The sequence below is a fragment of the Archocentrus centrarchus genome, chromosome 22 (assembly GCF_007364275.1).
Source record: "Archocentrus centrarchus isolate MPI-CPG fArcCen1 chromosome 22, fArcCen1, whole genome shotgun sequence".
In the NCBI taxonomy this organism is placed as follows: domain Eukaryota; kingdom Metazoa; phylum Chordata; class Actinopteri; order Cichliformes; family Cichlidae; genus Archocentrus; species Archocentrus centrarchus.
Window position 1 is genome coordinate 16904664 of NC_044367.1, and position 123651 is coordinate 17028314.

A 123651-nucleotide genomic window follows, 5' to 3' on the forward strand; every position below is an offset into this window, starting at 1 on the left:
CCTCGCGCATCTTTTGATGCCCAACTTGTGAAGATGTTCCTGAGCGATTTTGGTGCCAGTCGGTTTAATGCCCTAGGACAAGTTAATTCAAGTACGAGGTGTGCAAAAATGCTGACTCTGCGCTTCACAAACTTCAATTCAAGATGGCCGACTTCCTGTTTGTTGTCCGGAGTGGGTGTAATATATTTTTTGTTGGGTTTCACAAGATCTCCGTTTGATCCGAATTTCATGACTCTTGGGCTAACTTTACATGGCAAGGCCTCCCATAGGCGCAATGTATTTTGATTTTGACAGGGGGCGCAGTTGCACTGGTTTTTTGAGTTTTTTAATGGCGATATTAAAAAACAAAATTTTTCACCGGTCCTGAATTTTGTGCAAAAATTGGTGCGTTTTCGTAAATGTTCAGGGGGTCAAATTTGCGATCATTTGCGGAAAAGAAAAATAATAATAATTAAAGCCGCAAGCGGCGATAATAGGCCCTCGCCGGCCGCCGCCCAGGTGCTGGTGCCGATTTGAACCCAGCTTTTCCAGCCGTGCCTATTTTAGCCGGGGTTTTTTTGCTGTCACATATGAAAAACTGCAATGGATGTATTGACTTTTTCAAAGAAAAAGATGCCATATTCTGGGCATCGCCATGGCAACGCCTTACACATTACAGTATTTTCACCTGTAGGTTTTATGTTCAGGGAGATGTGGACAATGCGTGTACCAAATTTCAGGCATTTGTATGCATTTTTGAGAAAGCAAGGGTCATTTTTCCATCGCAGAAATTTCACATTTTTTTCCCATAGGGATAAAATGGGGCAGTTTTGGCATCGTCATGGGAACAGCGTCCAAAATATGACATAGGTGTGATTGACTTTTTGATCAGGCTGACATCAACAATCTGTGTACCAAATTTCATGTATTTCGGGCAAAGTAAGCAGAAACTTTAGTATGGGGGATTTTCGCTTTTTCCCATTAGAATAAAATGGGGCATTTCGGGCTCCGCCATGGCAACGTGTTAGAAAATAGAGCATGGGTGTGATTAGCTTTTTTGATCAGGATGACGTCAAGAATGTTGACACAAATTTTCATGCATTTCAGTGAAACTAAAATTCTGGACCTCCATACAAACTTTTGCTTGCTTCTGTAGGGGGCGCTATTGCACCTAGAACCTTGATTCCCTAATTGTGGGATCAGGCCGGTTCAGTAAACAAGTTATTAAATTTTGAGGCTGATCGGCCAAAGATTGTGCGAACGAATGCACAAACAAAATTGCGGCGAGAGACAAAAACGAAGACCAAATTCACGCGGTTGCCATGCCAACACCGTTGAATATTCTATAAAACCTCGCACATCTTTTGATGCCCAACTTGTGAAGATGTTCCTGAGCGATTTTGGTGGCAGTCGGTTTAATGCCCTAGGACAAGTTAATTCAAGTACGAGGTGTGCAAAAATGCTGACTCTGCGCTTCACAAACTTCAATTCAAGATGGCCGACTTCCTGTTTGTTGTCCGGAGTTGGTGTAATATATTTTTTTGTTGGGTTTCACAAGATCTCCGTTTGATCCGAATTTCATGACTCTTGGGCTAACTTTACATGGCAAGGCCTCCCATAGGCGCAATGTATTTTGATTTTGACAGGGGGCGCAGTTGCACTGGTTTTTTGAGTTTTTAATGGCGATATTAAAAAACAAAATTTTTCACCGGTCCTGAATTTTGTGCAAAAATTGGTGCGTTTTCGTGAATGTTCAGGGGGTCAAATTTGCGATCATTTGCGGAAAAGAAAAATAATAATAATTAAAGCCGCAAGCGGCGATAATAGGCCCTCGCCGGCCGCCGCCCAAGTGCTGGTGCCGATTTGAACCCAGCTTTTCCAGCCGTGCCTATTTTAGCGGGGTTTTTTTTGCTGTCACATATGAAAAACTGCAATGGATGTATTGACTTTCTCAAAGAAAAAGATGCCATATTCTGGGCATCGCCATGGCAACGCCTTACACATTACAGTATTTTCACCTGTAGGTTTTATGTTCAGGGAGATGTGGACAATGCGTGTACCAAATTTCAGGCATGTGTATGCATTTTTGAGAAAGCAAGGGTCATTTTTCCATCGCAGAAATTTCACATTTTTTCCCATAGGAATAAAATGGGACAGTTTTGGCATCGTCATGGGAACAGCGTCCAAAATATGACATAGGTGTGATTGACTTTTTTGATCAGGCTGACATCAGCAATCTGTGTACCAAATTTCATGTATTTCGGACAAACTAAGCAGAAACCTTAGTATGGGGGATTTTTCGCTTTTTCCCATAGGGATAAAATGGGGCATTTCGGGCGCCGCCATGACAACACGGTAGAAAGTAGAGTATGGGTGTGATTGGCTTTTTTGATCGGGATGATGTCAGGAATGTTGTGACAAATTTTGATGCATTTCAGACAAACTGAAATTCTGGACCTCCATACAAATATTTGTTTGCTTCTGTAGGTGGCGCTATTGCAACTAGAAACTTGATTCCCTAATTGTGGGTTCAGGCTGGTTCAGTAAACAAGTTATTAAATTTTGAGGCTGATCGGCCAAAGATTGTGCGAACGAATGCACAAAGAAAATTGCGGCGAGACACAAAAACGAAGGGCAAATTTATGCGGTTGCCATGGCAACACCGTTAAATATTCTATAAAACCCCGAATAACTTTTGATGCCCCACTTGTGTAGATGATCCTGAGCGATTTTCGTTACAGTCGGTTAAACGCCTTAGGACAAGTTGATTCAAATACGAGGTGTGCAAAAATGGTGACTCGGCAAAGGTCAAAGTTCAATCCGCAATGGCCGACTTCCTGTTTGTCAGGCGGCAACTTCATAATGTAATTTTTTGTCAGTCTTCATATGGTCTTTTTGTGACGCGAATTCGGTGGTTCTGTGGACAACTTTTTTTTCGTCCCTCCCATAGGAATGCAAAATTTCAATTTTCTAGGGGGCGCTGTTTCGCCACTTTTTTGAGTTTTTTAATGGCGCCAAAAAAAACCAAAATGTTTCACCAGACCTGGCTTGCATGGAAAAATTGGTGAGTTTTCGTATATGTTCAGGGGGTCAAATTAGCGATCGTTTACTCAGAAAGAATAAGAATAATAATAATTAAAGCCGCAAGCGGCAATAATAGGCCCTCGCCGGCCGCTGCCCAAGCGCTGGTGCCGATTTGAACCGTGCTTTTCCGGCCGTGCCAGTTTTAGCCGTTTTTTTGGCTGCTACATGTGAAATTTTGAAATGGATGAATTGGCTAACTCAACGAAAAAGATGCCATTTTCCGGACTTTGCCATGGCAACGTCTTACATATTACATCTTTTTCACCTGTAGGTTTTATGTTCAGGGAGATGTGGACAATGCGTGTACCAAATTTCAGGCATTTGTATGCATTTTTGAGAAAGCAAGGGTCATTTTTCCATCGCAGAAATTTCACATTTTTTCCCATAGGGATAAAATGGGACAGTTTTGGCATTGTCATGGGAACAGCGTCCAAAATATGACATAGGTGTGATTGACTTTTTTGATCAGGCTGACATCAGCAATCTGTGTACCAAATTTCATGTATTTCGGACAAACTAAGCAGAAACTTTAGTATGGGGGATTTTTCGCTTTTTCCCATAGGGATAAAATGGGGCATTTCGGGCGCCGCCATGACAACACGGTAGAAAGTAGAGTATGGGTGTGATTGGCTTTTTTGATCGGGATGATGTCAGGAATGTTGTCACAAATTTTGATGCATTTCAGACAAACTGAAAATCTGGACCTCCATACAAATTTTTGTTTGCTTCTGTAGGTGGCGCTATTGCAACTAGAAACTTGATTCCCTAATTGTGGGTTCAGGCTGGTTCAGTAAACAAGTTATTAAATTTTGAGGCTGATCGGCCAAAGATTGTGCAAACGAATGCACAAAGAAAATTGCGGCGAGACACAAAAACGAAGGGCAAATTTATGCGGTTGCCATGGCAACACCGTTAAATATTCTATAAAACCCCAAATAACTTTTGATGCCCCACTTGTGTAGATGATCCTGAGCAATTTTCGTTACAGTCGGTTAAACGCCTTAGGACAAGTTGATTCAAATACGAGGTGTGCAAAAATGGTGACTCGGCAAAGGTCAAAGTTCAATCCACAATGGCCGACTTCCTGTTTGTCAGGCGGCAACTTCATAATGTAATTTTTTGTCAGTCTTCATATGGTCTTTTTGTGACGCGAATTTGGTGGTTCTGTGGACAACTTTTTTTTCGTCCCTCCCATAGGAATGCAAAATTTCAATTTTCTAGGGGGCGCTGTTTCGCCACTTTTTTGAGTTTTTTAATGGCGCCAAAAAAAAACAAAATGTTTCACCAGACCTGGCTTGCATGGAAAAATTGGTGAGTTTTCATATATGTTCAGGGGGTCAAATTAGCGATCGTTTACTCAGAAAGAATAAGAATAATAATAATGAACAATTCTAACGATTCCAATAATGCGCCAATCCAGTCACCTTCATATATACGTTTTCGGAAACGTCTCGACCCGACGCACGTTGTCATGAGGTCCATTGTCAATGACGAGCGCGTTGCGCTCGTCATTGACCCACTTTCGTCGCGCAAGCTAGCTCATGACGCTAACGATTTCAATTATGGGCTGCTCCATTCACCCCCATATATACGTTTTCGAGAAGCGTTCGACCTGACCTACCTTGTTTGAGGGTCCGTTGTCAAAGTCGAGCGCAAAGCGCTCGACTTTGACCTTTTTTCGTTTTTCGCGCGAGCGAATACAATAGGCTCCTCGCCGATCACTTCGTGAGGCTCGGGCCTAATTAAAGCTGCAAGCAGCGATAATAGGCCCTCGCCGGCCGCCGCCCAAGTGCTGGTGCCGATTTGGACCGTGCTTTTCCGGCCGTGCCAGTTTTAGCCGTTTTTTTGGCACGCTACATGTGAAATTTTGAAATGGATGAATTGGGTAACTCAAGGAAAAAGATGCCATTTTCCGGACTTTGCCATGGCAACGTCTTACATATTACATCTTTTTCACCTGTAGGTTTTTTGTTCAGGGTAATGTGAAGAATGTGTGTACCAAATTTCAGGCATTTCTATGCAGTTTTGAAAAAGATATGGTCATTTTTCTATCGAAGAAATTTCTCATTTTTTCCCATAGGGATAAAAAGGGGCAGTTTTGGCATCGTCATGGGAACAGCGTCCAAAATATGACATAGGTGTGATTGACTTTTTTGATCAGGCTGACATCTGCAATCTGTGTACCAAATTTCATGTATTTCGGGCAAAGTAAGCAGAAACTTTAGTATGGGGGATTTTTCGCTTTTTCCCATTAGAATAAAATGGGGCATTTCGGGCTCCGCCATAGCAACGTGTTAGAAAATAGAGCATGGGTGTGATTAGCTTTTTTGATCAGGATGACGTCAAGAATGTTGACACAAATTTTCATGAATGTCAGTGAAACTAAAATTGTGGACCTCCATACAAACTTTTGTTTGCTTCTTTAGGGGGCGCTATTGCACCTAGAAACTTGATTCCCTAATTGTGGGTTCAGGCCGGGCCAGTAAACAAGTTATTAAATTTTGAGGCTGATCGGCCAAAGATTGTGCGAACGAATGCACAAACAAAATTGCGGCGAGAGACAAAAACGAAGACCAAATTCACGCGGTTGCCATGCCAACACCGTTGAATATTCTATAAAACCTCGCGCATCTTTTGATGCCCAACTTGTGAAGATGTTCCTGAGCGATTTTGGTGCCAGTCGGTTTAATGCCCTAGGACAAGTTAATTCAAGTACGAGGTGTGCAAAAATGCTGACTCTGCGCTTCACAAACTTCAATTCAAGATGGCCGACTTCCTGTTTGTTGTCCGGAGTGGGTGTAATATATTTTTTTGTTGGGTTTCACAAGATCTCCGTTTGATCCGAATTTCATGACTCTTGGGCTAACTTTACATGGCAAGGCCTCCCATAGGCGCAATGTATTTTGATTTTGACAGGGGGCGCAGTTGCACTGGTTTTTTGAGTTTTTTAATGGCGATATTAAAAAACAAAATTTTTCACCGGTCCTGAATTTTGTGCAAAAATTGGTGCGTTTTCGTAAATGTTCAGGGGGTCAAATTTGCGATCATTTGCGGAAAAGAAAAATAATAATAATTAAAGCCGCAAGCGGCGATAATAGGCCCTCGCCGGCCGCCGCCCAGGTGCTGGTGCCGATTTGAACCCAGCTTTTCCAGCCGTGCCTATTTTAGCCGGGGTTTTTTTGCTGTCACATATGAAAAACTGCAATGGATGTATTGACTTTTTCAAAGAAAAAGATGCCATATTCTGGGCATCGCCATGGCAACGCCTTACACATTACAGTATTTTCACCTGTAGGTTTTATGTTCAGGGAGATGTGGACAATGCGTGTACCAAATTTCAGGCATGTGTATGCATTTTTGAGAAAGCAAGGGTCATTTTTCCATCGCAGAAATTTCACATTTTTTCCCATAGGGATAAAATGGGGCAGTTTTGGCATCGTCATGGGAACAGCGTCCAAAATATGACATAGGTGTGATTGACTTTTTTGATCAGGCTGACATCAACAATCTGTGTACCAAATTTCATGTATTTCGGGCAAAGTAAGCAGAAACTTTAGTATGGGGGATTTTTCGCTTTTTCCCATTAGAATAAAATGGGGCATTTCGGGCTCCGCCATGGCAACGTGTTAGAAAATAGAGCATGGGTGTGATTAGCTTTTTTGATCAGGATGACGTCAAGAATGTTGACACAAATTTTCATGCATTTCAGTGAAACTAAAATTCTGGACCTCCATACAAACTTTTGCTTGCTTCTGTAGGGGGCGCTATTGCACCTAGAACCTTGATTCCCTAATTGTGGGATCAGGCCGGTTCAGTAAACAAGTTATTAAATTTTGAGGCTGATCGGCCAAAGATTGTGCGAACGAATGCACAAACAAAATTGCGGCGAGAGACAAAAACGAAGACCAAATTCACGCGGTTGCCATGCCAACACCGTTGAATATTCTATAAAACCTCGCACATCTTTTGATGCCCAACTTGTGAAGATGTTCCTGAGCGATTTTGGTGGCAGTCGGTTTAATGCCCTAGGACAAGTTAATTCAAGTACGAGGTGTGCAAAAATGCTGACTCTGCGCTTCACAAACTTCAATTCAAGATGGCCGACTTCCTGTTTGTTGTCCGGAGTTGGTGTAATATATTTTTTTGTTGGGTTTCACAAGATCTCCGTTTGATCCGAATTTCATGACTCTTGGGCTAACTTTACATGGCAAGGCCTCCCATAGGCGCAATGTATTTTGATTTTGACAGGGGGCGCAGTTGCACTGGTTTTTTGAGTTTTTTAATGGCGATATTAAAAAACAAAATTTTTCACCGGTCCTGAATTTTGTGCAAAAATTGGTGCGTTTTCGTGAATGTTCAGGGGGTCAAATTTGCGATCATTTGCGGAAAAGAAAATAATAATAATTAAAGCCGCAAGCGGCGATAATAGGCCCTCGCCGGCCGCCGCCCAAGTGCTGGTGCCGATTTGAACCCAGCTTTTCCAGCCGTGCCTATTTTAGCGGGGTTTTTTTTGCTGTCACATATGAAAAACTGCAATGGATGTATTGACTTTCTCAAAGAAAAAGATGCCATATTCTGGGCATCGCCATGGCAACGCCTTACACATTACAGTATTTTCACCTGTAGGTTTTATGTTCAGGGAGATGTGGACAATGCGTGTACCAAATTTCAGGCATGTGTATGCATTTTTGAGAAAGCAAGGGTCATTTTTCCATCGGAGAAATTTCACATTTTTTCCCATAGGGATAAAATGGGGCAGTTTTGGCATCGTCATGGGAACAGCGTCCAAAATATGACATAGGTGTGATTGACTTTTTTGATCAGGCTGACATCAGCAATCTGTGTACCAAATTTCATGTATTTCGGGCAAAGTAAGCAGAAACTTTAATATGGGGGATTTTTCGCTTTTTCCCATTAGAATAAAATGGGGCATTTCGGGCTCCGCCATGGCAACGTGTTACAAAATAGAGCATGGGTGTGATTGGCTTTTTTGATGAGGATGACGTCAAGAATGTTGACACAAATTTTCATGCATTTCAGTGAAACTAAAATTGTGGACCTCTATACAAACATTTGTTTGCTTCTGTAGGGGGCGCTATTGCACCTAGAAACTTGATTCCCTATTTGTGGGTTCAGGCCGGGTCAGTAAACAAGTTATTAAATTTTGAGTCTGATCGGCCAAAGATTGTGCGAACGAATGCACAAACAAAATTGCGGCGAGAGACAAAAACGAAGACCAAATTCACGCGGTTGCCATGCCAACACCGTTGAATATTCTATAAAACCTCGCACATCTTTTGATGCCCAACTTGTGAAAATGTTCCTGAGCGATTTTGGTGCCAGTCGGTTTAATGCCCTAGGACAAGTTAATTCAAGTACGAGGTGTGCAAAAATGCTGACTCTGCGCTTCACAAACTTCAATTCAAGATGGCCGACTTCCTGTTTGTTGTCCGGAGTTGGTGTAATATATTTTTTTGTTGGGTTTCACAAGATCTCCGTTTGATCCGAATTTCATGACTCTTGGGCTAACTTTACATGGCAAGGCCTCCCATAGGCGCAATGTATTTTGATTTTGACAGGGGGCGCAGTTGCACTGGTTTTTTGAGTTTTTTAATGGCGATATTAAAAAACAAAATTTTTCACCGGTCCTGAATTTTGTGCAAAAATTGGTGCGTTTTCGTAAATGTTCAGGGGGTCAAATTTGCGATCATTTGCGGAAAAGAAAAATAATAATAATAATAATTAAAGCCGCAAGCGGCGTTTTACGGCCCTCGCTGCGTGCGCGACCGCCAAACCCAGCGCGAGCCGCAAGTGAGCCCCCGCGAACCCCCAGCGAGCCACCTACGAGCTCCGCAAATCTCCAGCCAGCCACCTGCGAGCCCCGCAAACCCCACTGCATGCCGCCTGAGAGCCGCTGCTCCTGCAACCTGCGACCTGCCTTCCCTGCGAACAACGTGCCCTGCAAACAGCCTGCAACCCACCTGCGAGCCACCTGAGATCCCCCTTCAAGCTGTCAGAGAGCCAACTGTTCTGCCAAATGTAATCCCCACTGGCAAAAGATGAAAATCTTGGCAAGGATGGACATGATAACACCGTTGAATCTATCTATTTGACTGTGGCGAAGTTTTCTACCTTTTTTCATGCATTTCAGAAAACCTAAATGTGATTCCCACTATCTAATGCTTTTGTTCCATCTGTAGGGGGCACTAGTGCACTTGTTGCTCTGAATCCACAAATCTAAATGAAGTCTTGTACAGTACATAAGGGAAAGGAAAATGCAAGCAAAGTGCAGAAAGAGTGCGTGAGTGATTGCGCAATACGTGTGAGAAGGTTGTGGTTTCTCCATAATGATGTCATCTTGACATTGGGGTGGTGGTCACGGCTGCAGCGTGCAAAATAGGGCATAGGTCTGATTGACTTTTCTGATCAGGAGTATCTGAAGAACATGTAAAAAAATTTTCATGCATTTCAAAGAAACCAATGCGGTGGACCTCCATACAAAATTGCAGTTTCTTCTGCAGGGGGCGCTATTGCAGCAATCGCCATTGTTTCTCCACGTATGGATTCAGTGTAGGTGTGTTCATAAATGATTCCATTTTGGGGCAGATCGGGCAAAGCACGAGCGATTGATGGCAGGAAAGAGGACAGAAATTTTTGGTCAAACGAATGCCAAATTCAGGGGCCTCGTGTGACAAGCCCGTTGAATTGAATACGAAGCCTTCGATAACTTTGGATGCCCCATGTCTCTAGATAATGCTGAGCCATTTTGGGTTTAGTGGGTCAAATGCCCTAGGAGAAGTTCGCGCAAATACGAGGTGTCCAACAGTGCAAAATTGGCAAAAACAGAATTTCAAGCCAAGCTAGCGGATTTCCTGTGGGAATGTGGACATGGGTGTCATTGACTTTTTTGATCGTGCTGGGGTAAAGAATGTTTGTCTCGAATTGCATGCATGTCTGAGAAAGTAAATTGTTGGCTCCCCATATAAACGCAACGCACATTTGCGGTGTGGTGGCGCGTGTGGCGTGCAAAATTGGGCATAGGTCTGATTGCCTTTTCTGACCAGGAGGATCTGAAGATTGTGTAAAAAAATTTTCATGCATACCAGAGAAACTAATTTTGTGGACCCCCATACAAATTTTCATTTTGTTCTGTAGGGGGCGCTATGGCATCAATCGACGTGGTTTCTGCACTTATGGATTCAGTGTAGGTGTGTTCATAAATGATTCCATTTTGGGGCAGATCGGGCAAAGCATGTGCGATTGATGGCAGGAAAGAGGACGGGAATTTTTGGTCAAACGAAGGCCAAATTCAGGGGCCTCATGTGACAAGCCCGTTGAATTGAATACGAAGCCTTCGATAACTTTGGATGCCCTATGTCTGTAGATGATGCAGAGCCATTTTGGTGTTAGTGCGTCAAATGCCCTAGGAGAAGTTCGAGCAAATATGAGGTGTCCAACAGTGCAAAATTGGCAAAAACAGAATTTCAAGCCAAGCTAGCGGATTTCCTGTGGGAATGTGGGTATGGGTCTCATTGAGTTTTTTGATCGTGCTGGGGTACAGAATGTTTGTCTCGAATTGCATGCATGTCTGAGAAAGTAAATTGTTGGCTCCCCATATAAACGCAACGCACATTTGCGGTGTGGTGGCGCGTGTGGCGTGCAAAATTGGGCATAGGTCTGATAGGCTTTTCTGACCAGGAGGATCTGAAGATTGTGTAAAAAGATTTTCATGCATACCAGAGAAACTAATTTTGTGGACCCCCATACAAATTTTCATTTTGTTCTGTAGGGGGCGCTATGGCATCAATCGACGTGGTTTCTGCACTTATGGATTCAGTGTAGGTGTGTTCATAAATGATTCCATTTTGGGGCAGATCGGGCAAAGGATGTGCGATTGATGGCAGGAAAGAGGACCGGAATTATTGGTCAAACGAAGGCCAACTTCAGGGGCCTAGTGTGACAAGACAATTGAAATGAATACGAAGCCTTCGATAACTTTAGATGCCCTATGTCTCTAAATGATGCTGAGCCATTTTGGTGTTTGTGGGTCAAATGCTGTAGGAGAAGTTCGCGCAAATACAAGGTGAGCGAAATTGCTGACTCGGCAAAAGTCAAATTTCAAGTGAACCTGGTGGATTTCCTGTGGGTCATGCAGGGGTGCCTCAAGAGGATTTTTTGTTTGTCCTGACATGATCTATTTGTGACGAGAATTTCATGAATCTAGGGCAAACTTGAATTTGGCCTCTCCCATAGGGGCCCGAAAAATGAAATTTCCAGGGGGCGCAGTGTAGCCGTGTTTTTGAGTTAGTTTGTGGCGACATTAAAATACGTAATTTTTCGCCAGACCTGACCACCATGCAAAAAATGGTGACTTTTCGCGCATGTTCAGGGGGTCAAAATTGGGTTCAAAGAGAGAGAAAGTATAATAATAATAAAGAAAAATAATAATAAAGAATAATGGAGAATTCGAGCAAAAACAATTAGGCGTTTTCCCAGTCACCCCGACGCATACCTTTTCGGAAACGTCTCGACCTGACCCACGTCCCTATGAGGTCGGGGGTCACTGGCGACCGCGTCCCATGCGACCGTGGGGATTTTAACGCATTTTGGGGTATGTGGCATAGTGAATCCAATAGGCTCCTCGCCGAGACTTCGTCGGCTCGGGCCTAATAATGGAGAACGCCAACGATTCCAATAATGCGCCATTCCAGTCACCTTCATATATACGTTTTCGGAAACGTCTCGACACGACCCACGTTGTCGTGAGGTCCATGGTCAATGACGAGCGCGTTGCGCTCGTCATTGACCCAATTTCATCGCGCAAGCTAGCTCATGACGCTAACGATTTCAATTATGGGCTGCTCCATTCACCCCCATATATACGTTTTCGAGAAGCGTTCGACCTGACTTACCTTGTTTGAGGGTCCGTTGTCAAAGTCGAGCGCTTCGCGCTCGACTTTTTTCGCGCGAGCGAATACAATAGGCTCCTCGCCGATCACTTCGTGAGGCTCGGGCCTAATAATAATGGAGAACGCCAACGATTCCAATAATGCGCCATTCCAGTCACCTTCATATATACGTTTTCGGAAACGTCTCGACACGACCCACGTTGCCGTGAGGTCCATGGTCAATGACGAGCGCGTTGCGCTCGTCATTGACCCAATTTCATCGCGCAAGCTAGCTGATGACGCTAACGATTTCAATTATGGGCTGCTCCATTCACCCCCATATATACGTTTTCGAGAAGCGTTCGACCTGACCTACCTTGTTTGAGGGTCCGTTGTCAAAGTCGAGCCTTTTTCGTTTTTCGCGCGAGCGAATACAATAGGCTCCTCGCCGATCACTTCGTGAGGCTCGGGCCTAATAATGGAGAACGCCAACGATTCCAATAATGCGCCATTCCAGTCACCTTCATATATACGTTTTCGGAAACGTCTCAACACGACCCACGTTGTCGTGAGGTCCATGGTTGTCAAAGTCGAGCTTTGACCTTTTTTCGTTTTTCGCGCGAGCGAATACAATAGGCTCCTCGCCGATCACTTCGTGAGGCTCGGGCCTAAAAAAATAATAATAAACGAAGCAATTACAATAGGGCCTTCGCACAGTTCGTGCTCGGGCCCTAATAGTAAACGAAGCAATTACAATAGGGCCTTCGCACAGTTCGTGCTCGGGCCCTAATAAACGAAGCAATTACAATAGGGCCTTCGCACAGTTCGTGCTCGGGCCCTAAAAATATATAAACAAAAGCAAATAGAAACACTCACAATGAGGTGCGATGGCGCGGCACCGGGACGGTCTGTCGGGGAAACTCTGGTTCCAAGGGTGTCTGTCGGTGCGTCGGGAAGAAGCTTCAGTCGAGAGTCCGTGGGACAACTGCGTGATACAACCGTGGCCTCGTATGGAAGCGGGAGGCATGATACTGACACACACCAACAAACTTTTCTGAATGGTCGTTCCGTCACCATGGCAACGACCGTAAACAGGAAGCGGCTCAATCCAGGGATAGCTAAACACCGGAAGTGGGGTTTTTTTTCAAACTGTTAATCATTCAAAAATAGTTTGGGACACTAAAGCAAAGCCCAAAGGTCTGCTAGGTGGGCATTTAAATATAAGAAACATCATGTCAAAAATAGAACAAGTTAATCACCTGCTGCTTAACTCAAATCTGGACTATCTGAGACCTGGCTCTGTAAAAATGGTCCCTCTGCAGCACTTTACATCCCTGGCTATAATATGTTCAGAAGAGACAGAGAGGGAGCAAAGGGTGGTGGTGTCATGATATACATAAAAAATAATATTCAATGTCAGGAAATTATGTGGATGAATGATCATGATTTGGAATGCTTGGGTTTAAACATCATACTAGCACCACAAATGTCTTTCACAATCCTTGTGATATATCGCCCCACCTCTTCAGATGTCACTTTTTATGAAAAGTTTGAAAATCTACTGAAAGAATCTAACTTAAACAAAGAGACCATTATTTTGGGGGATACCAACATAAACTGGGAAGACACATCATGTAGGAAAAATCTTTAAAAAATAACTGACAAATTTGATCTAGTCCAAATGATCAAAGGGCCCACAAGAATTACCACATCAAGCAGCACCCAGATTGATTTAGCATTTACCAACTGACCTGAGAGAATCATTAAGTCCTATAATATGCTAGCTGGTCTTTCTGACCACAATTTAATCCTTGTGGCCAGAAAGCTCTCAAAAAAGAGGTTTGGTCATCCTGTCAGAGAGCGTGAGTATGTTGGAATTCCAAAAAACCAACAGGAAGGATTTAAAAGTGCTGTCCAGCAGATTGACTGGGATCACATATTGCTGGGAACAAATTGTGAAATGGACTGTGAATCTTTTATAGCTGCAATTGAGAGAACAATAAAAGATTTTAGCTGTAAAGTTAAACACAAACACAAGAAAAACATACTTCCCTGGATGAGCTCTGACATACTCAAACTAATGAAAGAGAGGGATCTTGCATTAAAAAATGCAATTAAAACTAAGTCAGTTAGTGCTAAAAATCTGTTCACAACACTGAGGAATAAAACTGTTAAAGCCATACGCAAGGCTAAAGCAGATTTTTTTCTGTACTATAATAGAAAATGCAAAAGGGGATTCTAAAACAATATGGAACCAACTGAAAAAACTTTTAGGACAGGACATAAAAAGGAAACAACTTCTAGAAATTAAGATAAATGGACAAATTACAAATAACACAAACAAAGTTGCAGATGCCTTTAATAATTTTTTTATTGAATCTATATCCATTATTGCCCAAAACTTCCCACCTAACAATCTGAACATTTGTCCGATAAATAAGTCAGAGCCGATTTTCAATCTAGGCACAGTCAGAATCTGAAGTCTTACAGACAATAAAAACATTAAAAGCTTCCAGAACTAGAGACATATTTGGCATAGATATGTGCATGCTGAAAGAATTCAGTTCCACGTTATTAACACCAGTGACCAAAATTGTCAATCTCTCCATTATTGAGGCAGTATTTCCAAGTGTGTGGAAATCAGCTGCTGTTGTCCCAGTATTCAAAAACGGAGATCCATTGTCAGTGGAAAATTACAGACCAATCAGTATCTTACCTACAGTGTCAAAAGTTGCAGAGAAACGTATTTCCCAACAAATAAAAACACATCTGAATACCACTACATTTTCCCTTCATTCAATGCAATTTGGTTTCAGAACTCGACACTCTACGGAAACTGCTAATTGTTTTTTCATAGAAAATATCAAACATTTGCTGGATAAAGGTGGTGTGGTTGGAGCTGTGTTTCTTGATCTAAAAAAAGCCTTTGACACAGTAAACCATAAAATATTGTTAACCAAATTAAGAAAATGTAACTTCTCAGCAGATGCAATAAAATGGATAGAATCATATCTTTTGAATCGCTCACAGTCAGTCAGGATCAGTGATTACCACTCACCGCCCCTCGCTCTGTCCACAGGGGTAACTCAAGGTTCTATTTTGGGGCCTCTGCTATTTTCACTTATATAAACGACTTACTTCAGTTGTCCAGATGTCTATATTCAGATGTATGCAGATTATACCGTCATTTAAACACATGGTAAAAACACAACAAGTAGCTAAAAACTTTCACAGTATATACATATATATATATATATATATAATATATATATATTATAAGATATATATATATATATATAACATATATATATATATATAATATATATATATATATCTATATATATCTAGATATATATATCATCTCTCTATATATAATATATATATATCATATCTATATCATATCTATATTCTCTAGTATATCTCGACGATCTATCTACTCTATTTCTCTATATCTCTCTCCGCTCTCATCTCATCTATATCTCTCTCTCTACCTCATATATTTGTCATCTATGTCCTTATCTCCTCTATCTCTCCACCTCCTATCTATGGGTATCTCCTTCTTATATCTCGCTCTATCTCTCTACCTCTCCCTCATATGTTCCTCTCTCTGTCTCTCTCTCTCTCTCTCTCCTCTCCCTCTCCCTCTCTGTGTCTCTCTCTGTCTCTCTCTCTTCTCTCCTCCCTCTCCCTCTCTCTTTGTCTCTCTCTCATTCTCTCTCTCTCTCTCTCTCTCTATCTCCTCTCTCTCTCTCTCATCCTCTTCTCTCCTCTCTCTCTCCATCTCTCTGTGTCTCTCTCTGTCTCTCTCTCTTCTCTGTGTCTCTCTCTCTTCTCTCTCTCTCTCCTCTATCTCTCCTCTCTCTCTCTCTCTCTCTCTCTCTCTCTGTCTCTGTGTCTCTCTCTCTTCTCTGTGTCTCTCTCTCCTCTCTCTCTCTCTCTCTCTCTCCTCTCTCTTGTTCTCTCTCTCTCTCTGTGTCTCCTCTCTCTCTCTCTATCTCTCCTTCTCTTCTCTCTCTCTTGTCTCTCTCTCTCTCTCTCTCTCTCTCTCTCTCTCTCTCCCGTCCCCGTCCCCCGTTTTCCCCCTCCTTTTGCCTTTTGTCCCCCCCACTCAGCCGATCCCTTTTGAGCAAGCACTAGGCGACGGTGGGAAGGAAAAACTCCCTTTTAAAAGGAAGAAACCTCCAGCAGAACCAGGCTCAAAGAAGGGTGGCCATCTGCTGTGACCAGTTGGGGGCTACTTTAATATTTGTTGTGGCAAAATTTTTGTTTTTTATAAATTATTATATGCTTCAAGAGTTTAAAAAATGGATGGCAACATGGTAATTTAGTTGTCACTGCTGCCCTTAAAGCAGCACCTGAAGGGCTTCATAAAAGCTTTTCCCACTGCTGAAAAAAACCTTTCAACTTTGGACTTCTTTGGAGGACGGTGGTAGGTATCAAGAACGATCTCCAAGTGTTGCAGAAGAGTGTCACCAAAGGATGAATCTTCTGTAAGTGCAGCATTTAAGAACTTCTCTGGAGAGCCAAATTCCTGGATGAGCCGTTTAGTCATGACCTTGTTAATCTCATCCATGCTTTCACCAAAGATTCTCAGAGACTCTGTGCTTGTGACTTTTTGCAGCACCATGTCTGTAAGAGGGGTGATTGTGGCTAGGACTGTTTCACTAATCCAAACCTCTGCTGTGCGTTTCTTGCATTTTTTGAAGGCCCTCCTGAACAGACGGAAAATGAAGTCCACGACAATTTTCTTGGCAGCAGAAGGTGACATGGACGTTTCTGAGGGTTCCTTATCTGGGTCTTCAGAGGCTGGCTGACTCTGACCCTCTGTAGGCCTTGTGTGAGCGGTTGGTGCAGACTTAGATCTTTCTACACACAGGTCCTGCTCTACTGCACTCACACAGGAGGTGGGCTCAATTTTGGGAGCAGAACTTGGACTTGACAGTGGGAATGATGTAGACAGTTTGTCGCTTTCTTTTTCCTCCGTTGTCATCATCGCTCAACAGCGAGTGCTTCTGCACATACTGCTTGCACGCAATGTGGTAATGCTCGTGAGACTGCATCTAGGAGTAATAAGCGATTGGCCTCAATTTATCTCCAAAAGACTGTAACAGAGCTGAGGTCATAAACCCATCCTTGCAATCTACAGTCTGGACAAAATCTTTTTTGTAATTTGGAAGAAGCAGCACTAGGTCTGTTACCAGTGCTTCTTTTACTCTTGTGAAAGCTTCTCCAGTGTCTGTTGTCCATTGTATGACATCTGTCATTGCCATGGGGTTGTCGTACATTAGGGAGAGCAATGGTTGCGTCAGTTGGGCATAATTAGGGATCCATGCTCTGCAATAATTACACAGGCCTAAAAAGGCCATCATTTGCTTCTTGGTTTTTGGTTTAGGTGTTTGTGCTAGTGATGATTTTCTTGTCTCTAGCAGTCTCCGCCCTTCTTGTGTGAGTGTGTGCCCCAAATACTTTACCTCCTGTTTCACCCACTGCAACTTGTCCAAGCTGACTTTGTTACCTGTGTCAGCTAGGTGTTGTAATACTCTGAGAGATTGCTGTCTGCAGTGCTCTTTAGAGTCTGATGCTACTAGAATGTCATCCACGTATGTCAGAACTTGAGAGTGTGGTGAAATTGGCATGGCTGACAGACAGTTACTAATTTCCTGGGAAAATATGGTAGGACTATCGGTGAAGCCTTGCGCAAGCCTGCTGTATGCAAATTTTTTCCCTTTGAAGGTGAACGCAAACCAATCTTGGGAGTCTGGATGCAGTGGGATAGAAAAGAAAGCATTGCTCAGATCTATTACTGAGAACCATTTTTTATCTGGAGTGAGTTGGTTCAACAATGTGTGGGGGTCTGGGACGCATGGTGCTCTGGATTGCACAGCTTCATTGACAGCACACAGGTCCTGTACTAGCCTCCACTTCTCCGTTCCTATTTTCTTAACAGGAAATATTGGTGTTACACTTATGTCTGTGTAGATTCTCAGTTATCCAGGTCATAGTAGTCTCTGGAGCTTGAAAAAGGCGACTGGACTTCTTTTTGTTTCTTGAAGACGTTTCACCTCTCATCCGAAAGGCTTCTTCAGTTCTCAACCAAATGGTGGAGAGACCCAGGTATTTAAACCCCTGTGGGCGTAGTCCCCTGGAGGTGGTTATGACCCTCTATTGATCATGTGCTTGAACACATGTGCCCAGGTGTGAAGGGGGCGTGGGTCATATTTAATCAGTGGTTTCAGTTGAAACCAATTTAGGACTCCGCTCCATTGTTTCCTGTGGCCTATTGAGGTCACTGGAACAAAGGTGTGAATGGGGGTTGAGACGTCTGGGAAGGGAGCTCAGGACAGCACTGTAAGCGGGGGAAAGTTGGTGACGTAATCCACCTCCTCTGTTCAATGATGGTTGTTCACAGTGGACATAGATGGCTTCTTTCACTCCTCTTTCAAACCATCTGTTTTCCCTGTCCAAAATGTGGACATTGGCATCCTCAAAAGAGTGCCCTTTTTCCTTCAGATGCAGATGTACTGCTGAATCTTGTCCTGTCGAGGTGGCTCTTCTATGTTGTGCCATTCGTTTGTGAAGAGGCTGTTTGGTTTCACCAATGTAGAGGTCCGAGCACTCTTCAAATTGGTTTCAACTGAAACCACTGATTAAATATGACCCACGCCCCCTTCACACCTGGGCACATGTGTTCAAGCACATGATCAATAGAGGGTCATAACCACCTCCAGGGGACTACGCCCACAGGGGTTTAAATACCTGGGTCTCTCCACCATTTGGTTGAGAACTGAAGAAGCCTTTCGGATGAGAGGTGAAACGTCTTCAAGAAACAAAAGAAGTCCAGTCGCCTTTTTCAAGCTCCAGAGACTGGTGTTACACTTAGCATCTGGCATTTCTATTATTACTCCAGCTTTGATCATGTCAGTTATTACTGGCTCAATCCCTACTTGGGCGTCTGGTTTCAGAGGATATTGCCTCACAATTGGCCTGTAATCAGTTTTAGGTTTGATGATTACTGGTCATGCAGTCTTAAGAAGACCTACATCGGATGGCCCTTTGGACCACAGATGGTCCGGAATGTCTTTTAGTTTGGGATGGTCCTCTAAGCTGACAAAGGATCATGCCTGATCTACAACGCCTGTGTCCGGGAATGGTAAATCTGGGCTCCAGTAATAATGTTTTTCTTCTTCCTCTTCATTGTGATGTAGTTCACTAATGGTCTTGGCTTGCATGCCGGTGGGTGTTGGGATAACAGCTATTTTCAGTTTGGCCATCATATCTCTACCTAGTAGATTTACTGGGCATTCTGGGCTTAAGACCACTGTCCCTCTGACTTCAGTGTCCAGTTCAGAATTGTAAATTTGTACTGGGCTGGATAGTGACAGGGTACTCAGGTGTCCATTAGCTGATTTCACGTATACTTTATCTCTTGTTGGTTTGCGGTTTGGGAACGGTTCTCTAATTACTGTTCGATCTGCCCCTGTGTCACACAAAAACTCTAAGTCTTTGCCATTTACTGTGAGTATTATTGTGGGTTTTTCACCTGGCTTGGAAAGCATTTCCAGTATGCTTTGGAAATCCACAGTGATTTCCTGGCCATTTTCTCGGGGTTCCTGGTCTAGTCATGCTATGTTGTGGTCGCTGTCATAGTCAGGATTGTATGGGGGGTCTCTTCTGCCTTTCCTGTGACCTGTCCTTTGCCGTCTTCCGTCCCTCCTTTCCCTCAGGCAGTCCCTGGAAAAAGTGACCTTTCCGGCCACAATTGTAACATTCATCACTTTTGGCTTTCCCCTTCTGGTGTTGAAACCTTTTCCCTTGGCTGCTCTGAGAAGGGGCGACGAAAAACACTTGGGTGTCCTGTGGCATAGTGTCGGTCATGAACACGCTACTGCCCCCCGATTTAGATTTTTCGCTTTTTTTTCTCTGTATCACTCCCTGTGCGTGTGTTGCCCAGTTCATAATTTCATTTACATTAGCCGTTGAGTGATTTACAAAGTGTTTTTGAATAAAATCCGAATATTTGGGCTGAAATCCTGACATTAGTGCTAGTTTTAGGTGTTGTTGGTAGGGGTTGTTTGGTTCTGTACTTTCAGGAATGCCGCTGTGGGCTTTAAACACTGCTTCCAGGCGGCCTTGGTACTCATACACATCTTCGCCCTCTTTTTGTCTGCATTGCTTCTAAATTCAGATAAAACTGAAATTCTTGTTCTCGGCCCCACAAATCTTAGAAACATGGTGTCTAACCAGATACTTACTCTGGATGGCATTACTTTGGCCTCCAGTAACACTGTGAGAAATCTTGGAGTCATTTTTGACCAGGATATGTCCTTCAATGCACATATTAAACAAATATGTAGGACCGCTTTTTTGCATTTGCGCAATATTTCTAAAATTAGAAACATCCTTTCTCAGAGTAATGCTGAAAAGCTAATTCATGCATTTATTACTTCTAGGGTGGACTATTGTAATTCATTATTATCAGGCTGTCCTAAAAGCTCCCTGAAAAGCCTTCAGCTGATCCAAAATGCTGCAGCTAGAGTACTGACAGGGACTAGAAAGAGAGAGCATATTTCTCCCATATTGGCTTCTCTTCATTGGCTCCCTGTTAAATCTAGAATAGAATTTAAAATTCTTCTCCTCACATACAAGGTCTTGAATAATCAGGCACCATCTTATCTCAAAGACCTCATAGTACCATATCACCCCAATAGAGCACTTCACTCTCAGACTGCTGGCTTACTTGTGGTTCCTAGGATACTTAAGAGTAGAATGGGAGGCAGAGCCTTCAGCTTTCAGGCGCCTCTTCTGTGGAACCAGCTTCCAGCTTGGATTCGGGAGACAGACACCCTCTCTATTTTTAAGATTAGGCTTAAAACTTTCCTTTATGATAAAGCTTATAATTAGGGCTGGATCAGGTGACCCTGAACCATCCCTTAGTTATGCTGCTATAGGCCTAGTCTGCTGGGGGGTTCACATAATGCACTGTTTCTTCTCATTCACCTTATTTACTTTGTTTATACTCCACTCTGCATTTAATCATTAATTGATATTAATCTCTGGCTCTCTTCCACAGCATGTCTTTCTCTCCCCTCAGCCCAACCGGTCGCGGCAGATGACTGCCCCTCCCTGAGCCTGGTTCTGCTGGAGGATTCTTCCTGTTAAAAGGGAGTTTTTCCTTTCCACTGTCGCCAAGTGCTTGCTCATAGGGGGTAGTTTTGACTGTTGGGTTTTCTCTGTATTATTGTAGGGTCTTTACCCACAATACAAAGCGCCTTGAGGCGACAGTTTGTTGTGATTTGGCGCTATATAAATAAAATTGAATTGAATTGAATTGGTTAATTTTGTCATAATTTGGGGGTGGCACTAGGGTCTGTTTTGTTCTCAAAATTACCCCTTCCATCCCTTGCCGTAAGATTTCTGAATTATGCCTTAAAATGTTGCCGCCCTCATCTCTTCCTGTGAAGGTGTCCCTTACTCTTCCCCACTCGTGTTTAAAATGGTTGCGAAACACACGAAACATTTCATCCCCATTCAGGTTAAACGAGGTTTGTAATCCCCTTACATCTGTCGCCCATTGTTCTATGTCAATTTTGTGTGGGGTTAAGCCTTTAACGGCCTCTTGCATTTCAGTTTCAGTCCAAGGTCAGTAAACCAAAATAGTGGGAGGTTGAGGGGCGCTTGCTGTCCCTGTGTTTGGGTTCGCGACTTAGAGCATGGGGAAGGTTTGTGCCACTGGTTCCAGTGGAGGTGGGGGCCCTCCACAATTAAAACAATCCCATTCATGCTCGTACTCTGATAAAACGGGATAACCTGCTGGCTTAGGTGTGGCATGCACATCTATGTGCGCCAGTGTTTTAAGTTCTCCATTTCTGGTGCGGCTCGCAATGGGAGAAAATGCTGCGGGAGAAACAGCTGTTAAGCCTTCCCTTGCTTGGGTCTCATGTTGTTTTGTCCCACTAGCCCCTCCCCCCTCTAAACATGGCGCGGCTTGTTTTGCCCGGTTAGGCCCTCCCCCCTCTAAACATGGCGCAGCTCCGGGTGCCGCAGGATCAGGTCCCCTACGGTCTTGCTGGGGTCTATAAACAATGTGAGTTTCCTCATCTGCCTTTATTACAGCTGCATGCACGTGTGTGGGTGGTTTCACATTCTGTCACTACCAACTTTCCCTTAAACCCATATTTTTTCTTCCATTTATTTATATATTGAGTTGACCCTTGTTTATGCCATTCCATAAATTTTACATCGCCCTCTAATACGGCGGCCTTGCACTTCGAGGAGGACTTACCCGTTGTTTCTGACCTACAATCAGCCTTTGCTTTGTCCTGTACAGACCACGTGTCTTTATTGAGACCTAAACCCAAATCCGCCCTTTACTGTGTACTTCAACAGATCATGAAGTTGAAAACCGTTAGATTGTCTTCATGCTGATGCTTCCACTTCAATGGCGGCTTTCACTCTCTCAGTCACTCACATTCACACACACATACGCGTATTTATGGTGCCTATTTTAAATCTTTGTTTACGGCGAGAACACCAAAATTCCGAATTAAGGCCAAATTAAAACCTCTCCATTCTGAGAGTTACCAATTTACTTTCTCTTTTCGGCGAGAACACCTACGGTACCGTTTTATACTTTATTTTTCTACGCTTTTCCCTGAAAAGCTAACTTTCCCTGAAAGTTACTTCGGCCGGTGCCCCTCGTGAACCCAGTTCTGAGGGCGCTTTTCCCTGAAAACCGAACTTTCCCTGAAAGTTACTCCGACCGGTTACCTCACGAACCCGGTTCGGAGGACGTATACTACAGTTTTCCCTGAAAAGCCAACTTTCCCTGAAAGTTATCCTGGCAATTGGACCCGGTCCGACTCAGTAGTGTACGATTTGTTTGCACTTTTCCCTGAAAAGCTCCGGCCGGTTACCTCACGAACCCGATAGACTACAGTTTTCCCTGAAAAGCCAACTTTCCCTTAAAGTTATCCTGGCAGTCGGACCCGGTCCGACTCAGTAGTCTACGATTTGTCCTACCTGGTTTCTGTCGTCTTCACGTTGGTGGATCGGGTCTCGAGGAAAGCGTTCCCAGCGACAGCGGAGAAACCTATGTAGCTGGGCCTGGCAACGAATTACACGTCCCAGGTCTTTGAGCAGCGCCTCTATTGCAGCTGGCTGTCCGGGCAGTCTGCCGGCGTCGCTCCGCTGTCGCTAGGAAAAACCTCCTCACTGCTCGCCCGGCTCTCGAAGGACCAAAAAATGTTAGGTTCGGACCACCGTTGAATAAAGAAAGACACAGAAACCCGTAGTTATCTTTTAACCTGCAGGGAGAGTCTCAGTCAGCTAACACTCGTGTGCGTGTCTGAAAGAGAGTCTGACTTCCTTCTTCCTGCCGGCTCTTTTATTTTAGCATTACGTGGGTGTGTGGGGGTGTGTGTATGTGTGTGTGACGTCAGGAAACAGGCGTTACCTGCTTTCCTCACCTGGAGGGTCCGGGTGTATATGAGTATGTTTTGTGCTTACAATCTGATGGTCATGTGCATGTTTATGATGAACACATTGTGATACATAGAAAAACAGTTAAATGTTTATCTATTCTAACAAATGCACTGTGAAAGAAAGGAAGCCGACATCAAACGATGATGTAATGAGAGAGAGAGAGAGATAGTGTTTATTTGTCACATGCACAGTTATACACAGTACAATGCACAGTGAAATGTAGTTTGTACCTGCAACCATATATACACACACATATAAATAAGAAGAATAAAAATAAAAATAAGTAATTCACACTATACACTATACTCTATATACTATACACTATACACACTTTTACATGGAATTATAGATTATAAATTATAATATTTACATTGTGCAATAATAGTCCAGTTAGGGCTCAGAGTTGAGCAGACGGATGGCTTGTGGGTATAAACTCTTCCTCAACCTTTCAGTCTTAGCCCTCAGGCAGCGGTAACGCCGGCCTGATGGGAGCAGGGAGAAGAGAGAGTGTCCGGGGTGGCTGGGCTGTTTTAGGATCTTCATGGCCCTCAGCCTGCACTGCTTGGTGTAAATGTCCTGCAGGTTGGGGAGGGTGGTTCTGATGGTCCGTTCAGCTGAACGAACCACCCTTTTTAGGGGTTTTGATGTTTCTAAACAAGAGAAGGAAGAAAAAGAGATTAGGGGTTCATGCAGCTCATAAGAAACCAGCAGCAGGGAGAGTTTAATGGTTTGATCCAGGAGTTGAAGCTGCATCACGGCCGCTTTGGCGCATACTTCAGGATGTCAGTGGGCAGTTGTTGATGGCAGAGTTGGGATCACATGTGAGGAGGCAGAGAATAATTTCAGAGAGCCGACTGGATTAGAACAGTGTGTAGCTGTGTGTCTGAGGTAAAATAGTCCGAGTTTACTGTTCCCAGCTGTATATTCAGTACATCGGTGAGCTATGAACTCATGTAACCAGGGCTCAATTACACTGTAACTGGCTGGTCCAAATAAACCTCTTCGACTCTGCGTTGTGTAGTAATAATAGACGAAGGCTTGTTTATCTTTAAGATGTGATCCGTTTTATTGTCTCAGGCTCGTCTCTCATGATCTGGCCACATTACAACATTGCCACCTGTGTACCTGGGTAAGAACAGAACATATACTGGTCAGGCAGGTTGGCTCAGTACGGGGCAGCTCAAGCACAGCGCTCTACAAAAGGAGGGTACATTGTAAAGGCACAGAAGTTCGCTAGCTAGCTTAACCGGTGCATCCTGTCATTATATGATTGTTATGGGCACTCCACAACTGCAATAGTCCACTTAAGGTATTCTGTTAGCAGTTACATCATTTATAGTAGTCATACACTTCATATAATGGCTAGACAGATGTTGATACTTAATAATCATGTACACTGCTGTGCGCTACAACCCACCTCAGGCTCGTCTCTCATGATCTGGCCACATTATAATATTGCCAGAGGCATTTATCCATTGCCTTTTTCAGAGAGGGCGCCATTGAGCCAGTAAACCTCCACATTACAAACTGTGGTTATTATGGCAAGTGGAATCACATACAACATAAATACTGTTACTTTCCCCCCTGCTGAATTCCACTTGCCCAAAGCAAAAACCAAAAGACTGAAGAAAAAAAGTTGACCAGTAAGCACCAGGCACAAAACACAAATCCATGTTAAAAAAACATACAGAAAGACTTTTATGCCATTTATGCCACTACACAATTCACATTTGTCTCACACTGAGAGATCAACCACGAACAATCAGTCACAAACACCCAATTAGAAAACCACTCTCTGCAAGAGTCAGTGTGGGAAGAAGTTGACCAGACCTCTTCGTCACACATGGGGAAAAACATGCCTGTCACATATTTAAAAGACATTGTAACTGATAAGTGTCTCAGTACATGGCAAAGGAACACAATAAAAAAGGGAAAAAAAAACATCAGAGACCCCACTGATCCCACAAGTGTAATAATAACAATAGAGAAAGAAAAACATTTATCCCACACACAAGAGAGTGCCTATAGAACTACACGTGTCCTCTGGTGCATAAGTTCAATAAGTCTCGTAACAGGCTTTGGCAACCTCCCTGCTCTAGATCTGGTACGATTCTCAACTTCCTCAGCCCCAGCAGCTGTACCAATGCTGTGCTGAACAGGTCCAGGTGAGTCTTGGTTTCCTGCACCAAAAGAAGGGCTGGGAGACACCTCTGCAACAGCCAAACTGCTGATAGAATCAGCGCAACTGTTTTCTCTCTTCAATTGGTCTTCCGTGAAAGAATCAGGGTGTATTGAGCTGGGAGACGACCCACTAGCCAATGTCTCAGACAGCACAACACCCACAGATGGAACAGCAGCAGCATCAGTGTCCCCTGACTGCCCAGCACTGTTCACATCCACCTGGCTGGAAGTTGTGGATGGCGGAGCTGACACCCACACTCTGGTCCGATACTCCACAGAACCATCAGAAACATCAGCAACAACATCTCTCTCACCAAGTCCCATTGAACCAGACAACGAGGATGTACTGGCCTCATCCTGGAAAGTAGTGTCAAGCAAAGGGAGAAAGTTCACTGGCATGATCAGATTTTGATGCACCACTTTCTCCTGACCAGTAGAGGAATGCTGGATTTTGAAGGTGTGGCTTTCTTTGTTGACTCCAATCACTACATAGATGGCATTTTCCCAGCGGTCAGCAAGCTTCCTCTTGCCACGCTCCCCTTTGTTGGCCAGCAACACACGGTCACCTACTTCCACAGGTGCTCCACGAACCCTCTTGTTATACAAATCGGTGTGTCTCTGTAACTGTTTGGATGCCACAGCTTGTGCTAATTCCATGGCCTCCATCAGTGCTTTCCGCAGGGACTGAACATACCGGTCGTAGTTGATGACCTCTTGGTCATCTAGGACAGAGCCAAAAACTATGTCAACAGGGATCCTTGGCACCCTGCTAAACATGAGCAGAAATGGTGCATGGCCTGTTGTTTCGTGGACAGTACAGTTGTAGGCAAAGGTGAGAGATTTCAAAGCCTCGGGCCATCTGTGCTTCACTCTAGGGGGCAGTGCACGGATCATATTCCCTAATATCCTATTCATCCTCTCACACGAGCCATTGCCCATAGGATGATAGGGAGTCGTGTGTGATTTTTGGACACCTGCCACACTCAACAACTCAGCAATCAGGCTACTCTCAAAATTGGCCCCTTGGTCAGAGTGAAGCCGTTTGGGGAAACATAAATGCAGAAATAGTTGTGCCAGAGCTGATGTGCGACTGCCTTAGCAGTTTGGTTGGGACACAGAAAGGCATGTGCCAGTTTTGTAAAATGATCGGTGACAACAAGCACATCCACTGACTTATTGGCAGAATCCTCAGCTGTCCAAAAATCAATACACACCAACTCGAGAGCTTCTGAAGTCCTTATGTTCTCCAGCAGTGCCCTGGCTTCAGGCTCAGGTGACTTGCTCACCACACACCGCCTGCAACCTCTCACATACTCTGCCACATCTCTGCTCAGCCCTACCCAGTGAAATCTCTGTTTTGCGAGACACAGTGTTCGCTGTTGTCCTTGATGGCCAACCTCATCGTGTACACCCCTCAAGACTCTGGAGCGAAGTGATGATGGCACAACATACAGGTAAGACCTCTTTTTCGTTATCATGTTTTTGGTAACGCGATACAGGATACCCTCCCTCATTTGCAATTTGTCCCAACCTCTGAGCAGCTTGAGTGCTTCAGCAGGTTCCTTGGCCCGCTCTCTCCTTGATGGCCTCGACCTCTCTCTGCTGAGAATGGAGTAATTTCGCTGACTCTCTCTCAACAAATCATGCGTGAGCACCTCTGAGCCATTGTGCTCAGGCCTCAACACAGTCTGCGGGAACTGGGGCAGCAAGAGCGCATGGGGACATATCCCATCATTCTGCTGCATGTGTGCGTCAAAAACAGCAGTCACCTCATGTGATGTCATGGTTCCGGCCTCAGCAACTGCTGAACACTGAGAAGCGATAGGCTGGCCACCTTCTGTAACACAGTCAAGAGGATGAGCAGAACGGTGGAATGCCTCCCGCACTCCATGAGGACACACTGCAGCCGCTTCAGCCAATAGGTCCCGATACGGGACTCTTGTCAACCGATGGGATGTGCTGGGCTGCACAAACGGCTCTCAGCTTAAGGCATCAGCAACCACATTTTTGGGCCCCGGAATGTATTTGATGTCAAACCATACAGTGAACCGGTGGCCCCTTAGCCAGTGGCAAAACTTATTACACACGGCCCACTTTAAGGCAAAAAACTCCAACCGGTGTGCAGGATACCTTGAATACTTTTGCAATTTACTCGCAAAAGCAATAGGTCTGGCGGTGGACCCACCAATGGGGACCTGTGACAGCACAGCGCCGAGGCCATTACTAGATGCATCAACAGAGAGCAGAAACGGCTCGCTGAAATCTGGGTGGGTCAGTATAACCTGGTCACTGTGAGGGAACACCAGTGCCTGGCTCCATAAGGTCTGATTCTGCCAAAGAAGTGATGGCTACAACCTTATCAGGGTCAGACATTCAATTCAATTCAATTCAATTCAATTTTATTTATATAGCGCCAAATCACAACAAACAGTCGCCTCAAGGCGCTTTGTATTGTGGGTAAAGACCCTACAATAATACAGAGAAAACCCAACAGTCAAAACGACCCCCTATGAGCAGCACTTGGCGACAGTGGAAAGGAAAAACTCCCTTTTAACAGGAAGAAACCTCCAGCAGCACCAGGCTCAGGGAGGGGCAGTCATCTGCCGCGACCGGTTGGGCTGAGGGGAGAGAAAAGACATGCTGTGGAAGAGAGCCAGAGATTAATATCACTTAATGATTAAATGCAGAGTGGAGTATAAACTAAGTAAATAAGGTGAATGAGAAGAAACAGTGCATTATGTGAACCCCCCAGCAGACTAGGCCTATAGCAGCATAACTAAGGGATGGTTCAGGGTCCCTTCAGCACTCACAACATGTCCCAGAAACCTCACTGAGCGTTGTAGGAAGTGGCACTTCTTGGGAGCAAGCTTAAGGTTGTGGGCCTTAAGCCTAAAAAACCATCTCCAATCTTTCCAACGCTAGGTCTTCTGTAGGAGCAAACACCAGAACATCATCTATATAGCACAGAAGACCGAGGAAGTTTTGGTCACCAAAGATACTCAGCATCATCCTCATAAAAGTTGCAGGGCTATTGCACAGCCCTTGAGGCATGCGATTATATTAATATAATCCAAATGGTGATGTGAAAGCTGTGTACTTCTTGTCTTCCTCATGTACTTCCACATTATAGTACCCAGAAGTCAGGTCCATAGTGGAGAAAAAGACATTGCCACCCAAAGCCGACAAGGCACCAGCAGGATGAGGAAGAGGATGGGCGTCCTTGATGGTTCGAGCATTGAGCCAGTGGAAATCATTACAGATTCTTATGTCACCTGTTTTCTTCCAGACTAGGACTAACGGTGAAGCAAACTCGCTGCTAGATTTTCTAATGATCTCCCGCTCTTCCATCTCATCCAGCAACTGTCTGAGCTTCTCATACTGAGTGGGTGGTATGCGCCGACAGGGCAACCGAAAGGGTTTGTCATCCACAAGTTGAATCCGGTGGAGGTAACCTTTAGCCCACCCACAATCCAACTTGTCTCTGGAAAAGATAGACCAAAACTCAGCAATAAGATCAACAAGCCGCTCCTTACAAACCGGTGACACCTCACAGGAGTCAATGTCTATGTCAGACAGACCCATATCATGCAACCGTGAATGAAACGTATCAATCTTGCTACCTGGGTTGTTCACCAAGGGACAGTCAGGTAGGCTAGAAGTCTCTGTGACTAGGCTCTGCGCCTCATTGCAACAGATGGGGCTGCCTGTGGACAACTGGACATGCTGCTGGAAGGTAGGTTGGGATCTGCTGCAACCCTCAGGCTGGCTGAAGCTTTCCACAGCCACACATGGATACACATCAGCTAGCTTAGCATTACGTCTCAGTGTGATAGGCTTGTCAGAAGGGTTTATCACTTTCAGAGGCAGCCACCCATCATCGCTCAGAAGTGCCACAGTCCGCCCAACTATGACCGTTCTTGGCCTCGATCTTGCGCGCGTAGGCTCCATCATGACTGTACTGCCAACAGGCAAACTATTCACCAGCCGCAGTTTGCCCCAGACCAAGTGTTCAGTCATAGGCATCAATGTGACAGCTCTCTTTGTCTTGACAGTTCCAACCCTGTCAAGGGTGTTCACTGCACACTCCTCTACCGCAGCTGTCAGACTCAAAAGCTTCTTATGGGGCTCACATTCATCTTTTGAAAGCATTGGATCACAGTCCAGTGAGTCACTTTCTTGTTTCAGGTGCTGCATTAGGTATCTTAGCAAATTACAGCCAATGATGAGGGTCTCACACTGACCATCAACCACTAGCGTTAGCACAACCACTCTACAGCCATACACATCTACCTCTACATCACAAACTCCTAGTGGTTTTGTCTTTGAACCACCACAGCCAATCAAAACAACATCAGTGGGCTCCAAAACAGAGGTTTTCAACACTGTCTGCTGTAACAACTGAGGCATCACACTGTTGCTCAGTGTGCAAGCCATTGATCTACTATCGAGCATAGCTTTAACTGACATCTTACCACCTAAAGTTACATCTTCAAAGAAAAGTTCATCGTGTGGTGTTAGTCTCTGTATGTTATGGAGAACCCTTTCCTCATACACACTTCGGCAGACAGAATCTAAATCATCCAGGTCATTAGTCTCTGGGGGATCACCTCCAGGCCCAACACTTGCCCCCGTCACATGCAGGCCAACTAGTTTCCCTCCGGCTGAGCTGCTGTTACATTACTCCGGGGCTTGGTTGTTATGGCCCTGGGACAGCCAATACGTGTGTGATCAGCTGCATAGCAGAGGAAGCACAGATGGCTGGATCTGCAGTGGTAGTGGGTAGTGTGCCTAGCATCTCCACAAACGTCACATGGCACAGAGAGTTTGAAATCAGCTTTGTGATTACGGCGTGCATGTCCACCACTTCTGCTGGGTAAACCACTTCCTGCACTTCCAAAACACGCTCCAGCATGGTGATAATGCGGTCAAGGCGATCAGTGGCCTCTTCAGCCTGTTGCTGTGGCAACTGTACTGAAGCAGGGACTGGCAGCATAACATCCAGTTTATTAACAGGGTCTACACCCATAACCCTGGGGGTCACTCCCTGTTGCTGCGCATTAGTAGCAGAGGTCACTCTCAACTGTGATGACTGTTTCTGGTTTCTGCTGTGTTCAACAAGTTTCTCGTGCACATCAGTAACTGTCCATTGTTGTGCTGGTTTGCACTTGAATATCAGGGATAGTTCTGAATCAGGGCAATGACGAATGAACATGATAGTCAGGTCACGTGACAGGTTATCAAAAGTCTTATTCTGTCTCCTAAGGCAATCCTCTGTCACCTCCATGACTCTATTTAACCTCAACCAGTAGTCAAAGGGGTGTTCAACTGCGCTAGGCAGTGTGGCATAGAAGTCAGCTAAAGGCATGTTAGAAGAGGGTGTATCACTGAAGTGCTGTTTCAGTATCTCAAAGATTGGGCTTGGGCCACTAGACAGGGATAGAGATGGGTTGCTACGTATGCCTACCCTGACAACTTCTCGTGCTCTCCCCACTAGTTTACTCAGTACTTCTTCAGATTGTTCTGCAACAGGAACACCTCTCTTCTTCATATAAGCCACCATTGCAGCTTCCCACTCCTGAACAGTAAGAGTGTCATGCCCATCCCCTTTAAAACTCACAGGCTCCTTGACTTCAGACTTGACTGTGACATTCAGCAATGATGGATCTGCTCCCATACTGCCCATTGCTCCAACCATACTTGGCCCCATCCCGCAGCCTAAGCGTGATTCAATACAAGAAGCGATGCTCTCACCTATGGAGAGGCCAATTCTTGATGCCATGTCTGTCAAAAGATTCTCAGTGGTGCCCTTATCCTCTGATTTCTGAGTGAGGGGATCACTGTGAGGGTTTCCACCACTAGTGTCACTAGCAGGCAAAACATCCTCAAAACCAGGCACTGGCATAGAGGAATCAGGCGTTAACAACACTCTACCCCTGCCAAGTGAGGGTATTGGGGTGAATGGCACTGAACCCCGCCCCCTACCAAAAATGACACTGCTGTCCATAATGAAATCACAAAAACAAACCAAAATAACCCTCAAATAATTTTTTTTTTTTTTTCAAAAAAAGACCAAATTGCCGGGGATCACTCTAAAATGCTCTACTGGATCGTTACAACACTAAAAAATATATCACGGACCCAGGAGCATAAAAAAAATCACATAAAACAAAAATCACAAGGGGCCAAAATTACACCGTCTCCCCAACCATGTCAGAAAAGAAAACAGCAGCTCAACTGCGAACCACAGATTACGTGTGGGCCCCTCCCAATGATACCTACAGAAAACAGATTAAATGAAAAACACACTTAAGACTATAAAAATAGCCACATGCGAGGAAACACTGCCACCTTGTGACGAGATGAGGTAAAGCGCCCTTGCACAGCCTTAATCGCTAAATAAAGAAAAGAAACTCCGATCTACTCTAAACAAACATCAATCAACCCTCACATAGTCCATGGTAGAAAGGAGTACAGCAGCTGAAGGACAATCGTGTAGAAAACTGAGATACACTCGCTGCAGAGCTTCTCCGTCCATAAGCTGAGGGCTCCGACACCAGCCACAATCCTCCAGGAAATAGACAGTCCCTGCTCTCGTCGAATCCAGAAGCGTGGGTCACGGCACAAGTGTAACCAGGCTCAATTACACTGTAACTGGCTGGTCCAAATAAACCTCTTCGACTCTGCGTTGTGTAGTAATAATAGACGAAGGCTTGTTTATCTTTAAGATGTGATCCGTTTTATTGTCTCAGGCTCGTCTCTCATGATCTGGCCACATTACAACATTGCCAGAGGAATACAATTAATAACAAATACAATATGAAAATAATTGTGTACCTGGGTAAGAACAGAACATATACTGGTCAGGCAGGTTGGCTCAGTACGGGGCAGCTCAAGCACAGCGCTCTACAAAAGGACGGTACATTGTAAAGGCACAGAAGTTCGCTAGCTAGCTTAGCCGGTGCATCCTGTCATTATATGATTGTTATAGCACTCCACAACTGCAATAGTCCACTTAAGATATTCTGTTAGCAGTTACATCATTTATAGTAGTCATACACTTCATATAATGGCTAGACAGATGTTGATACTTAATAATCATGTACTGTACACTGCTGTGCGCTACAACCCACCTGAGGCTCGTCTCCCATGATCTTCAATTCAGTTCAATTCAATTCAATTCAATTTTATTTATATAGCGTCAAATCACAACAAACTGTCGCCTCAAGGCGCTTTGTATTGTGGGTAAAGACCCTACAATAATATAGAGAAAACCCAACAGTCAAAACGACCCCCTATGAGCAGCACTTGGCAACAGTGGAAAGGAAAAACTCCCTTTTAACAGGAAGAAACCTCCAGCAGAACCAGGCTCAGGGAGGGGCAGTCATCTGCCGCGACCGGTTGGGCTGAGGGGAGAGAAAGACATGCTGTGGAAGAGAGCCAGAGATTAATATCAATTAATGATTAAATGCAGAGTGGAGTATAAACAAAGTAAATAAGGTGAATGAGAAGAAACAGTGCATTATGTGAACCTCCCAGCAGACTAGGCCTATAGCAGCATAACTAAGGGATGGTTCAGGGTCACCTGATCCAGCCCTAACTATAAGCTTATAAGCTGTTGTAATGTGATCTGGCCACATTACAACATTGCCAGAGGCATTTATCCATTGCCTTTTTCAGAGAGGGCGCCATTGAGCCTGTAAACCTCCACATTACAAACTGTGGTAGTATCTGCCGCTACAGGCATCCTGTTTTGAATTGTGCAGTGTTTGTCAGTGACCACTGTGTGGCACCAAAGAGTTGTATTTTGTATTTTGTACATAATTTATATTGATTTGTTTTCTTTGAATATGTTTTGTCTAGTTCTACGGTGTTACAGGGTGTTGAAAGGAGTTGCAAGGTGCTGTAAAGGTGTTGTAAGTCGGTACCTTGTGTGCTGAATAAACATCTGTAGTGAAAGGAATACGGACCTTCGCTTTTGTGACTGAGGGAGGAACAGTGGTTATTATGGCAAGTGGAATCACATACAACATAAATACTGTTACACTCACATGTTGCCAAATGCAGTGCTCTGATTGGTCAGATCTGTTTGTGCGTCCGGTGTGTAAAGGACCGGACGCATAAATTCCGTGCGAATATTTCGTGCGTTAAAAACATTTTTCGGACTCGCCTGTTCTTAATGCAGCCGTTCACACCAACCGCGTCATTTCACAGGACGAATTTGCAGCATTTATTTTTTCGGATCAAGTTCGATTTTTCTGAACAAACAGGTCTGACCAATCAGAGCGCTGCATATAGCAGCATGTGAGGTCATAGCTCAAAACGCGCACTGATGTACTGAATATACAGTGATGTGGGAACAATAAAATCATAATATTTTACCTCAGACACACAGCTACACGCTGCTCCGGGTCAGTCGGCTCTCTGATATTATCCTCTGCCTCCTCACATGTGATCCCAACTCTGCCAACAAGAGCTCAAACTGTCCCACTGACATCCTGAAATATGCGCGAAAGCATCCGTGATGCAGCTTCAACTCCTGGATCAAACCATGAAACTCTCCCTGCTGCTGCTTTCTTATGAGCTGGATGAACCCATAAACTCTCTTTCTTCCTTCTCTTGTTTAGAAACATCACAACCTCATTACATCATCGCTTGATGTCGACTTCCTTTCTTTCACAGTGCGTTTTATGAGGGTGATTTAGTCGCAAACACAGTGCGTCCGGTGTGTATGTAGGTTACACGACAAGTTCACATCCGAAAGATTCGGAATTTCATGTCGTTTTTAGGCAAAGCATCTGGTGTGAAACAGCCTTAAAGGCCTTAAGTGGAGCATTTTTACGGACTAAGCTAAGATGAGTGGCACTTCATAACATACAAATTCCTGCTGTTCTGGTCATGTGTATGTTGTAAAATGATGTTTATTATTTGGGTATAAAGGGCCCGGTCATTTGCCCCGCCCCGGCTCTGATTTGTTCTGCTAGTGACCTAGTCGTCTATTATATTCCATTTCTCCAATTATTCTGTTTATCTGTAAATATCTTTTAATGTATTTTTTTAAAGCAACTTGCAATGGAGGCACACCAGAATCTCATTTTTGTTCCTGTCATGTTTTACATGAGAAGAATGACAATAAAGCTTTTTGAATCTTTCAATCTTCAAGACATTTTGCAATTTCTGTTCATCGTTGTCAGTTTGAGGCAGGAGAAAGCTGAGGTGGCTTGGCATGATGGTGTCATGATCCTGGGCCGGTCGCCCAGCGTTTTGAGTTCTTTTGTGTAGTTTTCTTTTGTTGTACTTTTCAGGTTGTTTTCTTAGTGTTGCTTTTAGTTTCTCTGTTTGTTATTTGAGTGTGCGGTTTGGTTTCCTTTGTTTTGTTTTGTAACGTTGCCTTAAGTTTTCTGTGTTTAGGTTAGTATCTGTTATGTTTAGTCAGTTCCTGTTTTATTTTGACAGTCTCGTGTTCCTTGTGCTTTGTGTTTAGTTTTGCTTCCCCTTTGTCATTAGTGTCATTCATTTCACCTGTTGTTCCCAGTTGTTTCCCCTCACCCCTCGTTTCCTTTGTGTATTTAAGTCTCACTGTTGTTTAGTTCAGTGTTCAGGTCCTCGTCAGTTTTTCGCTGTGTGTTTTTGTCCTCTAGTTTTCGAGTTTCCAGTTCTTAGTTTGCTGTTTTGTATTTATTGAAATTATCAATAAATCTTCTCTCGTACCTTGCTCTCGTGTCCTGCACTGGGGTCCTCCCTGCCTTGCCTACACCCAGCCGTGACAGATGGAGAGAGGAAAAGCAGATGAGTTTCCAGAGGTCCGGCCAACTGAACTTAGAACACAGAGAGAAGCACTTAAGAGTCTGACACATATTTCTGTTCTGTATTAATTTTTGTTTTAATAAGCATGATGGTATCTACAACAAAACAACAAATGGGAATTTTGAGATACATAAACAAATATTTTAGTTATTCAGTCTTTAATTCACCAGTCTAAAATTAAACCTATAATTGTTATACCATAAGTAAGACAAAGATAAAAGCTATTCTTATTCTAAAGAAATATGGTTTTGACATAATTTTTGGAGGAAATTACCATACTACTTGTTGAATGTTTGGCATTTATAATCTTGCACTCTTATTAAGGAGACTTGTTGATTACCTGGTATGGTAACATAACAGAAACTTTGCAGCAAAATCCTCTGAACTTTCCTGCTTATGACAGGTGCGTGCTGAAATATCAGGGTCACAACATCTTGCACAATCCTCATGACTAGAATCTCTGTTTAAGTGGATATTAAACAAAAAAGTAGCATAAAGAATCTATCCAAACCTAACAGTGTAACGTGTATTATAAAATAATTGTGTACGAACACTACAATGAGATGGAAAATTTATCATTATCAAAGACTGGATGTTTAAACCACATGCAATTTCTTAAATCATTTTAAAAGTATAATTATAGGCTAACTTAATTTTGGTATCCAAATTTATGAATTATTAACCCTTATGACTGGTTATTTGGACACTACATTGCATCTTGTCTCTTAGCATTATACTTTACAGGTTTTCATAAAGGAATTCATATTGTATTTGCAAACTATGCACTAAGCTAACCACTAAATGATGCTCCTGCTTGTTAATTGAGTGATGGGGCCTACGATGTAACCAGAAAGCACCTCTGAAGCCTAGGCAGTAATCACAGTCTGGGTGGATGTGTAATTACATTTCTTGAGGTGCATGTCAGGTCAGGTTCAGAGAAGATTTTCAGTTATGTACGTAGTACCGACACAGAACTCTAAATCAGGCCTTATTAGAGAGAGAGAGTGATAATTTTTGCATATAATCCAGAAGAGTTACATTTATATATCGCTGATTTAATGTGTCCCAGAGTGCCGTTTCCTTCCACTAATGGTTTGCAGAAATCACGTAAAATGCATATACAGTAAAAACATAATCCAAATTTTTTTAACTATCAGCTGCTAAAAGCATTTCCTACATTTGAATATCAGCCACCATGTTGTGAGCATAAACTATCACGTTTTTAATGCAACAACAGGAAGTGACATCATCTTGCTGGGAACTGTAGTTTTTTTCTTGAAGGTCTTTCACAGCTCCACTGGTGCTAAAAACTAATGTTTGACTATGGTTTTCTGAATACAAGTAGGGCTGCAACTATCGATTATTTTAGTAATTGAGTATTCTATCAATTACTCCATCAATTAATCAAGCAATCAGATAAGAAATAATTTTTTGTATTAACAATTCATCTGCACAACCCTTTTACTTTTAACCTTTTGCATTTTTTCGATAGGACAAACGCCACGTCTCAATCAGCTGTTCGCTGCTATTGAGGGTAAATAACGGACACTTAGCAGCCATCGCCCGCGTTGAAGGGTTGCCTTCCGTACAGCAGCTGTTTCTCTGTGTGAAACAAACAGCGGTGGATGGAGCAGCTACAAAGTTCTCTTTTCTTCATGTTACTGATCAGGTGGTTGATGAAGGACCTCCAGCTGTTTCCCAGTTAAGGTTTTAAGGTGGTTACAGGAACAGGAGCTGCTGAGCTCACATCTCAGTAAAGGCTCCCAGGTGCGCAGACAAACTGCATGTAAAACAGCTGCTGTTGTGTTTTTGTTGAAATGCTGTAATGCCTTTTATTCACAAGCATCCTCCAAATTACATTTCTACTTCAGGTCTATTTTTGGTCGCTTATCAGGGACCCCAGGTCTCCCAGCTCAACGGGACCCCCTGTGGCCGGCGACATTCATCGCATGCGTGCTATTGCCCCCGCTCCCAGTGGCCAGTGATAGTCATTGCACCGTGTGTGACGGGGACACTCGCGCGCACACACAGACACGCACGCACGCATGCATGCACGCGCACACAGACACACACTCGCACGCACACACTCACACAGACACACACACACACACACACACACACGGACACTCACACACACAGACACAGACACACTCAAGCACACGAGACCAGACCAGACCGGACCGAAAGCGAGGCTACGCAAAGGCCGCTGCAATCGCAGGTCGAGGACTCGACGACGCGAACCCGGGGATCGCGATCACGATCGCCATCGTCATCGACTTCAGCATTGCCAAACAACCGCTCGATCGCGATTGCGATTAAAAAAAAAAAAAAATCGCACTCGTGGGGTTGGCCGGCTTCATTTATCGATGAGGCGACACGACGCGAACCTATGATCGCCATCATCATCATCATCATCATCATCATCATCATCATCACCAAACAACCACACTTGATAGCGATTGAGATAAAAAAAACCCAAAACCGCCCAAAAAACCGCGCACCACAGAGCGCGGACTTTGCAACGCGATAGCCCCAAGCCAAGTTTTGCTTCCGTCACTACGTAACAAACAACACACTAAAACAAACAAAGCGGTGTCATGCGAATCGTAAAGGGCCGTGACCGTCGACACAGCAGGCAGAGGAAAGTTGGGTCATGTCGCGTACGCGAGCGTTCGATTACCGGCGTGCGACGCGACCGCCGCCGCCGGATGCTGCGATCCCGTCGCCTCGGCTAGCTGAGGCAATCGCGGCGATCATGTCGTCTCGCGGCCACGCCGCCTCGGACAATCGGGGTTCCTCCTCGGGTTGGAGTTGTGGACCGCAGTCTACCGGCGAGGACCGGGCCGGGGACGGAGGGTACTATGAAGAGGGAGATTACGATACCAAAGAAGAAGAAGAAGAAGAAGGGGTAGAGGGTGCCAGAGGCCAGGATGAGGAGAGATATCGTGACACAAAGGGAGTTTGCAACACGGAGGATGAGGATGATGATGAGGGAGATTACGATACAGAAGAAGAAGAACTAGAAGAAGAGGTAGAGGGTGCCAGAGGGCAGGATGAGAGATATCGTGACACGGAGGCAGATTGCGACAGGGAGGATGAGGATGATGATGATGATGAAGGAGATTACGATACAGAAGAAGAAGAAGACGAAGAAGAAGAAGAAGAGGAAGGTGCCGGAGGGAATGATGAGGAGAGAGATCGCGACATAGAGGAGGAGGAGGAAGAGGAATCGATGATGGCGTCGAATCGAGGGACGGTTACGTGGAGATCAACTCTGTTCTCCTCCGATCGCCGGCATCGTTCCTCGCAACGGCAGCGGCGCGTCTTGTCGTCTTCGTCGAATCCGGGTCCCACGGAGCGCACCCGCAACGCCGTGTCGCAAAACTCGACGGCTTCGGCGTTCCTGGTGTACTTTGAACCCCAACTCGAGGACCGGGTGATCGCGATGACGAACCTGGAGGCCAGCAGGAGGGCCGGCGCGGGGAGGGGGATCGACGGCTGGCGACCCATGGGTCGAGCCGAGTTTTCGCGCCTGTGGCACGCGGAGACCGGTCGTTCGATATTTCGCGCGACCATGCCCCTCAAGACGTTCCGCACGTACTCCGCGGCCCTGCGATTTGACGATCACGACACCAGAGAGGCCAGGCGCCTGGCCACCGGGCACGACAAGCTGGCGCCCATCAGGGAAGTGTGGGACGCGTGGTGCGAGAGGCTGCCGCTCCTGTACGAGCCCGGACCCGAGGTCACGGTGGACGAGAGGCTGGTTCCCTTCAAAGGTGCGTGTGTGTGTGTGTGTGTGTGTGTGTGTGTGTGTGTGTGTGCGGTGTGCGTGTATACTTTATATTACGGAGGCGGTGTTTGACGCGGTATGCAAGGTTTTACGCGTAATGAAGCGCTACCAAAAAAAAAAAAGGAGAAAAAAAAAAAGAAAAACAAAAACTCCTATTCTACACCCCACCCCCACCCCCTCACCCCAGGTCGATGTCCCTTCAAGCAATACATGCCCAGCAAGCCGGCCAGGTACGGGATCAAGCTGTGGGTGGCGTGCAACGCCAAGTCCAGCTACGCGTGGAAGATGCTGGCGTACACCGGGAAACGCGACAAGCGAGGTCCTCCCGAGAAAAACCTGGCATCCAGAGTGGTGCTCGAGCTGACCGCGGGACTGGGACCGGGCCGCAACGTCACCTTCGACAACTTCTTCACGTCGTACGAGCTGGTCAAGAGGCTGTTCGTCCAAAGGGGCCTCACCTCACTGGGGACCGTGCGCGCGAACAGGGCCGAGATCCCCAGGTGACTGCTCGAAGTCAAGGGCAGACCGGTGCCGTCGTCGCGATTCGCGTTCGCATCGACCGCGGAGCCTCCCGCCGCCGCCATGGTCTCCTACCTGGCCAAGCGCAACAAGAACGTGCTGATCCTCACCACGCACGAGCAGCACGTGCGGGCCCCGGGGCTGAGCGGGGGAAGCCCCTGGCGGTGCTCCACTACAATCGCACCAAGGGAGGCGTGGACAACCTGGACAAGGTGTTGGGCACGTACAGTTGCAGGAGAAGGACGACCCGCTGGCCCCTGGCCCTCTTTCACAACATGGTGGACGTGTCCGCGTACAACGCCTTCGTGCTGTGGAGGGAGCTGAATCCCGCCTGGATGCCGGGCAAGCGCAACAAACACAGGCTGTTCCTGGAACGGCTGGGCAAAGAGCTGGCGGCCGACGCAGCCGCCGCCAGAGAGGGCACGAAGGTGAGGGAGAGGGGCGATGGCGGAGACGGCAAAAGCGACAACGCGACAGGGTCGTCCAAGGCGAGGAGGAAGAGGTGTCGCGTGTGCCCCATGAGCAGGGATGCCAAGACCAAGACTCTGTGTCGTGGCAGTCGCGTGCACGTGTGCGGCAAGTGCGCCGTGGTCTACTGTCCAAACTGCGCCTCGGCCCCGTGTCGGTGATAAACGCACGCACGCACGCACGCACACACACAAACACAAACACGTGGCCAGTGCGCCACTGCCCAATACGCCTCGGCCCCGTGTTAGTGATAAACACGCACACACACACACACACACACACGTGGCCAGTGCCACACTGCCCCACTGCCCAATACGCTTCGGCCCCGTGTTAGTGATAAACAGGCACACACAGACACACACACACACACACAGGGTCTAAGCAGCACTATGGGGATTCACTCTGTCAGGGGGTCGGTTCGACCCCACCTGACACCCACGTATGTACCACGCGTATGCGAGTCCCCATTGCAGAGGGGGTCCTTCGTGCCCCGGACACATTCTCATGAATTCAAACGCAGTGGGAGCACAAGGGTTAAATGTTGCATCCCATATTGGACCGATACGGCATACGATATTTGTTCTGCGTTTTCAAAAATGTCCACACTAATGTCAACACTAAATGTAACAATTAAGCACAGAATAAAATACAGGAAATACTAAGGCCAGCAAGATTGTCGTGGATCCTCTTAGGACCCCCCCAGCCAGCCACGGAGCGGTGTTACCTGATGGCACTGCTGTCACCGTTTCCTAGCAACAGACGTCACACACCCGCACCTTTTAAAAATGTCCGCTACTACACCTGACACTCCACCACGTCCCCAGAAACGAAAACGTATGCAAAGATACAGACGTGAGTGGGAAGACGTACGTCCATGGCTAAACAGCGTCAGTGGGGATGAGTTTAAGGCAAACTGTAACATTTGTCGGCGAGTATGTTGAGTGCGCACGGCGGGCTGTCTGATATAAGGCAGCATGGATCAGGAGAGCAACACTGCACATTCTGCAGTGTTGCTCTCCTGATCAACACTGCACCAAGGACTTATTTAACTACCTCACCCCCAGTGATGAGTGAGTCAACTCATCCACAGACTCGGCTTCCTCTACATAAGGTGTGTCCATGGGATCAAGGAGGTCCTCAAAGGATTCCTTCCACCACCTTGTAACAAAGTGTTTGACTAACCTGTAACCTCTTCCTAAAACCTTTTTCAAATGTTCTTAAAAAAATAATAATAGAAAGATCAGCAGAATCTGTAAATATATGTAAAACAAACAGTAAAATATAAGAAGGCTAGAATAATAGCACAAAGCAGACACTTCTGCTCTCACTGGTATTTTATGCAGTAGCACACCGTAATTACAAATGATGATGGGGTCTTCTTGACTTTTCTTGTCAAAACCAGTGGTATACGCCATATACCCACTAGAAAAGCTTACGAATTTCCGTATAACCACTTAAAAGTGCCCAATGATACTACGTGATTTGCTTATAAGAACCAGCGCAAACACTTTACTGTTCCTCTTTTCTACTCCTCTCCGATGCTGTCACATGGATATGGTCACATGCTGCCATACGCCCCCCTTTCCTCCTGTTCCATCTGAGGCTCACAGTCATTGGCTGAGCTCATTACCACAGCTCTCTGCTCTGTGATTGGTTTCAGCTGCTCCTTTATGATTGGCTGGGGATGTCGGCAGAACCATATGGAGTAAGATAACTGTCAAAAAGATGTGTGCAAAATTTTAACATTTGTATTCGTATTTGAGAAACTGTGCGGATTAGGATTGTTTTTATGTGAGTATGAATCTAAAAGCTGTGAGTGCAAAGTCTTGGGAATACAACTCTAATTTCTTCGACTACTAACTCTTCCCTTCTGTGTGGACATGAATTCAAGTTTGGGGGTACGAGTAGACAAGTGTTGAAATGACGTCACAGGGCGGTGTAATCGATCCGCTATTATACCAAACGCCTTTTTTAATTTATTTTTTAATTTTTTTTTATTAGACAAAAATGTACAAATCAACAAGTTAAATATCACGTATAGCTTAACTAGTAATTAAGAGCTTACACAACTTCACTTAGAAGCCTATCTGCAAAAATAACAAATAACCACAGAACAGAAGGAAACAAAAGCATACACTCACAGAGCTAAAATCAAAGGGAAAAGAAAACAAACAAGCAAAAAAGATTTAAAAATATATATATATAACATAACAAGGGGTGTACAATATGTAGTTAAACCAATGAATCACTGTAAGTATCATTCATAAAAGAATAAAATTTTGGGCTTTTGGGAAATTTTGTAAGTTTTAATGATTTCTTATATAAATCACATTCGTTCTTTGAAAAAATTAAAAATGGGGGGACACTTTTGTATTCTGTTTTTGTGTATGAACAACTTGGTCAAACATAAAATTACATTGACACAAATTTCTGCTAAGAAACAAAGAAGAAACCAAATGTAATATCATCTCTTGACAGAGAAGCTGGTGATGATGGAAATTTTCCTTTTAGCCATGCTTGAACTTCCATCCAAAAACAATGAACTTTGTCACATGAGAAGAATATATGGTCAGTGGTTTCAATATCTTTCTTGCAAAATGTACAAAATGTGCCGACGCTTCTCTGGCTGATGAACTCAATATCTTCTTTGCGCGCTTTGAGTCGGGAAGCCGACAGCCCGCTGCGCTCCCGGCCGGAGGGGCGGAGACACTCACTGTGACGGAGCGCGACGTGAGGAGGGCGTTTAGACGTGTAAACACCAGGAAAGCGGCTGGACCAGACGGTATTAGTGGACGTGTCCTTAAGACCTGCGCTGACCAGCTGGCACCTGTGTTTACAGTGATATTCAACCTCTCACTGAAACTGTGTGTGATTCCCACCTGCTTTAAAAAGTCCATCATAGTCCCTGTCCCAAAGAAACCACACCCCAGCAGCCCCAATGACTTCAGGCCCATAGCACTCACCTCTGTGGTGATGAAGTGTTTTGAGAGACTCATCAAGACATTCATCACCTCCTCACTGCCCACCACCCTCGACCCACTACAGTTTGCATACCGGCCAGACAGATCCACAGACGACGCCATATCCTTCCTCCTCCACAAGACCCTTTCACACATAGACACTGGTAAGGGGAACTATGTGAGAGTGCTGTTTGTAGATTACAGCTCAGCATTCAACACCATAGTTCCCTCCAGGCTGGTCTCTAAGCTGCTGGACCTGGGCCTGGGCCCATCCCTGTGCAGGTGGGTTCACAGCTTCCTGACCAGCAGACCACAGGTGGTACGAGTGGGTCACCTCACCTCATCCTCCCTCACCCTCAACACTGGATCCCCCCAAGGCTGTGTGCTCAGCCCTCTGCTGTACTCACTGTACACCCATGACTGCGAGGCCACGTCAGAGTCCAACGTCATCATCAAGTTTGCTGACGACACTGCTGTTGTGGGACTAATCTCTCACAATGAGGAGACAGCCTACAGGAGAGAGGTCTCCCGCCTGGAGAACTGGTGCCAGGAGAACCACCTCCTGCTCAACGTCAGCAAAACAAAGGAACTGATCGTGGACTTCAGCAGGAAGCAGCAGAGGGACTACCATCCACTTGTCATCAGTGGTGCTGAGGTGGAAAGAGTGGACACCTTCAAATACCTGGGAGTGACCATCTCACAGGACCTGTCCTGGACTCATCACATAAACATCACTGTGAAGAAGGCCAGACAGCGTCTCTACCTCCTCAGGCGGCTGAGAGACTTCAAGCTCCCACTCAAGGTGCTCAGGAACTTTTACACCTGCACCATCGAGAGCATCATGCGTGGGAGCATCACCACCTGGATGGGAAACTGCACCAAGCAGGACTTCATGGCCCTAAAAAGGGTGGTTCGTTCAGCTGAACGGACCATCAGAGCCACCCTCCCCAACCTGCAGGACATTTACACCAAGCAGTGCAGGCTGAGGGCCATGAAGATCCTAAAACAGCCCAGCCACCCTGGACACTCTCTCTTCTCCCTGCTCCCATCAGGCCGGCGTTACCGCTGCCTGAGGGCTAAGACTGAAAGGTTGAAGAAGAGTTTTTACCCACAAGCCATCCGTCTGCTCGACTCTGAGCCCTAACTGGACCATTATTGCACAGTGTAAATATTATAATTTAAAAAGTGTGTATAGTGTATAGTATATAGAGTATAGTGTATAGTGTGAATTACTTTTTTTTATTTTTATTCTTCTTATTTATATGTGTGTGTATATAAGGTTGCAGGTACAAAATACATTTCACTGTGCATTGTACTGTGTATAACTGTGCATGTGACAAATAAACACTATCCTATCTTATCTTATCTTATCTTATCTTACAAATGTTATCTTCAATATTAAAGCGTAACCTGAGTAATTCTTTAGATGGGTAGCTGTTATTCATAATTTCAAACTGTGTCTCTTTTGCTTTTGGGGATATGGGGAAAGAAAGATACATAGTTCCCATTTTGGCAATTGATAACTTATCAAATTTATTTGAAATACCATTTTTATTTTGGCGACCAGGGAATAACTTTTCTGTAAAATATTTTCTAATAAAAAGTTTTTGCATTTTCCTGTCCAGAATTAGAGTTCCCTGGATTGACAGCGAGGGCGATTGTGGTTGTAATTTTTGATTTGGTCATTGGTCATTTGATTTGGTCATTATATTTTTCATAAGAGACACAAATTTTCTGGGCAGTACATTATGTAATCTCATAAAGTCTAATACAGGAGGATTGAAGCTGTGCTTTGTACAAAATTGTTCATAATCTAAAAGGTTACCATTGTCATCCATTAAGTCAGCCAGACCATATATTCTTCTCAAGCCAGTCTTTGTAGAATGATGATTTGTTACGATGCAGTATTTATCTGTTGTTCCATATGATAATAGAGTGGGGTGAGTAGTTATTTTCCAGTATAATAATACCTGTTTATGAAATTCTGACAATGAAACAGGAATCTTGTTAACATCAAAATCAGAGATAAGCAAAAAACTTAAGCCACCAACTTTGTTGAATGAGTGGTTTGGAATATAGTACCATATGACTTTTTTTCATATAATGTGTTTCTACAGATAAAATTTAGATTTATTTGGTTGACAGATTTTATCATTTGGTTTGGAATGAAATTAGAGTACTTTGTGTACATGCATCTTGATAAACTTTCCATTTTGGTCAGATATATTTAACTTAAGATTTATAAATCTCTTTGGAGCCAAATGTTTAATTTAGCTTTACATTCATTAATTTTACTTGTTATGTTCATAGGCTCACTCATTTTTGGGTCCTTACTGAGGTGAATACCCAAGTATTTTACTTCTGATTTGATAGGAATTTAGCAAATTTCTTTTAATGGTGAGTCGTGAAGCGCAAAAAATTATACCAAACACAGCATGCTCCAAATTCAAAGATGGCTGAGGACAGTGGACCCGGTGGAGATACCAGCTCAGGTATTACTTTAAATAGTAAATTTTTTCTTAATATATGTATATAAATACTGGATACCTGCATCACCTGAGCTGCATCAATAAGTAACACTTTAATAAAATACTAGAATTGAAATCCAAGAGCTGCAAGTAAAGCTGAATGAAGTGATGGAAAGAAATAAAGACATGGTGAAAGAGAAGGAACAGCAGGGTGCAGTACGTGCAGAGCTGCAATCCAAGCTCAAAGACATACAGAAAGAAAATGAAGCCTTGCAAGAAAAGTTTAATGAAGTTGTAACAAGAAACACACACGTACTTCTACATCAGGAACAACAGGATACAAAATGCACAAATTTGGAATCAAAGCTCTAAGAAATGGAGGGAAAAAATGAAAGCTTACAAGAAATGCTTGATCAAGCACTGGAGAAAAAAATAATTCTGAGAAGAAAGAACTGAAAATGAAACACACAGAAGTGAAATCAAAACTGGAAGATACTGAAAAGAGGCACAGGGTGTTGCAGGCCAAATTAGAGGACATGCAGAAAAAAAAAAATAAAAGCTTACAAGGATTGCTTCACAAAGCCCAGCAAAGCAATGCAGATGTGCTCAAAGAGAAGGAAGCAAAGAACAGAAAATGCTGCACAAGATGGAAGAAAAGCACAAAAAGATCCAGTGCCAGCTCCATGAAATGGAGGAAAAAAATGAACAAGTGCTGAAGGACAACGAACAACTGGGCAAATCAAAGAGAAAACTGCAAGATGTTCTCCAAGAATCTAAAAAGAGGAACAGAGAACTCATGGAGAAAATCAAAACACTGGAGTAATGCAAGGAAGATCTGGAGAAAATGTGCACAGAGATGCAGGACAGGATGGAAGCTATGCTGAGCAAAAATGCTGAACTGGAGGAGCTGTATAAAAATGCTCAGTACAAAATAAGTGAACTGCACGAGGATAAGCAACAACAACAGAAAATGCACAAAGACATCCAGCGCAGGCTTCAGGAAGTGCAGAGTCAATGTCAGGACATGCAGGAAGCACAAAAAATACAGCAAAAGAAATATAACGAGCAGGAAGAAAGACATGCAGAAAAGCATGAAAAAATTGAAGAACTCGAGTTAAGGTGCAAGAAACTTGAAGCACAGAATGCAGAAAATGTCAATGATCTGCACAACATCATACTGCAGCACAAAGATCTGCACGAGCCCTCCTCAAAAAGAAAAAACAGTTCAAGTTTCTCCGGAAGACCTCTGCTGCTTCTTCAGCTCAAACAAAGCTCGCCTCGTCTGCCACCAGCTTTGATCCATCTCCTTAACTTTGACCTCTCCTCTGTGCCTTTCTTTCCTCCAGCCATCCTCTCTATCCCTTTCTTCTCTCGCCCTCCTTTTCTTTTTTAGAATTTAATTCAATTGGATACTCTAAATTTTGAGACAGTAAAAAAGGCAATCATATTGTAATTTAATTTAATTAGATTCTCTAAATTTTAAGGCCGTGCAAAACCCTACCACCACCTCCTCGCTGTGCCGGCTGGTAACAGTGGTCTCAAACCCTGGCTAACGGTGGAGGTGTCCCTCGAAAGACGGAGTGATGCGTCGGAGGGTCAACGATTTCGGATCGCATCATGGCTGCACGTCTCCAAGATGTGGATCAAGTTTGAAAGTCGATGGCCGGCGTCCACGAGGATGACCAAAGAAGCAATGGATGGATGAGGACATGAGAAGCGCAAACCTCGGCCCCGAAGACATGCAAAATCGATCCCTCTGGAGAGTGCGGAGCATAGCAGACCCTGCGAACGCGCGGGACACGCGCTAAGAAAGAAGAAGACTCTAAATTTTAAGATGAGAAAAAAGGCAATCATATGCCATCTAAATTTACTCCTGTTTGTGGATGTTCACTTATTTATTTTTGCTTATGTAACAGGTGGTAACACAAGGGGTCGCATTTTCCCTGGATCTAAGCCTCAATAAAAGGGAAGTTGGCAGTGTTGTTGGAGGTGCCAGTTTCCGGTGGACGGCCAGGTGGTTGTTTGGCTTTACATGCTCTGGATATGCGATCGTGGGCCGCGCAATTTTAGAAGAACAAAGATTGGAGTGGGATTGTTTGAGCGTGGGGTTCGACGCCATATGGCCACACTCGATGTCTTGCAGGATTTGCCGTGACAGGGTGTGGGCTTATTAGACATTACAGGTATGTAGGGTTTTTAAATTGTTTTTAAGGATTGATTTAGAATAAAGTGTTTTTTTGCATTTAGTAATTTTGATGTGTTATGTTTTTACAGTTTACACTGTTTACCTGCTGTCCTTCTTGGTTTTCTTTTTTTCTTTTTGGTTAGTCCGCCCAGCGTTGGGCTGTGTTTTTCTTGGTATATGTGAGGGCGGACTAACTATTTTTATATATCTTTTTGTTTGTATGTCTTGTATTGTGTCTCGGGTCACTTCCCTGATTAGGCAGCCATTCCATGTTACTGTTAATCATAACCCTGAAACCCGATCCTGTTTGCAGTGTTACCTTGGTGTTTGCATGCAATTGAGTTGCAGTGAAATGAATGCATCATATGGGTTGCAGTGAGCGGTTGTAGTGTTTTATGCAGGTGTGTACGTCAATCAAATGTTATTTGATTGACAGTGAATGGAAAAAAGGTTCAAAAGGGGAAACCCCCTATTTGTGTGACAATAAATACTATTATTACTATAACCTGCATTTATTCTTCGTGTTTTATTCAGGCCGCAGGGGCCATAACATTTGGCTTTGTTTGGCAAACAAATACGGGAAGTGACCTTTTTGTGTGTGTGTGTGTGTGTGTGTGTGTGTGTGTGTGTGTGTGTGTGTGTGTGTGTGTGTGTGTGTGTGTGTGTGTGTGTGTGTGTACGGGTTAAGTTAGAAGGACAGCAGGGGCAGTGGGAGTGGGACTTTTTGCTGGTGACAAGGCATCAAAATGGACGTATCCATGGCGCGGGAGCCAGGGAGGAGTTTGATAATCAGGCCATGTCGCAGCGAATTAAGGACCTTGAAAGCCAGCTGGCGGCTCTAAGAGCAGTGGCTACGGACTCAGAAAAGCCATCGACATCCGCAGGAGCTTCAGAGACTGTAAGGCACATGCCTGTTTATGTTCAGCAGAACAGAAAATTGCCACTATTTTCTGGAAAACTGGATAGTGCAGAGTCATTTAACTTTAGATTAATGGATTGAATTGATGAGAGACTATGTGCAAACAAGAGTGAACACAGAAAAAGAATGGGCACAGATTGTTTTTGAACATCTAGAGGGTGCTGCCCGGACTGAAAATAAATTCCTACCAACAGTCCAGAAGGAGAGTTTGGAAAGTATTTTTGATGTTCTTAAAGAGGTTTATGGTTGCATGCATTCGAGAATCTCATTACAGCGTCTATTTTTTTTTTTTTTTTAAACTGTAAACAACTTGAAGGGGAGTCATTGACTGATTATTCCCATGCTCTTATGGACTTGATTGATCAAATAGTCAAAAATGAATCAAGAATTAAGAATGCCTTTATTAGTCCCACAATGGGGAAATTGCAGTTAACAGAACACCCATCCAAAAACAAACACAACACAGACAGATGTCTGAGGTCATGCGTCCGTTTCTCAACGGTGCTACCTTTAGCAGAAAGACAGAAAGAGATACACTGGGATAGGTAGGTTCAAAAAAATAATCTCATACTGTGTTCATAATTAACACCTTACGAGGTTCCAAAAAACACCTCAGCAAAAGCATATTGCACATATAAAGCCAGGATAGCAGTATGGTGGGTAGGGTCAGGGTCAGGAGGGGATGCAGACGGAGACGAGAGGGTGGGGGCATTGTGGAGCCCAGATGCCAGCTCCTAGACAAAACAGTTCGCTGATAGTGATGGAAGTTCATCAGCGGCCATGGTACACCAGATCCAGCTTCACAAATCACAGAGAGGGCTGAGGGGGGAGAGCGACCGTCACACATAGCCCTGGAGAGATATGATTGCCAGCCAAGGCCGGCTAGGGAGCCGAATTCCTGATAATGCAGATGTTGTTTTGGAACAGGCTGCTTGTTTTTTCAACAGCCTTCAGTCTCACTGGGGAACCATTCAGTAAATCCAATATTCCAAATTCATTAGTTACCGTCCTCGCCGTTCAGAACAGAACCTTATCTCCAGATCGAACCCCTCTCGCCTGCGAGCACGTTCTACCCACCAACTAGGGTGGGACTCTACGGCTCAGGTCCAACAGGCTTTGAGTCTGAGTCTGTACGGCTCTGGACAGCCCGTCCACCTGAGTCGGCAGCCTCTGCAGATGTTGAACTGCCGCCCAGATTTTCTTAATTTCCTCGGTAAATCAGGTATCCTCCAAGCCCAAACAGAAAAGATACCGCTACCAAATGGCCAAATATGTAGGCGTCTTCCACGTCTTCAACCTCGAGGGCCGAGAAGCACACAGGTCTCCACGAACTCCAAGAATCTATGACGTATCCGACCGGGTCTGTTCCACTCGGACACGCAGGCTCCCCTTTCCCCGATCTCATAGTGGAAAAAATTCGATCAATGATGATGAAGGCCCAGTTTGCCAGATCCATGTTGCTCTCAATCTTATTCTTATTCGGACAGTGTGTAAGAGACGCTCTCACAGCAAGCAGCAAGTGGAGAGATGGGGAGGGCAGGGAGAGAGGAGGAATGCGACCGTCTCCGTCAAGAGCTAGAGCAAGAAATGATGCATAAGCAGTTTAAAAATCCTCTAAAGACTTGCGTGACCAGTTCTGCGATGGTGTGAGAGAGCAGACACTTAGAATGAGACTAAGGGATTTGATTAATGCCAACCCAGAGTGGACCATCCGTGATGTTAGGGGGGAGGCCACTAGGTGGATGGCGCAATATGAACATCAGTCAGTTGAACAAAAATGTGATACCAAAAATCCAGTTTTAAATGAAATGTTTGCTTCTTGTGAAAGTTCTGTTTCTCACTCCTCTGAATCTGGGGAATTGGCGTCTTTGTTAAAACCTCAGCAGGCCCAGTTGGAGCTGGTCATGAAGGCTTTAGCTCCTCCCCCCCCCCCCTAGAACTTGCAATTTTTGTCCTAGACGAACTGCTGATGGAAAGCCAATTTGTTTCCGGTGCCAACAAAGTGGGCATATTGCCAGAAATTGTACTGCCATTGTTTAATACTGAGCCTAAACAAGCTACTTTCCTGAAGCATATGGAAAAACTAGAAACCGCCAGTGTGCAGAGCCAAACATTGGTGGGAAGTTTTCATGGCTCTGTTGATACTACTAATTCAAGTGTCTCTAATCTACTTGGTGAATGCTTGGAAGGGGAGGTGGATTTTGCTGGGGTTAGGGTAAATTGTTTGTTAGACAGTGGGTCTATGGTAACTTCCTGACAGGTTTTTGTCAAAGACAACTTTTCTCATTTGTCTGATATAGAAATAAAGGATTGCGGTTGATTGGGTCTAAAGGCAGCAAATGGGCTAAAGATTCCCTACCTTGGTTATGTGGAACTTGATGTTGTGGTGTTAGGGGTGCTGCTTCCTTGTTGAGGTATATTGATAGTCAAGGACCCAACAGATGGTTACATGAAACAAAAGAAACTTGGTGTACCTGGGGTGTTGGGGATGAATGTGTTTAACTCTCTTTACCTTGAGCTTTATAACAAATATGGCTCTGATCTGTGGGAAGCTCCTGTACTCAAGTCAGCACCACAGGGGTGGAGAAGAATCCTGAGATGCTGTCAAATGATGGAAGTTATGGCTAACTCCCCTGACCCCCATCATGTCAGAATGCAGAGTAAGAAATCTTCCTGTGTCCCAGCTGGCAGTTTGTGTTATGTGCCAGTGACACGCCCGCAGATACCCACACACCAGCCAATTGATTTATTTGTTGAACCTCTTGGTCCTGAGGGGGGGTAGTCTCCCGGAGGGGTTGTTGGTTTCACCTTCTTTAGTGAAGGCAGAGAAGGGTAGGATATTCGTCCCCATTACCAATGTGGGTAAAAGTGATGTGTGGCTAACACCTCGTAGAGTTGTGGCCACTGTTCAAACTGCTACTGTGGTAGCAGAGGATTCAAAGATAAATGTCTCTGACTATCCCAGTTGTACAGCATTTATTGCTAGCCCGGAAACAGTACTTTAAACAATACAGACATGGACCTACCTGAGTTTGAAAATCTGGAGGGTAAAGAGAAACAACAAGCAAAGGAATTGTTAAAATTATCTTATTTGACTTCCACCTACGTCATGGCCAAGATGAGCAGGTAATTTCTCAGCTCCGACAGACACAATAAAAATAGCCAATTTAAAGATACAAACCGATAGGAGAATAGACTTAGGCGAAATAATATAAGGCTTTATGGCATACCAGAAGGGGCTGAGAGAGATGATATGATCACGTTCGTAACAGACTTTTTATATAACTCACTGGAGTTGAAAGATGGAAATGACATTAAGCTGGAGAGAGCGCACAGAGCCCTCGGCCCAAAGCCAAGTGACCCCATGAAGGCTGCGAGGTCGATCATAGTCCGCTTTCTGGATTTTAAAGTAAAAGTAAAGCAAACAGTTCTGCTGCACGCATGGAAGCAAAGGAATGTTCAGTTTCAAGGACACAATGTGTACTTTAACCAAGACTACTCGCTGAAGTGCAGAGGAAAAGGAAGAAGGTTCCTGAGGTGATAAAAGAGCTGAAAGCGAAAAACATCAGAGCCCAGTCACCATACCCGGCCCAACTGAGAATTTATCTGGAATCAGGCACCAAGCAGTTCCTCACTCCTGGAGACACAACCAACCCTGAAAGAGCTAGAAGTGGAGACTGTGATGGAGGATTGGGATGTGCTAGAGAGGGAATTGACTCAAGAAAGGTGGACAACTCAGAGTGGGAGAAGAAAGAAGCAACAGTTCATCACGGCAGAAATAAGAGCCCTTTTTGATAGAGATAAATGAAAGTGAGTAAGGAAATGGTACATCAGGGGCAGTAGTGGACACTTGCTTTAACAGAACGTAACAATTCCAGATTTGATCTATCAGGTACTAGGAAGGAATTTATTTACTTTTGGCTAAAATCAGATAATTAATAATTTAATAATTTTTCACTTGTTAAAATGTCTTTATAGAGTTGAGAGGAAAGACCCTTGTGGGCTGAACACTTGGCTTTCAATGCGACGGGGTTACAGGCCCAGGACTCCCTGGTGGACTGTCGCAACTGCACATAATGCGCCTAACCCTGAGAGTTATGGCTCTCTGCCCAACAACCATCAGGAGGGGGGAGCCCTTATAGTTATTTGTTATCTGCTCTGTTTTCAAGGGCTAACCACTGGTTTGATGGACGTCGATGTTGGTTTTTTAATGGTTGCATAGATTTTGTTTTTCTGTTGTTGTTAAAGTTCTGTGACTCTTTTCAAAAGGTTCCTTGATTTTTGGTACTTTTGCAATAAAACCCAGCCATGAACATCTTAAATTTTATTAGTTATAACATAAATGGGATTAACCATCCCATAAAAAGGAAGAAGGTTATGTCACAGCTGAAGAGGTTAAAATGTTCAGTCGCTCTTCTTCAGGAGACGCATCTTAATGACAAGGAGCATAAGAAGCTTAAGATGGACTGGGTGGGCCAGGTCTTTAGTTCTAGCTGTATAGAAGGTAATAAAAGGGGTGTGGCCATCCTGTGTCACAGAGCTTTAGGACTTGCCGTAGATAAAGTAATTGAAGATTAAAAAAAAAAAAAAAAGGCCATCATATTATGATGGTGGGTGCTGATAGGTTCAGATCATTTTATAAAACATGGAACAAAACACGCAACTCTTATTTTTACTTGCAGCAAGGGGAAACCGTCCTCTAAGCTCACTCTGAACAAAGAGGAAAAAATCTCCGAAGGACGGCCTCCTTTGCAGCTGTTTTATTTCACTCGCTCACATGATTAAATCACGTTTACACAAGGCTCAGGTTGCAACATCACTCACTTCACATGATTTAAATCAAAAACAGAAGCTATGATAATTCATAACCAAAATAAAGTTACATACACCAATTCCAACAGGTGCAATCAGGGAAACTAGGATAACAATCCTGAATTTGTATGCACCACATGAGGATAACTCAAGATTCTTTAAAGAAATTTCAACTATTCTAGCTAAGTACACATTAGGATTCCTGATGATGGGGGGGGGATTTCAATTGTATAATGAACCAGAAACTAGACAAAAAAAACATTTGAGAAGGGTCCAATATCAAAGAAAGGACAAGTACTCAGTAATATGATGATAGAGCTGGGTTTGGTAGATGTGTGGTGCCAAAAACACCCGAAAGAGAGGGACTTCTCATTTTACTCAAAGGTGCATAATAGTTACTCCAAAATTTATTCATTTTGGCTGTTTAAAAAAAGATGTACATACAGTGGTGGATTGTCGCATAGAGCCCATAACAATATCGGACCATGCTCCAATTGTAATGTCCATAATTTTAGAGAAGGATAGTAGAGTCAAACTTTTGAGGTTAAATGTATCAATACTAAATGACCCAGAGGTGGTTCAGAAGATAAAACAAGACTGGAAGGAATATATGGAGCATAATGACAATGGCGAAGTCTCAGAGTCCACCTTATGGGAAGCAGCAAAAGCAGTGTTAAGGGGAAAACTGATTGCCTTCTCATCCAACATAAAGAAAAATAGAGAAAAGGAACAAACAAGATTAGAAAAAGCCATAACTGAATTAGAGAGAGCGCATAAACGGACAATGAAAACATCTTGAAATCCCTGACTTCAAACAGACAGGCGCTAAATGACCTATTGACATATAAAGCTGAGGGGGCATTGCGTTTTTCAAATCAAAGATATGAGTCAGGAAACAGGGCTAGTAGGCTACTGGCCTTTCAATAACGCAAAGCCCAAGCAAGCCGTACGGTGGCCAAGATAGTAAACCCTATTTCAAAGAAAATAGTTTCTCACTCTCAGGATATAGCCGACACATTCTCAGTCTATTATGAGGCTTTATATGATTCACCAAAGGTAGATCATAAAACAGTTAGAATCAAAAATCTACTCAGGAAAATCAAGTTACCTAATTTGATGGAAAAAGAAGCCAAAGCCATGACAGAACCAATTACTAAACAGGAAATAGAGAATACAATTAAAAATTTAAAGAACAATAAGTCACCGGGTGTGGATGGCTACCCTGGGGAATTTTATAAGCACTTTATGGAGGAGGTCACCCCACTCCTACAGAGGGTCTTTAATCACGTTCTAAAGAATAAAGATCCACCTAAATCCTGGTCCCAGGCAATGATATCAGTGATTCCTAAGGAGGGAAGGGATTTGTCAGTCTGTTTCTCCTACAGACCAATTAGTCTGCTCTATTGCGATGTAAAAATTTTGACAACAATATTGGCTAAAAGAATTCAAAAGTGTATTAATACTATTATTAAAATCGATCAAACAGGGTTTATACCTAGGTGTTTGGGGGTAGATAATATAAGAAGAACATTAAATATTATATCTATAGCAAAACAGAAACCATCAATGATTCTCAGCCTAGATGCTGAGAAAGCATTTGATAGGGTTGATTGGCTTTATTTGGAGATTACGCTGCGTAGAATGGGATTTCAAGATGAGTTCATTAATTGGATCAGGATGTTGTATACAAGACCCACATCAAAGGTATGAGTAAACGGATGTCTCTCCAAGGCTTTTGAACTGAAATGTGGAACTAGGCAAGGATCCCCGCTTTCCCCCCTATTGTTTGCGATAAGTATAGAACCCCGGGCTGAAATGATACGAGACAATGTAAACATACAGGGAATACCAATAGGTTGAGTTGAATATAAAAGTTTGCTATATGCAGGTGACGTTATACTGTATATCACCAATCCACTCACTTCTATCCCTGCACTTCTAGATTGCCTGGGAGAGTTTGGGAAGATCTCAGGTTACAAGGTTAATGAGAACAAGTTGCAGGCAATGATGTTGGTGGGGGACAGGCCGACGGACCTCGACAACATTGCTCTGTTTAATTGGCCCACACAAGGATTTAAATATTTAGGCGTAACAATCACCCCACAGACCTCACAATTATATAATGAAAATTATGGTAAACTGATTTCAACAATAAAATCTAACCTGGCCTGCTGGGAAATTCTTCCATTATCCATGATGGGAAGGATAGAGACCGTCAGGATGAATCTCCTTCCTCGCCTGCTGTATCTGTTTCAGGCTCTACCAATTTGGATCCCTCTGCACACTTTTAAATTATTAGAGAAAATGATCTCATCATTTGTGTGGCAAAGAAGAGAACCTAGAATACGGTTTCAATTATTGTGCAGCCCAAAGACAAAAGGGGCCTTGGTCTGCCCAATTTGAAATTATATTACTGGGTGGCACAGTTGCGGGGGCTAGTTGAATGGGTATCCCAGGATGAGGAAACAAATTGGATTAAATTAGAAAATTATGCATGCCAAGCTGTTTCACTGGAGACTGCACCTTTCTTAGAACAGAAGAGGTGGAGAAATCTTGGAATAAATAACGACTGGATTGGATGTATACAACGGGTATGAGTGCAGGTAAGGAAGTATTTTATTGCAAACATTCAGTTGAATTTATGGTAGGCTTATTTATTCTGCCTTACAGAGACCTGGTTACAGCAGAGTGAATGTTAGTGTAAATCAGTGTTTGGAGCTCAAGTCCATGAATGACTGTTCCAATCCTGCATCTGATTATAGTTTAACAAACAGTTTTTAACAGTGAAGGCAGTGGCATTGAATTTTAGCTTAAAAATGTCATGATTGCCGTACCCTTTCACCAAACAGGAAACAAACAATAAATAAAAACACACGCCTCATTAGAATAAGCACCTGGGTCTCATTATCACAGCTGAAACCAAATGAGAGGCCTCTTTAAACAGCTCCAGCATCCACCAGCCATGATCACAATCATCTACACTGCCTACACACAGCATTTGTGTGTGCATATGTGTGTGTTCCCTAACCTTTCGCCACAGCTTAGTGTGTGACAGGTCCTCAAAGAACACAGGAAGTGCTTAGTGGCATGGGAAAACAGAACGTGTGTGTGTGTGTGAGAGAGGGAGAGAGAGAGAGAGAGAGAGAGAGAGAGAGAGAGAGAGAGAGAGAAAGAGAGAGATCTCTTTGTCAACCCAGGCATCTTGTTCTGATTTCTAATGAGCTATTTGTCAGCAGTCCGTGTGTGCTGATGTACAATTTGCAAGAATGGACACAAATATTTCAACTGCACAAACATACGTGCAACAGTGGAAAGATGTAACCATATAGTGGTGTCGATGTACTTCGCGTACTTCATTTGTTTGTATGCATGTGATGTTGATGTACAGATCATTGTGTTGTGGTCACAGCTGCAAAAATGGCACATCTACCCTTCCTGAACAGGAAATTATTTTTGATAAATATATAACGAAGCAATATAATTGTTTCTATTCTCAGAAGACTCCATGAGCTGCTTCCACTGGACTGCAGCTGGTGACTGTAGCCCTCACTTTGCAGTATCAGAGGGTTCATTGTAGCAGGACATGAGCCGGTTCTACACCTGCAGCAGGTTCAAGTTAGATTTGCCCTCCAGCTCACAGATGGATAAGCTCCAGTTGCCGTATAGTTACTGTACGAGTACCTTCATTACAATGAATTAGCCAGCGAGCCAGCATTCAGGTAAAGATGGGAAGGAAACTATCAGCCCAACTTTTCCTCTAACCTTAATCCAAGTGATGGCACTAAACTGTGTGTAAGTATGGTATTATGCTGCTGAGCTCTTTTCCATTTTCATTCCCAAAAGAATAGCAAAGCCCCACGATGTGCTGTATTAACGGAATTATGCTCTCCCAACAGGTGAAATATGAGAAACACATGAAAAAGCATTAGGGTTGCCACCTTTCACAAATGAAAATAAGGGACACCCACCATGGCTTCTCAGGGCCATGACCAACATGACCCAAGTTGCACAACTCACATTTTACGTTGTGGGTTTTTTTTTTGCACTTTTGGCCACAGCAGCTTTTATGGGCAGTGGAGAGAGACAGGAAATGCGGGAAAGATACAGGGGAAGACACGCGGGCAAATTGGGCCGGGACTCGAACCCATGCCGCCCGCACCCCAACGCAGCATATGTATGTGGTCGCCGGCTTCACCACTAAGCCACCCAGGCGCCATTATGTTGTGTTTTTTGTAAACGGGTGATCAAGAAAGCAGTTAGTCATACATAAAATTAAATACTTTTTTTTAGCAATGAAGACTTTATTGCTGCCTAGCAGCCACCTAGCAATGGGCTAAAAAAAGACATTTATGCACCTGCAACACTTTATAAAGACATCACATCCAACAGCCATCCATCCATCATCAATGAATTCTGCCAAGGAGAATGGTCAAATAGCCAGCCAGAATTATGCTCAAAGCTTGCTGATGGCTACCAAAAGCATCTGATCGAGGTGCAAGTTGCTAAGGGACACTTAACCAAATATTAATGGGGGTGTATGCATATATTTTAGCCTATATGTATACTTTTGAGCCTGTTTGAATTAGAGGAAATACATTTAAACTTGTGAACCATATTTTTTTTTAAGTTGATAAGGATGCATGCTGTACAGTCATTCCACCCTGGAAAAAGAACAGATAAAAGAAATCATTTAAAGCCCCAAATTACCATGACATTCATGCCCATGATTAGTGTATGTAAACGTCTGATCACAACTGATGGTCATTGGTTCTCCATCATTGATATGGTTATTTCAATTGCTCAGTGAAATTCCCACCAATACATCCTTCAAATATTTCATAAAAGCTAGTAATTATTGCTTGGTGGTATTCAGTGTTTCACGTTTACTTTTTTAAGGACTGACACTGTTTAATCTTTTAATCAGATGTTTGATTTATTGGCATCTTTGACAAAACAGGCAATCTATTATAAAAGGTGAGTTATAATGAAAGCTCTTTAGGAAATAAACATAATCAGTGCTACTGCCAGAATCAGTGATCAATCTAAAGTCTTATTAGCCTCATTTAAGATGCCTTCAAGCCAGCTTTTAGATTAAAAGATTCTGCTCGATTAAATGATTACAATGATTACGTTTTTACATTATGAGAATTTTCTCTGCAAATATGATGCATTTTAATTAATAGTTATCAGTGGGAAAAGCAATAAAACGGTAATTTGATTTCCAAATTGGAATGAGTCCATTTCAAACAAGATAAAAATAAAGTACAAAAAAAAGAAGTTATCACAACAGCAACTCTGGGGAGCAAAAATTATCTGAAAATGTACAGCTGCAACTGATTTTCTAAAGCTAAAGGAAAGGATTGTCCAGCAACCAAACTGGACCCTTTCCATTCAGTGCAATTAAACTAAACATTTACCCACATAAATACTAGATTAGTAGAATAGGCACTTAATGCTATAGGAGCCACAGGAAATATACTACTAAATATACTGATACTATATGTCTCTTATAAGCATTTGGTTACAGCCTCTTGGGTCATCACAGTAAATGTAGCATTCTTTGAATGGTTTATTGACTGAATGATGCTAGTCTATTCAAAAATACTTTTCTTAAATTTGATTTGTTATTGTTTACAATAATTCTGCATTCACTTCATATCACCAAAAGACAGCTCATGGGTATCTTCATAGATGCATAATCTCAGCTGAAAGATCCATTTCAAGAAAATTTGGAGTATGGATTTTGCCCACTTAGACCTAGAAAATAATAAACAACAATCAGTAAAAGAGTGCACCAATTCAAATAAACACTCTGATATGTTGTTTCTGTGCTGAGAATTAGATGAGAGAATGTTAAATGTGACGTTCTACCCAGGGAATAGTTAGCATAGCTTGGCACAAAGACTGCAAACAGAAATAAACAGCTAGCCTCAACCTGTATTGTACCCAAATAAACTTATCAGCCATTCTTAACCTTTTATATTTTGTTTTATGGTATATACCCACAACATTAAAACCACCAGGACCTTAACAGATCTTTTGGGTCATGTAGGTTGCAGGGCTGGGCCTCCATGGATCCTACTTATTCCAGTTTATCCTCCAAGTGTTCTTCCAGGATGAACTGGAACAAGTCTTGGGAGTTTAGAGTCTGCATCTGTGTTTTCAGCTCGAATGCCCCTTATATCATGTGAATGCCAGTGCAAAAGCAGTTACTCTGTCGTGTCTTTTGAAAGGCATTCCACATTATAACAGGTCAGTGAAATGAACAATAACTTGTGCCTCTTTTCCACAAGCACCTCCTCACCTCGACTCTACTTGCTTTTAAGGGTTTTCCATTAGGTGGTACTACCTGGTACCAGGTACTTTTTATGTACCTGCTCAGCCGAAATTCCAAGCGAGCTGAGTCGAGCCCAAAATGTGACATCAGACTGCACGCCACTGATTGGCCAGGGAGTGATGTTATTAGATAAGTCACAAGAGCGACTCCGTCACAAGAATCACACCAGCTGTTTTTTAAAAACAGGTGCTGTGCAAGAAGTGCTTTCTGATGTTTCTGTTTTTTCTTTGCTTATATTGGTCAATAGACTGTAGTCAACAGGATTCATGAAGGGGTTTTATATATATAAAAATTTTTTTTTAATTCATCAATCTAGTCCTTTTTGGCCACTTAAAATGAAAACAGCTATACACTAACCAACACTGATATTTTTGTGTTTGGTGGCTGATGACAGAATCTAGAGGGAGCTAGATGGCGTGACCATTTGTGTCACATGCAAATGATGTCATGAGACTTTTCAGGCTGCCTCGCTATAACGACCCCACCCACATTGAGGCAGTACAATACATATAGACACAGAGTGAACTTTCTTATCAAGTTCTCTAAAGGAAAGGAAAGAAATACATTTTCCAAAAAGTGTAAAACGAGCCAAATTTTGTTCTGTACAGTAAGTCATGATTTAGCATTTCTTTCTAAAGATACTGTATAGGTGCCTGATTGTTAGTCTATGATGAAATGAAAGTTAAAGAGATTAGTATTAGTGTGTCAAGCAGGAAAGCTCACCATATTTCTGCCTGATTTCCTGGTGTCTTTGCTTCATCTCTGCCCTCCTGTAATGACAAAACATTCTTTCATAAGTCATGTGGTGCTGACTAATAATATTTTCAGGGCTGATAACAGTATGACGTGTGCATTTTTCCATCATGTGTGTGTTGCTATGCAGGAAAGTGATATGGATCATAACTACCAATACAAAAGGCCCAGCTGATGTGTCAAACCTAATGCAAATATTATGGCACCAATAAAAGCCAAAAATGTATAATTGTTGGGAGCATTTTTTTGAGGGCATAATGTATCCACAAATACCTGTACTTTGCATGCATTTGTAGCAAATATTAAATATAAGCTGAGGCAGTTGTGATATTAGAGAAACAGCTCTATATGGAGAAACTTGGCAATGAAGACATGGTACTGAACAGCTACTTGGTCTCACTTTATGATTTTACGAACGGAACTGAAAAAAACTAGAGATGTGGGCAGCTATTCAGAGGTCTGCACCCAGTTCAGATTGAGACTTTTGGCTCTTTTCCACTAGTACCTACTCAGCTTGACTCTACTCGGTTTCAGTCATTTTCCATTACAACTGAGTATCGCCTCAGCGGGCTGAAAGTCCAGCGAGTTCATTTGTATGTGACACAAACACAAACGATCACTCTGTCTAGCTTCCTCTGGATTCTGCCATCAGCAATCAAGCACAAAAACGTCTGTGTTGGTTACTCTGTAGCCATTTTCCTTATTGCCTAGTTTCAAAAACGGCAGGTTTGATTCTTGTGAAGGAGTTGCTCTCATCTAGTGACGTCACTCCCTGGCCAATCAGTGACATGTATTTTGTTGATGTCACTTTTGGCTCAACTCAGCTCGCTTGAAACTAGGGGTGGGCTGGGTAGATACTAAAAAGGCACCTGGTACCAGGTACTACCACCTAATGGAAAACTTTAAAAAAACGAGCTGAGTCAAGCTGAGTAGGTACTAGTGGAAAAGAGACGTGTGCGTTCAAGTCCACCATCTCTCTGAACCCATATTTTGGTAGGTTAGAGCCATGCATTTATCAAATACAGTCAGAAACTAACTGATGAAATGTAAGTCAAACTGTATTACTGTTAAAGAAAGAGTAATTCTCACCTTTCTTCCTGCTTGGTTTTCAGCTTATTGGCCTGTCGGTGCATCTTGGCCTCAAACCTTTGGGATCTGAAAAACACCAGATTAGATTTATGTGTGTGTGTGTGCGTGTGTGTGTGTGTGTGTGTGTGTGTGTGTGTGTGTGTGTGTGTGGGGGGGGGGGGGGGGGGGGGGGGGGGGGGGGGGCAATCTTTAGTATTGGGGCCTCTGCCCCAATACTAAAGATCCTATGTGAAAGCTGTTATTAAAAGTTACATTTTAAAGATAAGCAACTTATAGTGGCCATGTGAATAAATATGGGGAGATGTCAGCTTTGGACTGAGTTGAACATGGCACCCTGATAATCTAGAAAAGGGAGTTTTCTAATAAATTACAATATTTTTCTGTATCTAACCAAGTAGCCTTGTGCCTAAATGTAATAAAACAGCATCTGAAAGTGAAAAATAGTGCTGGTTGAAAATCAAGTGTGTTGTGCCTCCTCCACCCAAATTCCCTTTTAAGTGGAAACACTCCCATCTTTCAGGAATGCTTACATGTATCAGATATAATCGTTTAATTGAATGACATGTTGGGTATTCGGGATGTGTCTCAACCTATTGCGCACAACTAATACCATTGCTACAACTTAATCCACCAGCATCACACTGGAAACAAAGAAAGTGCTTTGTCAGACTGGGTCAATCACAGCTCACACTAAACTTACCCAAAGTTCTCACACTTGCAGCAGCAGAACAGACAGATGAAGAAGCCAATGATGAGAACTGCACCAAGCACTGATAAGGTGATTATCAAGATCTGGAAGTTCACTGCAGACAGAAACACAATGACAGCATTATGCAGGAGTCTCCAATCACATACACACATACACATACAAGGTCTTGAATAATCAGGCCCCATCTTATCTCAAAGACCTTATAGTCCCATATCACCCCAATAGAGCACTTCGCTCTCAGACTGCTGGCATACTTGTGGTTCCTAGGATATTTAAGAGTAGAATGGGAGGCAGAGCCTTCAGCTTTCAGGCCCCTCTTCTGTGGAACCAGCTTCCAGCTTGGATTCGGGAGACAGACACCCTCTCTATTTTTAAGATTAGGCTTAAAACTTTCCTTTTTGATCAAGCTTATAGTTAGGGCTGGATCAGGTGACCCTGAACCATCCCTTAGTTATGCTGCTATAGGCCTAGGCTGCTGGGGGGGTTCCCACAATAGACTGTTTCTTTTCATTCACCTTATTTACTTTGTTTATACTCCACTCTGCATTTAATCATTAATTGTTATTAATCTCTGGCTCTTTTCCACAGCATGTCTTTTCTCTCCCCTTAGCCCAACCGGTCGCGGCAGATGACTGCCCCTCCCTGAGTCTGGTTCTGCTGGAGGTTTCTTCCTGTTAAAAGGGAGTCTTTCCTTCGTACTGTCGCCAAGTGCTTGCTCATAGGGGGGTCGTTTTTGACTGTTGGGTTTTCTCTGTATTATTGTAGGGTCTTTACCCACAATACAAAGCGCCTTGAGGCGACTGTTTGTTGTGATTTGGCGCTATATATATATAAAATTGAATTGAATTGAATCGCAGATTTAGCATAAAGATAGAAAACAGTTGATCTTGTTCTTTCCTTAGCTGGGATTTTTCATTACTCTCCTCAAACCTAATTATTCTAGCGGTGTAGACATTAGTTGTAATGTCATTTTGACAAGCTGATAAAAAAGTTAAGTTAATCCTAATGACAGTTATTACAGTTATTATTAATACAAAAATGCATTTATGTAAAAAGTCCTGTATCAACATTTTACAGATGTAAAAGTACAATATATGCCCAAAGGTTTGTGGACAAAAGGAATTTTAACATCCATATGATGAACTCAATTTATCTTGCAGTGTTGAATGAGTTCATGTCTATCACAATAAAATAGGAAACCATGTTTTGCACAGGGTGAGGCTGTCAGGATGAAACAGGATAGGGTTTTCCCTCAGCCCGCCATTGTCTACTCTGCATGCTGAAGCACTTACCCAAAACAAGCAGCCCCAGATGAAAAGTGCACAAACATGGAGAGGGACTTTTGTTCACACTAGCCGTTCTCATAACTTGCTTATTAAGAGGGCTAAATTTAGTGAAATATTTATCCACAAGTGGGTAGTTTTATCTACAGTAACCATTCATTACATGATCAACTGTCCTAATCTTCAATGATGAAAAATGAAGAACCAAACAGATGCAGGACTTTTGAAAGCTAAAAATGGTACAAAGATGACTTAAATGTTCTTTTTATTACTCCCCTAGCGCAGTGCTGATTGGCAGCAGCTCCTGTCACTCTTTATTTTTCAAAGACTTTATCACCTGCTAAACTTGCTCATTGTAATCTACGTGGAGGTGAAATGGCTTCTTTTGTTTTGTTTTTTTCGCAACTCCCGTAGAGTCAGGTTTTTCAAGTCTGCTAGTGGGTTCTCTTTGCCTTACACTCTTGGCAACAGAGAATCTTCACCAGCAGATCATACTGACAGTTCTAGGAGTTCCAGGAGTGAAACCTGTAATCCCATAGGATGTACAGAGGAAGGAGATGAAACGGTTCCAGCTATTGTCAAGGGGAATGTGAGGTGTTTGGACAATAATGTGGACAAGCTCAGTGAGCTGATTAAGACCAGATGGAATACAATGAGTGTAGTTTGGGGCAATAAAGCAAGACATTGCCAAAGACACTGCAGTGTGACTGTACCTGGCTTCAAGACTTCAGGGATGTTAATCTAATCTGACTATAACAAATGTAGAGGGACTGCACAATCCCAGACATGTTACTGTGTCCTGAATACTGATCTGCTAGTTGTTGGAATGCGTTCATATTACTTTCTGAAGAAATTCATCATTGTTTTTGCCGTTTGAGTCAACACACTGTTTGGATTCCTCCATCAGCTGATGCAGAGGTCATCCAAATGACTGTGGCTATAGATCCTGACCACCCTCTGCACACTTGCTGGAACATGCAGCACCTTGTCTAACATCCATTTCAGCTCAGCTGGCACACAGACACAGAAAATCTTTTCTACCTACCGCAATACCTGCATTCATTTTAGATTTAAGCTCCTTATTGTATCAGATTTTGATTTTAATTCATGTAGCGTTTCATTGTTTTGTATTTTCCATTTAACTGAAGTCCTCCTTTAGTGTAATTTTTTAACTTTCCAAGCTGTTTTGTTCTGTGATCTTGTGTTTATCCATTTAAGTTGTTTATGATCTTTGGATTGATGCAACACAGTAATTTCTCAACTTTGGGGATAAATAAAGTATTTATCATCATATTCAAGAATATAATTTATGTATCAAACTGGACTATGCACTGACAAACAAATTATACATTTAATAACTAAAATATATTAAAGGTCACAGAAAAACATGGTTCAGATATTACAAAAAATAAATAAATCAGCTCGTAAGCATCAATCATAGTCAGTCTACTGGACAGCATATTTAGCATTAAAGTAAGTAAGTACTAAAAAAATATTATAGATAACATATAATGAAAGTAATCCTGAGGGGAAGAACATAGATAAGTTACTCGAAAATCAAGTAACTTCGAAGCTTAAAGGGTAAGTATGTATTAATATGTGTTAAAATGCCCAAAGTGGTTATTAAAGTTGTTATCAGTATGTGATCAGCTAGAGTGTGTGTGTGTGTGTGTGTCTTACTCCAGCAGAGTCCCCAGCGTGCATCATTCAGAGGACAGAGTGCATGGGGTGGTAGGATGGTTTTCACTGGATATGTTATACATGACTTTGTTGTGATACACCACAAGCACTGTTAAAAAAAAAAAAATGACCCTTTTAGTTATTTTTTTAAATGACTCTTGAGGTATTTAGGCAAATTACAGGAAGCACTGTATGATAAACACAGCCTAAAAATGTAGGAGGGTACAGTAGGAATGCACGACAGATCACTTCTTAAACCAGTCTAACAGGTGTGGGGGTGGAGAAGGAAACATCTTTTTTGATCATGTGCGTGCACGCACACACGCACACACACACACACACACACACGAGTTAACCCAGAAGTAAATCAGCCAAGCAGAAATAAGACCCTCTCTCAGCAGACTTACCGTCACATTTTGCAGACATTCCTCACAGCTTGTCCCATTTTTCGTCTCACACACTATAGAGGGGGTGAAAAAAGTTAAAATAATCCAATTAAAGTGTCTGAACCTAGTGGACATGACTCGACTCCTAAAGGTCTAAATACTTTGCCTCAAAATAGGAGGCAAACTTGACTGCAAAAATTGGCGAGTTTAAATAAAAGCACCAGGAGGAGAAGATTAAATGAAGCCTGCTTTGTGCGCACTGATTTTTTGTAACTCCTGCTAATCCTCCTGGGACATTTTCCATGGAAACTAAGCACAGCAAACACAGACATACACAGAACAGCAGCTTAATCTGAAACAATCAGGCACCCTGGGGCTGAGAAAAAAAAAAAGGACTCCTCGTTCCTCCTTAGAGGTTTCAGTACTCAAAGATATACAGAAACTCAATTCTACCTATAATGTGAACTTTTCTGTGAAGATTTATAAGCTGAAAAGTGGCATGTGCGTAAGGTTATCCGTGATATTTTATGATATTCTCAGTGCAGAACATGCAAACAGTGACATTTTAATTTGAAATGTTTGGTTGCTTCCGCCCCTCTCAATTTAAGTCCCATTAATCAACAATTTAAAACATATTTTGAAGATAATAGAGTAAAAATGCTGTTCAAAATGAGGAAACTGAGAATCACGGCTAAATCACGTTAAGGATGTGAACAATCTGTGCGTACCTAAAATCCTAACAATAATAATAAAATACGACCCGACTACATATGATTAAAGATCATTTTTTTAAAGCTTCAACTAATTCCTCAGTCACCACATTCAGTGATTTCCATGCCTACCGTTCTCAGGTGTGGAAGACTGGGCGAAAACTGTTGTCGCCAGGTAAAAAACAAGGAGAACAGGCAATAATATCCGTAAACCCATCATCCAACAGCGTAGACGCAGATTAATCCACAAGTCTCTGCTGAGAATTTGTTTGTTTCAGAAGATTTGAGAAAGCGGTGTAAGCGCAAAAGAAGGAAATGCCTCGGCTGCTCCGCGGACGGCTGAAACCTGAGAAGTTAACTCAATGAGAAGGAACACAGAATCCTGACGCACTTTCTCTTTATGCACCCAAACAAAGGCGAGAGAGGCGTTGGCAGTGCGGAGTACATTCCGAAATACGTCATTTAAAATAGGTGTAGAATTAACAGCGAAATTTACATGAAGCAGTTTGTCTGTTTGTTTGTGTTTGCAGAAAATTTAAAAAAACAAACAAACAAAAAAACAAACAAAAAAAAAAAGCCATGGTCTCAGTTAAAACATTAGATTTTTACTGGTAGGCTGTATCATTTCACAGTTGTGTTGTTTAGTCCTTGGATTCCCCCCTCCCGTCACTTATGAAAGTGACTATAACAAAACTGCTAACATAGTTAACACGGTTAATTAATGTAGAGTATTTTATGAGCTAAATGTTGACCTAATATCATATTTACATATTTGGACATTTTTACAAAAAGGAGATAAGGGGCCCCGGTCAGCTGCTAGATAGCTTAGCCCACAGAGTAGCTGCCCAAATACAATAGTCTTCTCACCTGCTCTTCTAAAGCTTCAAAACTGTGTCTATTTTGAAACTGGATGGATGGAAATTAGATAACAAACGAGATCACAGTAAATAAGGACCATTTTCAATAATTTATTAAAGCATAATTTTGTAAAGCCAGTTACAAATAAAAAATAACATCACACATATCTCTCTCTTTCTCTCTCTCTCTTTTTTTTTTTTTTTGTTTAAACAAGCACAATGTTTTACTATGTAAAGGTGATAATAAGCATAACATAAGATAAGGATGGGCCCCACTTTGGCCGCCTGCGGCTGATAACAGGACCCTTTGTGATGAAGTTGCCCTTGAAGACAGATTTGTAATCAGACAGTTCAAAATTTCCACTAAACAGTTCCCTTTAGCAAACACACTGATCACATCTCAGCAACTACAGGGCAAGTTCTTCTTACTCAGTGTAATATCAGTGACAGACAGAACCATAGATGTAGAATAACCAGGATAAACAGCTCCTGGTTCCTCAGTATTTATGGCTTGTGAACTTACTTTTTCAGTTTTCACACATTTTTTTTTAGAGCTGGAACTAAATCAACCAAAAGTTCAAAGTGGAACCTGCGCGTGAGTCCTGCTTAGTCTACAGGCAGGATCCCAGTGGGCTGTGTGTATGCAGGCGGGCTGTAGCTAAGATTATAGACACTGAGGTCATGGAAATTTGGAGCATTTTAGCAAAGCTATACATTGTACACTTTAAACCTTACATGTGGTTGATGCTTTAGGTTCATTTCAATATTGTTACACTTAAAACAGTTAAATATGAAGAAGCAATTCAATATTTTTTCATCAAAACTGTGGAAAAACTAATTTTTGGCGTTTGATCAACACTTCAAAGGGCTTGAGGGTCTTCAGACAGGATTCACAGCCTCAGTTTTTCTAAAAGATCATGGCCACCGCCCTGTGTAGTATGTGATAAACTAGAAAAACAAAATATTTCACCTGAAGAACTTCACTTTAGTAACTGGTGTGAAGAGCCAAAACACAGCTGTCTTTGGGGCAAATCCTGAAATTCTTATTGCCACAGAAACTAGTTTAGAAACTTCAGCTGAACTAGATAAGACAATTAATTGGAGCATGTTGTGATACTGGACTGTAATTTTCCATGCTATGCAAGCACTCCCACTGGATCTCTGCTCTATGGGAGCGCTTTGTTTACAGTGCTCTTTGCAGGTGTTTGATGTGGGGGGATGCTGCCATCTAGCTGTAATGCACAGCAGCGGGTGACGTTGCTTCACTTTCAGTCCAAAAACACACACATACACACAAAATAGTGATGAATTTCAGCATTCCAAGTGCACAATTAAACCATTTCCGAGCCCATATCCTCACAGTGTCTTATCTGCTCCTCTTACACTGAGGCTGAAAAAAAAAATCAGCATATTTTCACTCCTCCCAAACAGACTTTGCAACACATACAGTACAATAGGAAATAAATAGCCCCTCAACCCTCCCCTGAAATTCCATGCTTTTGCTGTTAATTCACAATTACAACACCATTCTTTGCAAAGGTTAGTCATGTAAATACATCCTATTTCCAAGGAATACACTCAGTAGTAACACTTCTCTTTTCTCATTTCTCATTTCCCTTTTCTTTTCCAACAGTTTACGCCATTAATACACTCACACACACACATACACACACACACACACACACACAGCAGCAGCAATGCAGACACAGCACTTTAGGTTGGCTAAGATAGGGGGAATACAGTAATAACAGTATTGTCAGTAATAAAAATCACATGTTCATAAATAGGCTGAAAACACAGACAAACAAGGTTATGTGCATTTTTGCTTAAGTCTCCTGATCTCCTCAGAAAAGAAAAACGTGAGCTTGAGCAGATGAGGACAGACAGTATTTCATGGCTCCAATTAATGTTGCAGAGTGAGTCCAACAAACAACAATGACAAATTCATCAAAAGGCTGTTAAAAATATGACCACGATAGCAGCCAGACTCACTGTATTCTATTTTCTTTTTTTAAACTTACTCTTACTTTTCTGTGAGTCACATTAATGGCACAGCCAGTGTACAGTATTGGCATTATATTCAGACATACAATGGTCATTATTAACACCAGTCACTTGCATGTATTTTACATGGCAGGTGTCACATTGCATTTAGTATGGCATTTATATACTCTACAGTGCAGTGGCCACCAAAAATGTAATAACTCTTATTATAACCTGTGATATACGATACAAAATGATACATGTTTGTTCAGTTTATGTGTGCGTGTACGTGAATATACATATTTATCCAGCTTATGTGACATGTAGACATAAATAGGGAAATCTTTCTTTTCTGATATTGTTCTGAATATTGTTCTCGTAGAGCCAAATGAGGCTGTTAGCCATGCACATACTTTGGAGAGCCTCCAACGTAAATCTTTCTTCTTGGGAATATTTATAGGATATTTTTCTGAAATATTTAAAGCCACTTCCTTTGGCTGTGTTTTCTTCTTGTGGCCACACAGTGGCACTGACGAGTAAGCAAGTGAACACTATGTGGTTTGGTGGGCAGTGGGCCCCCGAATCATTGAGTCCATTTTCTCAGATGTACCAGAGCTGATGTTACAGATAAAAAGACAGAGAAAGCAAGCAAGAACAAGAATTCAGCATTATAACTTAATAGCAACAGCAAACAAAGAGTGAGGATACATGAAGAGAAAGAGAGAGACTCGGAAATCAAAGGAGAAGTGAGTTAGAAACTAATATAACTGAGAAAGTGTGGCTTTCTTCTGTCTGGCAGTGCAATGGGTGTTGGGGGGAACCACCTGGGACTGACTGGAACTGGGTGGCTGCTTTGTGCTTGTTGTTTCTGAATTTGTCCGAAAAGGAAAACGGAGAGAAGTTTGGAGTGTGCTTGAACATCTACATGCAGGACTACAGCTGAGGGTTATGTATTTGATGAGACAGCCCCCAAAATACAGGTTGTTTCATGCTATTTCATGTCATGTTATTAATAGATCTCCAGGCCAGTAGAGTGTGCATTTGGCTTCTGTGTCAACTTTCCCCCATTTTATTATTGATGCTCTTTCCCCATTCATGATTCAACCTGGAAGTTGAGCTGATTGGTACAACTGCCCTTTATAAAACCCAACCAACCCCAAAATGCAAGGGGCCAAGGCGTCTGGTGTCACTAGATGGATGAACCAAGAGCTTTGATTTGCAGGGGGAGATCACCTCACCCAGGAACTGGCAACACTGGACACAGACATGATGCTGCAGCGTTTCTTCACCATCATGTTAATGTAGGCTCGCATGATCTTGGTGATCTCTCCAACCTAAAATGTAAAAAAAGGACATTTGAATTTAAGATGGATGGTTGTGATCATTGGCTGCAACTTTGTAGCTTGGCAAAAGATGCACAAAGCCATTAGTATTCCCCTTACCCTGATTTAATCTTTAAATGGTAATTGTGAGCATCTTTACACACAGTTGTGCTAAGAAGTTTGGATAAACTCATCATGGCCATGAATGTCAAGGTAATTTAGGGCTTTTAATGATTTCTTTGAACTGTTCAGATGCTTTTTCTAACTTTTCTGTGGCATATTGTTATTATACTGAACTTAAAGTAAACCAAAACAATAAAGCCAGGCGTGCAAAAACACATTACATCACTGAAAAACTATGCTTCAAAAATCAATAACAAACGTAAACATATACAGTGCAGGAAATAATTATTTGATCCCCTGCTGAATTTGTAAGTTTGCTCACTTCCAAAGAAACAAACAGTCTCTAATTTTTAATGATCGCTTCATTTTAATGGAGAGAGACAGAATATCAACCAAAATTCAGAAAAACCACATTACATCAAAGTTATAAATTGATTTGCATGTCATTCATTGAAATAAGTATTTGATCCCCAAGCAAAACTTGACTTAGTAGTTGACAGAGAAACCCCTGCTGGCAAGCACAGCAGTAAGACATTTCTTGTGGCTGGTCACCAGGTTTGCACACATTTCATTTTGGCACACTCCTCTTTAAGAAACTCTCAAAATCCTTTAGGTTTCTTGGCTGCCACTTGGCAACTCGAAACTTCAGCTCCCTCCATAGATCTTCTATAGGACTGAGGTCTGGACACTGGCTAAGCCACTCCATGACCTTAACATGCTTTTTCTTTAGCCATTCCTTTGCTTCCTTGGTGGTATGTTTTGGGTCATTGCCATGCTGGAAGACCCATCAGCAACCCATCTTCTGTGTTCTGGCTGAGGGAAGCAGGTTCTCATCCAATATTTTACAGTGCATGGTCCCATTCAGTGGCCCCTCAATGTGGTGAAGTTGTCCTATACCCGTTAGCAGGAAAACAGCACCAAAGCGTAATGTTTTCACCTCCGTGCTTGACTGTGGGGATGGTGTTCTTTGGGTCATATTCAGCATTTCTCTGAGCAGATCAAGTTGATGCCAAAGAGGTAGATTTTGATTTCATCTAACTACAGCACTTTCTCCCAAGCCTTCTCTCAATCATTTAGATATTCATTGGCAAACTTAAGACAGGCCTGTACGTGTGCCTTCTTGAGCAGGGGGACCTTGAAGGTGCTGCAAGATTTCAGTCCATTATGGCGTAGTGCGTTACCAATGGTGCTGGTGGTGCCTTCAGATCATTAACAAGCTCCTCCTGTGTAGTTTTGGGCTGATCCACCACCTTTCTTAGGATCATCCTCACCCCATTAGGTAAGATCTTGCATGGTGCTCCAGACCGACGGCGACTGATGGTCATTTTATATTTCTTCCATTTCCAAATAATCACATCAGCTTCTTGCTGATGGTCTTGTAGCCCATTCCAGCCTCGTGCAGGTCTACATTCTTGTTCCTGATGTCCTTTGACAGCTTTTTGGTCTGGCCCAAGGTGGTGGAGCATTTGGAACAAAAGAAACCGATTGTGTGGACTGGTGTGCTTTATACATGTAATGAGCTGAAATCAGAAGTATTCGTAATATGGGCACACAGCCAAACTGTGGGAGCCAGAATGCTGGCTGGGTTGTAGAGGATCAAATATACATTTTACTCAGTGACATGCAAATCCATTTATAACTTTTATGTAATGTGTTTTTTTTTTTTTTTCTGGATTTTTGGTTAATTCTGTCTCTCACCATTAAAATTAAACTACCATAAAAAATTAGAGACTCTTTATTTTTTTGGAAGTGAGCAAACTTACAAATTCAGCAAGGAATCAAATAATTATTTCTCCCACTGTAAAAGCTGCTAGCATGGCTGTAGAATCTAAGTCTTATTGTTTATTTGTTTGCACAATTAAGACAGCCAGATAAAAGGCATCCAATTGTCCCCAATGTGAAAAATATCTCAAATTCAATCAAGGATCACAGCCTAAAGCAGGGGTGGGCAATTAATTTTTCCCAAATCACCACACGAGAAACTGCGACTGTTGAGGCAGGTAGCACCAATGCGCTCATAAAGAGATAAAAAAAATAATACTGAGTAGAATTGAGCTCAGTTTATTGGTGTGGCCACGTAAACAAACGCAAACAGCAAGACTTTGTAAAAGAAAAATGGAATGAGGAAAAAAAAGGAAACAACATCAAAACGATGAATTAATTAGGCATTCAACACAGAATTACTGAGCAACTATTCTGGATTATATCTGCTTGTTAGACAAAATAAGCCACCAACAGCCATTCTGAGCTTTAGAAACCTGCTGTGGGCATTTTTAATGACCTTTAAAATAAACCTTATTAAAATCATTAATTGCAGCCCTGAAAAGTTTAAATAACAAATGAAAGTAATGAAAAATGAATGATGAGCTCTCACCAGTGGAGTCTCAAAGTACATCTCCCTCTCATCCACGATGATCTTGTAGGTGCAGGGCTGTGAAGCTCCAAAGAAGGTGATGTGTTCGTACTGGAAGGTCTCGAGCGGTTTGGGTTCCCCTCGTTTATACACAGACACGTTGTCAGCACTCACACCCAGCCACAGATCATGAGGGAAACCTCCCTCTTTGCACTAGCAAGAGAGGAGAGAAGGGAGAGAAAGGGGGTTACTTATCAGGCAATCAGGTTGTTTGTACATAACCCTAAAATCCATCTTCTTATCTTTTTTCCTCACCTCCACATCAAATAGAGTAGAGCCATATCCTGGCCACTCCTTAATGATGCTCATGTATTTAAGCATGGCCTGATGTTGCGGCATGCCCTGCAGACGAGTCCACTTCTCCAGCACACTCGTCCGTGTGGCAGACGTCTCCTCCTTCACCCACATCTCAAGCATCTGCTCATCCTCCATCTGAAGCAATCAGTGAATCCTCCATGAAAATATCAATCAATTCAGCTAGCAGGTCCATTTTTCATTAGCAGGAGAGAGATTTCAGTGAACTCATGGGAAGATGCAGAGGATTTTAAAATTCAATAGTGTTGAGTCTATATGGTAAATGGACTAGTTCTTATATAGTGCTTTTCTACTCAGTCAGAGCACTCAAAGCGCTTATACAACATGTTTTACATTTACCCATGCACACCCATTTATACAAGCACTTCCATGATTAATTAAGCTAAGTGCTTTAATTATCTAACATTCATACACATTCATACTCCAACGGTTGCGTCAGAGAGCAACTTGGGGTTAAGTATCTTGCCCAAGGATACATTGGCATGCAGCCTGGAGTAGCCAGGAATCGAAACAGATTAGGTGACCTGCTCTACCTACTGAGCTACAGCCACCCAGCCACCCATTCTATATTTTAAGTAAAGACTTCTTTACCTTCTGCTTCTTCAGTGAACCAGTCTTGAAACTTCTCCTGAGGGTGCCGTCCAGGAAACTCGGAGTCTTTCGTTTCTCTGCGCCAGTCCCAACACCACCTTGTCCTACCACCGCGCCTTTTCCATCTCCTGCTCCTCCAGCTCCACCTCCTCCAGCTCCACTCGCCACCCCCACGCCTGGCTTGGTGGAGTGCAAAATGCGGTTGCGCAGACGTCCAATTGGATAAACGCTCCCCAGGTTCCATCCGGCTCGACCTGCCCCATCACCGTGGAGATATTGAAGACGTAAAGCGGCCAGGTGCTGCAGTGTTTCCTCTGAGGCCGGGAAGTGGCCGCTTATCAAAGACTCGTGCGCCTGGGATGAGAGAGCAAAACACTCTTCATTTACAACACAACACTCACACTTTCCAAACCTATATGCTGAACTAAAAATGGTGTGAACTGGTACGGAGTTAAAATACAAGTTTAAAATGCAGACCAAGAGATTTTTTGGAGCAATGGACTGACTATGAAGTTTGATTGCCAATTTTAATTCATTTTACTGTAAAGAACTTTGGTTTTAAATGTGCTATATAAATAAAATGTATTTACTTACAGTCTTTTTTTTTTTACTTTTCTGGTCATGCCCTATTGTACCTTTTCTTATTCTTCTTCAGCAATTCATTTTAAAGCTCACCTTTGCTTGCTTTACCTGCTTCTTCTTGTGTCAGCATTTTGGTACTCACTTTGAGCTAAACATGATAATTTGCAGAGTAAATCTCACCTGTTCAAACATGAAAGCGAACTCCACTCCCTCTTTGGGCATGCTCTCCACATCCAAGAAACAGTACAGTTTAAAGTACAGTTTCCATTCTCCTTCCTCTTCCTCTTCTTCACTGCCTGCCAATCTGAAAAAAATAAAGCAAACACAGCATGAGTGTGTACAACAAATAAACAGTCAAATGGATGCCAGTATTTCCACAAAGTGACCGAGATACCTCTCAAACTTGGCCAGAACATCTGCCACAATCACTCTGCTCTCGAGAGCTCGGTCTGTAAAGCCGTTGTGTTCAAACAGAGAAAACAGGTTCTTACTTTCCTCCATGGCCAGACCTCTGATCAGCTTCTCTACAACCTGTAGTAACAACATTTAAATAGTTGTTAGCATTCAAATTCAAACAGATTTATTTGATCTTGAAATGCTTTTTCAAATAATTCAAAATTCACTTGCAAATGTGTTTTTGTACATGCATTCTCCTTCTATCTGCCTTTATTTTGGTCTATTACTTTTGAGATGAGTTGTCTCAATAGAAAGTTGAAGTGACTGGGAATGACAGCAACTAATCCACGAAGTGGTAGGTCACGTAAAATGACAGAGTGGGATCAGGGAATGCTGAGGCTCGTAGTGTGCAGAGGTTGCCAACTTTCTGCAGAGTCAATCTACAGACCTCCAAACTTCATGTGGCCTTCAGATTAGCTCAAGAACAGAGCTTCATGAAATGAGTTTCCATGGCTGAGCAACTGCATCCAAGCCTTACATCACCAAGCACAATGCAAAGTGTAGGATGCAGTGGTGTAAAGCACGCTGCCACTGAACTTTAGAGCAGTGTAGACGTGTTCTCCTGAGTGATGAATCACGCTTCTCCGTCTGGCAATCTGATGGACGAGTCTGGGTTTGGCGGGGGCCAGGAGGGGGGATTATGATGTGGGGTTGTTTTTCAGGAGTTGGGCCTCGTCCCCTTATAGTGAAAGGAACTCTTAACGCTTTGGACAATTTCATGCTCCCAACTTTGTGGGAACAGTTTGGGGATGGCCCCTTCCTGTTCCAACATTAATGTGTACCAGTGCACAAAGCAAGGTCCATAAATACATGGATGAGTGAGTTTGGTGTGGAAGAACTTGACTGGCCTGCACAGAGTCCCAACCTCAATCTGATAGAACCCCTTTGGGATGAATTAGAGTGGAGACTGTGAGCCAGGCTTTCTCATCCAACATTAGTGTCTGACCTCACAAATGTGCTTCTGGAAGAATGGTCAAAAATTCCCATAAACAGACTTCTAAACCTTGTGGAAAGCCTTCCCAGAAGAGTTGAAGCTGTTATAGCTGCAAAGGGTCAGCCATCACATTTGTGTAAAGGCAGAGAAGCAAATACTTTTAGCAATATAGTGTATGACCTTATCTTTAAGGTGGGTATTTGAAGTGACACATTTCAGTGATAGAGAAGATGTTTGTGTATATGTTGTGTATGCACCTCTCCAGCAGTAGTGTGTGAATTGATGGAGATCTTGCAGGAACCTCCTCCATGACAGTAGACAGTAGTGCTCATCTCCTGTCTCAGCAGCAGGGCGGCGATCTCCTCCTGGGAGGGAACAAACTCACGAGTTTTGGTCTTCTTCAGGGATTCCCCAATGAAGCTGGCATACCGCTCGATCTCTGTGCCCGGATAACGCTCACGTATCCTAAGTTACAAATACACAACACATTTACACACATATATTCTGTGGATGATTCATGAGAGAAATACTATCTTGAATGCAGATGCTCACCTCTTGAGGTGGAAGCGGAGGTATCTGAGGATGGCTCGACTGGGTAGGAAGGTGCAGCTCATGCAGGTAAGCAGATGCCAGTGTGCACGATTGGCTGGGCTGTTAGGCTGAGGCACATGATTGGTCTGCTTGATCACCTGGCAATAAACCTGTGTTGAAAGAACAGAAATCATAACATTTTTATTAGATCATAAACAACTGGAAACCTGTAAGAATACTCTATGGGAAATAAGCTATTCAAGTTGTATGCATTTTTGTAAGTAAATAAACAAAAGTACCTCATCCCTGAGAGGGCGCAGGTCCTGACAGGTCTGCAGGATGCCCTGAATGATGGGCACCGTGTCTGCCAATGTCTCCATCTCCTGTAGTGAGTTAAAAACTCGCACAGCCTCATCCTGCAGACTGGCGTAACCCTGCTGCCTTTGTACTGTGTGAAGACATTAAAGACAGAGAAAAAAAAACATGTAGGGTATCAAGTACACCAAAGATGGGAATTGTAACATCAAGAATGATTACATTAAAGGATGACTGTTGCTAATGTAAGCATTTTAGAATATTAAACATGCAAATAGGTCGTATACTGCAACAGGTTTTTTTGCCACTGGATGCAGGCCACCGTGAAAGTGATTGAATAAGTTGCCACAGTCCAGAGAAATGCTTGTTAAATTTAATGACAGCTCTAAACTGCCTGTAGGTGTGCATGTGAGAGCATGTGGCTTCCTGTCTCTGTGTTTGCCCTTTGATCCACTGGCGACCTCTCCTGGGTGTACCCGGTCTTTTACCGTATGACAGCTTGGATAGGCTGAATTTTTACCCCATGTTACTTTTTTTTTGGCTACAGCTCCAAGGGCCTCATTTATCTCCTGAATGCCTCCTATGAAACAGGATGTTGGGAGAGTGGGAGTTTTCCCCTATGTAGAAATTCTCTGGTTTTACTCACAGCTGGTGACCTCTCCATAAGGGAGGGGCAGTAGAGGCGCGTGCAGAGGATGCTGCGTGTATCTGAGGATGGGGTTCCTCCTGTACATCTGCTCCACTATCTCTGGGTTCACACTGTTCTCCTGAGATGACACAATGAGGTAAACAGAAATTATCTTGAATACACGTTTCTGTTGATGAATTTGAACTTACTTTGTCCATGTGGGTATCTTACCTTGATGTCTCTGATGAGCTGCAGAGTTGGTGTTTCTATTGGGGTCTTGCTGTCTATGACTCCCTGTATAGCAGCCGTCCATCTCATGGCTTCATTCAGCATCTTAGTATACAAGCGGTAAGAATGCTTCCTCCCGTACACGATGATGTTCCAGTAGCCTGTAAAAAACAACATTCAAAAACTGTTTATTTTTTTAAAATCCAATAAAAACATTTCTACTAACATCATAATTAAGTTGTATAAGACTGTAATAAATCCCTTTAATCTAATTGAATAAAACCCAGGTGCTGGTACATTTTTCCAGGCCTATAATTATAAAACAAGAAACCTGCATATTTCCCTAACCTCCTAAGTATAATCCCTGATTAAATGTGCCCTTCCCGTCTGATCCTTTCATTTCTCTCTCCTCACCTGTCTCCCTGTGCACTCGTTCATCCGGCTGAATGACAGAACAGAGGGAGTTAAGGACCAGAGTTCCCATCTTAGAGGAGTTCTTCTCTGAGCTCTTGTAGTAATCCAGGGAATTGTGGGTCAAAACAAACCAGCGCTTCTTCAGCTTCAGGGAGGTGCTCTTAGCATTTGTCTTCATCTCTTTTTGGAGCCACCCTGACGATGATGAGCCAGGAGGAGAGGTGAAGGAGGCAGAAAGATGAAGAAGAATGTCAGCAATATTGTGATACCTAAACTACAAAGTTGAAGACAATTGAAGATTTAAAAATGACATTATGATGTTTTCTGGTAAAATTAAATACAGATAATATATATATTCTCACCACATATGAATGGCCCAGTATTAGGCGGTGAAATATATTCCCAACGATCCCAGAAAGTGCTAAAATACAGAAAATACAGAGCTGCATCTATAAGCTTGAAAATATCCAAAACCCTCACCTCTGACAAGGAACTCCTGTCCATCTATCCTGGCATCTCCTTTGGGTTTTTGCAGCAGACTGATCCAGTGATGCATCTCCTCTGGTGTGTCACTGTTGCAGTGGATCACACGGTTGGCCGTAATGATGACAAAAGAGTTGGGCCTGAAAGCATGAAGTAAGAAGCTCTTTATCAGATGCTGACCAGTCATTAAAAAGAAAGCTTTCACGTGAATCTGTGCAGTCTTATAAAAAATAATAATATACCCTTAGTGTTGACCAACTGATCATCAGCAACTGTGAGCACCTCTATAAAAGCAAAAGTTTTGGCAGTTTGCTCATCTGGAACATACCAGTGTTAACACAATACCGAGGAGAAAAAAACAGGATGGACTTACCAGGCAGGACTTAAGAGAGCTGTGCATAAACAAATGCCTGCAAACTTCAATGAACTGAAGCAGTGCTGTAAAGAAGAGTGAGCCAAAGTTCCTCCTGAACAATGTCAGAGACTAAGAAAGTCAGCAAACAATAACGTCAAGTTATTGCTTATAAAGGTGGTTCTACAAGCTATTATATCATGGAGGCCTATGAAAGCTGCCTTTTTTATTAATATATTATCTTCAATGAATAGTGAACCCTTGGACGCTGTGTCAGAGTTCAAGTACTTGGGTGCTATGCTCACTAAAGATGGCACTAGTTCCAAGGAAATCCGGAGCAGAATTGGGACAATAATGGCAGCAATGGCAAGACTCCAGAGGATACAGAAAAGTAACATGAGCTTTAAGACCAAATACAAGCTGTTTCAAACACTTGTCATTTCTATATTCCTGTACAGCTGTGAGACCTGGATGCTGTTGGCTGAGAGTGAAAGAATCCAAGCATTTGAGACCAAAAGCTTTCGCCAACTTCTACAGATAAGCTACAGGGAGCAGAAAACCAATGAATTTGTCGAGAGCAAAGTCAGGAGATTAGAAGGATCCAAAAAGCTCTCCTGGCACACTAAAGAAGAGAAAACTTGCTTGGTTTGGCCACATAACACATCACAACACCCTCAGGAAAACAATTCTACAGGGAATGGTTGAAGACACATGCCAAAGAGGACGGCAAAGCATGGACAATATCACCACGTGGACCCAGAGAAGCCTCCTAGAGAACATCTGAGCCACAAGGAACAGGAAGAATCGGAAGAGGATATCAACTGATGTGGCTGCCACCCATCAAGGGATGAGTGAGTGAGTGAAGGCAGGTCTCTTGCTCATAATTATTTTCCATCAAATCCTTGATTCAGACTCCAACTATTGAGACAATTTTTTTCTACAATAGACATTTTTATGTACGTGAGGAGAACATCAGAAAATCAGCAAAAATGAGCTTCCTTTCTTTCTGATCAAACTTACCGATCAGGGTTGTCTGACGCACAAACTGAGTCGATCAACCCCACATCAAGAGTTCCCTGAACAAGAAAGGAGAATATTTTTATACCTGAACTATTAGTAATAATAAACCAATCTAACTCATGACTGTGTTGCTTTTGATAATAAAACCTATAAAACAATAATCACTTACAGTGACTTACAAGGTATTGCACATGCACATTTTATGTGAAGAATGTCTGCAGAGTAAGTACTGATTCATGTTTTTAAAGACTGACCACGGCATTTTTTGGGTTGGCCTGTTCATGAGACATCTCCAGCAGCTGCTCAGGAGTGCACACTCGAACCTTACTGAGCACGTTGAACCACCCACTGCACAGACAGAAAAAGATGCCATCAGGTTCAAAGCTATGAATAACTCAGACATGAATATTGCCGCGTTTACTAGCAGTACCATTACTGCTGAAGTCTCCTTCATACCTTGCGTCCTCTGGCGACTCTGCAAACACTTGGTATGTCCTCTCATCTGTCACAATGTTCAGAGCATTCTCCTTTTCATGATTATCCACAATCTCCCTATGAAAGCATAAAAAGGACACTTATTGCAGACATTCTGGTTCTGTCTAGCACAGCAGACAAGAAATCAAGAGGAAATCTTCATTAATCTGGCAAGACACTGAAGAACAAGTGTGTTCGAGCTGGGTACATCACATTTTAGGTGAGAAAATTTCTCAACTTGAAGCATGTTTCTGTATTTGCTTGTGTTTTTCTATTTGTTTTTTTCTTGAGCTTTGCTAGCCACACAACTCTAGAAACAAGATAAGTAACGAAGAAGACTTGGTGTGTTTTTCTGGTGGTGGGGTTTATCACAAATCTTACTTGGCCGCTCGGATGTCGATGGTTCCCTTGAGCTTCTCCTCACTGTCGTTGTCATAGTACATTAGCTTGCTGTCTCTCAAAACAAACCAGCGCATCTTCCAATTCCTGCAGGAAAATAAGACACCATAAGAATAATGGCTAAGGTCAGCCACTCCTCATAAGCCCTCTCAAACTTTCTCATCTAACAAGATCACACGAACGTCTTCTTTCCTAAAATGCACATCACCAACTTTTACTCTGAATGTATAAACTAATTAGCAACCAAATGAAGTACCACTAAAGACATAATGCATTGGCTTTAATATAATGTATCTCACTGCAGAAGAGGGTTTAATATTCTCAGTTACACAAATACTCCATCAGCACTCAAAACTGTGTACAAGAACTAAAGACACATTAACCCATTCATGCAGAAAATAAATAAATCTGTGACTTTTAAGTTATTTGCGTTGAAATATTTATAGGGATCAAGCTACAGACACTATACTATCACCTTTTATAGAATCAAGAGGAAATATAAACAATTCAGTTAGATAAATTTACATTTTGAGCTCTTGTGCTGAAGCATTGTAGGATCTCACAAACCCTTCTTGTTGACATTTTCTGAACAGCTTTGTAAAATCTTTACATCATTCTGATTGTACTGGACTGCAGGTCCCACATACATGTCTCACAGTGTTTTATTTTTAAAGCATGCAGGCTTCACTCAGTAATAACTACAACAACCTCCGTGACAGAGTGGACAGTCCTCCTCCTTTCTTGTAGAGCCAGCCAGACTTAAGAGACTCTTGTTTGGACCGGAACCACATGAAGGTCTCATCCTTTAACACACACCAGCGCCTTCTCCATGGGATCATCAAACCAGCTGAGGGAGCGCAAGGGACATAATGACATTCAAGAAATAAAAAAAGGTCTAGTGGTTAGGATTTGTCGCTCTCACTGGTATAGCCCAGGCTCAATTCCTGTTCAAGGAACTACTGTTTTGGCCTATGATGTTCACAGACAACATTGTGATCTGTTCTGAAAGTTGGGAGCAGGTAGAAAAGAAAAAAGTGAGTAATTATGCTTATCTGCTATATTTAACTATGTAAGTACCTGTGATGTTTACATGACAAGTTGTTTAGCATTAAATGCAGCAGAAATAGAAGACAGACGCCATCTCTTGAGAAAAATACAAAGAAAAACAGCTGTACACACCCTTCATGTAGAGGTAGCCGTGGAAATACGGTGGCCCATTTCCATTAAGCAAAGTCACTCTGCCATTTGTCACCTCTTCATCAGTGTCCATCATGCCATCATGTTCATCATCACTGTCCGCATACTGAAACATAACACAATAGCATTACTGAATTGCTTATGTTTCTAATGATAAGTACTTTTATTACATAATAGGACAGCACACTATCAATTTATCGCAATGAGTTAAAATGCACTTTATAGCTGCTCATACATATCTGCGTGCAGGCTTGTGAGGATGCGTGTAAGTGTGTGTCCTCACAGAGTCAGAGCTGCCTCTGTAGGACTCGACGCTGGCGTTGGTGCAGGTCGACTTCCTGGGGTGCTCCTCGTCTGTCACAGCGGTGCTCCCTCGGTTGCTTCCCGACACGGAGCTATCGTCTCCGGCGGTAACAGACCCCTCCTCCTCTTCTTGGTCATAATCTGACTCTGTGTCGGCTGGCATGCTGTAGATTGGCTCCTCACCATCTACCAGGCTCTCAACCATGCTCACTTTCCTTTCTGGCTCTTTCTTCTCCTCCTCTCCTGGTGGAGGTGGAGGAGGTGGTGGAGGCACAGTGGGACCATCTCCAGGTGGAGGGAGAGAAGGAGGAATTCCACCCACAAGCATGCTGTCTGAGGGAAGGGGAGGCGGAGGAGGTGGCGCAGGGGGCACTGTTCCCTCTGCAAAAGCAGGTGGCGGAGGAGGGAGTTGAGCAAATATCTCCTGATCCATAGGAGTGTCCGTCTCAGCAGGAGGAGGGAAGTCAGGCAGGGGGATACACTCCTCCTCAGCATGAAAGCCTTCGTCTACATCCTCTTCTTTGGAAGCACCTCTGGTGGCGCTGGCACCTTTTGGAGCTTTCGCCTCTGCAGCAGGCTTAACGCCAACTGCTCCCAATGAGGGATCAACACCTCCAAAATTCAGGAGGTCAATGAGCTCCGTTGCCTTCCGGGATGCCTCCTTTTTCATCCGCTTGAGCTCAGCGTCCCGGCGCAGCTGCAGCTCCTGCTTGGAGGACTCACAAAGCTGCGACACCTCATCCTCCCTCTTCTTCTGCAAACGCTCAATCTCTCTCTCGAGTTGCAGGATCTCCTCCATTTGGCGGGTTTCATCCTACAGAGCAGATGAGAGGGACAAAATATTGCTATTAATGTCAGCGAGTTGCAACGTCTCAGCTTAAGGTGGAGATGCCACTGATGATTTTACCTTTTTCTCTGCTTCCTCTGTTGCTTCCCCTTTATCCCCTTCACCCAGTGTTTCCTTCTTCTCTTCTTCCTCCTTGGTCTTTTGCTCTTCCTCCCTCTTCTTCTTTTCCTCTTTCAGTTTTCGAACGTGAGCACGTGCCACCTGACCTCGTCTGTGTTTCTGCAGCACCACCACCGCCTTGCGCTGCTTCACAAACCGCGTGCGTTGGATGTGCCTTCGGAAGTGTTTCTGGAGGGTGATGACGCTAGCACGTGCACGCTTGAAGTGCTTCCTGTGGATGAAATATACAAATTCAAAGTGGCACACATACCTGGCGTGGCTTTTGCAGGCTTTCTAAAACATGTCATCATAGCAGGAGATTCTTACTTAGCAGAGAAAGTGAGCAGGTGGGCTCGGATTATCATGGCAGCTTGGCGTCGGACTTCATCTCTGTCTTTCTCTAAATGCTGCTCCAAAGACTCTTTCATGAACACCTACAAAGTAAAGGTAACATGAGGTGAAAATAGCTTATAGAAAGCATATGCACTGATATGAGGCAGTGCACAAAACTTTAGCATTTTAGAGTCCGAAAAACTTACCTTAGTCTTGCCTAACTGCCATTCTTTCTTGGTCTTGTCATACTTGGTTAGAAGGTCTGTGGTTCTCTTCTTATCCTCTCCTGTTGTTGGTTCCTTTTCTTTAAGGATGATTTTATAACTGTCACAAAAACACAATGTGAAAGAAAACAACAGATCTCAGCAATGCATCCCAAAAAGGGTTAAAAAAAAAGAAAAAAAACTGTGATGTGTGAATGCAGACTTCTTTTTACCGAGAGAAGAAATCTTTGAAAGTTCTACGAACTGGGAAGCCAGCACGACGGATCTTCACGGTCTCCAACATCCCAGAATATCTCAGCTGGTTCAAGACGACCTCTGGGTCAAACACATGTGGAGTCTAAAAGGATAATACGAAGGATTTAAATGATAGCTTTTGAGATAGTATGGAATAATGCTCTCAGATATCCAGTGATATTAATTCAGTTCAATTCAATTCAACTCAAAGATCTTTATTATCCCCAAGGGGGCAATTATTTCCACAGCCAATAGTACAATACAGACAAAAAATTAAATTATACCATAAAACATACATAAAAATACACATCACAACAAATTAGATAGAGGTATTAGATAGAAACAAACAGACCTTTTCCATGTTAGGCTTAATGCAGCGAATGAAGAAAGGATTGGAAACACTCAGAGTGGCCATAAGAGCATGAAGAGAGTCCTAAAGAGATTAAGAAAAAAGTTAATTCTTTCACATGCCTGTGCCCTAACATAACCATACCAAAAATAAGAAAGCGCAGAAAGAACTGACTCATTGATAATAAAAAGAACTGTTGATGCAGTACCACATATTTTCTTCAGTGCACAAATATTCTCTCAGTTCAAGATCCTTGGTCAATCTTTAGAGGTGTTGCCAACAACAGAATATGCAATTTACATGTATCACTCACCCTGAACTGGGAGCTCACTGTAGGTTTGCGTCGGGCTGTTCCCATCTTCTCCTCGTTGTTCCTGCTGCCAACCTTCTCAAATAAGTCATAGATGAAGTCCAGTCTGTGAATCCACAGAAATGCAAAGTATGAGACACCTGAATCTGCTAATTCATGTTAGAAAACATGTTACAGGATAAATCAGGATGAAAACAAGGAGTTTTTAGGGAAAACTAAGTGATAAATCTGGGGGAAAAAATTTAAAAAACTGTATCAGTTTACTTGCAGCTGGATCAGATTCAGATTAGTTTTTAAGCTACACGTGACTGAATGATTGACTTTGAAGCTCATTAGAAGCTGTTAGAAACAATTTATTATATTTTCAGAAACTAATATTTGTTTTTTTTTATTATTGTTTGGATTGTAGTCATTGTAATGTGTGGAATTAACTTGTATCAATAATTCATATCAGCTCAAACCGAGGATGGATTTACCTTTTAAATCATGCTTTCTTTGAATGACTGATATTAACCTACAATCAACACATTATCACTCCAAGATCTATGAGTCCTAATTAAACATTGCTGTCATATCCAAAGAAACTACCTGCTGTCCTTGAGCATGTTCAGGATGTCATCTCTGAACGTGTCTCTGTTCTTCTCCAGGATTCCTCTGGCATCATACAGGACCTGTTAGAATCAGATATCATAAACTACCCCGACTTTACAGCAATATGATGGCATGAAGTTGGCAGTTACACATAAAACTCACCTCTCCGGCATAATGTTTGATACCAAACTGATAATCAGCAAGTCTGGGCTTGACATAGTAAGGGTTCGTCTGCAGAAAATAGAAGCCAATCGTGCGCTATTTAACAGCAGCTCAACATTTTGTGAATTATGCATAGAGGCCATTAGCAAATGTGTAAATAACTCACAGAGTGTCTGCTGTGCAACTTCTCCAGCAGAGTGAAGTCTGTTCCTTTGGGGAATCGGCTCTCTTCATTCACTAGTGCCAACAAGCCCAGTTTCTTGGAGAGAGAGGGGGGTGGGGTGGGGGGGGGGGTAGTATTACTGCATCAGCTTTATGAAATCAGCACCACTTTCTAAGACATCAACTCCCAAATTATTAGATTTCCAAAAAAACAACTGAAGGAGGCATCTAAGGCTGGTCTCAACTAAAGGCGAAGGACTGCAGCTTTAATTTCAATTCACTTCAACCCACTATTTTCATTACATTTATGTTGCGAGTTATAGAAAAAATATTTCTTACCTTCTCTATGAGGTCAAGACACTCTGCATTATCCATCCAATCAATTGCTTCCCACTGGACACCTTCCCTGTGCAGAGTAAAACCAAACATTTATGCAAGAAAAAAGAAAAAGGTAATACTTTAGGCCCTTCTTCCTACTTCTTCCATTTCCTTTTCTTATATACTTTAAGGTCCACTTCACAATCTGAATGTCTTTGAGAAACATACACACTGTTCTATAGTCACATCTGTACCTGTTGTACTCCAGCTGCTCCAGAGAGAAGATATGCTTGTTGAAGTACTCCTGAAGCTTCTCGTTGGCATAATTGATGTTAAACTGCTCAAACCGGTTGACCTGCAGGCAGAGAGGCACAGACTGTATCTTAGAGACATGTCATGGTTCTGTGTAGCGAAATAAGCTCAATCCTCTGGGTCACTGAGCATAAAAATGGCGATCTAGATAACCACAATCACAAAGCTGGTTATTAAGAGGCTCAGCTAACTCTGGGTTCTTAAATCCAGCTATAAGTATGTTTACAATGAGAGGATGACAGTTATTTTTAGTTTTTATTCTAAGTATTTAAAGATAATCAGAACTATGGTGTGACACCCTTAGGAATATATACAATATACATGTGGAAATTGTTAAAGTATTCCAGTTTTGCCAGAGAAAATGTGTATTTGAGTGCTTCTTTTCTTTTCAGTGCTGCCATTTTGGTTCGTTACTGTATCATTATGAAAAATGAATACATTTATTAATCTGTTAAAAGTTAATCAAGCAGAAATGAACCCTTATGCCCTCTACCTCTGCTGTTTCTTCTGCCTTAAAAAAGCAGTCTCCGACTCCACCATGCTGTCATAGATGCTATTCAGTCTCATTCAAGTTCTCTTTGTAATCTACTTTTTAAAATGTTTTCTAGTCTCCACCAATCAGACTGCAGCCAAAGATCCACTCCTGCTTTGGTCCTGGTTTTGCTTGCCTGGTTCCGCAGCTTTCCCTCATTTGGCATCCCTTCTGTCCTCTCCTTGGCTCAGCTGGAATCATCTCAGTCCTGCACTGGGATCAGTACTCAAACTACCAGCTCCATCTTATGTCCCTCATTCCTCTCTGTCTTTTTACTCCCCTGGTCTTAGACACTCGATCAATACTTTTGCAAATTCTTAATGTTTGTTAATAAACTGTTTTCTCTGCTACACCCAGTCTCCAATTTCTGTGTTTCTTTCTTCATTTAGGTCTAGTGAAAATCTCGGCTCTTTTTATAGAAAAAATACCTTATTGATAAACTTTTTCATTTGCCCTTGTCAAAATCCTGTAGGAATGATAACTCGGTATTTCAGTGAAGGGATTAGTCAGTAGTAAGAAACCTGTTAATCTTGCTCAGTAACAGGATGAGTAGCAGCTGGCAGCTTAGGGAGCGGAGGAGAAAATTCATGACCTCAAAGTCAAAAATACGCAAAACAGAGGAAAGGTCAGAGCGGTCACCTCAAAGTTCTCGAAGCCAAAGATATCAAGGATGCCGATGGATTTGAAGTTTTCCTTCCCTTTGATCTTCTGATTAATTTTGAGGATAATCCAGGAGAAGCACTGGGAATATAACGCCATGGCAACGGAGTCCCGGGAATCAATAGCCTGCAGCAATAAGAGGGAATCCCAAAGGAGGGTTAGAATGAGTGTGGGGTTGTGTCAGGTAGAGGCAGAGGCATGTGTGTTTATATGTATGTGTGTATGCGGACCTGCTCAATAGTAAGTGGGGAACAGATTTCCTCTCCTCTGAGGATTATAGAGCGCTGAGTCAGGACTTCAGACAGCTGGAAGGCATCCAGTCCCAACAGCTCACTGGCATCAGTGACCACTGGAATCATGGAAAAAAGACGTGTTACACTTCTGCAATACATCTCCCGCAGTTTTTATATCATCTAACTCATTTTGCATGAGCATCACCCTGACCTTGCTTGGTGGTGATCTGAGCTCCTCCTGCAGTCATGAACTCAATATTGCCAAGTTGTAAGACTCCTGACAGCAGCTTAAACATGTCTCTGATCTCCTCCTCCGTAAACTCCAAAACCTTCAGCGCCTCCTGTGCAAATACAAGCACGGGGAAAGAGATTATGAATGCTTTTTTTTCTGCTCAGAGGCAAAGGTTCAGTCATAACATTCACATCCCAGTAAAAAGGTTTGATAAATGGAGGGAAAACAATCTTTATTTCTCCGAGGCTAAGCTGCTCTGAAGACAAAAACATGTTTTATGACCACGAGGACATCAAACTTTAAAATCCAAGGCCATCAGTCCTATCAGTTACATTTCACTCCATTCCCTTTGGAGTCTCGTCTCCCTCCCTCGTCTCCCGCTTTTGTAGCTATGGATAAAAACCAAGATTCAGCTCAAGCTGCTCTTAAATCTCCTACAGCTTGAAGTACTGAACATAGTAAAAAAAAAAAAAAAAAAAAAAAGAGTAAATAACATCACACTGACCATAACACTATTAAACAGCTCTTTGTCATTCAAGCTCTTGTCCTTAAGACATCCTGATTGGCTGAGGTAGTGGTAAGATTCAGCGGGCTCCTCCAGGAAGTAGAGGCCTGCATGAGGAAATACATAATGTCAGCAAGCATTATGTAGTCAGATGTAAACCTTAAAGATTAGTAGCATTTTCCCATCAATACTTATTCTTGTCTGTTATAAGTGTAAGATATCAAACTATTCTTACAATAAGTTCTCATAGAAAGCTAAAAAAACATACAATTGATCATAGAAAAAATAACATATAGAAAAATAATAAAAGAACACTGTTGATATTCATGTTCACACAGCTGCTTACTCTTTTGCTCTTTACTAGCTCCTGCCAGCAGAGCGTAGAAGATGTGGTAGTTCCGCTCCCCGGGGTTTTGTCGTACTACGCGGTTCTACAGAAAAATCAGGGTAGCAAAGTTTCTATTAACATTTTAATATGGTGCAAGACTGACAAATCACTCCTAATATATTTGAATGGGGGAGGACATGCTTACCTTTTCAAGTAAATCTGACAGGAATTGAGTCAAGGAAATTCATCATTCACATAATTCATCTTTTACGGATCTATGCAAACATGCATAATATACTAATACACCTTTTTATGTGTGTATGCACAAAATAAACACCCATCCACACATTTACATGTATTCATCCCATGCGAGTACATTTATTATGCATAAAAGCAAGGATACAATCTATGACACAGCCTCCTTGGATGTTGCCACTCTCAGAGAAGTGAAGTTGGATGAACTTCCCAAAACGACTGGAGTTATTGTTGTAAACGGTCTTAGCATTACCAAAAGCTTCCATGATCGGACTGCAAGGGGGGAAAACATTATTTTTACAATCAATTAACTCTTTTTTTCCATTAGTTCTCCAGGAAAAACTTATATTTTTGAGCTGGACATAATATCCATAAGCACTCCAACTGTGTTTACTTTGCACTCGTACAATACAGTTGTAAACCTGAGACTTCAGTTCCACAAAACCTTACTTTGTGATAATGTGACATCATATTAGATATGTGAATAGTCTCAAGTATGACGTGGTAAAATCCCAGGACAATAAAAAATAAAAGGCAAAGGCCATGATCAGGCCAGTCCTTTTTAATGTTAAAGGAAAGGTGTTCTGGCAGAACCTAATTTTGCAGTAAGAAAAACAGTCTGCTTTGAGATACTAAGTGGATTAGCCAATTTACAAAGAAATGGATGCTGTTAATGATGCTATAGGAAGGAATTGTGGTCAGCACTCTTAAAATTAATTCTGAACCTACTGACTTGTTTTTTGGCATTTCGTGAAGACTGTGATATTTACAATGCTGTTAAAAAAGTATTTGCCCCCATCCTGATTTCTTAGTCCTTTCCATATTTGTTTCACATTTGTTTTCACTTACAAAATCTCTACAGTTGTTGTGTCTCCCTTTGGGTCCAGCAAATTGTTGTAAATTATGACAAAGCCTTAAAAATGGCTCTGTAATCCTTGTTTCTCATCTGTTCTCGAGTTTCTTTAGATTGTGCCATGATGTGTTGCTTTTTGAGATCTTTTAGCCTACTTCACTTTGTCGAACAGGTTCTACTTAAGTGATTTCTTGATTCAGCAGGTCTGGGATTAATCAGGCCTGATGTGTCAACTAATGAAATTGAACTCATCTTTCCAAAAATATGGTTCATCCCAGTTAATTCATGATGTAACAATAGGGGACATTATTTAAGTATGACAAATATGCAAAAATCTAAGAAGTCAGGAAGGGGGATGAAAATTTTCACAGCACTGTACTTTACTGATAAGATACACGTACCTGCTCTGTACGATGGCTTGCTCCACACGTGTGGATTTCTCTGATGGAGGAGTCCCGGCTGAGTTCTGGCTCATCACTGAAAGAAACTGCAGCAGCAGTTTGGTGCTCTCAGTCTTCCCTGCTCCTGATTCACCGCTGGAGTACACAGTAACACAGACACACACATACACAGCCCAATTAAACGCTACACACAATGACCTTCACTGACATTCCCGTATCTTGAACTGCTCCAATTGTCTAATTGATATTATGGGCTGATAACCTCAGAGATATCCAGTCTATTGTAATCAGGTGGAGTGCAACTAAAAGCATGGTGAGATGATGGACACTACATCCAGATCAAGGCAGTTAACCATGCAGACCAATTAGGCTACTTTCACGTAGAAACAAAAGTGTTTATTTTTCAGAGCCAAGGGAGACACAAAAATGATCGCAATCTCTGATTGTTCTCTAGCTTGATCTTGAACATTGCTCTGTCTCCCTTTCCAATCAACCACTGTAATCAATATGTCTGGAATGTGAAAGCACTTCCACTTCCTTAAGCCTTAACCTTGATTTTTCATTAGGTCTAATAGCTCTAGTTGAAGCCTGGCTATGCACAGGCTTCAACTACAAACAGAGGTATAAGACTAGCAGGATTTTCCACAAATGAGCCTACCCTCTCATGCAGTGCATAATGGAACAGACTGTAGGAATATCTCAAGATTTAGGAAATAAAGTTATGGCTTGATAGCTTAATAGAGATAGGTAGATGGATGGATAAAGAATTCCTTGAATGTCCTTCGTGGTTAAAACTTACCTGATGAGGACGCATTGGCTGTCATGGCGTTTCCAGATGCAGCGGTAGCATTCATTGGCCACAGCAAAAATATGCGGAGGGAGCTCCCCCAGATGGTGCTTGGAGTACAAATCCACTCTCTCTAGGTCATAGAGACCAGGGATCTGCTTGTATGGGTTGACTGCTGCCAGGATGCTGCCAATATTGGTCTGAAAACAGCGAAGAAGTGACATTTTCTTTTATTTGATTCTTTCTTTTCGTCCTCTTTAATCCATTTTCTATCTTCACATAAACTTGTCGGCACATTTAATGGAATATACAAGCATAAAACTGTGCTGAAGGACACAGATACACATGAGTGCATGAGCGCACAGCAATACAGAAAGCAGACCTACACATGAGAAATTCTTTTGATCAGCTTAAGGGAAATCTGTATATGGACAATATTTCATCATCTAGATTAGGCAGTCTCGATAATCTAGTTGTCTGGTAATCTTCCAGGATTCCAGGCTTTTGAAAATTTCTGTGCGTCACCATAGAAGTGATCAAAAGGTGCTATTTTTTGGACTTGGCAGTAATTAATTAATCTCAGTGCTAATTTTGGAAGTACAGACGGGTACTGTCATCTTACCAGGACATGTGGGTACTGGACTTTTGTGGACATCAGCTAATGAATCCATTTATTCCACACAGACACTCAGAAACAAAATACAACCACAAGTAATTTCTCTTATGATTATGAGTCAGTTATGGGATCCGAGAGACTGTAATACATACTGATGCCGCAGTAGGATTACCATTCAGAGTATGTGCTAGGATGCTTGAGTTAGCGGTGTCATCAAAAATAATCTTTTTGTGTGTTTTTTTTTTAATTTCCTGTCTGCACTGCAAAATGTGCATGTATTCACAAGGCCATCAAATTAATCACAGAGATTTTAAATATTTTAAACTGTACTATCACACCATAAAGCCATTCAAATGTTTATTTTTTGTAATGAAAATGACACATGCTATGGAAATGAGCTGCAGAAATCTAAACATCTTTCTCTCGCTCCACCTTTTTCACTTACAGAAGGGGAGGCCTGATAAGATGATTTGTGTTTCCTTCTAAAAGGCTTACTCACACAACCAAAGGAGGGGGGTGCAAAGATATATCCACACATAATGGCCACAGACAGACACAGACATCAACATATCTGGCTCCCTGAATGCACTTACATAGATGCTATCCTTCTGATAGCGCTGGTACAGGTTGTGCATGATAGCGGCCTCATGCAGCTCGGCCAGTGCTGACATGTCCTCCACCCCATCGATGCTGGACTGGTGCATAGCATACACTCGTTCCCTGGTAACCTCAGCCTGCTGCAAGTAAAACACCTGTGCACAAGGAGACATAAAGACTGTCACTTATCAGCACTTTAAGGTATTCAGTCCATTAGCTGCTATACATCTATCTTTATTAAAGACTGTTTATGTCAACCTGCTTTATTTATTCCCACAGTTTTTGACTTGCTACACTGGCATTAAATAAGGCTAATGAATTATTTGTTATAATCATAATCACAAATGTTCTAAAACACGAGATAAATTTCTACTTGGATGTGGCAGCAACCTAATAGAGATGCATAACAGCATATGTGTTCCAGATGTGCAACATTTACAGCCACTGGGGGACAACAAATGTAGACGAGTGACTGTTGAGAGGTTAATATACAGTCAGCCACTTCATTAGGTACACTTTGCTAGTACTGGGTTGGACCCTCTTTTTGCCTTTAGAACTGCCTTAATTCTTTGTGGCTCAGATTCAACAGGAAACAGTGCTCAGAGATTTTGGTCCATATTGACATGATCACATAGTTGCTGCAGATCTGTTGATTAGATTGAGATCTGGTGACCGTGGAGGCCATTTGAGTACAACTAACTCATTGTCATGTTCAAGAAACTGGTGATTTAAGCTTTGTGACATGTCGTGTTATCCTGCTGGAAGCAACCATCAGATACAGATTGTTACAGAGGTGTATTGCATTTATAAGCTGGAAGTAATAATACAGGTGTCTTGTTCAGCTTAAGGAGGAAGCAAATGTGTTCACACAGGATAAAAAAAAAGACTTCAGCATTCCAAGGTCTTTCCATTTTTAGCATTAACAAGCAAATTGTGATGTAACATGATGAAAATCCACATGATGAGAATACAGAGCTTCACGGCTCCCCTCAGACCCCCATCTCATCTATGTCATTCATCACCATGGCAACTAGAGAATTAGGGGACAAGACGGGTGGAGAAACCGGCTGTGGGAGGGAAGGAAAAAAAAAGAAAGACAGGAACAGCGTGAGGACAGAAACAGAGAAGATGAGAGAGGGTAATGTATCTGATCTGGAAGGACCTGACAAGTGAATGTAGCTCAGTGTGTATTCAGGTCAGGCACATGCATGCCGCTACCACAATCCACGTCTGTCTTCCTCGCACACGGTGCGCAGAAACACACGGGCTGTCATTCTACTTCAGCATAAAGGTCGCTCATTCACTCCAGTGAAATCAGCCTGTCCAAGAATAGAAACCACGGCCTTTACAATACCGGGTCATTAATATGTCAGCTAAGTCTCAAAGCCAGCCTCCACCCTGAGTGTGCTTGTTGCTGTAACAGATGTGGTGGAAGTCTGTTGAGAGTGGCAGAGGGGTGTGCTGTAGGCGTTCCAACATCCTGTTCTTAAATAAATCTATTTCACTCCAGTGACGCCGCCTTCCACTGCACAGAGCTGTTGCGTGCAGACGACTGTCTCAGGGCAAAAGGAACAATCCTATACCAACTGTTTGTAGCTATAATATCGCATGTGGCTGACAAAAGAAACCTGCATTAAATATGCTGTTGTTTTCTTCACTCTTCTCTCTCTGAAATGTCAAAGCATCGGTAAAGTATGGTAATGCTGATGAGGTTGTAACCCAAGTCAGTAACATTTCTGCACCCACTGAGCTGTGATGAAATGACCCAATTATCCCTCATCCTCCATTACAGAAGGCATAATTCATGTATGGTTACACGAACAGCTCAGCATCTTCTCCATGACCCTGGCCATTTAAAATGCCCTGTGTTCCAAAGTGCATCCATTTTCATTTTTCCGCACATTTTGCACCTTGATGTGCTGTTGCATGCTGTATGCATATAAAAGACTACCTGAACTTTGACCCTCTTGCTGCATGTTGCTGATGAAGAGGATTGTGGCCAGAAAGGCATTCGGTCAGTCTTAACTGGCTGCTGTTTGAAATAAAGTAATTATTAACTTTCTTGCTGAGAGCTACATGAGAAGATGACTATCTATGATATCAAATGTGAACAGCAGCATTATTAAGCAGATAATAATGACCAACTTTGCAGTTTCTGTGTCTTCAGTTCCCTGTTTTGATTTTAGGACCCATAGATTCAACTTCTTCCCTGTTCCCACTTTGCACTACTGACAAAGCTCTAAAGCCTCACTTTACCCTCCTTGCTCAGTACCAAACAGACTGACACAGTTAGCAACTAGCTGATGATGATAATGGAGCATTTAGGAACTAAAAAGCCAGACATTTAAAAGCTCACTAGAGACCAGGAGTGAATATTGGACTTACATTTACCCTGTGGCTAGAAAAAAAATCTCTAGCTGAATGATGATGTTGATCCATATCTGATTCGTATCCGTTTTCTCTTGGCTTAATTAATGCTACTTCTAACATTTGAAGCTGAGGTGACAAAGTTGTGTGTGTGTGTGTGTGTGTGTGTGCTATTATCACTGCCTGATATGTGTGTTAGACACTGCAGTCTGAGAACTGAGATGGACCACCATCCCTGTTAGTCATGGCATGGACAGCTGTAGGCACAGAGAAATATTAGCAGATATTACAGCTGGGCTTTCTTTAGTCTCCATTTCCATTGGTGATTACAGCGTTTTTTCCACCCCTTTCCTTTACTTTCTCAACCGACTAAATCACTATCTCCCACTCTGTTTTTCTGGAATTCTGGCTGTCTTCATGTCTCAAAAATCACTTCTGTCTCTCTCATCTCACTTTCTCTTTGTATGTTACACTCCTTTTATCCCTCCCCCATCATTTCTCATTTCTCTGTCCCCTGGATCTCTTCTCTCTTATCATTCCACTCTTCATTAATTTAGCACCCTCTCTTCTTTCTGCCCCACACTGCATTTCCCACATTTCAACCTCCTACAACTTCCCTTTTCTCTCTGCTCTCTATTGATGATGCTTGTCCTTAATACTGTTCTCCTTCAGCTTTTTTTCTTATCTGCACTCACTTAATGCCCAAATGACTCAATCTGACACCCCTGCCTGTAAATGAAGGCATACTGAGAGCCATTTCAATCAGAAAGTCAAGCACGTCTGTGCAGTCCAGTGTAAAGTATAGTGGAACTGAAGATAAGAAACACACACACACACACACACACACACACACACACACACACACACACACACACACACACACACACACACTTAAACTCATTCAAAACTGCAACACCTTTGACATGACTGCTACACTGTTATTTATTATTCTGCAGCTGCTTTGACATTATTTTAACATTTCATGGTGCGTCACTAAGATAGCTGACCCATTCATTAAACTCATGCATCTAATCTCCTTTTTATTCTGCTTTTTATTGGAGCATGCACCCTTCCTTAAACTGCAACTTGTATATGAATGGTAGACTATTTTTTATATTTATTCAGATTGATCATTTTATGTCTATATTGCATTTGCATGAAGCTGAAAGATCATGGAACCTCTTGCATAACTGCAGTAATGCTGGTCTTGCACTACACATGGAAAAACACAATAGTATCTCTTTCATGGCTTTTGCTTGCCCACGTGTTTCTAAATCCACGGCCCCAGTTTGTAACTAATGCTTTCTGTTTTAAATATAGAGTCCAATATAATATTACAATATCACGTTACATTTGTCTAGCAGATTTCTGTTCCTAAAATCAGTTATTACATTAGTTACTACTCAAGCACACATGAATTCTTAGTGATCATAAATGTTACATAAATTGCCAAACTGTCTACAATAATGGGCTGATAGAGAAAAATATTCAAACATATCCACAAAAAGTTCATCATTCATATTTATGTATTATGATGTCATGTTCAACATGTTCATGATGAGTAAACTCCGTCAGACATGTAAAATCAGCGGAGTGAACCTTAAAAATATAATTTTCTCCTAAAACGTGAAGAATCTCTGAACACAAAAACTAAACAAGTAAATTCCTGGGATACTGTTCTGCATCTTATAACTGGTTTATAAAGCCAAGAGACAACAGATGAAGCAAATATTTTCAGAAAGGAAAGGATCAGGAAAACCCATTCACAAGTGATTCAGGGAGAAGAGATGCTTCAAAGTGGGAAAGTGTGTCAGTGCCTGAAATAAACTTTAACACACATTCTCTGCACATTAACCCACAAAAAAAAAAAAAAAGACACAAGCAGGCTCAAACTGTGCTATATGTGGTGCAGATGTACGCACAATAAGTTTGACTGCCCAGAGAGTCTAAACTGGGATACTTCATATTCAATAATTCATCATTCAGAACAGGAGCAGAAGAGCAACACTGGATTGGTGAGAGAAAAACACAGAGAGAGGCAGGCATAGAGGTAAAGCACGGTTAATAAATTCTCATCTATCTTCAGGAAGAATAGGAGATGAAGCTAGAGAAGAAGGTGCTTAACTCTGTGTTTTTCATTTGGTCAGTAAGTAAATCTCACCACAAAAATAAAAAAAACAACATTGTGGTCCATCTGTGAGTACCATCTGACTTCACAACAGTGGCTGTGGCACTTTACTCTCAAGCCTATACTCTATTAAGATGCCAGACTTTAAATAGTGAGTCACAAAAATAGTCATTTAATAAACGTTCCTAAAGTGGCTCCTAAGGTGTGCTTATTTGTAGCTGTTGAGTAATACACACTGGTATAAAATAAACAGCGTCCACATACATTGAAGAAGGCTGTTTATTCACTTTCTCAGACACACTGTCCACTTTTTCCCGTTCATCATTTTCTGTTGCCTCTTTTTTAGAGCAAAAATTAGCACACGTTTATGCGTTAAAGGACACTTTAACGCATACACGCATTTATATTGCAGTGCTTAGCGTCTTTCTGTAAAGCTCTCTGATGTCTGAAGCTGCTTTGCATGATTCAGGAGAAGAGCCAGAGGAGACAAGCCTCCTCATCTGACTTCACATTTTAGCCGCAGCCAGAGCGAGGAGATAAAGATGGAGAGACAGCGCGAAAGAGAGACGAGGAGAGAGAAAGAAAGCTGTGAGCACAGTGACCTATATATTCTGCAGACCTCTTTTTGTCAGTGCAGATATAGTATCACACAATACTGTACACACCTGCAGCTGTCCTCACTGACCTTGGATCTGAACTGTCAGACCCGATGAGTTGAGTTAAGATGAGAAGATCTTTACTGTAATCTGATCATTGAGATCAAAGTATACTGAGGGCAAGTGCACCCAGCAGTGCTTGGCAGTTCTATTTTACTAAACTAGATAATAAGATAATCTTGCTTAACATTTTTACATTAAATCTTGCACCATTGAGGAGATTTGAGCTGAAGATGAAACACTAAAAATGCCTGATGTGATTGTAATTTAAGATACGCTATGCAACTTGATGAACCCGCTTTACAAACTAGATATTGTGAGCAGTGCAGAGATTACCATCAGTATGCTAACATGCCTGCAATGACAATAACAGTTGCCATGTTCACTATCGGAACATGTTCATGTGCAAAATTAGCATTAAACATAAGACAGAGTAAACACTTCGGGAAACGATTATTGTACAAGGGACCTGTTATAAATTCCAAATGAACATAAAGTCAGAGGATCATCAAAGTTCCTCCTAAGGGTGGATATTAATGAATAAATTCAAAGAAAATTTCCTCAGTCTTAAAGCAACACTTCAGAGCCAAAATTAGCACTGAACATGTGTTTCTTATATCCCCAGTCTCAATAAGTTGGAATGAGAAAAAAGAGGTTAGCAACAAGCAACTGGAATCAGCTCAACCCCCAATCAACTGGACTGAGTAACAAATTTTAAATTTTAAAACTTAAAATTTGGCACTCAGCCTGTCCTTCAGGGGGTCTCTGCCCTGATTAATAAAGGATGTTGCAGTGCAGAGAGAGGTGTGAGATGGACAAAATGCAAGCAAGTAAGACAGATACTGTAGCAAAATGTTTGTGTTTCTCCATATTTTTGTTTTCATTAAATTGTGTTAATCTCATTACAGAGCAAGTGTGTAACTATGGGGGTCCTCAGAGAGTTCGAAATGAAAAACCAAGAAGAGGAAGTGGGTCAGGAGATCGCACAACAACATTGGCTTACATCTGTGGCAAATCAGACCAAACAAGTCATTTCTTTTCATTAGGCACATTTGAATGAGTTTAAGTGAGTAGTTTGTGTGTGTGTGTGTGTGTGTGTGTGTGTGTGTGTGTGTGTGTGTGTGTGTGTGTGTGTGTGTGTGTGTGTGTGTGTTTCTAAGTAGGCATTCATTGTGTGTGTGTGTGCATGAGGAGTGCTGCATCCCTGCAGCATGTTCTGTGCTCGCGTGAGCTCTCGCTGCAGCTTTCACGCTAGCTACTGAAATCCAGGTCACACAGCGCACACAGCCCATAAATCATCGCAAATGAGTGTGTGCACATGCATGAGTGTGTGTGTGGGTGTGTGTGTGTGTGTTAGCTTTATAAGTGTATGATAAAGGTGTCCAGTGGAGGTAGAAAATGTAAGATCACAACTAAAGAGTCTGTAGGGAGCAGCCCTGTATCAAACACAAACTAACAGGGTATTCAAAATGCCAATAAAAGCTTTTTTTCTTCATCACTCAGATCAATTGCTCCTAGTTAAAGCACATTAATTCACTTTAATAATGATCATATTATCTATTTGCTGAATGTTTATCTACCCATTTTTTGTTGACCTAGTTTCATCAAATAGTCATTATATTTTTGTCTAATATGGCCTTTTCTTATCCTGTTCTCTACACAGAAGACTATTCAAACTTAAAAGGAAAGCTGAAACCTTGGCCCATGGATGGTTTTTAGCAGTCCATTAGGACTGGCTTAACTCTAACCCTCAGTTATGGTCATGAGCTTGTCAAAATGTGAGTGGCTGGATGATGCTGCAAATTCAAGCAATGGAAATTAGTTTTCTTGACAGAAACTGAAAGGATTTTTGAGAAGAACTGCAGCTTCCTCTCACTCCAAGGACTGGTAAGCCCATCAGACTGGAATGACCCCTTTCCCATGATTGAGAAACCAGTAAAGTCCCAAGAGGGCTTTACCTGACCAGTAAAGGTATCATCATAAGCTCATATCAGCTTACTGCAGGTATATTTTATGTGAATCTCTAAACAATTAGAAATTACTGTAAAGAAATAGTTTTGAGATAACATACAGTGCTGTGGAGTCTTGTCTTGAGCCACCCCTCTTTTCTTTATATTTTGTGGAAGACAGTCCGTGACTGATAGCGTTTCTCTATCCAGGTATGCTTTACTGCATTGTCACTGTGTTTGGGATCATTGTCATGCTGAAAAGTGAAGCTGCTGCCAATCAGATGCTGTCCAGATGGCACTGCATGGTAGATCAAAATCTTTTCTGCATTCATAATCCCATCAATTTTGACAAGTTTACCAACACCATTTCCTGAAATGCAGCTCCAAACCACAGCAGAGCCTCCACCACATTTCACAGAAGGTTGCAGGCACTCACTTTTATGCCTCTCTTCTGACTTCCTCCATGCAGCTTGATTACAATTTGAACCAAAAATGTCAAATTTGGACTCATCACTCAATAGGATCTGTTGCCACTGATTTTCAGTCAGTCCTTGAGTAGTTTGGCATACCTCGGCCTTTTCTCCCTGTTTCCCTTCCTTAAGAATGGCTTTTTCACAGCCGCCCTTCCACTGAGACTATTTCTCACTAGGCAAACAGTAGATGGATGAACTGAAGGGCCACATTCGTCTGTCAGGTCCTGCATCAGGTCTTTGCTGAATTTTCTCCTGTTTCTTAAGAACATGACTTTTAGATACTGTTCATCTGCTGTAAATAGTTTTTTTTTAGCCCTGCCACTTCTTCTTTTGTCCTCCACTTGTCCATATTCTCAATTTTTTTAACTACTCACACCATGCTGACATACTGTATGCCAAGACTTTGGCTAATAGCTCTTTGGGAATCACCTTGTTGATGTGAAAATACTCTTTAAAAATATTACAAGAAAGTCTGGCTCTTTGGAAGCAAAGTGTAATGAAATGAGGGATGACTCAAAACTTTTGCATTATACTCTAGGAACAGTGCTGAATACTCAAGCAGAAGTCATACAATTTTTTAACATCAGCATTTGAAAATGGAATAGTTTATTTGGACTGGAATAGTTATTTGGACTACTGTATAAGGGTTTTCCTAGTGCTTTAGCAAGCCACATTCACTCACATGAACATTTATACAGCACTTTATGAGTCTCAAATTCACACTGTCACCAATTTAGAATCACCAATTAACCTAACACATGTGTCTTCAGACAGTGGGAGGAAGCCCAAGCAGGTACAGGAAGAACATGCAAATTCTTCTTGCTGTGACAAAAGTGCTAACCTCCTGCTGCCCGTGTTTCTAATCAACACAGTTACAGACACACAAGGAGCTGGTTTATTGAGATGAACAGCTAAAGGCGCTGTTTCATTAAATCGCTGCAGAAGAGTAGCACTCAACAAGATGATGTAATTAAAGACTTCAAAACTGTGAACAAGACTGTAGAAAATAACAACGTTCGTGGCTGTTTCCTGCATTGCTCTGAAAAAGGTTGTGATTTTTTCAAATCAATGTAAGCCAATTTGATCTTTTTCTAAACTGGAACAAAAGCATCAGTGAATTCCCATACTAAATACCTTATAATTATTTGTTGCTTCTATTGCAATTCTGGGTTTTTTACTATTTATTTATTTTTTATTTAAACCGTTATTTAACCAGGCAAACAGATTAAGAACAAATTCTTATTCACAACTGTGGCCTGGCAAAAGGGGAAGCCTTTTGAAGGGAAAGGAATAAAAGAATTAAAAAAGAAAAAGAAAGAAAGAAAGAATTCACTTATTTCTTCAGCCTTGTGTACAGCTGTAGTTTGTTTTGGTGGGGTTCTTAGCATTCATAACAGCTAGATAGAAAATGCCTACTCTTAGTAATTTTTACACCAAAGAGCTTGGAGAAGTCCCATTCACCACATATAGTATACGGACATAAGTGCGGAGCCACACCTCTTACTCTTTGAATTCTGGTGTTTTCAATCCTGGTGCGTAAAGCTCATCAACCTTCTGCTGATTCAAGCTGCACATCAACACAAAAACTGTGCGCCAGGAGCTTCGTGGCATGAGCGGCTCCTGTAGGTGCAGTGCGTGGGTGGCCCAGTACTTTTGTCCATGTAGTGCATCCTGCTCTCCAGTTTTCCTGAAGTGACAATTGCAGATGCTGACATTTTGTGATTTTGTTGTGTTTTGCACTTGGTTGTGCATAGGTGGTGTCACCTATAAGCTAACAATTGGAGAATTGTGTGCCATGTAGCTAGTTAAACTAAAAAAGTCTGTCATCATTAAAGGGCAACTGGACTGCAACTACTGAATAGCTCCTTGAAACTTAAATGAACACACCTATATGTGAAAGCTTGAATTTGGGGGTTGCACACAACCCTGATAATGTGAGTGCCACTGATTTGACACAAAGGCAATATTTGTAACCCAGAATGTGGAGCAGCAGGAAGAAGAAAGCTAGAGAAAAGCAAAAAAATTAAAAAATCATTGGTAAAATTCTCTCAATTTCTTCACTGTGCCCTGCAGTCATTCATATCAAACATTTATTTATGAGTATGAAAACACAGTGCAGAGCAGTGGGAGTGAATGGGGAGCATGGGACTGTTTGCATGGGTCAGATCCTGTTGTTACAGGGTATAGCCCTACCATCCTGCTGATTCTTTATCAAATATTCACCACCTCCTGCAGAGCCAACATTTAAACACCATCATCTAGCAGAGAGGGAGGGCAGAGTGCTGGATGGGGGTTGGAAAGGTAAAGGACATTCATAATCCAGAGCAAAGAGAATGCCTGCTTCTATAACCAGTCCTCTATTTTGGGAAATCCCTGTCTGTCTCTCCTGTGCCACTGAACAGGAACACTGAAGCAGCTGGATCAAAAGCGAAACAGCGACAAAAGCATGAATTCATTGTACATCTTCTGTACAATTGAGAGTGTGTTCTTGTGGCAGGAAAAAGGAGGATTGAGACTCTTGATTTTGGGAGGAAGAACCAATTCTATTATTCTATTATTAGCTCCATCTTTAAATGGAGAGAAACTGGAGTGTGTGTGTGTGTGTGTGTGTGTGTGTGTGTGTGTGTGTGTGTGTGTGTGTGTGTGTGTGTGTGTGTGTGTGTGTGTGTGTGTGTGTGTGTGTGTGAGATCCAAACAGCAATGTGTGCCAGTCCTTGATCTGATACAGATTAGATGAGCGTGCGTGCTCACACACACACACATACACGCACACATTTCTAATGAGATTTAAAAATTCAATTCCATTATCTTGGCAGTGGGTGGGGCATTAAAGGGTTGAGGTTGAGGTTTGTATCTTTTTTTTTTTTTTCTAATTCTAAAAACTGCAGGCAGCCAGTTGTTCTGAAACACCCTTGTTTCAGGATGTCCTTTCTATTTATTTCCATCTCTGCTGGCTCTCCTCTGATGGTTGAATGTGTGTCAGTGATTCAGAGATGAATTTTGAATATGTATGAGGCGGAGGAGGAGGAGGAGGAAGAAACTGGAGCGGGAACGTGGAACATCATGACCAGCAGCTCATTTTTGATCAGTACAGGAGAGGATGTACCTGCACAGCTGTTTCACCTTCACACTGATGGTGAGCAGTGTGATACTTTGTTGTATATGAAGGGTCATAATGAGGCTTTCGCTGACCTTGATTGTACTCAACACTGTATTTAAGGGAAAATTATATCAGAAAGACAGTCGTGTAAAGTGTGTGGTTGTGTACATTTCTTACCTCCCCATAATCTGTTGTGACCACAAGGGTTCCATCTCCACAGGAGTTGACAGTGGCGGGAAGCAGCTGCTCCTTCTCCCTGACCCAAACACGGGCACCCTGTAGCATACAAGCACACACCAATGTTAAGGAGTGTAACCAGTATAACAAAGTTCTATATAAAGACATTTTTTTGTTATGGAATGCAATAAACCATCTGGTAACCTGAGTAGAAGTCTTCAGCTCTTGGTAACAGAAACTGTGGACAACAAGCACTTGAATGCATCAGCTTGTTTTTTTGTTTGTTTGTTTTTTTTGACATTTTATCTATAAATTTTTATCAAAGCCCACTATCCTTCACCTTGAAAAAGAAAACAACTTGGGAATCCAACTGATAAATGAATTAACAAGGTTCCCTGCCCTTTTGAACACTGATTCATCCATCCCGGTACAACATGCCAAGAACACCTCACCTAAGAGATACCCAAGAGGTATCCTAATTAAATGCCCAAACCACCTCAGCTGGCTTTTTTTTGGATGTGGTGGATTGGGCAGTGGTCAGGGGCTGAAGCCCTGGCAGTCCAATCCCCAGCTGTTAAAACTGGCGACAGGGACGTGGAGCATTACCTTTATGAGCTTGAAATGATAATTTTGTTCAGAGCAGATGACTACCTCAGAGGCTGAAAAATGAAACAAACAGCAGGAGTTTAATAAAACTGCAGTTTTTAAAAACTGCAGTCCCTCTAATGGCCAGTAGAGGCTAGTTCCCAAAGCAAGTCAATCTCTATAGCGGGGTAGGGAACTCCAGGCCTCGAGAGCCGGTGTCCTGCAGGTTTTAGATGTGTCCCTGATCCAGCACACCTGAATCACATATAGAAGTCATTAGCAGGACTCTGGAGAACTTGACTGCAGACTGAGGAGGTAATTCAGTCATTTGAGTCAGGTGTGCTGGATCAGGGACACATCTAACACCTGCAGGACACCGGCTCTCGAGGCCTGGAGTTCCCTACCCCTGCTCTACAGAGTCCAATGTTAAAAGTTATACTTCAGAGACAAGTAAACATGTTTTTATGCCTGCTGCAAGAAACTGTGTTGGTTCCTACAGCTAATTTCTATTTCTACCCCTGTAGGCAGGTGAAATTTTATTTATAGCTACTTTGGCTGCTCCCTTATTCACAAGGGGTCAACACAGCAGATAGCACCACATGTTTAATTTGGCAGATTTTTAGAATGGATGCACTTTCTGATGCAACCCCAAAGGGATTGAATCTCAAACCGGAGATCTTTCGCTTGTTAGGTAAATGTGTAAACTACTACACTATGGAGTCAATATATAATTCTCATAGTTAAACTGTACTAATGTAAGATATGAATAATTAAGGGTGGGATTGCTTTGAGTGGCAGATGGATTTCCTTTCATCTTGTTTGTTGTGCTCAGAGGCACTCTAAGGAGTCCGCTGTTGCGTTTTCTGTACGCCCCTGCTGATATTGCTAAGATTAACAGATGGCAATATCCAAAATGTCAAGCTTTAAAGCAGCAGCAGATGATGACATGCATTTATCTTTTATATACAGCTCTGGTGCAGACAGATGTCACAGATGTGTTAACTGGGAAACTGCAATGACCCAGACACACTGTCTTTCTAGCATGGTATGCTAGAGTATCAGTGTCTTTATGTTTTTGTGTATGGAGTTCAGAGGAAGTGTGCTCTTCCCAAACCTTTCTAAACAGACAAAGCCCTCCTTCACACAGCCACTGACCTCTGACCTGAAACTCATAAACAGGGGCACAGTGTAACAGAGGACAGAAAGAAAAGGCAAGCTAAATGGAAGTACGAGTCAATGGAGTGACTGAAGTGCCAGAAAGACAGGAGGTGCACCATACATTAACTTATACGGTTTAGCTTAGTGTACTGCATCAAAACTGAATCATTTGTGAAGTTGCCCAAGCGTTGCCTTTGGGAGCGGTTCAAAAACGTGGTGTCAAATGTAATCAAAACAATGTTTGAATAAAACAATGTTGAATAGAGTAACCTTTAATGCTTGCTCATTTTATCAGCAATGATAACTCCATCCATGGGGAGCCTGCTGGAGGCTGGTGTTGTGTTACTATAGTACAAAACATGTCCTCAGAGGAGAAGCTATTATTGAAAAATATTTTACATCTATAACCACTTAAAAATGTGCTTATAGCTGAACGCAACAGATATTCTCTACTTTCTGTTATAAATCAGTCCTTAAGTGTTTCAATCCTAAACAGAGGAAGTTAAAAATAAAAGGTTTTACTGTGAATGGATAAAATAACTAGTACTACAGTTTGTTAAGGAGAACATATCATTAGAACTGATTTTTAAGCTGAAATTTTGGCACTGAAATAAAATAAACTGTTTATTTTTTACATTTTATATCTCTTTTGCTATTCTCCGTCTTACATAAGGAACATGTGATAGGCTTTTTTCACTATTTCTGACAAATTACTGATGACGATGATGCACTATATTTTTGTCAGTGGTAAAGTCTTGAAAAGTCCACTTTTTATTATCTATAATGTATGAATGTTCTTGTAGTTAGCGCAAAGTTTCTTGGCATAAGCACTCCAGTCTAAATCCTAAGAAGAGGCGCGAGTTCTAAAAGGCTTCATGGGACACCAGATGTGTGCATATGAATGAAGCGAGCAGCAGAAACCAAATGGAAAAGAACTGTTTTAGCAACAGATGGTCCCACAGCCCCAAGCATCCCCTGACAGCCTTTATCACTTTCCATTTTCTCTTCCCTCTCTCTCTTTTTTTGGCTCTTTCTATCCCTCAGTGCTACACAGATACACACTGATGATAACAAAAAAACAGTCATGCCTCAGGCTGTGGAGCTAACCAGGCAGAGACCAGTCACACAAAAATACAGTGTGTTATATATGCACACAAATGGGTTGCTTAAGGAAAGTCTTAGGGGATAAAATGTCTGAATCCATCTGAAAACAGACTTTAAGACTGCTGGCTTTTGCAGAACATAAACTCCTTTATAGTTCATCTTTTGCACTAGCCTGTGCAAAGGTTTCCTTCACTGTTCTTTGCACAGCAACTCTCTATATATAGCGGCCTCATTGCTCCTCTTTATCCTCTCTGTCTCTCTCTTGCCGTCAGATTCCAGCACACTGAGCCATTATTATGACCTGATGACTTATTCAGCCTAAGGCTCTATGCTCACAGTTCACTGGTACCTCACTCCATGTTTTACCTAATAAATTGGCCTCTGAGCCAATTTAAACTTGTAACTCTCGACCTGTGGCGTCAGACCTGAAGCACACTCATGGTACAGGCGTAAACGCACTCGCATCTCCTAATGTTCAATGTGAACCAGAAAGTGATGCATGTTTCTGCTTTCTGACTCTCCGTCTCCTCTTAAGTAAATTGGTCTTCAGTTCCACATCGATATGCAGTCTCATGGGCAAACTAAGGGGAGACAGAGGATTATAAATGATGTGCCAGCACCACAACCTCCACCTGCACTCATTCTGCTCCTCCTCTGCTTTGTGTCTTCCTCCCCTCCCCCCATCTATTACTTATGGAAGCTTGCTTCCGCCCTAGACAGGCAGAAATAGCCATGCATGACAGCAAACACCAAACCTTTCTGTGACCTAAAATCTGTGGCTGAAACATCGCCTTTAACGCTCTCCATCTCTGTTTCCCATTGTTTCTCCGCTCTCTGAAATTCAAACCATACCACAGTCAAACAGGCCTCGGGCTCCTCCCATCACCTTTTCGTCAAGCTCAACGAAACGTCTACCAACATCAATTGTCACTTTACCCTCAGACATGACCTCTGACCTCAAGTCTTACAGCCTACTCTGTAACCAGCAGGAAAGAACTCAAACTTTCCTATGGAATGCTGTCGGAGATCCTTTTTTTTTTTTTTTTTCACTGATCAATTGAACACAACACGTAATTAATTATCAGAATTCTGGCCCTAAACCTCTTCTGAGAAAAGTCAGAATTTGGAGATTAAAGTCAGAATTCAGAGAAAAAAATCATGGGCTGTAATGACATGGTAGACCACATAGGTTTGACATTTTATGGCTGAGATGAAGTTGTTCCAAAGGTGTGGCCCAATAGTTTTGTCCAAAAAGTATAAACTAATACATAAATGGTCTTAAAGCTCTTTCAGATTCACAGGAGAGAAGTTAAAAACAAACAAACTCAGTCAAAAGACCACAACAGAAAAGCAGTATCTGTGCCACTTTTATAAACAGGTTAACATTTGGATTAAATTATACGACTCTAATATATATTTCTGTTAACCCTGTGAGGTCTAAATCATAATTGGTGATGAAACCAACATTAGCCCCAACTCTAACCTTTACAGTATGATTTAAAGAAAAGCAAAAACAATTTTTTTTGAGGTTTAAAAAAAAGTTGCCAGTTAGATTTTTTATTTTTCATTTTTATTTGTTCCCCTTTAAATTAAGAGATTTGAGAGAACAAAAAAATATATACAACTTCTGATAACATAGGGTTATGGCCATGACCGATGATGACTCAGACCCCACAGAAAAATAGAATGGAAAATATGAAGAAAAAATCTTGATCATCTAATAATTTTTCATTTTTAAACTCAAAAGTGAGCATCCACAGAGTATTCAGCCCAGAGGCCTTTTTGTCTGCTCAGGCAATTACATGGATGCCTGTGTCATTTAGCTGAGGCTCTGCCCTGGAGTCTCTGATGGAGGACCTCTCCTTCTGAGAGAAGTTCTCTGCAAAGCAAATGCTGATGAATGCCCAATATCTAGCATATAAATGCTATGAACTTCAAACTGCACTTTTGACAGTCACTCAAGACACTCAGTTGAGCATCACTAACCCTTGATACAAACAATGAACACAGGTACATGTCATAAAGATATGTTCTATGGTTATTACTACCTTAGATATTTGCATCAATTCAAAAAGAAGCAACTGATTGGCATGGCTGAGGTTGCCCCTCAAAATCAGGTAATAGTGCCTATTGTTGTTTTTTTGCTGTTTATGTGGTCAGAGCAGGACTTTCAGGGAATGATCTAAAAATAGCTGAGGTACACAGGGGGATATCATTGAAGGGGAAGTCAGCCCATTTTAAATCATGGATGATTTTGACTTTTAAAAGTACCACAAAAATATCACTTACTACAACAACACTCAGTGCAACATAATTTTGAGCTGCTATTTATTGTGCAATGCAAACAAAAATGAAAGAGTCAGTGATTACTTTCCAGAATTATAAAATACTACATGTGAGTGTGCTAAATAGTTGTGCATGTTTTCCTGCACTAGCTGGATTTTTTGGACTGTGTTTCATTGTGCACTGGTAGCTTAAACAACAGTCCTAACGCAGTTACTCACACCATCTCGGAGACTTTGGATTCTGATGTCCTTTCTATCGGCTCCGTAAAGCTGGGCTGTTTTAAGCAATGCCAATGTCAGCAGCATTATAAAATGCTTACAGTGGCAACATGTTGATATTAGCAGTTTAGTGTTTAGCATGCTAATATAAAATACACAAACCTGTCCCAATCCCTCCTGTGGATGTTCAAACTGGACTAAAGGTGTGGACAAACTGACAGACTCAAACAGCTACATCACTAAAACTGCTAAAGTCAATCGAAAGGAAGCTGAGATAAAAAGTCAAACCAAACATGACAGCTGGAGGAAGAGAGGAGTCACTACGGGACCAAATCATATCTGACAGACTAGCTGTCATAAACTGAAAGGACAAGAGGAAAGGAGAGACAGGACAGACAAACGGAGAAAATGAGGACAATGGAGATCATGGCAGGAGAACAGCAAAGTGTGGAACTAAAGGTTAAAAGTACAGGAGGCTGAAGACGACACAGAATGACAGAAATGAGACACGAATGAATAAATGATGACAGAAGCAGCTAAAGACCAGCATGGAGATGAGAGGATACAGCAGGATATCTAGGAAGGTAAGAGGTACATTTAGCAGTGACAGAATTTTTAATGTGTATATCTATCTCTATTGTGTATATGTATTTGTGTAAAAGAGCATATTGTGCTACTCTACCATAGTTGTTGGTAAAGTATGCCAATCCGCCTATTGTTCTTTTTTCTAATCACAAGCATCAGGTAATAATTTTTAATCAGAGACAAGAAAGTGCAATCTTAAAAACATCCTAGAACAAATATCACATTGTGATTGAGTCATTTTTGTCATTTTATGTACTTGGTCTCATGGTTTGGATATTTATCTATTTAAAAAAAACTGAAACACAGTCAATTAAATTATTAAATGGTCTATCAGACTAATTGGTGAGCCACAGCTTAACCCTACATTCCTAGTTAAGGTGATTAGTACAGTGAGTTTCAGTTGCTTCCTTCTGCTTGAAGGTTTACAGTCCCAAAATACAGACAGTATAAAAACAGTTTTGTTCCAGCAGCCATCACACAAATGAACATATAATAGATTTTATCTTACGTGTGGTGTTCCATGTTTTTTGTTTTTAGAGCGAGCTGGACCGGCATATTGGTGTCAGCAGTAAAGTGCGCTGTACCAAAGAAGAGAGATTTACTACTCCATCTACATCCAAACTCTCACCTATGGTCATAAAATCTGGGTAGTGACTGAAAGAATAAGATCGTGAGTACAAGTGGCTGAAATGAGTTTCCTCTGTAAGGTGGCTGGGCTCAGCCTTAGAGTTGTGAGGAACTCAGACATCTGGAGGGAGCTGATGCTCCTCTATGTCAAAAGGAGTAATTGAGGTAGTTCAGAAATCTGGTTAGGATGCTTCCAGGGCACCTATCTATCTCCTCTGGCCTGGGAACACCTCAGGATCCCCCAGTAGGAACTGAAAAGTGGGGAGTACATAAGTGGAAGATGGATGGATGGATGGATCGTAAACCTGAACCTGAACGTAAACCTGAACCTAAGAAAGAGGTTCAATATGGTCTTTGTCACCAATGGATGTCTAGGTTTTAAATCTTATATGATACCTTCAAGGAGAGTTGGGCTTACAAGAAAACTCCAATTAACTGATGATACACTGATATGATGTAGTTGTGAGTGAAAAGTTTTTTATAGTTTTAGTTCATTAGATATGATGTTTGTTATTGATAAAAAATAAGGAGAAATAAACTATACTGCACATTTTTGAAAGAGCAACAGAACAATTTTCATTAGTTGTCACAGATCAGTGTTACATGTTAATTACACAAATGTAAACTTTATCTGAAAGGCCAGTATGCTTCATCATAACTGCACTTCACAAAACGTATCTCACAACAGTAAATCTGACACTGATATTTGGTAATGTGCAGTGTCCAGCAATTTCTGTATATTTCCCAAATATACAGTATATACAGTATCTGTATATTTTCAAGATGGTGGCAAGTGCAGACGCAGCGGCTCACGGCTCTTCCCTCCAATCTCATTGCACATCCCGACAAATAAAGGCATTCTATACCACCCGCCCCTTTTAATGACAGCTTTTTGTTTTTTCTACTCCACCTTTCAAGCAACTACAACCACCAAACGAGGAAATCCTCTGAACTTGTAACATTATAAATATTTCACAAGAGTGAACTGTTTATATGCACAAAACAAAGAGCAGTACAAAATCCTAGAAAGCAGAGATATCACACATGTGTGGTAAATATGTGTGTGAATCAGAGAGACTCCTTGCTATTGCCATTTTCCTAGCAAAAAAGCTCTGATCTGTCATCCCAGTGCAGTACTGCCTGTGCCGGAGACCTAAACTGTGTCAGTAATATTCCATTAAAGGTGATAATACAATCGGGACAGCGAGGCTTTTAGCAGATTATGGCTGCTGGAAGGAGAGCAACAGCATGTGTTTATCCCTGCAGTCTGTGCATGTTTGTGTGTCTGTGTGTATGCTTATGTGTATGTGGGTTGGTGAGTGTCACCTGCCTGTACATAAGTCACATCTGTCGTTAAAAGGGATTACAGTTGAAATTCAACACTATAGGTATAAATAAACATGAGTGTAAATGAAAACATGAAAAGCATTAGAAATATATTAATTTATCCTCAGTCGTATACAGCAAGTGTCTCTTAAGACAAGGTTTTATAAGATGACTGGGTGTATTTTTTTTAATGTTGCAGGTGCGTTTTTTTTCATTAGTAGTAGTAGTAGTAAGAAACAAAAAATAACCGATCCTTTTTTTTTAATGTTAGTGGGATGGGATCTCAGTGTTAAGGGCAGCATAGCTAACCAGAAAATCTGTTTGGTTTTTTTGGTTTGTTTTTTTACAGTACTGTGCAAAAGTCTTGAGTCACCTTTCTAGGAAAATGGGAAATAAGTGATTTACCGAATCATTTCCAAACACACATGGAAACAGTATATAAGTCAAAAACTGAGTTTTCCCAATTCTAACAAGCTTGAAAGTCAATATTTGTTATGATCACCTTTATTCTTCAGCACAGCCTGAATTCTCTTAAGTAAGTTTTCTTTAAGTAGTCTTCAGGAAGAGTTCTGCAGGCTTCTTGAAGGACGTTCAAAGCTCGTCTTTGGATGTTGGCTGCCTTTTGTTCCATTCCCTGCTTCAATAATGGTGAGGTCTGGGTTCTGAGGAGGCCAGTGTTCTCTAGAAGTGTGTATGCATGTCCAAATGTAGTTTTCCAATTACTCTGACTACTGAATGAGCATTGAAAGTATTAGAGCTCGACCGATTTATTGGTGGATTGATAATTATCAGCCAATATTATCTACTTGCTGGTCTAAAAGTGTTGGCATTTATAATATCTGACAAATGAAAATATAAAAACATTTTTAAAAAGATGAAAGAAACAACCTTCAACCATGCTGTGAGTGTTGACTTTGCATAGTTTGTTCACTCTGTAACTTCCCTGTTGGCAACACATGTTTGGAACGCCACAAACGCTGATCTGAGCAGAGTTTAGCAGAGCGCAAATAAGTAAATAAATAACTACATATAACAAATGTTAGGAAATCTGTTTATGTTTTGTGTGGCGGAAAGAAAAATATATTGGATCAGATATCATATATCAGATTTTTAAGTCACAAAATGTCTGTATCAGTATCAGTCTTAAAAATCTTAGATCAGTTGGGCTCTGATAAAGAAAAAAGTATATTTTGAACAACATCAGTCCTGTTTACTATCTCCACCAATGACAAAATATTTCAGTAACTGGTGTTTTCACATATAGTCTATCAGGATGCCTGCTTTTTTATTTAGTGTATATGTATACAATAGATTCATAAAATAAATATTTTCTGGAGAATCTTGACTGATGAGTGAAAGTCTGGTAAGTTCAAAACAACACCAATAAAATGTTCGTTTGACTAGTCTGATGCTGAAATTCACTCATACAGAGAAGCCATCGGGTCAAAGATTTAACAAGATACAGAAGTGCAAACAGTATTAAGACCATAAGTGCACTCTATTCCCTGTTTGGCTGCATAACTGATACATAGGAATATCTGAAGCCTTGGACAGCTTAATTCCAAAACAAACAAATAAATGATTTTTAAAGTAAACCAGATCAAAATCTGCTTCTAAATTACAAACCAGGAGAAAGGCAGCAGCTGTTAATGGTATTTTGTGTGCAAGTGTGTACAGTGCAAATCCTCTTTGAGCTCTGTGCTAATTATCACATTCTCTCACATCTTGGATTAAACTACAGTCACACACCCACCAACACCCTGGCAACAAAACTCCACGGCAACAGTGTGGAAACAGGGTACCATGGAAACAGCCTTTCTCCTCTAGGCACTGGTGGATGCTGGGAGTTGATGTTCAAGTGTAGGGGACTGTGATATAATTTTACTGTTTTCAGCACAGTTTGTACGCTGGCTTACATAAAAGACAAATTTTAGAAAAACTTGATGAAGGAGCAACATGTGACCAAAGAACCAAGTAAATTTTGGTTCAGATCCAAAACACATTCTTTAAAAATGCCCTCAGAATGGGCAAAAGAAGTCCTCTGGGTGCAGATCCAGATCAAAGGATAGTTCACTTTCATTAACAACGCAAAATATTTGCAGGTTTTTTGTCTATTTGTCATCAGGATTATTCAAAAACTAAAAGCAGTTACACTTGAACAGGTGAAGCAGGGGAATAAACTAGTGCAGATCTGGATCTATTTGCTATAAAACTGCATAACATTGGCAAAGGACTGTGGGTATTTTTAATACTAGGTCTGGGAAAAGTCTGTGGCAAAGTTTGGGGAGCAGTCATGATTAATCTTTTTCTTCTTTATTCGGTTGCTCGCTTTAGGGGTCGCCACATCAGATCATCTGCCTCCATCTTATGCTCTCACTTGCATCCACTTCTGTCACAATCTGCATGTCCTCCTTCACTACATCCATAAATCTTCTCTTTCCCTCTTGCCTGGCAGGTCCATCACCAGTCACAGTACCTACATTTAAACTCCCGACTCTCACCTCCACTGTCCTACCATTTCTTTTCTCCCGCTGCCTCTGAACACGCCTTTCCGCTCTCCTCTTCCTTTGTCTTCCCTCAACAGCAGCATAACAGATCTCATTCTTGATGATCCGCATGTTTGATTTGGCAAGGATTTTACACCAAATGGCCTTCCTGACACAACCCTCCCCATCTATCCACTGGGACTGCCCCTGGGAGTACACTGGCTTTTGGCCTCCTCTGTGGCTGTTTCAAGTTAAAAATTAATGGTTGTAGAAATTGTTCTAAATGTTGTGTTTTATTTAATTAGAAACCTAACGTGTGAGCTTGGACTGTGGCATTTGATTTTTTTTTCTGACAAACCAGATAATTATTAAAACATGTTGCATTTATTATTCCTGAGCCAACTGTGACATTTTATGATCATATAGTCAGTCACACCTACACATGCAGGAAAAAAAAAAAAAAAAGCCGTTAAGAGGAGAATAAAAGAAAAAGTGGAAACAGAGAGGAGAAAATAGAGAAAGACAGAGCTGCCAGAAGGGGGAGGGAGGCTGACAGAGCAGCTCTTAAAGTGGTTGGTTGAGCGAGATGGAGAAGCACCAAGAGAGTGGCCGCAGGGAGAGAGGGAAGGAGAGAGAGAGAGAGACACCATCAGAGGGAAAGGAAAAGAGGAAAGAGAGAGAAGCAAAACCGATGCAGCTCCAAAGCAGAACAAATGTGTTTGGAGCTGCTGAATATAGGTCACACATCTCCAGTGACTGTTCCCTTACCTCCACTGAACCAGCTTCCTGCAGTATGCACTTCATACAAAATTCTGCATAATTTGAACCACAATAGACGGGCATGGGTGCTGCTAAATTTACCCCTAAGGTTTTTACATGAGAACCCATTGCGCAAAAGAAAAGACTGATTTTTTTTTTCTGCAATTAGAAGGTACCTTACACTGATCAAGCTGCATAAAAATGTCTTCATGAATGTTTCACTGCTTATGTGCAAATTGCTGTGGAGAATGTATGCAGAAGATTAAATTCTTACAATCACAGGCATACTGTAAAAAAGCTTTTATTGCTCTTTAACTATCTTCAGTGCAGAATACACCGACCACTCAACAAATTGAAGGGTAATTAATGAAGAATTACTGCTTATTCAGTTACACAGGCAAGGAAGAGCGACAACAAGGAGGACAGAAACAGAGGAAAGGAATGTTGACTGAATATCAAACTTGATATAAAAAAGCAGACTTGATACCAAAACTGTGCCTTTTCACACCTGCCTGACAAACAGTTATTGTATGCTTGCAGCTTTGCACCTGTTAAAACCTATCACAGAGGCACTGACACAAACACAAAATATCACCCCTGAGAACACGTCACCCGTCTCACACATACACACAATCACATTTAGATATTCCAAGAGCTGAGAGCACAAAGTACTCAACAGCCATCATTAATTGACTCCAGGGGAAATTATTTTGAAGGATTATTTAAATTAATTTTAATTTCAGTGGTCACTGGGCCATAAATAACTATGTATAGAACTGTCAGTCCAATCTGATAAAAAAAAAAAAAAAACACTTTAAAGGTTTGCTGACTTTCCTCCAAAACCTCCAGCTTCTGTAAATCAATAAAAGCCTATTTTTATAAAGCATTTCCTGTCAGATTTACATACATATTACAACAGAACAGCAGCCAAAACATTTCCAAAGCTTTAAAACTTTAACCCAGTTTAGGAAATCACTTATTTGAAATTAGCTAACAGTATATAAGGACTTAAGAAGCACTTCACATGCAGTTTTAACAATTTAAAATTACCTGATGGAAGCTAGTCCAGGTGTAGATGATGTGCCTGCTACATTTACTGATATATCTATGCAGTATTTACACAATGGTAGCAATTAATCTCACAAGGACATAGGTTACTTATATGTGGGATCCATTTTTTTATGTCGCCTTCTTGTTGTTATTCCTAATGTTGTCAGTAGGAACTATTTGGTTTTTCAGGGACCATAGCAAAAAAACAAAAACAAAAAAAAAAAAAATGATTGGGTTGTTTTCATGTTTAGAGTGCATAGTGTCACTACAACTGCCATAATTTACTACTAACCAGGCCAGCATGATTATGCGGGGAGTATACAGTAGTCTATACCACCTGATATTTCATGCTTAGCTGGCTCGCCATCACATTTTCTGCCTGGGTTGAGAGAGAGAGACAGAGAGCGAGGTCAGCTGTTCACTCTTTTTTTGGTTTTAGGGGGTAGAGACACAAATGGAGGAATGCAGGACTACGGGATTGAGGGCTGGACCAATGAAAGCAGAGGAGCAAAGAAACTAAGTGGATGTTGGACAGACACCTCCCAGAAACATTGATTACTCAGCACCCCACTGAATGAAGTCATGTTTCTGGGTAGCAGCTTATGCACGTCTGCAGGGTCTGAACATCATAACTCAATAAGTCACTCCATTTTCAGATCTCATGTAGCCTTTCATAGTCTGTGTAGTGTGGGGCTGCAGGCTGATTTATGGTGGTCTGTGAATCAATGCTATGATCAATATAATACAGACAGACTGATGGGAAACGAAGCAGAAGAGTTGGTTGTTGCATTTTGATGTTGTTGAGTGATGATCTGAAGGCTTATCATGGTTATGTCATGCATTTACAAAATCAGTATGGTCAGCAGTGATTCTCATAACTCTAGTACCCACACATATACCCACACAACCACTAATACATACACACACACACTAATAAATTGCATGACATCATTGCCAATGTGAGAGGCATTTAAACCCATATCAGATTAACTTAAGATGGGGGAGGATAAGTAGCTTGGAGAGGATGGATACTGGCATTGAAATCAGTGGACAAGACTGTTTGGGTGCCTGAGCCACTAAATGTGGTCTGTGGAACAAGATACAAATGAAGAAAGGGAGTGGTAGGAGTCTCCTGGTTAGCATGTGAACATGTACAATAAAGGGGCTATAAGGGTAGAAAACAAAGCAGCAGTGGAGGGGAGTGTCTAAAATGCTCAACTCTGGATCAGATTTGAGAAAATGAGATGGATTTTGTCATATATGTGCTAAAGATGAAAGACTAACATGTCTATGATGAGGTTTTTCCAGCGGGAGATAAATTAAAAACCACTGATTTACCTAATATTCAATTACGAAGGCAGTTAATTTATCTCCTTCCTGTCTCACATATTCCATCAAACACATACATACACACAGAAATATCCATCACCCTGCTCCTCCTCCCTCCCCTCTACGATTAGTCACCCCTCCTCCTTTACCTTCCTCTACCGGCCCAAACCCAGCCATGGATCCGATCTCCATCCCATTCACGGCGCAATAAAAAAAAAAAAAACAGAGAGGGTCTTCATGGCAGGACGCAGAGGGAGGGCTGTTGCCGAAGGCCAACACGGTTTACCCTCCCTTAACAGATTGGCTTTAATCCGGGAGTCAGCCTTATGGATCCAAAAGCCCCTGTCAGCACCCGTTTGGCCAATTTTTCTGCGGCTCTACTCTGAATTAATTTACCAAGCCGGCAGACCCTGATGCTCTGCAGTGATATTGAAACAAACGGGGTGTTTTGGGGTTTTTTTTGCTTTGTTTTGTTTTTTTGTTTTCTCCCCGATACATGAAGGCTATAAACATATAGCCAGGCCTCTTCTGGGTTTGGGGGGCACGGTTTTTATGCTCGACCGAAGCAAAGCAGCACCTGCCATAATTGATGTGAATCAAAATGAAAACGCATCCTGCAGTATAGACATGCATCGTTGTAAATCCAGACATCATCACGCCGCGAAGGCTTAATCTGTCATTAATGTTTAGTCCTATAACGTGACACTTATTCTCAATGGCTTACCTCTGCAAAAAATGCCTCCATCCTGCCTACTCCTCCCTGACGACGCGCGCCCGGCCCGGCAGAGCGCAGACACCGGCTCCGGTCTCGGGTGAGCAAATCTCACCAATGAAAGGGTGAGCCTGTTTGTCAAGATGAGGGAAAGGTAGCAGTGCCTCTGTGTTGGTGTTTCCCATTCAACGAGCGTTTTTTCTACAATCTGCGAAATGGCTCAGTTGCCCAAACACACCTCAGCGGCGTCCACGCTCTATGCGCAAAAGAAAAACACACATGAGAAAAATCCAAGGAGGCTGGGATGAAAAATGAAAAATGTCCACGCCAGGGATCCGTCGGAGGAGCGCTAATTGAAGCGTCCCGGTTTTCCAGGTCTGCCTGGTTTGTGTGCCAGTGTGTGTATGTGTGTGTGCATGCCGTGTGCGAGGCTTTGAGTATTGTGCGTGGGGTTGAGAGAGCACCAGTCCGGGGGCAGAACGAGCTTGACGCTGCCCACGCGCACACACCGATGGGGCGGTGCAGAAACCATATAAAACACACAATATAAGCTCGCGCATACAGATGTGCGTGCAAACCTTAACCAATGCTTTTGTGGTCTCAGAAAATCCACCTAGGGGTGAGATGAAGCTTCTTTGATTGGTGGCAGTCAGAACAGATGAAAGAACCTCTGTCCCTCTTGGTCCAATTACAAGTGCTGATTCCGAACCAGATTGTCTGTCTACACCCTCATCGTGTTTCCATACAGCAGTGAATCCTGGAAGAAAAAAAGAAGGCAAAAACAGTATTCATGCAAAAGAGGAAAAAAAAATGAAATAAGATAAGAAATGCAGGCTGTCTTCCCAGGAGAGATTAAGTTTCTTTAATATTTTATCCCGTCACACTGCTCTTTAATTTTAAAAAAAATGGTGTCTCTTTCTAAATAAATTGTAACAATTTACTAATGCACTGTGTGTCATATAGATGCTATCCACTGATGATTCGGACTCCTTCAGTTGATTTCTTGATGTATGAGTTTCTAGAGTATCTGTAATCAGTAACAAAACTGAGCTTTATTGCCCTGTAGTTTGCTTTATCAGTAACACACAAGATGTTGCTATTGAATGCTTATGTCTCCCAGTGCATTAGTGAGAATTTAAGTAATAAAGTCATCAGATTACCTTCTGTGCAAAATGTTGCTTGTGTATTGAGAGTAAAAAGTCATTATGACAATGGATACCATAATTACTGACAAGCTGACATGACAGTATATAAATCTGAATAAAATGATGTCTAAATTAGCAGTGAGGCAAGTGCTGTCAAGAGCATTCATGCTTTCGTTATGCTTTATTATGCTTTTCCAAAGCCAGAGCATGAAAAGAAAGTGGGGTCAGGGGGATTGGTGGTGGTGGTGGTGGGGGTGGTGGGTGTGGGCGTGGGGTGGGGGGTGTTTTTATATAATCGTTCCTTCTTTAAAAAAGGAAAGAAAAGAAAAGCTTGCTTGCTGCATAGGTTTGGTTACAGGATCAGTCTGAGGTCCCTCCCCCCAGGCTGAAAATGATATCTCATGGCACACACACACACACACATATGCACAAGATCATATCAGTGAGGGCAAAACATCCCAAAATCACACAAAAAATAACCGATAAAGTCACCCAAGACAACAGTTTGGTATAAATAGACAGACAGCTGGTTTGTGTAATGTGGACCATGTGAGTGTTTTATTCTTCTTTTCAGACCACCAGGCTGCAGGGGCCAGGTGCAGCTTTTAGGAGCCCAGCAGGCTGAGGCCTCTCATGGGTAAAGTATAAGCTCAGCCTGTTCCCCATGGAGCCCTGGAGGTATAGGGGTGGAGGGGTTCCTGTGTGCATGCTTGCAAGTATTATTTAGCCGTACCCTCCATCTTTATCAGGGAGACAGTTCAAAAACCAGATCCAGCAGCAGGGCCCCACATTTTGTGTGTGGGTGTGTGTAGACACGTACATGTACAAAAACACTCAGGAAATGAAACGTGAGCTCATCGATCATTACTCTGATCTGACTTTGGAGGGAAAAGAATCTTTGTGGTGAGTCTGGATTTGCACCTGTGGGCAGCACAGACCATGAACACACTCTTAATCACTCATGCTCTGTGAACATGCTCCTTTACATACACTCTATTATAAGAATTATAAAGAAGACAGCTCTGGAGATTTACTGTGTATTCACATTAAGGTAAATTAAATCAAATTTCTTAATCTGTGAAATTGCTGAAGACCGAGCCCCAAGAACCAGTTGAGTGTTTTCTCACAATGCATTCAGGTTCCATCACCAGGTTGTTGACACAGGACTAACCGAAGTAACAGTTTCCTCAATTTGATTAGGTGACCTTCAACTATGGTTACAAATTCTAATGGACTCTCAAATTATCTTAATTGTTTTCTCAGAACTGTTTCTTTTAAAGTTTAATGAAGCCTCCCTCTGAAAGACACAAAGTTAATTTGCTATTTTATGAGAAAAAAGATGATTCATATTCTGCATGTATCACAAAAATATTGTAAAAGCAGAGCAGATGTTTCACCTTCACCTGCTTTCTAGGTGCAGGGAGGAGACGTCTGAAAAGGAACTTTAACAGAAAATAAAGTGCATGTACTTATGATGTATTTATTATTTATGATATCGATCACACAGCATCTCAAATGAACTAGAATCTGGAGGCATATATACTGTGTAATAACTTGTGAACATATTTAAAGCATTGATTTTACATATAATGACAGGTTTTTCGCACCAAGGCAATTTGGGGAGTGTTGAGCAAAGTTGAAATGATTAGTTGATTAACTGATTAATCACTCAGCACAAATTATTTAACCTTCCTCAGTTTTTTTCACTGTAGTCAAAATTTAGTGCATAGATTTTGAACATCTGGTCAAAGATATCACCCTGGGGTCTCAGAATTTGTGGAATGCCTTTCACAAATGATCTATTAAACAACAAAATGTTGATGATAAAAAAATATATATATATAATATATATATATATATATATATATATATATATATATATATATATATATATATATATATATATATATATATATATATATATATATATATATATATATATATATATATATATATATATATTCCATTTCTACAGTAGTTTTAACTATAATGCGATCCATTTGAAAAAATGCACTGACTGTATTTTTGATTTGGGTTTATATAAGTGCCAATTTGCCCAGAAAAGTCCCTGATGTGAAAGGGCAGAGGAGTTGTTGCTGTCCATAACCCAGCTGACTAATTCATCCAACCTTCACATGTGTTCAGGAACACACACACACACAGACAGACAAGAAAGTGTGGACTATTAAATTCTCATTACCATGACAACACCAGGACTGAGTGACCCTCAACAGTGAATTGTGGGATAGATTTTGTTCCCTGGAAGTCAGGAGCAGAACTGTGCTTACTCATCTGACTACAGCTCTGTCTCTTTCTCCTTGATGTCTCCTTCTCTTCTTACTGTTACACTGAATATGTGTGTGTGGGTGAGTGGGGGTGGGGGGGTGGGATGGGGTGTTGAGGACAGATCATCTATAGGTTCGATGGTACTCTGGGTGAAAGCAAAGATTACTGAAAAGGTCAGAGCTGAGCCTGCTCATACACAATTATGAATCCTCATATGGTGTATGCAGGCTATGTATTTATAAAAACAGCTAATGTAAAGCTGAGCATGTACAATGCTGTGCAAAAATCTTGAACCACCCCTCATTTCTTTATGTTTTGCTTCCAAGGAGCTGGACTTTCTTGAATTTTTTTTTTTTTTAAGTGGTTTTGAGCAGTGGTCTGAGGGTCTCTCAAACTTTTTTTTTTTTGGACACTGGTTGCTTTTTCACAAATTTTCAGTCCAGACCTTCTACCTGACCATTTTCAGAGGAATGTTTTTTTGTTTGTTTTGTTTTGTTTTGTTTTGTTTTGTTTTGTTTTGTTTTGGTTTGGTTTGGTTTGGTTTTTTTGGGGGGGGGGGGCATAGTGGTGTAGTGGTCAGTACTGTTGCCTCACAGCTAGAAGGGTTCGAATGGGTTCAATTCCACCTTGGCCGGGGCCTTGTGGGGGCCTGTGTGGAGCTTGTATGTTCTCCCCGTGTTTGCGTCGGCTTCCTCCCACAGTGGGGTTAGGTTAATTGGTGATTCTAAATTGCCCATAGGTGTGAATGGTTGTCTTTCTCTCTTTGTTGGCCCTGCGACAGGCTGGTGACCTGTACAGGGTGTACCCTGCCTGTTGTTAAAAATACATAATTTGTTCCCATTTTGTTAGTCAAATCTGAAAAATGCCAACGATAACACAGTTTGACAGGCAGAAAATAGTATCTATGCACCAACAACGTGATTCCCAAAGAGCTATTAGCTGAAAACCTGGCCTGACCTGCCATAGTGTGCAGTGTGTCCTTAAAAAAACTAAAGAAAGTGGACAAGTGGAGGACAAAAGAAGTGGCAGTACTAAAAAACTGTCCACAGCATGAACTGTATCTCGCCAATGGCCTCAGTGGAAGGGTGGCTGTCAAGAAGTCACTCTTAAGGAAGAGAAACAGGGAGAAAAGGCGGAGGTATCTCAAATTACACAAGAACAAGACTTAAAATCAGTGTCAACAGTTTTTGACTCCAAATCTGAAATCTGAAATTTTTGGTTCAACTCAGCAGTATGTAGAGAGGAGATAAGGAGAGCAGGGCACCAGTGAGTGTCTACAGCCATCTGTAAAACACAGTGGCAGCTCTGTCATGGTTTGGTGCTGCATTTCAGCCAGTGGTGTCAGGGATCTTCTCAAAACTGATGTGATTATGAACACAGAAAAGGCCTGTCAGATTTTGATTCACCATGCAATACAATCTGGAAAGCTTCAGAGGGCTTGTTGTTCAGCACGATAATGATCCAAAAACACCAATGCAGTCAAAGCATACCTGGATAGAAAAACACACAATGGAACACAATCAGTCATGGATTGGCCTCTCCAGAGCCCGGACATCAATATTGTCAAAGCAGTGTGCGATCATCTTGATAGAGAACAGGACAAAAGACAGCCAACACCCAAGGAAGAGTTTTAAATGTCCTTCACAAAGCCTGGAGAACTATTCCTGAAAACTACTTAAAGAAATTACAAGAAAGCTAAGAGAGTCTAAGAGAGTTCAGGTGGTGTTAAAGAATAAAGGTGGTTGTATCAAATATTGACTTCCCGGCTCATTAGAATGGTACAAACTCTGTTGCCTTATATACTGAATGTCCACCTGCTGCACCTATTTTTCACTTTCAAAGGAAAATATAAAGAAATGAGGGTGGATCAATACTTTTGCACAGTGCTGTAATTTAACACTTGATCTGAGTGCATGCAAGTCATATGTTGCATGAGCTAACAGGCATCCGTCCCAGTGACACAGACAATCAGTTTTATGAGCGGTGCACCCATAAATCTTTCTACATTTATTACCATCATTCACTTTAAGTCTTTGTTCTACTGCAACCTTCCCCTCTCACTCTGGAGCTGTTTATGGTCATCTGAACAGCCACACTGATTGAAAGTGCTGCAGAGAAAACTCAGCGTGAAATGCCCCAGTTGATTATCAACCTTACTTTGTAGTGATTAACTGGTAAAATGGGGCAATCCAAAAATAAGGCCTGGGGGCTAAATTTGGTTCTCAATAAGTTCTATAAATGGTCACACAAAGACAAAGAAGCATTGTTTGGTCAGATGCATGGATGGGTAGAGGTCCCAGAATAGTGCATAACAGAGTTTTTAGCTTAGATGGGGTCACATGGTATATGCAATCTGTTTTGTCTACTGTTTTGAGTATTGATGAGAGGACAATCTTAATGAAAAAGTCATTATCCTGGATTTTCCCCATTTATAATGCAACAAATGAGAAGACAAGCTCCGCTTTACAGATATTATTTCTGTCATTCACAATCTTTTGCCAGAGTGGGTAAAATAAAGGAATAATAGCAAAGGACAATGTATGAAAAGTGATCTGCCACTGATTTACCACTCTGCCTCCAACATTCATCCTGTTCCTGAAAACCTTGCTGGTAGCAGTCTTAGCAGAGACCTTATAAAGAAGCCTTTTTTGTCTTTGTCCAGATTTATTAAACATTATTGCAATCATCCTCAAATACAAGCAACGGAGCATTTTTAGGAGTTTTAGCAACTCTATGATATACTGAAGGCACAATGTTGTATTTGTATTTGGTCTTTTAGTCAAAAAAATATGTTAATCAA

At 42.0% G+C, this 123651-nt stretch overlaps 2 protein-coding genes across 2 annotated transcripts; both read right to left on the reverse strand.

Moving 5' to 3' along the window:
- Positions 1 to 58449: 58449 nt before the first annotated feature.
- Positions 58450 to 66882, reverse strand: pttg1ipa (PTTG1 interacting protein a). Its single transcript, XM_030759102.1, has 7 exons — positions 66618 to 66882; positions 65797 to 65849; positions 65390 to 65498; positions 62418 to 62520; positions 61718 to 61783; positions 60599 to 60645; positions 58450 to 59295 (listed from the first exon to the last, which is right to left on the reverse strand). The coding sequence occupies exons 1-7, from the start codon at positions 66703 to 66705 to the stop codon at positions 59258 to 59260; spliced, it is 504 nt and encodes a 167-aa protein (XP_030614962.1). The 5' UTR covers positions 66706 to 66882; the 3' UTR covers positions 58450 to 59257.
- A 600-nt stretch (positions 66883 to 67482) lies between these two features.
- myo10l1 (myosin X, like 1) lies at positions 67483 to 117691 on the reverse strand. Its single transcript, XM_030718979.1, has 43 exons — positions 117433 to 117691; positions 103196 to 103294; positions 92342 to 92500; positions 91145 to 91332; positions 90346 to 90480; positions 89240 to 89364; positions 89042 to 89055; positions 88855 to 88939; positions 88509 to 88615; positions 87983 to 88112; positions 87769 to 87887; positions 87518 to 87664; positions 86289 to 86389; positions 86056 to 86122; positions 85721 to 85813; positions 85555 to 85623; positions 85390 to 85472; positions 84805 to 84907; positions 84495 to 84575; positions 84121 to 84245; positions 83891 to 84008; positions 83679 to 83785; positions 83313 to 83583; positions 82386 to 83219; positions 82085 to 82208; positions 81614 to 81752; positions 80888 to 80992; positions 80489 to 80584; positions 80287 to 80380; positions 80033 to 80088; positions 78658 to 78800; positions 78178 to 78372; positions 77767 to 77924; positions 77554 to 77674; positions 76892 to 77040; positions 76614 to 76762; positions 76319 to 76526; positions 75066 to 75202; positions 74852 to 74975; positions 74090 to 74443; positions 73439 to 73615; positions 73145 to 73336; positions 67483 to 70659 (listed from the first exon to the last, which is right to left on the reverse strand). The coding sequence occupies exons 1-43, from the start codon at positions 117451 to 117453 to the stop codon at positions 70555 to 70557; spliced, it is 6207 nt and encodes a 2068-aa protein (XP_030574839.1). The 5' UTR covers positions 117454 to 117691; the 3' UTR covers positions 67483 to 70554.
- Between the last annotated feature and the right edge of the window lie 5960 nt (positions 117692 to 123651).

Excerpts from the sequence above, each read along its gene's own strand:
- pttg1ipa (XM_030759102.1), bottom strand. The coding sequence starts at position 66,705 with ATGATGGGTTTACGGATATTATTGCCTGTTCTCCTTGTTTTTTACCTG. Across the intron at positions 62,521-65,389 it reads ACGCTGGGGACTCTGCTGGA|TGAACTTCCAGATCTTGATA; the intron begins GTAAGACACACA and ends TTCTGTCTGCAG. Across the intron at positions 61,784-62,417 it reads TGCAAGTGTGAGAACTTTGG|ATCCCAAAGGTTTGAGGCCA; the intron begins GTAAGTTTAGTG and ends GGTGTTTTTCAG.
- myo10l1 (XM_030718979.1), bottom strand. The coding sequence starts at position 117,453 with ATGGAGGCATTTTTTGCAGAG. Across the intron at positions 89,365-90,345 it reads CAAGCCATCGTACAGAGCAG|TCCGATCATGGAAGCTTTTG; the intron begins GTACGTGTATCT and ends CCCCCCTTGCAG. Across the intron at positions 81,753-82,084 it reads CGGCTACCTCTACATGAAGG|CTGGTTTGATGATCCCATGG; the intron begins GTGTGTACAGCT and ends GCGCTCCCTCAG.